The sequence below is a fragment of the Monodelphis domestica genome, chromosome 1 (genome assembly GCF_027887165.1).
Source record: "Monodelphis domestica isolate mMonDom1 chromosome 1, mMonDom1.pri, whole genome shotgun sequence".
Taxonomy (NCBI): Eukaryota; Metazoa; Chordata; class Mammalia; order Didelphimorphia; family Didelphidae; genus Monodelphis; species Monodelphis domestica.
The window spans coordinates 127,694,966-127,832,047 of record NC_077227.1 but is presented as its reverse complement, the minus strand read 5'-3'; the positions used below and the strand labels follow the sequence as shown (position 1 = coordinate 127,832,047).

General features: G+C 40.9%; 2 protein-coding genes across 7 annotated transcripts; one reads left to right on the top strand and one right to left on the bottom strand.

Moving 5' to 3' along the window:
• Window positions 1–22,062: 22,062 nt before the first annotated feature.
• ACAN (aggrecan) lies at window positions 22,063–114,049 on the top strand. 3 transcript variants are annotated; one of them, XM_016428329.2, is made up of 18 exons: window positions 22,063–22,518; window positions 70,474–70,550; window positions 74,427–74,810; window positions 76,054–76,228; window positions 77,605–77,732; window positions 79,019–79,312; window positions 83,000–83,452; window positions 85,817–85,991; window positions 87,113–87,240; window positions 88,302–88,595; window positions 89,071–89,262; window positions 91,990–95,262; window positions 104,664–104,777; window positions 108,421–108,579; window positions 109,126–109,208; window positions 110,197–110,341; window positions 112,141–112,323; window positions 113,098–114,049. In XM_016428329.2, exons 2-18 carry the CDS (start codon window positions 70,481–70,483, stop codon window positions 113,172–113,174), a joined length of 6,327 nt encoding a protein of 2,108 aa, XP_016283815.2. In that variant the 5' UTR covers window positions 22,063–22,518; window positions 70,474–70,480; the 3' UTR covers window positions 113,175–114,049. The 3 variants fall into 3 exon arrangements, with proteins under 3 accessions (XP_016283815.2, XP_016283816.2, XP_016283817.2); XM_016428330.2 differs by lacking the exon at window positions 104,664–104,777 and adding an exon at window positions 95,705–95,818; XM_016428331.2 differs by lacking the exon at window positions 104,664–104,777.
• Window positions 114,050–115,322: 1,273 nt separating this feature from the next.
• Window positions 115,323–130,835, bottom strand: HAPLN3 (hyaluronan and proteoglycan link protein 3). 4 transcript variants are annotated; one of them, XM_007479364.3, is made up of 6 exons: window positions 128,364–128,479; window positions 127,913–127,978; window positions 123,055–123,238; window positions 120,707–121,075; window positions 117,870–118,172; window positions 115,323–116,457 (listed from the first exon to the last, which is right to left on the bottom strand). In XM_007479364.3, the coding sequence occupies exons 3-6, from the start codon at window positions 123,176–123,178 to the stop codon at window positions 116,165–116,167; spliced, it is 1,089 nt and encodes a 362-aa protein (XP_007479426.1). In that variant the 5' UTR covers window positions 123,179–123,238; window positions 127,913–127,978; window positions 128,364–128,479; the 3' UTR covers window positions 115,323–116,164. The 4 variants fall into 4 exon arrangements, with proteins under 4 accessions (XP_007479426.1, XP_007479425.1, XP_007479427.1 ...); XM_007479363.3 differs by lacking the exon at window positions 127,913–127,978 and adding an exon at window positions 124,576–125,007; XM_007479365.3 differs by lacking the exons at window positions 127,913–127,978; window positions 128,364–128,479 and adding an exon at window positions 130,700–130,835.
• Between the last annotated feature and the right edge of the window lie 6,247 nt (window positions 130,836–137,082).

Here is a 137,082-nt window from a genome sequence, read left to right as displayed (position 1 = left end):
CTTAGCCCAAATGATCAATCTCTAACTTACCTTTTTTATCCTTTTTTCATTCTATTCTCAATTCATTTTAACAACCTACTATGTGTCAAGCACTGTTCTGGGTGCTTGAAAAAAGTGAAATGGAGTCTCCTCTCAGGAACCTTATACTTTCTTTGATGCACTCTATATTCTAACCAAATTGGAACTAGAAACTGTTCCCAAGGCTTACCTTGGCCTCTCCCAGCTCTTGGCATTTACACTGTTTGTCCTATCCCCCATGCCTGGAATGCACATCCTTAGCTACTCCTGATGAATTTCTTCTCTTCCTTCAAAAACTGACTCAGGTGTCCATCTTCTCCACTAAAGACTTTTCTAATTCCTAAGGAATCGGTGAGCTCCCCACCCTCAGATTTTCTAATATTATTTTGTCAAAGCACTTTTCCCCTTTGTCCTTGTAACATTTCACTTTCTCTGTGTATAAACCATACTCTTCCTTTTTGGTTATGTGTAATCATTTGTTTTGGTCATGTCCCATTCTTTGGGACTTCATTTTGTGTTTTCTTGGCAAAGACACTGGAGTGGTTTTCCATTTTCACCTACAATTCATTTTACAGATGAGACAACTAAGGCCAGCAAGGTGACTTGACTTGCCCAGCATAATAAAGCTATTAAGTGTCTGAGACCAGATTTGAACTCAGGAAGATGAGGCTTGCTGACTTCAGTCCTAGAACTCTATCTATTGTGCTACCTAGCTGACTTCCTTTTAGATTATAGTCTCCTCTAAAGTGGAAGCTGTTGAATTTTACTTTTGAAATCCCATCACCTCGTAGAGTCAGAATGGTTTAGGTGACAGAGTGCTGAAAGTTTTGAGTCAGAAAGTCCTATGCTCAAATCATAACTCTGACATTGTCTGTGTCAGTCACTTAACCTTGAGGTTACTGAGCACTCCCTAGAACTGTGGTGGAGAACCTATGGCATGTGTGCCAGAGGGACCACTCAGAGCCCTCTCTGTGGGCATGTGCGCCATCACCACAGCACAGAGTTCACTAGAGTTCATTGCTAAAAGCCAAAGGAATGTGGCACCAAACTGATCCCCTCCACCTCTCCAAACATGCCTGAGGACATCATCCCATCCCTCTAAAAAGTTTACCATCACTACCCTAGGACTTATCTACTAAGTTGTATACAAGTTAAATAGATATGGATTTTATAATGCTAGAGTTCCCATGTTAGAAGTTCCCTATGCTACGAAAATCTCAAATCCTTCCTATCAACTACCTCAGTGCCTTGTATGTTAAAGGTACCTAATTGTTCATATTTTTATAAGTCTTTGAGGTTTACAAAGCACTTTTCCCAAAACAAGTCTATGAGTTAGAGCAAGTGTTATTCCTATTTTACAAAAGATGAAACTAAGGCTCAGGGAGGTTCAGTAATTTGACCATAGTCATATAGCTAGTAAGAATAAAAAGTGGGACTTGAACCTAGGTCTCTTGCTTTCCACTCTCCCCCCCCCTTTTCAGCTTCCTTTTATGTGCTATCTTCCTCCATTAGATTGTAAGTTCCTAAACTGGTCTCTAAAGAGCCTTGTAAGTCTAACAATGTGATTTTAGGAGATATGGGCTTCATTGGTTTGATCCAGGTACAAAAATTTCTAGTTACAATCGTTTTTCATACTGATTGCTGGAGGAAGGAAGGCCAGTAAATCTACTGTGAAATGTGAGCTCCTTGAGGGCAGGAATAGCTTCATTTTTGGCTGTATGTGTTTAGTTTCTCTCATATATCTAATATTTGTTTATCAGATTATTGAATCAAATTGGATTAATGTCAAACTGAGCATTGTGTATTAGGTGACTTTTATAATGTTTATGGGGTGTATGGGGTGTTCAGGGAGGGGTAGTATCTCTGGTAGGGAGGGCTTATCGTGCCCTCTTAGGGCAGCTCTCCAGCCTCTGACCCTCACTTGACACCCAGCTCTCACTTGTGGCTCCCAGTAGCTGCTAGCATGTGGCAGCAGCCACACCCTGGGCAACGGCTTTGATAGGCCGGCTAAACCTTGTGAGGGTAGCCATCCGGTCATCGTGGAACCCTGGGCTTTGCTCACCCAGCATGTGAAGACTGCTTCGGTGGAACAGATGGAAGAAACCAATAAGAAGGTTCAACGGCTGAGATGGCGATGCAGCAAAGCACTGTGGAGTGCTTAGGGCATGTTGGAGCACAAAAGACAACACGGCCATCCAATGCAGCTGATGAAGTCTCCAGGTGTAACGACTTTTCGTGCCACTGGATCCAGGCTTCCAATGCCGAGAGAGTGGGACTGTCTCTGTGCATCGACTTTTCCACTTAAATCTTCATGTACAAGTGTCTTTGTGCACAAAAACACACAAAGACAATAGTCATCCTCGGTTACCGAGAGACTACTACTAGACTACTAGATAATGCTTATATTGGGGGCCAGTGTTGACATACTAACCCTCAAAACTAACACATTGTTTAATCAGGCTTTTAATATTGTATTTACATTTTGGGGATTATAGATTAAATTATGAAAGAAAGAAAGAAGGAAGGAAGGAAGGAAGGAAGGAAGGAAGGAAGGAAGGAAGGAAGGAAGGAAGGAAGGAAGGAAGGAAGGAAGGAAAGAAAGAAAGAAAGAAAGAAAGAAAGAAAGAAAGAAAGAAAGAAAGAAAGAAAGAAAGAAAGAAAGAAAGAAAGAAAGAAAGAAAGAAAGAAAGAAAGAAAGAAAGAAAGAAAGAAAGAAAGAAAGAAAGAAAGAAAGAAAGAAAGAAGAAGAAAGAAAGAGAAGGAGGGAGGGAGGGAGGGAGGGAGGGAGGGAGGGAGGGAGGGAGGGAGGGAGGGAGGGAGGGAGGGAGGAAAGAAAGAAAGAAAGAAAGAAAGAAAGAAAGAAAGAAAGAAAGAAAGAAAGAAAGAAAGAAAGAAAGAAAGAAAGAAAGAAAGAAAGAAAGAAAGAAAGAAAGAAAGAAAGAAAGAAAGAAAGAAAGAAGAAGAAAGAAAGGAAGGAAGGAAGGAAGGAAGGAAGGAAGGAAGGAAGGAAGGAAGGAAGGAAGGAAGGAAGGAAGGAAGGAAGGAAGGAAGGAAGGAAGGAAGGAAGGAAGGAAGGAAGGAAGGAAGGAAGGAAGGAAGGAAGGTCTTTGAGATCAGGGACTATCTTTCTATATGTATCTGTATTTCCAGATCTTAGCACAGAACCTGGCACATAAGGACTTAATAATTACTCATTGATTGAGTTACTAATAATACACCTTGCTACCTGCTCTACTCTACCCCCTTAAAATGGCAAAATACCTAGATCTTACTTCTCAACCTCTTTTGCTTCCTCTAAGTTTTGGGGTTTTATGGGTTTAGTAAAATGAGATTTGAGATGATATAGCAACCAAAATGGGAGATGATTGATAGAACTAAGGGGAATTAGGTCATAAATTACTTTTACCCAGCTAAGGAATTACCCATTGTTTGAAGAAACAGTCTCACTAAAGGGGAAGAGAAACTAATCTATTGGTGGTGCACAATTCTTTGTAGATCCTTGCTCCCTAGGCCCACTTCTAGCTCAACCCATCCTGAGGATTTCTCTGCTTGGTATATGACTTGGTATATGACTACGAGTATCATAGACTAAGATGTGTTCATAGAATATTAATGCTGCATAGAATAGTTCTCTGGAGCCCTCTCTACTCAAGGTCGGACAATTTTCACAAATCAAAACAGGCACCAAACCACCCAACAGTTTCCTGGGATGACCAACTTTTACTGCTCCCTCCTCTCCCTAAAATGCTAAAAATTCAAAATGTATACGTTTCTGATTCCCCCAAGGGAAAGTCTGGTCCTACCTTTCTCTAAAGTCATTCTTAGCCCCCTCTGAAACCCCAGCCTGACCCCTCTGTTCGTTTGAGAAAAGAGGATAAAGAATGAATTGTGGAAGGGCAGCATGGCAGCACAGTAGATAGAGAGCTGGAGTCAGGAGGACCTGGGTTCAAATTTGACCTCAGATACTTCCTAACTCTGTGATTCTAAACAAGTTACTTAACCCCAATTGCCTAACCATTACTGCTCTTCTGCATTAGAATCAATACTTAGTATCAATTCTAAGACAGAAGGTAAGGATTTTTAAAATAAAGAATGAATTATGGAGCATAGTTCAAATGTCTTTTGTCCTTTTCCTAAGCTATATCATATTCTTGGCAAAATGCCATCTTTCCCTTCCCACTCACCTATCTTTTAAGCAACTTTAAAAATCCTTCCTTTTCCTGGATATCTTCCTTGATTGGCAAGAGGCTGATTATATACAAGGAAAGATTTTCCATGAATATCTGCCACCCAATTCTCTTCTTCAATTTCACATTTATCCTTTCCCCCAAGTCCTAAAATACACTTATCTTCAGAATGAGAGTTAGCATGGGATAAAAGGATTGGACTCAGGATGACAGCATTGGAGGGAAGGGAGATTGGAAAGTGGGTGGCCTCCATGGCTGCTGCACTTTGCTTTATATTCTTCTTCTGGCTCACACTACCACGTATAAGATCACCCAAGCCACCATCTCCAGGGAGCCATTAATGTGACACCTCTTTCCCCAGACCTATTCCCATCAACTCCCATGAAGATAATGGCTGCATTCTTTAGGAATGGTCATGGATCATCCTGCATCATCATTATCCTCTGCACTGCCACCACTGACCTAACCTGAATTTGTCCCGAGAATTCCTAGCTAAAACCTGGCATGTATAGAATAAACTTAGTAGGGGGCTAACTTTGAGCCATAGACTTTTAAAAAAACACTTACTTTCTGTCTTAGCAGTAATATGAAGTATCCATCTAATACAGAAGAGCTGTAAAGCAAGGCAATGGAAGTTGTGACTTACCCAGGGGTCACCCAGCTAAGAAATGTCTGAGACCAGATTTGGACTTTGAACTCCAGGTGAGGCACTCAGTCTGCTTTTCTACCTAGCTACCCCCAAGTCATAGACTCTAAGAAGTCATCTAATACAACTTCTCTCCTAATTCAGGAGTCCTTTATACAATGATCCTAAGGAGAATTTGATCTTCTTGCCTCAAATCTCTCTCTATTCCAATCCATCCTCCATGGAGTTGCCAAATGATTTTGTTTTCTTTTCTTTTCTTGTTTTTTTTTTAACTTTTATCTTCTGTTTTAAAATTGATACCCATTCTAAGGCAGAAAAGTGGAAAGAGCTAGGCATTGGGGTTAAGTGACTTTCCAAGGGTCATGCAGCTAAGAAGTGGAAGTGTCTGAGATCAGATTTGAACCCAGGTCCTCCTATCTATAGGCCAGGCTATCAATCCACTGAACTACTTAGCTGCCCCATCACAGCAACTCTCGAAGGCCTGGTGTAGAGCTGCTGAGTAGTCACAATCTAGGTGGTGGCAGCGGTGGAGTACACATAATAATGATCATAAGATCATCAATGGAGAGCTGGAAGGGACCTCAGAAGGCATCTAGTGTAACCCTCTTATTTTATAGGTAAATAAGCTGAAGCCCAAGGAGATTGTGACTTGATGAAACCACAGATCTCTGAAGGAGAATGAAAAGCACCTGATACACATCGGTTGGAAAAGAATTCATAGGATCATGAGTCCTTAGAAACCATCTAATCATACTTTCTGCTTTATAAATGAGGGAAATGAGCCCCAAAGAAGTGATTTGACTTTTCTAAGATCACGTAGGCAGTATCAGACCCAAATGTTGAACCCAGTTTCTTAGGCTCTTAATCCAATGCCCTTTGGGATGCACTATACAGCTTTTTTATGGTAATAGCAATGGTGGCCACAAGCTCTCACAAGTTAATTTCTCATCACTTCTGAAGCAACCCCCAACCTGTTTTTGTCTCTCTCATATTCTCATACCATTTGTACCCCAGCCCGTGACCAAGTCTAAATGTGTCCTTCATATGAACATAGAGTTCAACCACAAAGATGTATCTGGGGCTCAAGATGGACTTGGGCAAAGTTCCAGAGGTGACTCTCTCCCCTAAGAATCTAGCCTGCTACTCCCCTTGAAGACACACCTTATGAAGACACAGGGAGGATATAGAAAACCGATGCAAACAGCTGATCAACAAAACCCTACTGTGTCCAAGGCTTTCCCCATCGAAGCCCTTTCTATATTTATCAGGCAGTGAAGAGAAACCACGATCTGAGGAGTCATGGGGAGGACCAGGCAGGGCTATGCCGCTGTTTATGTCTGAAATTTGAAAAGATGCACAGTGTGCTTGGGAGAAGGCGTTGCATTTAAAGGAATTTCAGAGGAGAATTCCAACCCCAACAGGTTGAATAGGTGCCTTGTCCCCTGGCTTCGGACTCTGGAAAAGCCTGGTTTCCAACTAAGAGAGACAAAATGACCTAGGAATGGGGAGGTGTGTACTTGTAAGATTTGGAGTCAGGGTGGGAGTTGGCTCCCGTGGAAGTAACGGAACAGTTTCAAAGATGTGCTTTTGGATGAGCCTTCCATTCCTTCTAACACTCCCAACCCCAACCTCCCAAGTTTAACTAAGACTTCTCTTTTCCCTGTAGCTCCCCCTGATTTAACTTGAATTCCCTTAAACACCACCTCCCACTGCAACCACATTTTTTACTTTATTTCTGTATATTCTCATCACTTACATTCGCACTTAGTTCTACAGTACATTAACTTGAAGCCATTTAGATGCTGTTTTTAAATTTTTTTAATGTGCTTTTAGGAGAAGTCTCCATGGAATAGTAAATAGAAAGCATTTCTCATTTCAAGAAGATCTGGATTCAAATTCTGTCTCTGGCACACATTGATTGCGTGACCCCAAACAACTCAATAATAACTATAACTATCATTTATAAAACACTTTAAGGTTGGCAGAGCACTTTACATAAACTGAAATACATACTGGTGCCAGCTTGAACTGATTCAGGAGAACCAATTAATACATTTTCAGTATGAGCATTTTTATACTTCTCAAATTTGCAAACAGTACAAATCTTGATTTATTGTTTTGTTGATTGTCTAGACTTAAGAAAGTAATGGAGACAACCTTGATAATGCAGATTAAACTTAAAAGAATGGTTACATTTTTCCCCCAGAGATTCATTGTTAAACATTTACCAAAATGCCCCTGCATATATTACCTCTCCTCACAACAAACCAATGAGGTAGGTGCTATTATTGTCTGCACTTGAGAAAACTAAGGATAAGAGAGGTTAAAAGACCTATCCAGAATCACAGAACTAGAAAGTGTCTCAGGCAGGATTCCTAAGGCTATTTCTCTTTAAGCTGCAACTTCTTAAGAACCCCAGTCCATGCAAGCAATATTCAGACCTCGATTTAATTGTATCTTACCCTGGGGAAAATGGCAAATGGCAAATGGCAAATATATATATATATATATATATATATATATACATACATACATATCCCCACTATTCCTTTAACTACAAAAATGCAATAAAGCTTCAAAAGGTATCAATTATATATATATAGAGAGAGAAGAAATATTACTCTGTAGGCCCATGGTGACAAATCTATGGTACATGTGCCAGAGGGGGCACTCAAAGTCCTCTCTGTGGGCATGTTTGCCATCACCCAGCACAGAGTTTGCCAGAGTTCATTACTAGAAAACCAGAGGGATGTGGAGCCAGGCTATTCCCTTCCCCTTCTCCACAGGTGCCTGAGGGCATTTCTCATATCACCCACCCCACTAAAAGGATTACCATCATTGCTGTATACCATAGATTTAGAGTTGAATAAAATCTTAGCAGTCATATAGCCCAATCCCCTCATTTACAGATGAGGAAACTGAGGCCTGGAGACATGAAGAAATTTGCCCAAGGTGACAGATGGGAAAAGGCTGAGCTGGGATTTGAACCTAGGTCCTCTGAATCTAAATGTTTTCCATTGCACCATGCTGCTATAGGAAAATCTGTCTATATCTTTCTCTGACTCTTTCCTTGTTGGTGACTTAGTCCTACTATCAATTTACTCAGTTTCTCTGGGTCTTCCTTTTTTTCCTTCATAATTAAATATGTCTACATCTCTCATGTTCATTTCCTTATCTATCTGTGTGTTTCTTTCTTTTTCTCTGCATCTCTTCATTTTCATCTTCATTTTTCCTTTACTCTTCCTTGTTCATCTCGACTTTAACTGATTACAGTCTATCCTAAAGCATAATTTTTAGCATTTGTTGTATTTATTGCACAAATGACATACAGTTTGCATACATTATCTCATTTGATATTCCCAATAAATTTGCATAGCCTCATTCTACAGATGAAGTTAAGAGAATTTAAGTGACAACAGAAAAAGGTTCTTACAAGATATCATCTAGATTGAGGAGGAGCCAAAGCCAGATAAAGGCATTTATGGGACAAAAAAGGGAAGGGAAAAGAAACATTTTTCTGGGCTTTTATTTTTTAAAAACCCTTACCTTCCATCTTAGAATCAATACTGTGTATTGGTTCTAAGGCAGAAGAGTAGTAAGGGGTTAGCAATGAGAGAAAAGTGACTTGCCCAGGGCCATATAGCTAGGAAGTGTCTGAAGCCAAATTTGAAGCTAGAACTTCCTGTCTTCAGGCCTGATTCTCCAATCCACTGAGCTACCCAGCTTCCCCCTGGGCATTTTTTGATGGAAAATCTTTGGCATTTGATAGAAAACTAGGATAGGAATAACCCAAGCTGTCTACTATGGCTAGTATTTTGCCATATGTAACAATTATCAAAATCTCCAGTCAATATTATCAGATGAACTCTGCCTATCTTTAGCTACTGAGTAGTATTGAACAAGACTGATTGCCTTAAAAGATCATTGGATTTAGAGACTGATGTGACTTTGGAAATCATCTCTACCAATCCCTCCATTACAATATTAACTTTTTATTTATTTGTTCATACATTCATACATCAATTTATTTATGTATTTATTGGCTTATTGATTTAAGACTAGATCTCTCTATCTCAGTCAAGTTAGATGTGCAATGACCACTCATGGACCTTAATCCCCTGCTGATCTGCACAAAAGCTTTGACCTGATCTATTTTAAACCAGAACTGGTTCTCCCCTCTTTAAACAGCCTTGTGGCCCCTGCTGTGGGGTGGGAGGGTCACCATATCAGAATGAATGTGGATACCAAATCAAGTTTAACCTTACTGTGACTCAGAATTCCCAAGCTCAAGAACTCACTATCAGCCTCTGCTTCCCTAGAAGCATGATTACAGGCAAGTAACAGGGACTACAGACCACACTCAGATAACTCTCCCATTTTAGATAGAAATGTGGCAAGGTGCTAGTCGAGGCAAAAGTATGAAGTAGGCACAATGACGGATTCTTCCCAAAAGCTAGTCTTCTTGTGGCGTTTCTCTGCTATTCAACTTCTGCTTCTTCTGTCCCACTCCTAGCTACCCTCAGCACCATCTATCTTTTCCTTGTCCCAGGTCTCAAACTTTAGAGTTTCCCACTTGGACTTGTATTTTCATTCCTTTTTATTTTAAAATTATTAAGCATTTATTTTTCTCTCTGTCCCACCTCTTCCCTACTTACGTTTTTAGAAAATACAACTTTCGAAATATATGTACAGTCAAGCAAAATGTATGCCCACAGTGACCACATGCAGAAATGTGTATGTAGTTATTCATACTTAATTCATCTCATCTCTTTCAGGGATTAAAAATAATTTTCATCATCAGTTGGTAAGTGTTTTGCCCATGATTACACAGCTAGTAAAATATGAGGATGAGATCTGAATTCAGGATCTTATCAACTCTTTCCTCTTCTGCTTCCATAGAGCCCCCTATCACAACAGAGTCAAACAAAACAAATCAGGATATTGACCATATCTAAAATGTATGTCTCTTTCCACTCCTTCAGTCCACCAAACCTTTGCCATAAGAGACGAGGTATTTTGTTATAAGTTTTCCTTAGTTGTTACAAAGACTGTTTTAAAGTTGCTCTTTTATTTGTTTTATATCTGATGATGACTCATCCCTTCTCTCTCAAGCTTAAGGAAGTTTGTTGTTGTTGTTGCAGCTTGCTTGAGATAAGGCAAGATTTCACAAATCACTCCTTCTAATTCACAGCCAAATTTCAGAATTCTAATGATGATGATGATGAAGATAATAAATCAATATAGAGAAATGTCAGTTGGGTGCTACTCACCTGGCATTTGCAGCCATCAAATACATTATATAATTCATATTAAATAGGATGTCTATAATAAATTCAGTTATAAATTTTCAGGGTCTTGTGAATAAAAAAAACAAATGAAAAATCTACATTTTTTCAAACAAAATTCCCAAGAATTCAAGGATTTCTTCAACGTTGCCTTCAGCTTTCTCATTTGCTTTTTTATTTTTAGATTTTAAAAAATCAACCTCCAAACATATATTAAGCCCTAAAAATTTTTCTAAGTCTGAGGTCCAGAGTTATAATTTCCCTGCCTTTATTTCCTCATCTGTAAAATGGACAAAATAATAACTACCTTGCTTAGCTTGCAGAACTATTGTAAGGATAAAATGAAAGTCCTTTGAAAACAATAAAGTACTATTTTAAAGACTGTGTAACTATTTAGTATTGTTATCATGAGCTCTAATTGTTTTGTTAATTTGCAACATTTTATATATGCCTCCATTTGTGTCCTCATCTACAATTTCTATAGCAGTTCAAAGTAATAAAAGTGTTCTTTTCTAACTTGTACTAAATCAGTGAAGATTCCATTCTGCCAGGCCAACTCTAAATCAGGAATGTTTTTCTATACGTTGTGTTACTCTTCACCCTGGAAACAAAGGGCAATAGTAATATCGTAGCATCCTTTGCCCATATCATGCATTGTATGCATCGTCATGTCTCTAGATAACATGTGTTGTTAATCATTACAAATTTGTTTTGAAGTAGATATTTTAGTTCCTTTTGCAGAGAGAGAAACAATGCATAGAGAAGAGTATATATATATTTTATCACAGTCACTCTATACACTAGAAAGGAAGTTAACACGAAAGACTCGGATTTGGAATGAAATTATTCAAGGAGCAAGAGGAAATGTTCACCAGTTATCTTCATCCTTATGCCATCAAGAAGACATACATGTAAACTAAACCAAGCTGGCCAAACCATCATAATGACCATTATATCCATAACCGAAATCAATCAATAATCAACAAGCACTGATTGAGGGCATACTAAACACCAAACATTGTGCTAATCTCTGGGGACATAACAACTAAAACAAAATGTTAAAGTGAGACCACAAAGGGAGGACAGCTATAGGATAATAAAAAATAGAATTTTGGATTTTTCGGTTTTTCAGTAAGACCATTTATACCAAGGAAATCAGCAAATCCTACCAATTAGGGCTTGATTTATTGTTTTGTTGATTATCTAGACTTTAGGAAGTAATGGAGAAAACACTAATTATACAGATTAAACTTAAAAGTGTGTTATGTGTAAATTGTTCTCCCAGAGATCTGGTTGTTAAATATTTGTCAGCACACTCCTGGAAAAAGGTAGACCTTGTTCTAGTCCCAGCTCTATTAATCAATCAATAAACATTAAGGTTGTAAGGGGCAGCTAGGTAGCACAGTGGAGAGAGCATCAGGTCTGGAGTCTGGTAAATCTGGGTTCAAATATGGCCTCAGATACTTCCTAACTGTGTGACCCTGGGCAAGCCACTTAATCCTGATTGCTTAGCCCTTGCCACTTAACTACCTTAGAATTAATACTAAGAATGAAGACAAGGATTGAAAAAAAAGTTAAGGAAGTATCCACTCGGTGCCACTATCCATGGTGCTGTGATTCTCAGGATCTTTCATTTCCTCACCTATAACCATTTGAGAAGCCCTCAGGTTCAATCTATAACACAGACTCTTGAAAAGTTATTTCATTATCACTGCTGTTGCTATTGTCCTTTTTTGAAGAGTGACAATGGCATCACTGGGTGATGTCTTGACTTGTGCACTACTTGGATTTAAATGACGTAGAGTTGCACAAAGTCATTAGGTTCATTCTCTCCTTCAGAGTCTTTGAAGTCCAGTACCAAGACAAAAGTTAGGATGAACAAAGGGAGGCTTTGGGGGAAAGCTGGGTGGTTCAGTGGATTGAGAGCCAGTCCTAGAGATGGGAGATCTTAAGTTCAAGTCTGGCCTCAGATACTTCCTAGCTGTGTGATCCTGGGCAAGTCACTTGATCCCCATTGCCTAGCTCTTACCACTCTTCTGCCTTGGAACCAATACATAGTATCAATTCTAAGACAGAAGGTAAGGATTTAAAACAAAAGTTAAGATGACTGTTGATGGCTTGGGATGCAGTAGATGACCATGGCATCTTTAATGTCTGACCACGTTCTAATCACTTCACAGGGTCTGCTTCAGTTGCCTTCATGGCAATATAGTCAGATTATAAGATGACTGCTGACCCATAAATTGAGGCAAGATTAAACCTTTAAACCCAATATTAGGTTGTAAGCTTCTTGAGAGTAGCAAACAACTCATTTGTTCTTGTTTGTCTTCAACAGAAAAGATTTTACTCAACAGAGTGGGTGTTTATTATTTATTAGTATAATATATTAATAATAATGATAATAGCAATTCTCATTTATATAGTGTTTTAAGATTTGCAAATATAGCAGGCATAGGTGAGGTGCTTTCCTAGGAATGACTCCACGGAGTAGATAAAGTACTTTATCCCATTTTACAAAAGAAACATCTCAGAGATCAAAGATGCCCAGAGTCAATTAAATGCTAGTGTCAAAGCCAGAGTTGGTAATTGGACCCATTAATTCTAACTCATGTTAGAAAAACTAATGTACTTCCCTTCTATGTAAACGTCTTGACCTTGCATTGTCTTCAGTTTCACCATTTGTAAAATGGGAATGGAGTAGAGTAAATGATACCTGAGGGCTCTACCAAGTCTTACTACTGAGTAAGAAGGAAATGAGAGAAGAAAGAACATGCTGGCTAGGTCATTACAGTTTTCAGTTTTCTCTCCCTTGGACCACCTGGGCTATACTCCAAATTATGTGCAAGTCAGCAGATATTACAGGACCAAGGATAGAACAGTTCAGCAAGTTTCAGTTATCATTACCTAATTATTAGAAGCAAAAAAAGTGCACACAGCAAGAAAGAGTCAAGAGGATGGATGGGGAGAGAGGAGAGGAAGAGAGAAGAAAAGTTTGCATAAGAGGAAGGTACAATATATCCCAAATGGATTCAAGTTTTGCTATGGTTCCAGTGCCAGACAGTGAATGCAAGTATTTCCAAAGTATGTTCACCTTCAAATTTCAATCTTTTGTTTTTCGACTCAACAAGAGAAAATAATCAGAATAGGTTATATTTTCATGGTATTAATAACAATAACTCACATTCACAGGCACCTTAAAGTTTATAAACATTATCTCATTTGATCTTCCTCAATAATCCTGTGGGTTGGGCATTACTATTATTCTCCATTTACAGATGAGGACCCTGAGGCTTGGAGAAATGAAGTGATTTACCTAGAGTCACACAGCTAGATCTGAGGTGGTTTTTGAACCCAGGACTTTCTGACTCCAAGTTCTATGCTCTCCCACTATACCATCCTGACTCTTCTTACTCTAGTCTATCTGCTACATTACTGCCAAACTGGTTTTCTTTATGTGCAGTCAGTCTCCTACTCAAAAAACTACCGAAGTTCCCTATTACCTACAGAATAAAATATAAACTTTTGTTTTACTTTTAAAGCCTTCTATAGCCTAGAACCAACAGATCTTTCCAATTTTATTATACATTACTCCCCTTTTCACTTTTTTACAATTTGGTCAAACTAGCTTTTTCTCCATTTTTGACACATAGTATTTCACCTCCCATCTCTGAGCCTTTTTAAAAAATCTTATCTTCTGTCTTGAGATCAATACTGTGTATTGATCCCAAGACAGAAGAACACTAAGGTCTAGGCAGTGGAGTTTAAGTGATTTGCCTAGAGTCACATTTGAACCCAGGACCTCCTGTCACTAGGCTGGCTTTTATAGCCACCCTGACCCCATCTCTGAGTCTTCGTGTTAGCCATCTTCCATGTCTGAAACACATTAGTTCCCCATCTCCATCTCACAGAATCCCTCTCTTCCCTCTTCCTTCTGATGCAGCTCTTTCACTTCATTCTGTATGAAACCTTTCCTTGTCCCTCACTGCTAGCACCCTCCCTCTCAAACTGTCTTGCATTTAGCTCTCTTGTATTTCCTGTATATACTTATATAAATTCTTTTTGTATCCCCCAAGAAAATGTAAGTCCCTGGAGAGCAGGGGAGTTTCATTCTTTGAATTTATTCTCAAATACCTGGCTCAGAGCCTATCACATCATGATTGTTTGGTGTAGCCAAAGTATATTTATTCCTCATTATCTATGTCCTTGAGGTAATTTGAAGCCAAAATCATATATACAATTTAGGAATGTGTTTAACAGTGAATGGCTATTTTCAATAGGTTGGAACGTTGGGTTTTTATCATGAAAGACAGTATTTATGAAATAATTTTTACCGAGTGGTACTAAAATGATGGCTTGTGATTTTCTATGTTATTTGTACATATACAGGTTCAAATAATGCAGCAGTGGATTGAATGTTGGGCCTAGACTCAGGAAAACCTGAGTTCAAATCAAGCCTCTGGCGAATACTTGTCTGTGGGACTTTGGGCAAATCATTTAATTCTTTTTGCTTCAGTTTTCTCGTCTACAAAGTGAACTAGAAAAGGAAATGTCAAACCACTTTAGTATCTTTGCTAAGAAAACTTCAAATGGGGTCATAAACAATATAGCATGACTAAAAAACAATGATAACATTATTTGTAGTTTGATTTTCAAAAGAACATTAGGGTTGATAAATCAAGGGAATTCTGTAAACATAGCAAATCTTGATCTCAGAAATAACGGTTCATTTTCGAGTTATGAAGTGCTTTATTTACATAATGCTCATTTCATCTACATGACCATTCAGTGAGGCAAATCAAGCCAATATTAGCAGTGTGCCAGACTTAGAAGCGTACCAGACATAGAGTCAGGTGGGTTATGTTCAAATTTCAGTTCTACATTTGCTTTCTGCCTAACCATGAACGAATCACTTCACCTTTATCTATAAAGTGGGGACAAGTATTTTTTCATTACCTGCCTCTTTAAGGCACTTTGCAAACCTTATCTACATACTCAAATTGATCTTATTAGTTTGGGAGTTCCTTACTACCAGATGCAGATCATATCCATGCCTGACCACCCTTTGCAATTCACATCCTTTTTGCCCAGGGATCCACCAAGTGTGTTAAGACTTTCTCAGCTTTCTCCTCATATCTTAAGGGTACCAGTGGAATACTCTGGCCATCCATCTGTAATCCTTCAGAATTTCTGCAAGACCAATCCATCTTTTCCTCCAGTTATACTATTCCTTAATGGCATCCTTTATGCCCATTCTGAGGTTCCTCTTTGCTTATATGTTACAGCCCATTCATACTGACCATGTATTGTTTCATTGCCCTCTATGTGATACCCTACTGAAGCTCTACCAATGTAGTGGTACTCTAGGTCTTGCTTCCATAAAGCAACATGTGTATATATTAGAAAGATAGGGCTTTGTCATTAGGGAAAGCTTGAGATCAAGCTTGATTACAAGCTTGTTTTGTAATCTCCTGAAAGAAATTCAAGCCTCTCTCCTCCTCCTTTTCACATCTGAGCCCAGTCCATTGTCCATTTATATTATCTGCTGCTGATATACATTCTTTTGGACAAACTCTATGATAGCGGTCCTCAGCCAGTTTTTTGTTTGTTTTTTTTTTGTCACAGACCCCTTTAATAGTCTGGAAAAGTCTCTAGATTCCTTAGAATAATGTTTTAAAATATAGAAATCATAATACAAAAGGAAACCAATTAATTAAAACACAGTTAACCAAATATTTTTTTTAAAAGGTCACAGACCATAGGTTTGAAACTTCTGTACTTTAAGTTATCCATTCTGATATATGTTGAAATCTGGAAAATAAACATCCTTCTTCCAATTGGTCTTTTCTATGAGGATGGACAGGAAGAACTCTTTTGAGTGATTAATGATTGCCTTCACAAGGCTCAGCAATGTGTTGAGGGGTTATGCAATCAGCATAGGATATATCATCTTCAAGCAAGAGCATTTGGAAGAACTCACCATCAATTGGGAATCTTTCTTTGCCCTGGTCTCTAAGCTGGATCTCTTCCTTCACAGAAGTTACTACTTTTGGTTACTATAAATCTCTTGTTTTATACCTGCCTGGTTTTTATCAAAAACGTCATTGGATAGTGTTATTTCTGTTGTTATACCTTCCAAGGAACCCTGAATACTTTTGACCAGTGAATGGGAGATGCCTTGTTGCAAAGATCCTGAAATGTGGCATTTTGTTATCTAATAGAATGATTTTGGGGGGTAATTAAACAATAAATACAATGGTACTTGACTTTCTCTATATCTGTCAGTTGACAGATAATAAAGATATGTTCCAATGTTGAAAATTATTTGCCTAAGTCTGATTCTTCTTTATCAACACTTTCATCAAGTGTACCTTTAATTTGTGTATAGATAGCCTTCCTAAAGATTTTGTATAGCTAGAACAGGCATATAGGTCAGTAGTTATTGATGTCTTTTTGGGGTGTATGGGGTGCTCAGGGAGGAGTAATATCTTTGGTATGGAGGGCTTGTTGTGCCCTCCTAGGTCAGCTCTCCAACCTCTGACCCTCACCTGACACCCAGCTCTCACTTGTGGCTCCCAGTAGCTGCTAGCATGCGACAGTGGCCACTCCCTGGGCAACCGCTTCGACAGGCCGGCTAAATTTTGTGAGGGTAGCCATCAGGTCATCGTGGAACCCTGGTGAACTAGGGCTTTGCTCACCCAGCATGTGAAGACTGCTTTGGTGGAACAGATGGAAGAAACCAATAAGAAGGTTCAACAGCTGAGATGGCGATGCAGCAAGGCACTGTGGAGTGCTTAGGGTGTGTTGGAGCACAGACAACACGGCCATCCAATGCAGCTGAGGAAGTCTCCAGGTGTAACGACTTTTCGTGCCACTGGACCCAGGCTTCCAAAGCCAAGAGAGTGGGGCTGTCTCTGTGCATCGACTTTTCCACTTAAATCTTCATGCACAAGTGTCTTTGTGCACAAAAACACACAAAGACAATAGTCATCCTTGGTTACCAAGAGACTACTACTACTACTACTACTACTTTTAGGAACCTGGGTCAATTTAGGGTCAATAAGGTATAACATTTTTCTCAAAGCTTTGATATCATCTTCATTAGATATTTTATATTAATTATGGTTTTTTAAATTCTGAATTTAGATTCCCCCCAAAAAGAATATTTTCATATGTACTATGTAATATAAAATGGATTGTATATGTAATTGTAAGCACTTCCTTCTTATTGCTTTTTAAGAAAGCATATAATATATTCAACACATTATTTTTTAACTGTCCTGCTTATCAGTACTTTCTTCTGAACTTCCCTCCCTTCTCTCCATGCACGTAAAAGACTATTTCAAAGTCCTCCTTTTTTGGAATCAATATTGTTAAACCACTCCTCTTTCAACTTCTCCCCAAATTTAAAATCAAGAGAAAAACTGGTAGCAAATAAGCAGCATATTTAAGAAAAACATCTATTTATTTTAATAATGTTCAAAAAATTATGCCATTTTTGCACCTTGAATCCATTACTTCTTTCTTATGAAATGGGTAACATGTTTCATCATAGGCCCCCTAGATCATGGTCATGGCTTGAATCAGAGAATAAACCACAAAATAGCACAGAAGATACTCATTTGCCTGAGAAATACTGGGCGCCATCTGTTTTGGGGGCCTCAACATTGACTATTAGTAGCTCATAATTATTTAGCATTTTCTTCAAGGCATATTGTTGAGACATGTAGTACAAGAATAGGTACGTCCATTTTACAGAAGAAACAGACTCAAAGAAGCTGTGACTTCTTCCATAAATGTCAGAGTCTGGTCTCAAACATTTGCCATATTGTTAGATGATAATACAATCATATTAATATTAGGTGTATTAATAATTTATTGAATATAGCTCTACTCAAAGAACTTAATTAATGGATCTGTGTCAACCTGGAAGGGAATCTCTAGTATGATGCCCTTGACCTTGCCATAGACAGCATTTTTATCAATGATTTAGATAAAGGCAAGTTCGTGAATTTTTCAACTGACACAAGCTGGGAAGGATAGTTAATATATGATACAAAACAGAATGGAATTATAAATTTATTCTTAGCAGAATGGAACATTGGGCCAAATGCAACAAAAAAAAAAAAAAAACATTTAACTTGGATAAATGCAATGTCCTGCATTTAGATTTTTTTTAAATCAATTATGGTGGAGACCAGATTAGACAGCAGTTCATATAACAAAGATGGCGGGATTGGGGGGGGGTAGAGGGAGAGAGAAAGGCAGAGAGAAGAGAATAAATTGGCTGCAGATATAATATAAGAAGTCAATAGTGATAAACCTGCCAGTCTTAGGTTTTGTTAATACAAGTAGGATCTTCAAGATGGTGGGAAATAACAGTCTGGCTGCTGATCAGACCACACCCAGAGTATTGTCTTCAGTTTGGGCTGCCACATTTTTTAAAGGGGTGTTGGCAATCTAGAAACTTGGAGTGAGACCTGCATAGTAAGAGATTCAGAAACTATCTACAGAGTACTCTTTGAAAGAATTGTCTATTTAGTAATTTGGCATATTAGGTAGTTTGGCCTAGAGAAGAGAATATAAAGATATGTTAGACAGTCATCTTCAAATATCTGATGAGTTTTGCTATTTGGTATGTGTATCTTTCCACATTCTTTTGTGAAAAGAATGAGTAGAAAAGTTTTCTGTTGCTATAGAGGACAAAACTAAGGACCAATATCTGGATTTTAAAGGGAGTCAAATATCAAATAGAATATTCCAACAACAAAAACAGTAAATGCATGTAATTAAGAATATAATAATAAATAATAAAATCCCTTTATTATGGAACACTATTATAATCACTTTATTAAAGTGAAGCCAAGATAAGCATCTCTCAGGTGGTAGTAGAAGAAATTCCTGAAATGGGTGGACAATTATACTCAAATCTCCTCAAATACTAATTATTTCATGGGTATAAGGGTTGTTAAGTGGAATATGGACTTAATAAGAATTTTACTTATTCTTTAGCTATTTCTATGATGAAAAAGACCTGCCCCTTTCAGAGCCAGTATTGATTATTCCCTAATATTTTAAGCAAATATGCTCACTGTTATTCTTTAACCTTCTCTCTCCTGGGATAAAAATGAGCAATGCCCTTATTTTACATAAGAGGTCTTGGAGTGTAAGTGGTTTGTTCAAGATTATACAATGTTGTTGCAATACCAAAGTTAGGATCACAGATTTGGAACAGAAAGATCATTGAGTCCAACCCTTTCATTTTACAGATGAGGAAACTGAGGTCCACACAAATGAAGCGATTTACCTAAGGTCACAGGTAAAGCTGGAATTTGAACCAGATGTGTGCTCTTCCCATTGCACCATAGCAGAGTCAGGTTACTACCACAAAGTAAGCTAGGTAAATTCCAATTCTACCAATCTACTCCACAGTTTCCAGGAAGGATAAACCATCCTGAAGCACTTCTCTCTCCCCCTGCTGGAAAAATGCAAAAAATACAGACTAGCACAAGGCCCCTGAAAAACCATCCTTTCACTTTTGAGGGTAGTCAGACTCTGCTGACAACCACAAGATTGTCAACTTATTGGTAGGTTGCTGAGCCACCCTGTCTCTTAGTGAAGTGTGCCTTTCATCAGCCTGTCTCCACACTCATCCAGTTTTTGTATTCTGATTGGGATGCTCGGCAATAACCAATAGGAAATCTGACCTTGGTAAGGTTATCAGAGACTCTTAGGCACCTTTGCATAGCTCCATAGGCAGTTTCAGACCTTGAGAGGTAGGATAATATATTGGAAGAGTTCAAGGTCTGGAGTCTTTGGACCTGTATTCAAATCCCATTTCTACCACTCAGAACCTGTGTGACCATAGGCAAACTTCTCTGACATCAGTTTTCTCATTTGTGGAATATGATGCTTAATGCCTCTTCCACTTCTGGAACTAATAAAACCAGCCAGGATATGCAAATGTGGAAAGCCTCACTTGCCCCCTTTTTGGAGGGAGAAGGAAGTAAAGTCTCCCTATTGTCCCTGAAGGAGGTAGTATGGAGTCTTTTTTTTTCTTTTCCTCCTTTCTCCACACTTTCCTCTGTTCTATTGGTTCCCTCTCAAAATGTTGTCAACTTCATTTCTATTTTGCTGAAAAGGAGCTGAAGCCACTAACTCAAATCTGTGTGGCCTTCTAAACTATGACTGGCCTGGTCTGAAAAAAAAAACTGGATCATCTCAGTCAGAAGCCCTGTAAAACCCTAAAGACCATCTATTTCTTCAGTATCTTCCTCCCTCCAAATAATAAAAATGTCCCGTGACTATATGATTGGTGGAATGCAAGTCCCAAGGAATCAGAAATCTCTGATTTAGAAGGCAGCTCAGAGGCCATATTTGGCCAAGAATCTCCTCTACAAAGTTCTCAACAAGTGGTCATGTAGACTTTTGAACAGCTTTATTATAAGGAAGTTTTTCCTTTAGAAACGTCCATCCCATGCTCCTCTGGCTAGCTCTGCTCTCTAGAGCTAAATAGAACAAATCTTATCTGCCTCCAACATAATGGCCTTCCTAGAGGCAGCTATCAAGTCCCCCATCCTGTTACTTCAATTGCTTAATCAACATGTATTTTTAAAAGCACTTACTGTGGCTGGCACTATATAGTAGATACAAAGTCATTTGGAGAAGAGAAGGTGCTAGTAGCTAGGGATAAGGGTGTCAAGGATTGGCCATCAGAAAAGGCCTCCGTAGCCAGTAGCCCCAGAGTTCAGCTTTGAAGGAAACTAGGTATTTAGGTATTCTGAGAGATGAAAGTAAGGAGGGAATGTCTCCCATTTAGGCATTGAGGAGAACTTGCACAAAAGCCTGGGGACAGAAGATGGGAGTGCCATCCATGAGGAACATCAGGAAATTTAAGTTTGGCAATAATGAATACCTCCACCAGGTTGTGGTCCTGAATAGAGTATTGACACTTAGAATCATGAATTCCTGGGTTCAGATCCTGCCTCTGATATTTGTATTGACTGAGTGATTAAAGATAAGTCATTTAATCTTTCTAAGCCCCAGTTTCCTCACCTATAAAATAAAAGGGTTGGACTAGATGGCCTCTAAAGCCTAGCTCCAAATCTTTGATGCTATCATTCTCTGGACTGTTCCAACTTGCCAGCATCCTGCCTAAGGTTCTATTGGTTCACCTGAGTTCTAAGTTATGCCTCCTTGATCTCCCCTTGCCCTTTTCTCAATTTTCAATTTCTCAATTCTCAATTTCAATTATCATGCTTTTCTTTTCCTAGAGTATCCCTGCCACCTCTTCATCCCCAACCCCTAAGCTCATCCCTACTCTGAGGCTTGAGGGTCCCTGCTTCCAACCCTCCAACGCCAGCCTGAACACTTGGGCTCAACATTCCCTCCCCAAATTCCTTCTTCTTTTCCTCCCCTCCCCCACTGCCCTAAGCCACACAGACAAACCACACCGGAGTGTTCCAAACTTTCGCGATGATCTGGTTATCCCCATTTTCAGCTGCTCAGAAGTATGTTAATTCCCATTCAGACTGCAGTGCTATTGACTGCAATGCAGACACACAGTTACTACAACGCTTTCCTTATATCTCTTTCTTAATTAAGTTGATCTTTTAATTTCGCACCCGCCCCTGGATAACTCCTCATTTCAATCTCGTAGCTTAAACTCGTCTTTTTTTTTTTTTAAGATTCCCCAGTGCTGCTGCACCAGCTTTGCGTTCCAAAGGGAACTATCACAGCCCTCCTCCTGCGCTCCCTTTTTGCAGTTAAGAATCCTTTTCTCCCCTTCCCCCCACTTTGCTCTCCCCCCTCCCCTCCCCCAGGAGGGAGGGTTTTTCCTTCTTCCCTAACACCCTCCCATTCCTCCACCCCCACCCCCACCCCCACCCTATGTGTCATTTCCCTCGATGCCTGCCTGCCTACCTACCCTAAGTGCGCTAGAGGTGGCTCCCTGAGTACACAGCATGCCAGGAGGTGTTTAAGGAGGCTGACCGGAGGAGTCTTAAAGGGTCTCTCTTTTCAGCCACTGGCAGTGATCTGACGTTGGGCTGGGGGGTTTGGAAAAACACAGAAAGACCTTTTAGCTTTCTTTCACGCTCACGACCAAGACTCTTAACCCTGCTGCTTCTCCTGCTGCTGTCACCGCCTGAAAGAACCTGGAAGCATCATACTTGGTGGGGAGGGATTTTTGCTTTTTTTTAGAGAGGCGGAGGGGGAGCGCAAAAATTAGAGGACAGAAACATCTCTCTGGAGGCTGTGAAGAGAACGTCTTCAGGAGCAAGAAGGGACGGACTTTTCGTCATTCTGTCACTCAAAGGAAATCTTCGATTGCCCTGCCAGGTGTATGGGACTTAACTTCTTCAAGAACTACCCTGTACTGTCCAAGGTAACTCCTCTTCTCTTTTCTCGTCCCTTAGGCTCTCTCTCTCCTTCACAGGCGCTCGGAACGCACTCGTGGCTGGGAGCTAAAGCTGATTGGCTCCTTCTCCACTTTGGGGAAGAGGGAAATTTGGGAGCTGACAGTTTTCCCAACCTACTGGTGCATTTCGGATAAAATAAACTCGGTGGCGCTAGGAGGAGAGGTGGGGGCTGTGGCTAATGTCCTATGACTAAGCAAGTGCCCGTGCTTGGTGTAGGGAATCCCCAGTCATTGGTTTTTATCCCATTTTCAACCTGAATGAATGAGAGAGAGAGACACTCAGAGACAGAGTAAGAGAGACAGAGAAAGAGACAGGCAGGTAGACAAGGAAACAGAGGGTTAGAAGGAGAGAGACAGACACAGAAACAGAGACAGAGACAGACAAAAAAGGCAGAGATAGAGGTAGGAAGAGAGGCAGGCTGACAGATGGATAGAGAACATGAATGTGACAAAATGTATTCATTTTCTGAATAAATTGTGTTATGAGAAAATAAAGTTTAGCTCCACAGATTAAGGAGAATAGAGAATAATAATGCCCTTTACTACAAATTCACCCAAGGGTCTGCTGGGTGGGTTTAGAAACAGGGTGGAACAAACCTCCCTCTTTCTGTTTGCTTCCTCTGCTAAAAGCATGAGAGTAAATAAAAGAACCAAAAGGCTTCCAAGAGTCCCAGTAAGAGCAGGGCTCCGTCAAACAGGACTGAAAAAAGGAGGAGGCAAAAACATTGATGGGCAGGTGAACATGGAGGAAAAGAAGGGCTGTCCTCCTAGCAAGTACCCAAGGTTTGCCTACATAAAATCTCCATGCCCACCAAGAACTTCCATTTGTCAAGTTAGAGTTTAGGAAAGAGAAGCAGGGCAAGTTTCCTTCAGAATTGCCTTCAGGTTAATAGAGAACCTTCATCATTCTGGCAGGGTGGGCCCCTTTTAAGATCCTACCTCAGAGATGAATGAACACTGTTGGGATCTGGCTTTCATTCCGCCAGGTTGTTAGGTTTCAGGAGGCAGGATCTGACCCGAAGTGTGATATTCATATCCATGTAATTACAAGCTGTGTCATAATGGGGTTCCGCTGTACTTTCATTATTAATGAACTCTGTCATCCCATATTTCAACAGGTGTGTAAATTCAAGCATGGGGGTGGAGGGGGGTAAGGTAAAACAAAGATGTGAAATAAGATTAAATATGTTTTTACATTACCACCACCACCCCTTCCCAATCCTGGTCCCTAGAGTAAATGGGAAGGTATTGAGTTCAAACACTGGGACTATAACTCCTCCTCTAGAACCACTGGTCCAAGTCACTTGGAGGCAGTGTGTTCCAGTGGAAAGTTGGAGGATCTGTGTTCAAGTGCTACAGCTGACATTTATTGCCAATTTTGACTTTGGACAAGATATTTAAGCTACCATGCCTTAGTTCCCTCATTTGTAAAATAAAGAAGTTGGACAAGATATATGAAATCTATAACTAGTTTTCTGTGACTTGGCAGTGCCTTCTGTAAAGTGGGTAAGATGTAATGGGTTGGGTGACGGAGGCAGAAGCATCTGCCACTGAATCCCAGGATATATGTGCTATCAAAAAGTGAACAGTTCAGTAGTACAGTGGACAGAGCCAGGCCTGAAGTCAGGAGGACCAGGCTTCAAATCTGGCCTCAGACATTTACTACCTGTGTGACCTGGGCAATTCACTTCATTCCAGTTGACTAACCCTTGCCGCTCTTCTGTCTTAGAACTGATAGTAAGACAGAAGATAAAGGATTTTTTAAATGGAATACTGCTATATTGATTGCCAGGAGTGTTCAAGATGGGTGCCTCTCTTTGAAAATAGAACTTAATGTTGTTACTCTACTTTTTGAAAAGATTTTAGTGAAGAAAGAATAAATGACCTTAAAGCAGAAAACTCTCATTTTAAAACCTTCATTTTAAAAAAGCAGCTATTGTATTTGGGTTCATTTGTTTTCTAGCTTTTAAATGTAAAATTCCCAATGAAAATAATCATTGCATGGGAAATATCCTTGATGTATTGGTCAGTAAAATGAAGATATAAGGAGACCAGAGAGAGAAAGATGACTCCCATAAGGCTTTTCTCTTGGTATACTTCCCTGCAATATTCTAGCACTGTGCTTTTACAAGGGCATTACATACTCTAATTTCACACATTCATACCTAGCTCAGCAAACACATTGATCTCACACATCCCATGTCTTCCGTCCAGATATACACACACAAGATCATTGAATTTTGAGCTGGGCCATCCAGATGATCCAGACCAGCCCCTTCATTTTATAAATGAGGTAACTGTGGCCCAGAAAGGCTTATTGATTTGCCCAGTATCTCATAAGTAGTAAATAACAGGGCTATAATTTAAAACAAGGCCCTCTAACTCCAAATCCATCACTCTTTCCACTCTATCACATATATGATAGATGAATGTGTGTACATGTATGTGTGTACGTCTGTATGTATATATGTGTGTAAAGATGAGATCTAAAATTCTGCATCAGTGGAGGGACTTTTATGTAGAATTCACCACAGAGATCAGGTCAAAGGTATAGATATTTTCTGTCAAAATCTTAGATCTGGACCTTATATGTGGGAATTTAAGAGAGAGACAGAGACACAGAGAGACCGAGTGACAGAGACAGAGAGACGGAGAGAGAAGGGGATTATGATTGTACATTTGTCCAGCATCCACATAGTTCCATCCAATTCCACATTCATGAATATGCATTATATGCATACCCACACAATTATTACTCACATGCATTCCTTTCAGCCAGCACACCCATTGATCACACACTCCCAGCCCATATTCATTACAAATGCACACACTCTATCCCAGCACACTCATTGTGCCACGAATCCCACCTGCACACTCCCTGGAAAGTTGAATTGCCCTCCACATTCCAAAAGTGAGCTTACCAGAAGCTACTCATTCCTTCCTTTCCTATTTCCCAAGGTGGCCTGGGCCATTCCCCCCAAACCCTTTCCAGATGCTCCCCCTTCCTGATGACTTTAAGAACCAAAGATCAGAGAGTACCCAACATAGGACAATGTCTGATTTACATCCTACCTGGGCTACTTACTGTAGGACCTCTCGGACGAGAGGAACTGAGTAGACGTTTTCCCTGTCACTAAGAATTCCTGGCTGGTGCTGGAGGCACTGGGCTCCCTTACTGCTCTTGTGCAGACAGCCAGGCCAGGACGTCCAGCTGGTCCTCAGGAACCTCTCCTTAACTCTTTCTTTTCTGGAGCTCAAGTGGCTCTTCCTTGGCTTAGGAACTAGACAACTAAGTTGGGAGTGTGTGTGTGTGTGTGTGTGTGTGTGTGTGTGTGTGTGAAAAGAAAAAGAATCAATAAAGGTGAACAACTCAAAGAAAATGTAGAGATGTACAGAGTACCAGTGTGACAGGAATGAAGAGGAAAATCTCAGGGAAAACTTTAATGAATTACTAAGCTGAGAGGGAGACCAGAGTCCCATAAAAACAATTGCTTCTCCATGCTATTACCCTTTTTCTGTGTGGTTTGTTTAGTGCTGGGACCTTCCCCTCCCCTCTCTTTAATTGCAGGGACTTCAACTTTCCTTTTTTTCTGGTCTTAAGCACATCAAAGCTGTGAGAGCTAAGGGGAGGAGGTGCCACTATTCAGGGTGATGAGCCATAGCAATGCTGGCTGTTTCTCCTCACCTCCCTCCAGTCTTTGTTGGGCTTCACCCCCTGCTTGTGCCTGCTGGACTCTCTGACCACACTCAAGTCCATCTTCTCCAGGGTGCTAAAACTCTATCCAGGAGGTCCTGGGGGCCACAGGGTGACTGAGTGGCTATAACACAATCTTTGACTTCACTGCTCTTAGAAAGGGAGAGAGGGGAGGGATGGAGAGGAGGGAGATGGGAGAGAACGGTTACTTTTTAAAAAAAGTTGAATCCAGGGCAAGAACGGAAACTGTAGAGTTTACTTTTAAAAACTCAGTGCCTCCTTGTGAACGAGCAGAACAGTCCCATCTGTGTGTGTGTGAGGGGGGGAGGAATCTGTGGCTCCGTCTGTGTGTATAAGGGAGTGTGTATGTGTGTGAGTGGCCCTCTTTCCTCACTCTCAATGGACTTACAGTATAACCTAAAGAAGCTTTTTGTTAAACTTATGAATAGATGGATTTGGTGCGTGTAATGTTGGGCATCAAGATTTGGAGATTTGTTTCCCACTGAGGTTATTTTTTTTTCTTTTTAAGACCAAAAAGAAAAATGCTCACCTCTCCCCATATAAGGTCTCTTCTTTTAGGGGTGGATTTTTTTCTCTTTCTAAAGGTTATTTGAGCTTGGAGATGAGGGCCAGGGAAGGTCACTAAGAACATCTGGCTTCAGCCTTGAACCTTTTGCTTGTTAGGTTCAAAATGCCAAGGTGGCTATTGCCCTATCTATGCCTTCTACAGCCAGCTACATTTTCTGGTTGTCCATGGTGGAAAATTCCTGTGACGGAACATGAGTCTGGGGTCTTAGGAATACATGTGCTATGGTATTGTGGATAGAGGAGTAGACCTGGAATCCAGAAAACCTGGATTTGAACCTTGTCTCTGGCACTTCAAGACATTTAACCATGCTGGATCTTTATGTTTGAAGATAGCCCCTTTAGTGCATTCCTCAAAGAGTCTGTATGAAACTTGAATAAAAGAAGAAATGTAGATTACTTTGCAAATCTTAAAGCATTGTTGTTATTTTGGGGTCATTTTGGTCATACATGATTCTTTATGACCCCATTTGGGGTTTTCATGGCAAAGATCCTAGAGTGGTTTACCATTTCCTTCTCCAGCTCATTTTATGTATAAGGAACAGAGGTAAACAATGTTAAGTGACTTGTTCAGGGTCACACAGCTAGGAAGTGTCTGCAGCCATAATTGAACTCACAAAGATGAGTCTTCTTGATTCCAACACTAGTTCTCTATTCACTGTACTACCTAGCTGCCCTTTAAAGCACCATACACATTTAAATAAGAAGGATAATTAAAGCACCATACAAGTTTCAATTATTGTTGCTCTTATTGTTCCAAAGAAGTTTTCTCTGACCCCTCCCCTTCCTGTAGATTTCTAGAGAATAATAATTTCATTCTGGGTCTGGAAGAAGAGTCCTAGGACATAGGCAATATAAAAGGAAGAAACAGAGACATCAAGGGAGAAACTTGATGGAGAAGTGACCTCCCTGAAGGGGAGTGGAGGTATAAGAGGAAGGTCAGTGAGAAGCCGTATTCTTACAGATCTTCTAGTGTATACTTTTTCTGCCTAGAGGTTTCCAGTGAAGCATCTTAATTGGCAGAAATGTAAAGAAGTCACGGGGTACTGGCATTCAGAAATGTACAGTGGAAGAGGACTGGAACATCTTGGAATTCAAGAAAGGAAGAATGCTATGGGGAAAAGTCTAGTCAGGTCATAGAAGCTCTTAAATGCTATAAGTAATGTGTTTTGTCTAATGGTGGGGATCTACTGAAGGTTAGCCAAGCTAATCCTGTCCTCCATTTCCCGTTTTCTCCTGCTTAGGAGCCACGGGCATAGGAATTCAGATGGTATCATTGGGAAGTGCAGCTTTGAACAATTATTTCAAGATTTGCTGAAAGTAAATTGGTTGGGAAGCTCACTGAGGCATCTCTCCTTGTCACTTAAGCTGAGATCCTCCTAGGTTTCTTTTATTCTTGCTGTGCCTGGGATGGGGGCAGAGGTCAGAAAGATGCTTAGTAGTTGCTGGAGAGAAATTATAGGTCAAGAAAAAGCCCAAATCAGGCCAGCCACAGATCCTCCATCTCTCTTCCCATCCAATGGATAGAGACATCATACTTTGTATCAGGGAAGCAGTCAATATGGAAAACTGAATAGATATCTCAGAAGGTGAGCGGTGGCCCTCAAAAAACAGTAAAATGATTCTTCCCTCCTTGAATGGATCAAATCTATTCCATTCAACAAAATAAATACTTATCAAGCACCCACTACAATTGAGGCATTATGATGAATACACAAATGTGGACTGAGTTCATACTGAGGATTTCAGTTTGGTTTACAACTTTGAGCCAAGAACTGGCTGATAATTTATTATAAAAAACTAAGAGTCTGGGTTTAATTTCACCCACCAACCCCATTTGGAATTAAAAAGAGAAGAGATTTCTTCCATTAGTGATCCCCATTCCTTGATTTTCCTCTTAGTACCCTTACTACCATTCTGCCTCCAGTAAGTCACAGATGGTTCCAGTGTACAATTAGACCTAACAACAGTAGAAAGAGTGTCAAACACATACTCTATATACAGCTGAGGTAACGCATAGCTATAAATCACATTACTTGGCTAGTTTTTTCACTGTTTAAGTATTCTAGGATTCCCTCTACTTATTTTTTTTAAATTCCTATCTTCCATCATAGAGTCAGTCAATACTGTGTTTTGATTCCAAGGCAGAAAAGCAGTAAGGGGATAAATGACTTACCTAGGGTCACACAGCTAGGAAGCATCTGAGGTCATATTTGATCCCAGCCCTTCCTAGCTCTAGGTCTGGCTCTCAATCCACTGAGCCACTTAATTGCTCCCCTCTCTACTTATAAACCATTGTCTCTTCACCAATTGTTCATTAAAAACCTACTGTGTACATAATATTTGAGACACTGGGAGGAATACCAAGTGTAGTTCAAATAAGATTCCTTTCCTCATGGACAAAGGATAAGATGCAAAAACAAAAAACTAAAATATACAACCTTTGATGATAAACATCCTAGAGATGCAAAATAAACAACTATATGATGTCTGAAGGACTTCCCTTTGCTGTTGGACAGAGAAATCAGAGAAGGCTTCTTGGAAGAGGTGATGTTTGTCTTGCTTTAAAGAATGGGTAGGAATGAGGCATCCAGGTGGCCCTTCTGTCTTAGACTTGTTACTAAGATGGGGAAAAAAGAAAGAAAAAGAATAGGAAGGAATGCCCCAAGGAAAGAGGGGAAAGGAATAACCCTCCAGGCATAGGCAACAATAAGAGTGAAGGCAAGGAGAAAAGAGGGTCCTTGACATATTTGAGGGGACAATGGGTAGTCCACTTTGACTGGAGTGTAACAAGAAAAGGAATCATTTGAGATAAACCTGTCATATTGAAAGGGCCTTGAATGTCAAAGTAAAGGACTTTGAACTTTATTTGGGAGGTAATGAAGAACCATTGAACATTTTTTAGCTGAGATATGACATAACCAGCTTCTTATAAAAAGGAGATTACTCTGGTATTGTTGCAATAGCTCTTAGATCTCTTCTCTAGGACTATACCCTTAATGTTACAATTCTGATTACTGTGTGCTGCTCCCACACACTAAGACCAAGTGGAATTATGGATCTAGCCTCCTGCTGGTCTCTGAAGAAAGTAAGAGACTTCCCTCCCCCCATGCCTTTCTCTTTGGCCTATGACAGGTCTTGTTCCCTAGATATCACTTTTCCTGTCCCTGGATTATAGTCTACTAGCATCAATCAATCAGTCAACAGGCATTTATTAAGCATTTGCTGTGTGCCAAGTTCTATATTAAGTGCTGGGGATACAGATACAAAAGTGAGAGAACATAGCCATCCTGAGAGAGCAGCTCTTCTGGACAGCTGCTCAGGATTCCAGGTTTGGGGAGACAGCCTCCTCTCCCTTCATGAGGGTCACAATCGACCTATTGAGACCTCCTCCCTCACCCAGGCAAAATAGAGGTCTGCCCTGTCCCCGACACACACACACACACACACACACATACATACACGTACACACACACATCCCTCTCAGGTTTCCTTCCGGTGACATTTGCCCCTTCATCTTCTTCTGATTGTACCTAGATAAAAATATCAGTACATAAAAAGAGGTATTCAGTATGCCTTTTGCCTTTGTATTTCTAGGGCATAATGCAATGCCTTGTATTTAGTAAAAAACAAAACACAATTAATGTGTTCTGAAATGAATCTAGATGAATCGTCCACATCCTCATTTTTCTCCCCTCCATTCTCCTAACAAATGACACTCCCTAAGTAACATCCCCTAGCACTGCCATAGTGACTGAATTTATGCTTATGGATTCAGTTATCACCTCTATACTCATCACTCCCAAATTTCTAGAGAGACAGATTAATTGATAGACAGATAAACAGACAAATCTATTAAGTGGATGGATTATGTAGATAAAGGTAGATTGATCCGGCACAGACAAATAGGCAGAGACATTAGATGGATAGATCAAGAGACAGATAGACCGAAAGATCTATTACTATAGATATCAATATGATTATAAATCCAGCCCTAAATCTATCTCCCAAGTTCCAGTGCCATGTCTCCAGTTACTTGGTGGGTGTCTCCATCTAGATGTCTCAACTTCCCAATTTCTATCAATCATCCTCCAAATCCCTGAGGTCCAAAACTTCAGAGACTTTTCCATATTTGAGTGAGAGAGCAAAGAGTCAATTATTTCACAATACCTATTGGGTTTAGCCCCATGTCTCTTATAACCAACCCCTGCCCTGCATTTATACTTTCACTAATTTATCTACTATCTATAATTCGCTAATTTATATATATACTATAATTTATATGTATATATATACATATACTATACTATAATTCACTAATTTAACTACTATCACCACTAATCTGGAAGCTGTACTTAAGGACTCTAAGGACCTCCCAACTTGAAGTCTATGAATTTAGGATGTAGGCCATTGTAATAGCTTTTTAATTGCTCTCCCCATCTCCTATCTCCTGGTCGTTTCCTATGTCCAATCAATCTTTTATAAAGCTGCCAAAATAATCTTGCTAAAGCCCAAGGCTGACCCTATTTCTCTGCTATTCAAAAATCTTTAATGACTTTCTACTGCCTCTAGGCCTGTAATGGTGAAACATTTAGAGACCAAGTGCCCAAACTACAATCCTCACACCTATGTGAGGCTCCCCCTTACCTCAGACAGGGGAGAAAGGAAGTGTTCCCATTGGGCTGCTGGGCAGAGGGGTGGGTCATATGAGAAATGGCCTTAAGCACACACAGAGAGGAGGAAGGGAACAGCTCCCTCCAGCACATGTGCCATAGGTTCGCCAACATGGCTCTAGGATATAATATAAATTTCTTAGCCTAATCCATTAGTCCTACTTGATCCAGCTCATCCAATATACCTTCCATCCTCAATCTACATTATTATCCATACACAAATGTGAACAAAGTCCAAATGGGGCCTCTGGTTGTTTCTTAAAAAATAACATTCCCTCTTTTGCCTCTATACTTTCCCAGAGTCTGTCCTTCATGCCTGGAATAAACATCCTCCTTGTCTCTTTCAGAATCTTTCCATTCCTTTGAGGCTTGATTCACACCCTATCTCTATGCTGTCTTTACAAACTCCCCAATTAAAAGTGTCCTCTCCCTCCTCCAATATTCCTTCACTTCAGTCAGTCGAAAAAACATTAAGCCCCTACTGTGTGCCAGGCACTGTGCTTCATTCGCTTCACCAGGATCTCTCCTTTGTCCCTCTCACTGCTTAATTCTCATTATGCTTCTGTGTGCAACAGAATATAAGTACCTTAAAGGAAGGAGGTGTTTCATTTTTTTTACTTTGTGTCCCAAATGACTAGCCAAAAGTAAACAATAAGTATCTGTTAAAGGCAAACACTTTTGGGAGATAGTGCCATATGGTGAAAAGAGCTCAGGCTGGGGAGTTAGAGGCTTTGGGTTTGAATCCCACCTGTGAAACAATCCTTGTGTGACCATGGATAAGTCACTTATCCCCCCTCAACCTTAATTTTCTCATCTATAAAATGAATGGGTTGAACTAGATGGTCTTTAAAGTCCTCTCTAGCTTCACCAATGAATCCAAATGTTCCTCTCTTTTTTTCTTTATATACATATAAATAGATATATTTAAAAAATAAATCCTTATCTTTTGCCTCAGAATCTATACTAATTATCAGTTCCAAGACAGAAGAGATAAGGGTTAGGTAATTGGGGTTAAGTGACTTGTCCAGGGTCACACAGCTAGGAAGTAACTGAGGCCATATTTGAACTCAGAACCTCTTGTCTCCAGGCCTGGCTCTTTAATCACTCCTTTTCTTTCTATTTTAAGGTTATACCCCCTAGCTATAATAGTTTTCATAGGCTTCATATATTAACTGAAATTTTTTTAAGCCTTAATTCTCCACAATTTTATACCTTTGGCCCTCTCCCAATCTGCTTAGTAGCATGCTTTCCCCAACCATTCTATGCCTTTTTAACATCTCAACTCAGGACTCATAAAACATATTTGCATGTTAAGAGCAACAGTCTACCACCCACCCTCATGGATTCCTTCCTTTATCCTCCATCTCTGCTAAAAGCAGAGCAAGAATAAGGCATTTATAAGATGAATGCAAGTTTCAAAAATTTTAGGTGTATATGTGGGGTGACTCAGACAATTCAAGTTGACAAGCATTTATTAAGCACCTATTGTGTGCCAAGGGCTTTGCTAAGCTCTGCAGATATAAAGACAAAAGATAGTTTTTGCTCTCAGATAGAGTTCCAGGTCTGGAAATCTGACTTCCTATATATACTAGCTATATGATCCTGGAAAAGTCATTTTTTTAAAACCTTTTTGGTTTCATTTTCCTCATCTGTAAGATAAGCTAGAGAAGGAAATGGCAAACCATTCCAGGATCTTTGCTGAGAAAACCCCAAATGGAGTCAAGAAGAGGTGGACATGATTGAAAACGACTGAACAACAACAAATCTTTCACGTTGCTCCAAGTTGAATAGGGGAGATGGCTGTAAGGAGATAATCTCAAGGGTGAGAGTACTAGCCTTAAGAGGAATTAGGAGAGGCTTTCTGTAGAAAATGGGACTTTAGTTGGGACCTGAAGGAAGCTAGGGAAACTAAGAGGCAGAAATAAGGAGGGAGAGCATTCCAAGCAGGAGCGACAGACAGAGAAAATGTGAAGGCTCAGAGAGTAGGTACTGTCCATTTGGGGACTTTCCATCATCACTGTCACACACATGACAACTTATTACAAAATTAATAGCATCATATAGCAGAAGATGGGATTTTGGGGCATTAAAAGTATGTGTGTTCAGAGGTAGTTAGGTGGCTCAGTGGATAGAGAATCACAGATCCTGAAGTCGGGAGGTCCTGGGTTCAAAATCTGACCCCAGATACTTACTAGCTATGTGACCCTGGGCATGTCACTTAACCCCCCATGCCCAGCCCTTACTGCTTTTCTGCCTCAGAACCAAGTTAAACAAAGAAGTATATGCTTATAAAAAAGTAATATTGAAAATGTCCTTATTATGTACATGTCATCATCTCACTGTACTCCACAGAAACAGTGAGTGTCTTGCTCTAGATGGCTGCCTACTTTGCCAACCCTTAGACTTGCCTCTCTCTGGAAAACTAAACTGTCTCTGGAACATTGTGGCCATAAATTTTACCTGTGGCAAACAAGAAAGGAGACAGTCCCAAAGCACTAAATGTCTGGGTAAGGACTTATATCCTAACCCCTGGCTGAGACTTTAGTTCCTCTTAGCCTGCCTGGACACCAGAAATGGAAGACTTGTTTTGTCCAGCTGAGAAAGGAGTTCTAGAAAATCCTTATTTATGCATTTACTGGAGGCGAAGGGTTCTTAATCTCACATGGGTCATGGGTTCCTTTAGCAGGGCTGGTGGAGCCTATGGACTCCTCAGAATAAAATTTAAAAATGCACAAGATAGTATAATAGTATAATAAAGTATAATAGTATAATAATAATAATAATATAGTATTATAATAAAGTATAATATAAATATTATACTTTATTATATTTTAATATATTATAATAAATAATAAAGTATAATAGTATAATATAATAATAATAGTATAATAGTATAATAAAGAGCTATATGGAAATGTAGTTATCATATAGAGATGGACTTCGATATTCATAGATATAGATACAGAAATAAATTTATATATATAAATGCATGGAGAGATAGAGAGAGGGAGATTTAAAGTTCACACACACACACACACACACACACACACACAAACCCTCAGGTTAAGAATCCCTGCTCTAGAGGAAGGCAGAGTCTGAGACTGAAGGGGAGACACATTTCACTTGTCTCTAGTCATTTGAGTATGGGGTCCAGGAATGTGGCAGCCTCTATTTTCTGTGAAAATAAAAGGGGGCAGCTGGGTGGCTCAGTGAATAGAGAGCCAGACATAGAGATAGGAGGTCCTCAGTTAAAATCTGGTCTCAGACATTTCTTATCTATGTGACTCTGGGCAAGTCACTTGACCCCGATGGCCTAATCCTTACCACTCTTCTGCCTTGGCACCAATACTTAGTATTGATTCTAGGACAGAAGGTATGGGTTTTTTAAAAAGTAAGTAAATAAGAGGAAAAGAGAACATGTCCAAAAAATCAGAGAATAAACAAGACTGAGGAAGTCATACAAAATGACTCAGAGAGGAAAGGTGAAATCAAATGAAAGCCCAAGAGACAAAATGCCTTCTAGCTCCACTGAAGATAAAACAAAAATTGTGAAATACAATTAAGGATTTCCTGAGGAAAACTTATGTCCTGTTGAAACAAGGTTGTATGGAAACTCCCCTTTTAAGGATCTTTATAAATGGAAATGACCCTTACCTTTCTGGGATAATTTTAAGAGACTGTGTTGCTAGGGATGCGAGAGATGGACTAGAACCTTGTTGGTGAAGCCGTGGCATGCATGCACTGCTGGTACTTGGGGAGCTGCTCCATTCCCCCTCTTCCCAGTGACCAAGGACAATTTTTGTATGCCCTACCCCTCTTTCCAGCCTTCCAAAGCAAGCATTTTCTTCTCCAACTCTCTCCAGTAATGGGAGCATACAGGCAGTTTGAATTTGCCCTTTGGGCACTCAAATTGGGAAAAGGTTGGCCAATCCTGGACTAGAATATCTAATATATGTGTGCGTGTATGTGTATATATAGAGTATGTATGTATATACGGTATACACATTTATATGTTTCTGTTCATCAATGTCTGGGCAGTCTGAGGAAAAGAACTAACTTTATGTGTTTTCTTGGGCAAGTCACCTGACATCTCTGGACATCAATTTCATTATCTATAAAGTGACTAGGTGATTCTCAAGGTCCTTTTCAAACATAAATCCTATGGTCTTAAGCTATCCACAGGAGTTTGTCCAGCCACAGATGACTGACTCCCAATGTGAACAACATTATGTTAGCCAGGGAATATGTATGTGCAAGCACCGATTACCTAGCCATTGCCACTTTTTTGTCTCAGAATTGATACTAGGACAAAATGTAGGGTTTTAAAAATAAATTAATAAAGGAATAAAAATAAAGGAAGCTGGAGGGGGAAGTCTGTATGAGCTATGATACCCAAACAACATTGAATAGAGGGTAAGGCAGAAATCCTGCCCACAAAGACAAACCAAGAGATAAAACTACTTAGAAGAGATGCTGCTAGACAGAATAGGCATTAGTGATGCATAAATATTTCTTCTATCTGCAAATTCTCTTATTCATCTGGATATAGAACAAAAAAGAGATAAGTAACACCTTTTGTTTTATATGTTGACTTGTAGTCTTCTTGTCATGCCATATTCTTCTCCACAATTCTGTTCATGGAAAGAAGTTTGGACAGGAGACCCATTTAGGTCCAACTCTTGGCTCCACCATTTACTTCCCATCTGATCATGGGCAAGTCACAAGCTCTCTGATCCTCATTTCTGTAGAATGGTAGAGGTGGACTAGATTAGATTCTAGGGTCTTTTGTAATTCCAAATTTTTAATAATCTGATATAGTTTTTCAATTAGAGAACATAAAAGACCTTATAAGTTATTCCATTACTCTTCTCAGTGTTTTTGTGAAGTAAAGTATTATAGAACTCAGGTTCAAACACTAATTAGTTTTTACTTTGTACAATGAAAATAATAGCTGAAATTTATATAGCTCTTTTAAAATTATTGTATTTAGGGGCCTGGTAGGTGGCTCAGTGGATTGAAAGCCAGGCCTAGAGACAAGAGATCCTGGGTTCAAATGTGACCTCAGACACTTCCTCACTGTATGACCCTGGGCAAGTCACTTAACTCCCATTGTCTAGCTTTTCCTGTTCTTCTGCCTTGGAACCAATGCACAGTATTAATTTGAAGACAGAAGGTAAGGGTTTAAAGTTGAGTGCCTTCTTAATGCAATGGGCAGCATGTCAGTCTCATAAGCTGAAGGTTCCAAGTTCAATCCTCGAAAGAAGGTAAGGGTTTAAAAAGAAAATTATTTCATTAAAGTCTCACAATAACTCTGTTAAGGTAGCTACTGTAAGCATAACCTACAAGCATAATTATCTCTATTTTACAGATTAGAAAATTGAAACTCAGGGAGATCAAGTGACTGGCCCAGGATCACACTTACAAATTAGAGGCAGGATTTGAACCCAGGAGTTTCTGACTCCAAATCCAACTTTCTATCCCTTATGCCATTCTTTCTATCTAGGCCTCAGTGTTTTTAAATTGGGATGGGAGTGGGTGGAGGGAGTTGGACTTGGAGATCTACAGTATTTCTTTCCATGACATTATTTCTCATTTTTGTCATTTGTGTATGTCATTTCTCTCCTAGTCTATTAGCTCTGTAAGAGCAGGAGCTGGTCCTTTTCTCCACTTTGTATCTTCTCTAGGGTCAAGTGCAATGCTCTGCATGCATAAGCACTTAATTAAAATTTTGAATTGAATAGAGTTCCCATTTCTAAAACTTTATAATTGCTATTCTCCAACCTCCATTTCTTAAAATGAGCTAGAAACATAATATAGGGTGCTCCAAAGTATACGTTCAGTTTTGGGCTTTTAGAGTTTCAAACTGCCCAAAGACTTTTCAAACACTGTGTATTTTCAAGACCAACATCATCATCTCTAGTCATTGCAGAGCTTGAAAAAGAATGTAGTCATTTTAACTTCCGATCTGAATGTTGTTTCTATTGGTCCATCCAGCGTCCTAAGAGCACATGAATTTATCCTCTAACTTCCCATTTGTTTCCACAGTACTTCTTCAGTTAATTAGATAAACTCCCACAATGCTTTACCAATTAAGTTGTGTAGTTGTTGTGGCATACAATTGCCATTAGGGTAAAATTTAGATTTGACTGCCTGGCATTCAAAGCCCTTCACAACTTCAGTTTTATCTTCTATTATTTATTTCATTCCCTTTACTCACCAGCCAAACTGAATAACTCCATCCTCAAATAAGAGCAACACTTTCAATCTTTGTACCCTCATTAGGCTCTTCTCTTTGTCAAGCATGCCCTCCCTCTCGATCTTCATCTATCCAGTCTTTAAAGGTGAGCTCAAATTCTATCTCCTCCTCCACTAGTCCCCCAGTTGGCAATTACTTGCCCCTTGAGAAGTCACAAAGCTCTTTGCTTTGTAACTCTCTGACTGCGCTCACCCTGTATTGTTATATAAGATAGTTACCATGTTGGTGCATTACTCCCCTCACAAAATTATAAAGTTCTTGAGTGTAGGGATCATATCTTATCCAAATGTTGTGTCCTCCAGGTCAAGTGGCCTTCATAGCAATTTTTCCTTGGTGTGTTTCTAAAGAATTTCCCTTGTCAGCTATCCTGCACCATGGGGCCAGATGAACAGTAGTCAATATAGAGTAGTGTAATTCAAATGTGCCCAACAAAGAAATGTGTAGGTGAGACCAAGGATAAACGACTGAAAAGTGCCAGCACTTAGTTTAAGAAAACTCTCTTCTTTTCTGATTGGCATATTGGCGTTGGTACGAAATGTCGACTTCCAGAATGGTCTCTCCATGATACTTTATGTTTTCCCCAATAATCTAGTTTAAACTGTAGAGACACCGAATTTTAGCTCTTTTTTGAAGGTCTTCAAAAAGCTTAGAAAGAGAATTTCTTGGACTTCTCAAAACAAATTACTGACCCCATGTTTTAAGTAGAATAATGAAAAGAATGTTAGAGTCAGAAGTCCCAACCTTTGGACACATCACTTAACTTCCCTAAGTCTTAATTTCTTCTTCTAGGATTCTCTTTGGTCCCTTCTATCATTCTGTGACCAATTGGGTTATCTTAGCCTACACCAAATAATAACAATAGCTGATTTTATATAGTATTTTAAAGTTTGCAAAGCATTTGACATACATATCTCATTTGAGTCTCACAACAATCCTAAGAGATAAGTACTATGGACCTAATTTTACAGATGAGGAAACTGAGGCTGAGAAATTAATATCCCAAGATCCAATGGTCAGTATAATTTTAAAGGCAGAATTTAAGTTTGTGTTTTTCTGACTCCAACTGCAGTATGCTATTTGGTATATGCCATGCTGTCTCTCATTGTTGACCTCAACCAAAGCCAGAGTTTGTGTCTGGGACTTAAAAATCCACTAGAAGGGAAACTGTGACTCACAATAAAGTCTGATGTACTATAAATGTGGTTTTGATGAGGCTTTAATTTAAAAAAAAACTGTTTGGAGACAAAAGCACAAAGCAGTCAAACTTCCAAACTTTTCTGTGTTTTATACATATAAAACTCAACAGGCTGGATAATAAAATCCTGCTTTCATGTGTCCAGGAGGGAATGTGTATTGTGTGCCTTCATACTGTATTGATCTGAATGTGCCCCTAAATGAGCTCTTTGACAGGAAATATATATATATATATATGTATATATATATATGTATATATATGTGTATATATAATATCAAAGACTGAAAAATAATTTTGTTTACAAGCTACAAGGGTTTATAAAGGCTAGAAAGTTCAGTCTAATTCAGAATACTATTACATGGCTATGTATATGCAAGGAAAAAAATATCCACAATATAATTTTTTAAAGACAGAATCAATAGATCTAGTTTCAATACTAGAACTTTATATATAAAAACATCATTATATATACTAAATATGTATATTACATACACATATAAATATATAATGTATTAAAATGATAAAATATGTATTTTAAATATGATAAACTCTCTAAGTAAATAAAATATAGACTAAATTAAAATCTTATGCTATTCTCACTAAAAGTACCATCTTTTTTCTCCCAGTCTGGCCCTAGTATAAGCACTCTTGATGGCAAGGAGTCAGGACCTCAGAATCAGGGTCAGTAGGGCCATCAGCAGAAACTTGAATGCATTGTGCAATCAATTGTGTCACTTCCAACCCTCCCAGTTTGATACACACCTTCACAAGATAGTTATGCTAGGACTGTCCTTTTTCCTGTCTTATTTCTCTTTGTATGAGCCCTCTGCTTGGAACCACATGTAAAAAAATCTCTGGGTGATAGTGCCAGAAAAAAGGAGATTAATTTCTTCTCTGGAATCCCTGCTGAAAATGAAATCAACAGGCTCAGTCCAAGTCAGGTGACTATCGCTGGGGGGAATGTCATTGAAAAAAAAATGAATGGAGAAGACTGGGCAGAGATTTCAGCTCTGTGAGTTCCTAGAAAACTGCTTAGTGAGGATTGCTGGCTCCAGCATCCTTTATCTGCCCAGCTGGAAGACTGTGATTAGTTAGGTATTGTAGTCCTGAAGGGCAGGACACCTTTGAAGGGGACAGCCCAGCAGCCACGAAAGCCTGGCAAAGAAATCCATGCTAGAGATATATATTGGACAGAGAAGAAACAAGACGGGCGAGACAAGGGTGTCAATATTGTGCATTCTGTGCCCTGGTCACCTCCGGAAGCTTATCTATCTGTTTCTGGCGGAAAGCCAGGAGATGGAGGGGTTTTGGTGATGAAGTGAGCAACAAAATCCCAACTCCTGGGAAAACTTGACTGTTTATATAAATGCCTTAGATGGTGTGTTTTGTTTTTATTTTTATAATCAGTTTATTAAAAGTCTTTCTTACAATGAAACCAAGCACTTCTTATGTATGAGGCCTCTATGCTCACAAAAGAAGGAAAGGAGATAACTCACTATTATCTACGTTGACAGATGATGCTGATGTCAGTGAGGCAATCCTTTGATCTATCAGTATTAATTGAGCTTTTAAGTATTTAAGATAATTCTTGGTGCTGAATTAACTTGACATTGAAGTCACAGAATGAGTAAGGGAGAAACCTTGGATTTGAGCATAGGGTCCAAGACTCAGGCTATTGAGAAAGGAATGAAGAAAAGGCTTAGATATAAAATGCAACCTTACAGAGCAATATTCAAAATCAAATTGGGGCACCTAGGTGGCTCTGTGGCTAGAGAGCCAGACCCAGAGATGGGAAGTCCTGGGTTCAAATCTAGTCTCAGATACTTCTTAGCTGTGTGACCCTGGACAAGTCTCTTAACCCCCATTGCAGTAGCTCTTAGAACTTTTCTGCTTTGTTATCAATACAAAGTATCAATTCCAAGACAGAAGATAAGGGTTGGTTTTTTTTTTAACCCTTACTTTCCACTTTAGAATCAATACTATGTATAGGTTCCAAGGCAGATTAGTGGTAAAGGTTAGGCAATGGGGGTTAAGTGACTTGCCCAGGGTCACACAGCTAAGAAGTGTCTGAGGCCAGATCTGAACGCAGGATCTCCCATTTCTAGGCCTGGCTCTCAATCTACTAAGCTACCCAGCTGCCCATGGTTTTATTTGTTTGGTTTTTTAATCAAATAATACAATATTAAGAATAAATCTTCTCAGGGAGAAATTTTGGATTTGAACACAGGGACCAAGAATCCTGGTCTGTTGTTCTCTTCCTCATATCAAGGAATGAATGAATAAGCTTAGTATGTTGCAAGCATTATACTAAGCACTGGGTATCCAAACAGAAAAGCAATACAGTTCCTGGTCTCAAGGAGCTCATATTTCAATAAGAGGAGACCAGATGCAGAGTGGATGGCAAGGCTGATAGGTCCAAAAAGCATTGCTATTAGACACATGACAAAACAGAGAGGCCCTTAAATTGTTGTAGCAAGATGAATGGCAGTGCCCTGGGATCTGGAGGGTACAAGAGCACATTAAATGGCAATGTGGGTCAGGTCTAGAAAGCAGGACTGTGAAAATCCTAAAGTGCAGAGGCACATTTCTTAAAAAGCAGCAGTCTCATACAGTACTGTGTCAGGGAGCCCTTGGAAATGAGTGGGTGAGCAAAGCATACTCCCGAGGGAGATGGCAGGGTGGGACTTACAAACTAACCCAGTGCCCCAGACTAGAACACACTAAAGAAGACTTCACCCAGGTCAAAGATTCATCATAGATCCCTTTGGCAGTCAGGTGAAGCTTATTTTCAGAATCATGTTTTTAATTGTATAAAATAAAATGCATAGTGTTACAAAAGTAACCAGTGAGGTTGATATATAGTTATTGATTTTTTAAAAAGAAACAAATTCATGCACCCCAGGGTAAGAACTCCTGATCTAGATCATCCATGATGAATTATGGTGCCAGGGCCCTACCTCTCTCCCCTGGCCCCCAAACTAGAACAATCACTGGTCTTCATTTTTTAACTTCAAATTCTACAGAAGGCTTACTTACTATATGACTTTGGCTGGAAAAGGGGGTTCAGACCTTATTATTTCCTTAGAATTCTCCTTTCCATTCAGGTTCATGGCCAGATGGAGAGGAGAAAGTCAAAGTAACCACAATAACTTCATTCTTAAGCAAAGAGGGAACTGTGCTCCTCTCCTGGAGGAAGAATGAACAGGACCCAGGTGATATTTACAACAGCACTGCCATCATCACAATGGCGCTAACTCCTCACTGTTTTGGTAAGGCCATGTTGCCTTTTAGCAGTGTTGGGGGCCAGTACACAGAGCAGGTACAGAACAGTTCCATTAGTATCCCTGTACCTTGGGAGAGGAAAGAGAACAGAACCTCTCCCCTTCTGAGAATAAGGCCTCACAGAAAGGTGTCAAAGGCTGCTGTTTGCATGCATCTCCAGAGAACTAGACCCACAATTCTTTCCATGGTGTCTCTTATCTCACAATTCTGAAAACCAAAAAAAAGAGTTCCTGATACTACAGAAGTAAAAACTACCTGTCCTCTTCCCTGGACTAGTGGATAGATTTCATACATAACTGCTTGTGCTCTTTGGCTGAAAGGTCAATGCCATTTGCAGCATCCTTGGCAACCAGCTTCTCTGATGCACAAGGAATCATAGAGCCGCAGATTTCTCCTATCAAGTTGATTCTTCTCCCATTTCATTTCTTTGGAAGGCTGGAGGTTTCACTAGAGCTTTGTGGTTTCAGAATCCTCTGTTTCAAATAAGTGAATGATTTGGCAACATCCAACTCAGGACATCTACCAAGACGTCTCCATTCTGTCCTACCGGTCCCTTCCCAGCCCCTTCAAGATTCTACTTCATGAAAGCAACTTCCTTCTAATAACTGCCCCTGAGTTGGCAATAGGGTCAGGCAGGATTAAGAAGTAAACCACTAGCCCATGATTTCTACAACAGAGAAGGTACTTGTGCCTGGTGGAAAGTTTGGGCTGAAACATACTTGTTTCCAAAAAATCTGGGTCTAATATTTACACAAAGTCTGAAATTAATGCAGAGAAAACTTTTAGGTGCCAGCATTGGAAAGCAAGACTTAAGAACAGGAAGGGAGCAGGTATCAAGTAAGAGACACATTTTTTTGCAGATGGAATTGGAAAAAGCTGAATTTCTCTGGTCATATAGAGCAGAGGCAATGACTTTATGATACTCTAGGTCCTGATCACTAGCCAGACAGACATACTGGTCCACATGTTTCTGTTTTATAGTTTGATTTTCGTGGAAAGCTGTGTTTGAGTGAATAATGGGGAGGAGGAGAGGAGAAGGAAGCCCAAAGGAAAAGAGCTTAGAAATGTTGGGGAATGTTTATAATATGATGGAGTGTCAGTGAGGACTTGGTGTCAGAAGGCTTGGATCTTCAGTCTCAATTTTCCCTTCTGTAGAATGGGGATAAATAAACCTGAGTTATCTGCCTCACAGTTTTATCTTAAGGAAAATGTTTGAATACCTTTAATTGTATTATAAATGGGAGGTCAGTGATTAGGATCATAGGATATAAAGCTGAGAAGGACCTTAGAGGTTTTATAGTCTTGAGCCCATCATTTTACTGACGAAAACATTAACGTTCAAAGAGATAAAGTCATTTGCCCAAAGTCACACAACTAGTAGATGGGAGTCCAGGCCTTCTGGTTCCAAATCCAATACTCTTTCTATATCACCATGATTTTATCAATGTGTATGTTCAGTCTACATACAGAGGGAATATCAAATATCCAATCCCTCCATAGTTTAGTAAATAATCTTCATGAGTTATGGTAGCTCTAGAAAAACCACCTGTGGGCCAACCATCCAGAAATGAAACCCTCCAAACTTAGTTAGGCAATGCTTAGAAGATATACCTAAAGGAAGCAGCTAGATGGTTCAGTGGATTGAGAGCCAGGCCTAGAGACAGGAGGTCCCAAGTTCAAATTTGACAACGAACACTTCCTAGCTGTGTGACCCTGGACAAGTCACTTAACCCCCATTGCTTAGCCCTTACTGTTCTTCTGCCTTAGAAGCAATACACAATTTGGATTTTAATATGGAAGATAAGGGTTTTTCTTTTTTTTTTAAGATACTCCTATAGTCCATTGGGAAGTCATATTCAAGACATTTCCAAAATGATAGGAGTTTCCAGACCTTGTGTTCCACCATTCTAGTTTGTAGAACACATGGATGTTCAGTAGCAACTGGGTAGAGAATGAACTATTCCCCTCATTTTTATTTTTTAATAGTTGATTCATTTTGGATACCCTGAGAATACTAGAATATAGGAATAGAAAGAATATAGAAAGACATGGTTTTAATATGTGGGCATGGCTGGTTCAAACCCTGCCACATAGAATTTTGGCAGCCTGATAATCTTGGAAAGAAACTTGCCAGGCTAAGCATCTTTCATATGAAGAGTTACAATACAACCTAAGCTTCTATTTGAAGTCTGGAACTATCCCTAAGAAATCATGACTTTGATTTGAATCATAAAGATCCTGGGATCTATGTTCTGGAGTATGCCCAGTTTGAGATTTATAAACTAGGGAAGTTGGAGATAGAACATGAAACTTGCTTCTCAGTTTCTGAGAAATAAATTTTGGTGAGCAAAGTTTAGTCCGTGCTTAAGTGGAACCTAGGGTTTTTTCCCAGGGCACTGAAATATGGAAGATATGGATATTATTCTCCTTCACTAGAAAAGAAACTGAACTTAGCTACTTTAATGTGTTGAAGTACTAGATAACTTCCTCTCTAGGGCTCCTCCACCTCATTGAGTTCCTCCTTGGCTTTGACCAGCTTCACTCTGTTCTTCTCCCCCCCCCCAATTCTAGGTTGTTTTTGCAGTTCCTCAGGGACTCTATCTCTCCTTTCTGACTCAGTATCCAAAGATTCCCTCCTCTGCTCATTGAATTTGCCTTAAAAAGTTGATTCAAGAATATATTTTGAGTTATTTGTTCCAGATACCCAAACTGCAAGTTATAAATCTGGTACTGCCTCTTTAGAAGACTGGGGATAGTGGCTATGAAATACCACTCAAAGATATTAACCAATAAAAATTCATACCAGAGGCAGCTAAGTGGCTCGATGGGTTGAGAACTAAGTCTACAGACAAGAGGACCTGGGATCAAATGTGATCTCAGACACTTTCTAGTTGCATGACCCTGAGCAAGTCATTTAACCCCCATTGCCTAGCCCTTACCACTCTTCTACCTTGGAAAAATAATGCTTAGTATCAATTCTAAGACAGAAGGTAAGGGTTTTTGAAAATATAAAAATAATAAATAAATAAAAATTCACACCAAGGGAGGCATGTAGATGCAGACCTTAGTTGAGTACACCCTGTAAACCTGGCTTTAGTGTAGGTCCTGAGAGAGCAAACAGAAGGATGATAATGGGAGAAAAAAAATAGAGCAATACACAAGGTTCAGGGGAAGAAGGAAGCTTCTTTGGGATCCCCTAGATGGGAAAGGGGGGAGGGTGACTCTCTTATACTGGCAGCACCAGCTCCAGGAATAGTTTTATCATAGACAGTCTTGCCGAGGACATTTACCCCAAGTCTATTCTACTGATCCTCCCTTCTGTCTCTTAGCCAGTACCATATTGTTTTGATGACCAATGCGTTATTGTACAGTTTAAGATCTGGTACTGCTCGGCTCCCACCCTTCACATTTTTTTCATAATTTCCCTGGATATTTTGTATCTTTTATTCTTTCAAAATAACTTTGTTAAAGTTTTTTTCTAATTCAGTAAAAAAGTTTCTTAGTAGTTTGATAGGTATTGCACTGAATAAGTAAATTAATTTGGGTAAGATTGTCATTTATATTATGTTATGTTAGCTTGTCCTACCCATGAGCAATTAATATTTTTCCAATTGTTTAAATGTAGTTTTAATTGTGTGGGAAGTGTTTTGTAGTTGTGTTCATATAATTTTCAGGAATAGTTTTAAAAGAAGAATCAATTCAAGTGGAGTTTGCAAATTCAAGAGGTTGAACCCCTTCTATTAATAATAATAATAATAACATAACTAACCCTTTAAGGTTTGCAAAACCATTTTCACATATTCTATCTCATTTGATACTCTAACAACAACCCTGGGAGATAGTTAGTATTATCATCACCCTCATTTGACAGAGGAGGAAACCGAGGCTAACACATCTTATGTACGTACTTGTCCAAAGTTGCACAGTGAGTAAATAACTAAGGGAGGATTTGAAGTCAGGTTTTCTTGACTCCAAGCCCAGCACTGTATCTACCATGCCAACCAGATGTCTCATAAATAATGATGAATTCATGTGCTTCCCAGAAACTGCTGACTTGCTGAAATCAGCTGTCAATAAAGAGACACTGAAAAATTTTTAGACTCAAAAGTCTGGATTAAAACTCATCAGCCAAGTAAGCTCTCTCCAAATATGCGTCTTCCTTAGATCATGGACCCAGAAGACTTGGGTTCTAACCTAGTATATATGTGATCTTGGAAAATGTCAGTTTTTTTCTCTCAGCCTCACTTTCCTCATTTCTAAACCGGGGCTAATAAAACTAGCCTTGCCCTACCTGAAAATGTTCCTGTGAGGATTAAATGATATGATGAATGGACAAGTACTTTAAATAACATGTGCTGCTATGCAAATGTAAGTTATTTGTTAGGTCGTTCATTTTTCACAAATCCTAGGAGGCTGTTCTATAGCCCAGAGGCCTCCTGGTACTCTTACAGATACTGGGAAAAGGATAAAAAACTTGACATAAGATGTCATTTGGTAATTTGAATCATATGTTCATGAGATTTAGATCTGGAAAAGACCTGAGAGCTCACACTGCCCAACCCCTATATTTGGCAAAGGAGGAATCAGAACCAGTCAGTCAATAGACATTTATTAAGCACCTATTATGTGCCTGGCACTGTATGAAATACTAGGCATACAATAGAGGCAAAATACAGTCTCTACATTCAAGGAACTCATAATCTAATGGAAAAACCCAACAAATACAGACAATCTATATATAGGCTAAATAGAAACAATGAATTAATAGAGGGAAGGCAATTGAATTCAGAAGGATTAAGAATGGTTCTCTGTAGAAAGTAGGATTTTATTTGGGATTTCAAGAAACCAGGAGGCGAGGAGGAAAAGGATTCCAGGTATGGAGGGCAGGGAAAATGCCTCCCCAACTGAGGTTTCAAGATACTTGGGTAGGGGAGCTCAGGGGAGCCTGGGGTCAAAGTGAACCCCAGCAGAGCAGGAGAAAGAAAGGAATAGAGTGCTTGTGACACTTTAAAATAACCCTGAATTGGGTAATGGAACCAGAATAGAGAGGAGACCTGGGGAAGTTCCTATATCAGGAGACTGACTTAAGCCAAGGAAAAGAGGCCCAGAGAGGGAGAAACTGCTGTCATTTCCTAAAAATATTTTCCAGGCAAAATGTCCTGAGCTGGGCTGTGATTTCTCAAATTCCCCATTACTGATCATACATCTCCTTCTACAGACTTCTCCCCCCAACAATCCCACTCAACCCCTTCCTAAAATTAAAACCAGTTTCATTTTAGTGTATGGCCAATCTCCTCTTGGCTCTGGTCAGTGAGGTTGGCCACAGATTGCCACTGGCAAAGAAAACAGTTCCATTTGGCTTATTTCAAAAGCCCAAAGGCCCTGGTCTTGTGTTCTTGGCTCCAGTTCTTCCTGCCCCTCTGGGGATTAGCGTTTCAGGAAGGAGCGAGTTAATGTGATTTTCCCCCTGCCAAAGGAGAGGGTCCCAAGGCTCGAGATAACTGTTTCTCTCCTCTTTCTCGAGGCCCAATGCCTCAGCATTGCTAAGCCCTCCATTGCCTTTTCAGAGGAGTCAGCAAATAGGCTTCAGGATACATCTGAGCAAATTGATGTTCACGTTCAAGGGGGTGTTTGCTGAAACACGACCTGTTTAATTGGGGACAGCTTGATTAAAGTTCTTTAAAAGCCCATTTTGCAATTCTCTAGACAGCAGTCAAAAAAGGCTGTCTCCGAATTTGGCGTCCGGAGATGAATCTGTCTCCTTGCTGCCTTCTCCTCAGTGCCTTCTGGCAGTTTGCCCGACCTAACTGTTGGGAGGGGTCTGGGCTAGGGGCTGACTCTAGAGAGGCAGGGTATGCTGGGAGAGCAGAGAAGGAGCTAGTACTTATGAGCACATAGCACATGTCAGTCTGGGAAATATATCTTGGGCTTCCCCATGATGAAGAACCCAATAATGAGGTATGGCCTTTGTGGGTCAATACATATATACATCTTTCATCCCGGAGACTCCATTATTATTCTTTAACATTTCCCTCAAATTCCCTATTTTTCCTGATGACCTGGGAATCCATGAATAAAACACCAGAGCATTTTTTTTATCCCTATCTCTCTTTCTCCCATTGACTATCTCACCATAAAAATGGAGCCACTCCCTGGACTGAATGATTCATTACTCTTCTCCCTAGAGTTATTTATTTATTCATTCATGTATTCATTCATTTGGTAATCTGCCCCTCCTATTGCCTCCCATTGAGTAAATTTTAAAAATAAAAATAAAGTTCTCATTACATAGTTCCTAGTTCAACAAAACAAATTCTCCACAGACTGCCTCACCACAGGTAAAGGAGTCAGTGTTACACTCATTTTACTGTTGGGGCAAGTGGAGACCCAAAGAGTTTTGTGATGAGCCTTGTGCAGCTAACAATGCTAGTGAGAATAAGAATCCCAGCTCCCAGCCCAGAAGATTTTAGTTCAGCCCTAATTCTCCACCTGACTTGAGAATAACATAAGTAACAATTATCAACAAAGTCTGGCTCTGGGGGCAGCTGGGTAGCTCAGTCAATTGAGAGCCAAGCCTGGAGATGGGAGGTCCTGGGTTCATATCTAGCCTCAGACACTTCCTAGCTGTGTGACCCTGGGCAAGTCACTTCACCCCCATTGCCTAGCCCTTACTGCTCTTCTGCCTTAGAACCAATAAATACCACAGTATTAATTCTAAAATGGAAGGCAAGGGTTAAAAAAAAACAGGCTCCATTTTATTTGTATAATCTCTTAAAAGAAGCAAGCATTCCCTGAGATGAAATCTCATCAAATCTTTTAATGAGTGACTCTGATGTGTAAGACATAGTGCTAGCTTATATTTATGAGATATGACACTCATACACATTTATGTCAGTAAGGCTTACCTAAAGCTTTCTCCTCAGCAGCTCTGTGAAGAAAAGGTATTATTTTCTCCATTTTACAGATGAAGTAATTGACACTTGGAAGGATTTGTCCATGACCACAGAGCTAATGTCAGTTATGATTTGAACCCACACATCCCAGCTCTGTCTGTTATTCAACTGTACCCATGCTACCTACTATATGCTAGTCCCATTGGGAAACAAAAAGCATGTGACCCTCTCTTCCAGGAGTATATATTCCAGTTAGGGAGTTCAAGATACAAAAATGGAAAGTTAAGTCACAATGAAAGATAACTGTTCATGACAATGATAGAAAGTATGTATATTGATTGCTAAATTAATTACACCAACAATAAATGAAATGCAAGTTCAGAGGAGAGAAGGATCATTTAAACAAGAAGCAGCATGGCATAGTAGTTAGGAAGATGGCCTTTAGTCAGAGGGAACTAGGTCCAAATCTAATTGACATTCACTATCTTTGTGACCATGGGTAGATGATTTAATCTTTCTGGATCTCAGTTTCTTCATCTGTAAAATAGGGATACCTCTAACGCCTATTTCATGGGATTATTGTAAGGACTGAGTGAACTAATGTATGCAAAGTGCTTTGTAAACTTTACAATGTTATATAAATATAAGTTATTATTTCAAACCAGGATAATAGTTATTTATCTCCCTCATCATAAAATGTGTAACATTTGAGTAGAGGTTTCAATGATGGGTAGAATTTGGATAGGCAAAGGAAAAGGGTACTCCAGATGGTTTAGATTGGTATGAACAAAAACAAGAAAAGTCAAGGACTGTTCAGTCTCTAGAGGGAACCTGGAGCAGTGGATCCATGGTGGGAAGAAATGGGAGAAGCTGAGATTGGAGAGGTTGGAGCCAGATGGTAGAAGTCTTTGGGAAAAGGGAATCATTCTATATTTATATCTAATGTAATTTCTATCCTTTCTTAATAATTTTTGGCTTTCTGATTTTTTCCATAAGGCTTCTATTAAGTGCCTCTGTAAACTTGGGTTCCATTGTACGACTCTTATTGGTAGAAAAGATACTGATTTGAACCTGCATCAACAGAGTGGAGTGGGCAACCTCTCCACCAATGAGAGGAGTCTGTGCAGTGATTCATGCTTGAATCCAGGGGCATACCTGCTAGATATGGACAAGCTATTTTCACTTCTCTAACCTATTTCCTTCCTTCCTTTGTCCTTGACTGCCTAATAGTGAATACATTCATATGGCCCAGTGCCTTTCCTTTACATGGAGCTCCCCAACCAGTCCTTGACTTCCTTGAAATAAGAGTGTTTTCCTATGACTATTGAGACAGACTCCCAAGCAATAGGCTGGGCTCTCCTCATTCGATGCATTCAGGGATGTATTCATTGCCCTTTTTGGTGCTAAGGCTGATGTACAGAGCCTCTCCTGCTATCAGTCCTGAATCCGGTGTCCTTTCAAGTTAAGAACACTGGCCTCCGAGAGAGAAGACCAAAGACCAAGTCCTGGCCTTACGCTTATTAGCTGGCGACTCCAGATAAATATCATCAATCATCATCGTTGTCGTTACAATGGCCACAGTTTCCTTTATAGGTATTCCTTTATATAGGTAGCTCTTAAAATTTGTGAATCTCTTTCCTCCCAATAAACCTGGAGGACAGGAAGAGAAAGTATAATAATGAGAATTAACACTTCTACAAAACTTTGGTGCATATGAAGTGATTTGTAAATGTTAAAGCTGACTTTGTAAATGGGAATTATGATTATTAAGTGACTTTCCAAGGGTCACATGGTTTTTAAGTATCAGATGCATAATTTGAACCCAGGTTTCTCCTGATGCCAAGCCTACCACTCTTTCTACAATAACCATAATGTCTCTGGCCTTCAGTTTCTTCACCTGTGAAAGGAGAATATAACAGATTATCTCTGTCATGGGGCAAAGGTTTAATGAAGTCCTCATGATTTTCCTTCTTGTTCAGTTCTTCTTTCTGAAATGCATTCCGGGGGGGTGGGTGGGGGCAGCTGGGTAGTCCAGTGAATTGAGAGCCAGGCCTAGAGACAGGAGGTCCTAGGTTCAAATCTGGCCTCAGACACTTCTTAGCTGTGTGACCCTGGGCAAGTCACTTGGCCCATATTGCTTAGCCCTTACTGCTCTTCTGCCTTGGAACCAATACACAGTATTGACTCCAAGATGGAAGGTAAGGGTTTAAAAAAAAATGAAATACATTAGTGGGCCATGTGCCAGATCAAGTTGTCCTAACCCTCAGTAGATCTGAAAGAAGAACCTTTGCTCTGCTCATTTGCCCAGTGAAGGCCAACTGCTGATAGTATCAGTGAAGACACAAATGATACAATGGAAATTGTTTTAGATTTTTAGTTAGAGGACATGGGTTGGAATGCCGGGGCCTCTCTTTATTACCTGTGTGACCTTAGAAACGTCAGTAAATCTCTCTGCATCTTAGTTTTCTCACTTGCAAAATGACGCATTTGGACTAGATCAGAGGTTTTCAGAGTGTGGTTTGGGGACACACAACAGATCCCTCACCTTTTCAGGGGTCCCACAGGGTCAAAATTATTTTCATAATCATATTAAGTCAATTTAATTTCAAAAGCAGTCAATTTCAATAAATATAAGCCATCTAAACAAAACCTTTTTGAGATCCTTAATGATTTTTTAAAAATTACAACCCTTACCTTCTGTCTTTGAATCAACATTAAATATTAGTTCCAAGACAGAAGGGCAGAAAAGGCTAGGCAACTTTGGATCAAATTACTTGTGCAGGGTCGTGCAAGTGAGATCGATTTAAACCCAGGACCTCCTGTCTCCAGACCTAGCTCTCTTTCCACTGAGCCACCTAGCTGCCCCTGGATCCTTAATGATTTTTAAGAGTGTAAATGGGTCTTGAGATAAAAAAAATATGGAGAACTACTGGCTTAGATGACTTCTAAGGTCTCTTCCACTCTAGATGGATGGATGGATAAATAGACAGACAGACAGACAAGGGGTAGGTAAGTAGGTAAGTAGGTAGGTAGGTAGGTAGGTAGGTCTCAAGACAGAGCTGGTTGTAGAGGGTGAGTTTGCAAGCTAATAATAATATTCAGCACCTAGATGTCTCAGTAGATAGAGCCCTAGTCTGTAGACAGGAAGACATGAATTCAAATCTGACTTCAGATAACTTGTTTATGCTGCCTTGGGGAAGTCAGTTAACCTCTGTTTGCCTCAGTTTCTTCATCTGCAAAAATGGATAATAATGGCACCTATCTCTCAGGATTGTTGATCAAATGAGATAACAATTGTAAAGTGCTTAGCATGGTGCTTAGCACAAAGTAAGCGCTATATGAATGCTAGGGCAGCTAGGTGGCTTAATGGATAGAGTGCTGAGCCTGGATTCAGGAAGACTCATCTTCATGAGTTCAAATTTAGACTCAGATATGTAGTAGCTGTGTGACCCTGAGCAAGTTACTCAATCCTGTTGGCCTCAGTTCCTCATTTTTAAAATGAAATGAAGAAAGAAATGACTAGACCATGCTAGTCTTTGCCAAGAAAACCCCGAATGGGGTCATGAAGAGTCAGAAATGACTGAATTATATAAATATTAGCTATTTTTATAACTATATATAGAATATAGAAGCATATATAGAATGTTGAGAGTAAGAAAACACTCCACAAATATTTTCTCATTTGATCCTTACAACAACCCTAGGCAGCAAGTCCTCTAAACTCCACTTTTGCAAATGAGGAAATAGGTCAAATGACTTGCCCAGGGTCACACAGCTAGTAACTATGTGAGGTCACATTTGAACTTGATTCTTCCTGATTCCAGGTCCCTTACTATATCTACTCTGCCAGCTTTTAAGAACTCAAACTACAAAGTCTTAGGAAATTATTTAAAATTAATTCACTACAAAGGCATTCGTGAATTTGATTCAAGGAAAACATAAATGTCATAGAAAAATAATTATTTTTGTATTACTTTTATAGCAAATTTGCATGACTTCATGTGATATAGTGATACTAAGAAGTGGATAGAGCAGAATTTATTATATTCTCACTTGACTGAGGGAAAATTGAGGCCCACATAAACTCAGTGGCTTACCCAATTTGACACAGGGAGTCATTGGAACTAGAACCTAGGTCTCCTGAGTTCTATCCTGGATTGTGTTCTTTTCTACCACAGCACATTGGCATGTGACACATCTTATAATTAACTTTATGGAAAAGAAAAGGCTACAGTTTTTAATCTGTCTCAATGAAATCCCTCTTAATACATGATTCCTGGCATCTTTTCTCTGCTGGACATGAAACCTAAACCCCAAAGTGACATCTCTAAGGACCTTTATACTTTACTGGCCAAACCTTTTAAATGAATAAACCACTCTCTGTGAGTAAATCATGTACATTGGGAGAGGTATTGATTTTCTTTCGAATCCCTGCCAAAGTTCCCAAGACACCCACAGAGTAAAACTCTGGTGCTGGTGACATCTGGTTTGTTATTGTGCAAACAATTCGAACAACTCTAAATATTGTGGGCACTTAAAATGTTTATTCATCTATTCAAGGACTATTTGTGGAGTGTTTCTGTGCCCAAACTTGTTACTTTACTGTACAGGGATCTAAAGAAGCTTAAGTCCTGTCTTCTTTGTCCTTGGGGTGCTTACAATCTAATTGGGGAAAGAAAAATAACAGGTTTAAAACAACTAGAAAACAATTAAGCACTAAGTTGTAGACTACACAATTCCATAATAAGAGTTCAAAAGAGAGTGAGCTCCCCATGTTATATAGTAACAACAATAGTCATCATAATAAAAGCATTAATATAATGATTTAAGGTTTGCAAAGCACATAAGAAAAATCATCCCATTTTAATCTCATAATCCTGGGAAATAGATTTTAATATTTCCATTTTATAGATAAGAAAACTGAGACTGAGAAAGGTCAAGTGACTAATGCAAGGTCATACAGGTCGTAAGTATCATACTAAGGCTCATAGAGGAGGTGAAGCTTTAGTTGTGGGTATGAGCATGGGTTAAAAGCAGCCTGGGATAGTGGAGAGAGGGATGGTTTTGAATCTAAGAAGACCTGAGTTCAAATTCTACTACCTCTAGCATGTATATTTTCTGTACAGCCCTGGACAAGTCTTTGAACCTTTCAGTTTTCTAAGATTATAAGCTACAGAGAAGTGGCCAACTTGCATTAATGGGAGAGGGGAAAGGGTTGTGTCTTCCACAGATTTATTTACAAAGTAGAGTTAGAGGCATAATTTGAACCCGGGTCATTCTGGGTCAAGCCTAACATTCTATTCATTCTGTGCCTTGGCTACTCCTTTATATTTTGTTTTCTTTGAAGTGCTATTTGTCACTTAATGATGAATGAATGAATGAATGAATGGGAATAATTAGTATTTCTTAAGGGTGTGCATGAAGGAGGACAGTTCTTCAAAGAACTTATGGTCTAAAGCAAGGGTTCTTAACTTTTTTGGGTTGTGGACTTCTTTGGAAATTGGATAAAATCTAGGGATTCCTTTTCAGAATAGTGCTTTTATAAAAATAAAATACATAGGATTACAAAAGAAGAGAATTATATTAAAGGACAGTTATTCAAATATTTTTAAAAATAAATGCATGTTCAGGTGTAATGGTATACAGCTGTGATCCCTGCTGCTGATCAGGGTGAGACAGATAGATAACAAGTTCAGGAACTCTAAGCTGCACTGGGCTGCACTTCGAGCCTAGTGGTACTATGGTGAGACCCCACCCTTACCCCTAAGAAAGGAGAAGGGGGCTCCAACCTTGCCTTGAGAGGGATGAGTCAGCCTACCTGGCTCCTGTGCTGGTCAATCGTGAGATTAGATCTGTGCCTGGCCACTGTACATCCAGCCTGGGTGAGATAGGGAGACTAAGACTCAAAAACAGTAACAAAATCACAGATACAAAGTTAAGTTGTTGAATACCATACTCTTAAGGGAGCCAAGAACTCCACTCTCATATCAGCTAAACCCAGTATAGTCTATTCCACTTAATGCAACCTTTAAGAGGTGACTTTAACAGCCTAAATCTGAATGAAGCTTTATGTGGCTTGAGCCACAGCCTGAGATCTGGTTCGAAAAGGTTAGCTAAGTAACACCAATGATATTCCCTGTAAGAACCATCTTGGATGGATCTGGTGAGGACAGCATGTTACCCAGCATGTCCTTCCACTTGAACCACTGCTGTTGAAGTCAACTCTGGACCACAGTTGGTTGTACAAAGTATGTAGACTCCTCTAACCCCTTCCTTTCCTCAGCCTCCCCTCCTTCTATAACAGGGTTGGGATTTTTCATTTTCTTTTGGTGGAGGGCTGATACTTCAATACAATATCATTCAGTTTTCAAACTATTCTGCAGAGGGGAACTTGGAAATTCCCTGATTCCTCTAGAAATAGCCTGATTTTGATAAATTTAGGAAAAGGACCCTTAAATTGTATTATTTGTAAGGTTATGATATTGTCATTGGCTGTTATGATATATTCTCTGCTCTCCTCCCCCTCCCTCCTTCCTTCTTGAGGACAAGAGAGGTCACATTTCAAGCCACATCTTACTTCTTACCAGTGACCAGGGAGATTTTCATTGTCAATACCATTGCTTATCCACACATTTTCCTAGAGTACTTCATCAGGATGTCTCCTTTTATGACATCCTTCCTTGGCTTATTATTACACTTCTCTGCATGCATGTCTTGTGCTCCCAGGAACCTCGAAGTTCCTTGACAGCAGGAATTATTTGAATCTCCAATCCCAGCACAGGACTTTGCACATTTTAGAGACTTAATAAAGGCTTGTAGTTTGTTGAATAGTATCCATAGATGCTCCCTCTCTCCTACTCCTACTAGGCTATGGAGTAAATAGTTCCTTCATGACCTGAAACAGTGACTATGCCTCTCTAATCTTGTTATTGACAACTGGATTTTAAAAGATATGAAATGTCTATAAGATATGAAAACATCATATTTGAAGAAGACGTATTTTTAAAATCTAGTTGACAATAATATAATTAGAGTTATACTCACAAATAGATGCATATAAATATTTATACATATATACATCCACACATGCATATATATATATATATGTACACACACACATCTATACCTATATATATATGAGAGGACAAGACTCTAAAGTTTTCACAGGGAAGTTAAGTGGCACAGCAGATAGAGTGTCAAGCCTAGAGTCAGGAAGCTCCTATGCTCCTATGGTTTCATCAGTGTAGGGAAGTCCTACTATGGAAATTCCCTCCCTGCTACAAATTAGCAACATCCCTGAATCTTATAGTCTTGGTCAAGAGTTGACTGGGGCACTGAGAGTTTGTGATTGGCCTAGGATGATGGAACCAGTACTGATCAGACTGGGGTCTTCCTGACTCCAAGACCATCCCTCTATACACCGTATACACTGTCTTCATAAATGATTTATTTTTATTATTGTAGTATCTGTCCTGATATGAAAGCATTTTGATAACCAGAAAAGTACTATTTACAAAGGTGAAGAAGAGATGACTGCATTGAGTTGGAAGAGATGGTCCTAACAGGGCTAACTGACCTTCACAAGAGAGACTGGGAATATTTCTCAGGGTCACTAAATGGGATTTCCAGGGACAGAAAGCCATTTTTACTTCTTCTCCATCAACCAAATTTTAGACAGTAAAGTTCATCCAGTAAGTCCTTGAGGAAAATGGCCATTTGGCTCTCTGGACTGTCACCCCCAAGCCTTAGAGAAATTACTAAGTGACCCCTAGATTTTATGAATGGTAATTAAGGCATAGATCCAAACATGCCCCTTTTCTCCTTTCCATTTCTGAATGCTTCTCATTACACTGCCAGACACTACAACTCCTATTTGGACAGGAACATAACTCTGGAATACAGGTTCCCTTGATGATATGTGACCCACTTAACCAAGTCTGTGAGAAACACGTTTCTCTTTCTTTTTGTGTCCTTGGGAGTTAAAGGCATGAAGACTTCTGAAACCATTGTGAGATGAACCTTTCTCTGGAAAGGGAAAGGCTGTCCTACTTTATATTCAGTACTTCCTGAAAGTGTCTAGATGCACAGGACCCACAATTATGTCAAATCTTCTAGCACAGTCCTTGGTGCCAGCCTAGGGTAGAACTGGAACCCATTGGTCTAAATTTCAAGGAAGAAATTTTTTGATGTCAAGAAAAATTTCCTAATCATTACAAGTCTCCCAATAAAATGGGTCAGGTTGGGAAAGTAGTGGGTTCATCCTCATTGGAGGTCTTTAAGCCAAGCCTGGATGACCATTTGTTGGTTACATAATAGAAGGAATTCTTGTTCGCTTCTGTTATAATTCGATCGCCATTGAGCTCCCTCCCATATCTGAGATGTCCTCATTCTGTTGGACTGTATGGCTAACCCTGAAGCTTTAATCTCTTTTAAGAGAAATCCTGTGAAAGAGTTTGACCAATACCTCTAGTAAGCCAAGGATGATAGAAGGAGGAAAGTTAATCGTCCCACTGTTTTCTAGTTTGGTTAGGCCACATGTAGAATATGATCTTCACCTCTAGTTGCCCCATGTACAGTCACAAACTACAGTATGTTTTATCGTCAGATGAGGGGTAACCAGAATGGAAGTAGTTTGAAAACAAAATCGTATAAGGAAAGAATGAAAAAAAAAAACAGGGCTATTTAATTTGGAGAGAAAAACTAAAGAAAAGTTGATTGCTCTTTAAGTGCAAGAAGATTCATCAGGAGGAAGAAGGAGTATTTTATTTCTCCGAAGGATAGAATGAGGAGAAATGGGTAGAAGTTATAAGGAGAAATTGTCTAGCTCAAAATAAGAATTTGATAATAAAAGTTACTCTACAATGAAATAGGCTGCCTTGTGAAGTAGTGATCTCTCTGTCTCCAGAAGTCTTAAAGCAGTCAGTCAATGAATATTTATTAGGAGCAGCTAGGTGACACAGTGGATACAGTGCCAGCCTAGAGGCAGGAGGTCCTGGGTTTAAATATGGTCTCAAACACTTCCTATCCCTGTGACCCTGGGCAAGTCATTGACCCCAATTGCCTAGTCCTTCCCATTCTTCTGCCTTGGAATCAAGATAATATTGATTCTAAGACAGAAGGTGAAGGTTTAAAAAAATTTATTAAATACCTGCCATATGCCAGGCTCTACGGTAAATACTAACAATACAAAGAAAGGCAAAATATAGTCTTTGCTTTCAATGGAGGAGACGACAACTACGTACAAACAAGCTATAGAGAGGACAAATTAAAGATAATCAACAGAGAGAAGGCTCTAGAATTCAGAGGAATTGGAAATGGCACCTTGTTAAAGGCAAGATTTTAGCTGGGACTTGAAAGAAACTAGGAGGCAGAGATGAGGAAGGAGAGTATTTCATGTAAGAGGGACGGCCAGTGAAAACAGAAACTAGATGCCTACTGCAGGGATATTGAAGGTAGGGAGGTTTCAGGATTTAATAGGAAAAGCAATGACCTGGGGCCAGGAATCCTGAGTTCTAATTCTGACTCTGATCCTTACAAATTGGGTAATCTCCATGACCTTCAGTTTCCTTATTCATCAAGTGAGATTAGTAATACCTGCCCACCTGCTTCTTGTAGATGAATTATGAGGAACAAATAGACTTGAAAGTTTTTTTGTAAACTGAAAGTTCTATATTAATGTAAGGGATAATTACAATGCAGGAATTTTCAAAAATACCTAATGTCCCCCTCAGCTCAAGACTAGCCAGTGAATTAACAAGTATTTGTTAAGAATGACAGCTATGGGGGCAGCTGGGTAGCTCAGTGGATTGAGAGCCAAGCCTAGAGATGGGACGTCCTAGGTTCAAATCTGGCCTCAGACACTTCCCAGCTATGTGACCCTGGGCAAGTCACTTGACCCCCATTGCCTTGCCCTTACCACTCTTCTGCCTTAGAGCCAATACACAGTATTGACTCCAAGATGGAAGGTAAGGGTTTAAAAAAAAAAAGAATGATAGCTATGTGGCAAACATTTTGCTAGATTCTGAGGATACAGGGGCAAAAATGAGACTGTCCTTGCCTTATTTGGTGATTTTATAGATTTCATGACACCATGATATAAAAGGTGGTACTATAATGAGTGTGATAGGATGTAAGTTCCTTGAGGGCAAGAATTTTTGCTTTTTTTAATTTCTAGCAAGTTGTTCAGTAGTTTCCGTCCTGTCTGACTCTTTGTGACCCCATTAGGAGTTTTCTTAGCAAAGATTCAGGAGTGATTTGCCATTTCATTCTCCTGTTCATTTTACAGACGAGAAAACTGAGATAAACAGAATAAAGTGACTTGCCCAGGGTCATGCAGTGTCTGAGGTCAGATTTGAATTTAGGAAGATGAGTCTCATTGATGCCAGGTCTGGCTTTCTATCTACTGTACCACCTATCTACCCATTGCTAGCATAGTGCTTGCCATATAATGGCTTAATAATAAATACTTATTGATCGGTTGGTTGGTTGGCTGATTCATAATACGACCTCTAACACCCCTTCTGACTTCGAGAGAACATAGTAGAGCTCATACATGAGACCAGAGTTTTATTTGTGATATAGTGAGAATTCTGAACCCAGAGTCATGGCACCGGAACAACTTTACCACCTTCACATCCTTGCACAGTACAGACCCAAGTCTTGGAATGGGACATAAACCCAATCTCTCACTAACACCAGTACTACCCGTCTTTGTCCTTCTTCCCAATCCTCTCTCCCTTCCCTCTATGCACACAATCTTTTGTGAGGCTGAAGAGCAATATCCTGCTCCTTTCATTTCATCCAGTCACTTTTGCCAAACAATCCTAAAATCTCAAGAAATAATGCAAAAATCAAAGGCCACCCAGGAGATGTGCCCATAAGAAGTACCTCAAACCTTCCTGCTTTCTATCAGGAAACCCCCTTCCCCCACGCTCTCCATATCCCCTTTCTCCCACTTCCCCCACTTTAGTCAACCCTCCAGTGTTTATAGCCCAAGTGCAAGACTAAGAACAGACCTTGTGGAGCCGAGAACAGGAATCCTTTCCCTTCCCCTTCTGCTTCCCAGCCCACACAATTCCTTGTCCACATAATGTCAGAGAAGTCATTGCCACGTTTCATTTTCAGTGGAGAAAGGCCTCCCTGTGTCCTGGTCTGTGGTGGGACTGGCCTGGCAAAGGTAACAAGCCCTGCATAAAGGGGTTAGTTAGTTCTGGAATGGTTTGGAACCCAGACAGAATGGAATATTTTTCCCTATTTTCTTTACAGCTGAGAAAACACACACACGCACAAGAGCATATTTATTGAGATATTTCTATCCCAAAGTTTGTCTTTTAAAGTAAAATTTAAAAAGAAATAAAATTAGGTTCTCTGCCCACCCCTACTCCCTCCCCTACATCCCTCTCTCTTTTAATTTCTTCCCATTTCCTGGCCTAAGCTGAGAACAGAAAGCACTAAATCCTCAGAAGAAATATAGCATCTTGGTACAATGTTGAGCTTGTTCAGGGAGTGAGGTAACAGGCAACACCTTTAAATAAAAAAATAAAAAAAATCTTTGCAGATGAAATGAAGGAAGACAGACAGATACAGTAGGGAGAAATCAAGGGGCTCTAAGAACAGAACAGTAGAAAGGTCCAATTCCCCTCTCAGAAGAGAAGGTCCAACCAAATACTTTATACCTAGCAGTCAGTCAGTAAACATTTTTAAGCACCTACTATGTACCAGGCAACTATTCCTTGCCCTCAGGAAACTCACAATCTAGCCAGAGAGACAACAAGCAAACAAATATATACAAACAAGCTATTTACAGAATAAATAGGAAATATTTTTTATTTTATTTTTATTTAGTCAATTTAGAACACTATTCCTTGGTTACAAGAATCATATTATTTCCCTCCCTCCCTTCCCTCCACCCTTCTCATAGCCAATGTGCAATTCCTTGATCAGAACCTATTTCCATGTTGTTGATGTTTGCACTAGGATGTTCCTTTAGTGTCTATATCCCCAATCATATCCCCATCAACCCATGTAATCAAGCAATTGGTTTTCTTTAGTGTTTCTACTCCCACAGTTTTTCCCCTGAATGTGGATAGTGTTCTTTCTCATAGATCCCTCCAAGTTGTTCAGGATCACTGCATTGCCACTAATGGAGAAGTCCATTACATTCGATTGTACCACAGTGTATCAGTCTCTGTGTATAATTGTGTATAATGTTCTCCTGGTTCTGCTCCTCTCACTCTGCATCAATTCCTGGAGGTTTTTCCAGTTCCCATGGAATTCCTCCACTTTATTATTCCTTTAAGCACAATAATATTCCATCACCAACATATCCCACAATTTATTCAGCCATTCCCCAATTGAAGGGCATCCCCTCATTTTCCAATTTTTTGCCAACACAAAGAGCGCAGCTATGAATATTCTTATACAAGTCTTTTCCCTCATTATCTCTTTGGGGTACAAACCCAGTAGTGCTATGGTTGGATCAAAGTGCCCTTTGGGCATAGTTCCCAATTGCCCTCCAGAATGGTTGGATCAATTCACAACTCCACCAGCAATGAATTAATGTCCCAACTTTGCCACATCCCCTCCAGCATTCATTACTTTCTGTTGCTGTCATGTTAACCAATCTGCTAGGTGTGAGGTGATACCTCAGAGTTGTTTTGATTTGCATCTCTCTGATTATAAGAGATTTAGAGCACTTTTTCATGTGTTTATTAATAGTTTTGATTTCTTTATCTGAAAACTGCCTATCCATGTCCCTTGCCCATTTATCAATTGGAGAATGGCTTGATTTTTTGTACAATTGATTTAGCTCTTTATAAATTTGAGTAATTAGACCTTTGTCAGAGGATTTTGTTATGAAGATTATTTCTCAATTTGTTGCTTCCCTTCTAATTTTGGTTGCATTGGTTTTGTTTGTACAAAAACTTTTTTAATTTGAAATAATCAAATTAAGGAAGGAAGGTGGCCTTGCAGTCCCAGATCTCAAACTATACTACAAAGCAGTGGTCATCAAAACAATATGATTAAGAGACAGAAAGGAGGATCAATGGCATAGATTTGGGGTCAGTGACCTCAGCAGGACAGTCTATGATAAGCCCAAAGATCCCAGCTTTTGGGACCAAAATCCACTATTTGATAAAAAAAAACTACTGGGAAAATTGGAAAGCAGTATGGGAGAGATTAGGTTTGGATCAACATCTCACACCCTATACCAAGATAAACTCAGAATGGGTGAATGACTTGATTATAAAGAAGGAAACTATAAGTAAATTAGGTGAACACAAAATAGTATACATGTCAGATCTTTGGGAAAGGAATGATTTTAAAACCAAGCAAGAGTTAGAAAAAAATCACAAAACGTAAAATAAATAATTTTGATTATATAAATAGGAAATATTAAAAGAAGGAAAGCACTAGAATTAAGAGGGTTTGGGGAAGGCTTCCAGTAAAAGATAAAGTTTTGGTTGGGACTGAAAAGAAACCAGGGGAGGTAGTAGGAGGATATGAGGAAGGAGGGCATCTCAGGCATAGGGAAGAGCCAGAGAAATTTCTAGAAACTGAAAGATGGACTGTCCTGTACATGGAACAGCTAGGAGGCCAGTGCTATTGTATCAGAGTACATGGAAGAGTAAAATATAAGAACACTGGAAAGGTAAGCAGGGACTAAGTTCTGAAGAATTTTGAATGCTAAACAGGAAATGTTATACTTGATCCTAGAGATGATTGGGAGCCACTTAAGTTTATTAAATACAGAGGAGTGTCAGGATTGTGCCTCTGCTTTAAGGAAAATAATTTCATTGGTTGAATGGAGGATAGATTCAAGTGAGGAGAAATCTGAGGCAGGCAAACTCAAAAGCAGGCTATTGCAATAGTCCAGGCATGAGGTGACATAGGCTTGCACTAGAGTGGTAGCAAGGTCAAAGGAGAGAAGGGGGCATATTCCAGAGATAGCAGAAGGGAAATTTAACCAGATTTGGCAACAGATCAAAGGATGAGGGATAGCGAGGAGTTGAGGAGGATACCAAAGATGTGAGCCTGAGGGATAGGAAGATGTTGTTGCCCTCAACAGAAATAGAGAAATTAGGAATGAGATGAGGATTTAGGGGGAAAGATAATGAATGAGTTCAGTTTGGGGTGTGGGGAACCATCCCACGGAGTAGTCAAAATATTATGGGAGTAGAATCCTCTAAATTAGTTGCCTCTCTGAGTGTCAGTCACAAAGAACCTCAGGCACCAACTTGTTCCAAACAAGCATTTGCCAAACACAAATCTAATTGCCTTGCATTCAGAGGTAAAAATCTAAACAGACCCTGCCTTTGAGGAGTTTATAATCTCCAAGGGGGAAACAACTTGTACATAGAAAATAAATCCAAAATAAATCCCAGGGAAGAGCACAGGTCTATTAGGAAGACTAGTCTGACAACACCAGAAAGGAAGTTTTAGGGAACATGATGGAAGGCTGGGGTAGAATAGTGGGGACCCAAGAAGGATGGAATGGACACTGATGAGTATGAGGGAGTGAGAAGCCCATACTCAGGGAAGGAAGCTGCACAACCCAGGCAATCCAGGAGATTCTGAATGGAGCTACTGGATACAAGCTTTCTTTGCCCTTCACAGTGGTGATGGTTATGTTGATCAATCCTTGAGCAAGAGGAAGAATGATCAAGCGGGAGAAGGTACCCACATAGCTGTGGATTAAATGGTGAGTCTCTGGTCCTGCCTGATAGTCAAGGCAGAGGACAGTGGAATCCTGAGGCCCAGATGCTTATAGGGGATTGAGTCAAGCTTTAGGTGGGTGCTTCTTTTCCAGACATTTCAGTAGTGTCTCACTCTTCATGACCATATTTGTGGGTTTCTCAGCAAAGATACTGGAATGGTTTGCCATGCCCTTCTCCAGATCATTTTATAGATGAGAAAGCTGAGGCAAAAGGGTTAATGATTTGCCCAGGGTCCTACAGCTAGTGATTGTCTAAGGACATGTTTGAACTCAGATTGTCCTAACTCCAGGCTCAGCCCTTTGGCCACTGTACCACCATTTAAGCTTTAGATACTCACTCTCTCATCTTCAACCAGGTCAGCTCTACTCCAAGGCTCACACTCCACTGTGCAACAGATTATCTTCCCCAGGGTTAGACTTTATTCTGAAGGATCTTTGGTCCTGGACTGATGACTGGTTTGGAGAGGGAGGAATGGCAGGACTGACAGCCCACAACTGCCCTAAAGATAAAGGGTTCAAGGGTCTGAAGGGCAAGTGCCAGAGTCCAAGAATTCTACCAAAACAAAGCATATATATAGCATGCTAAAGAGGCATGATAAGTATCAGTACACCCATTTTACAGACAGAAACTGAGCCTTGGAGGAATTAAATATTTTGCCAATGGTTACACAGCTAGGACTCCTGACTCCAAGGCCAGTGATCTTTCCACTAAAACATTGCTTCCTCTGGCTTTAACCTACCTTTCCAACTTTATGTCATCTCCCTTTATGAGACCTGTGCCCCAACCTAACTGCACTACTCACCCACCTCCATCTTGTGCCAGGGCATACTGCCTCCTGGCTCTGGAATGCATCACCCCCCCCCAGCTCCTATATTGTCTTTCTTCCCCTTTTCAAAACTCAGTGGAGGTGCCATCCCCTCCATAAACCAGGGAATCCCTCATTCCCTCTGGCCTCTGAAGTGATCTCACCTTCCTTGAACCTCTCAGACCACTCTGGACTCTCTTATGTAGCTAGTATATGATACCGATTTGTATACATGCCTTATGTATACACCCATACATTGTTTTTTTTAGAGTTAGAAAAGATCCTAGAGGCCATCTAGTAGCAACTCCTTATTTTACAGGTGAGGAAACTGAGTCCAAGCCAGTTTAAATTAGTTGCCTAAAGTCATTCAGGTAAGGATTTGAATCCAAGTCCTTTGACTTCAAACACTACCTCTTTCTTCATGCTCCCAGCATCTCTCTAGCCTATAGCCTTGAACATACTATACCTTTTACAGTTGTTGAATGAAGAGATAGGAGGTGTTCTTTGGAGGTCTGGAATTCACTAAGTTTACCAAGATGGGAGAAATTTTATAGCTCTGGTCATCTTTGTACCTTCCATAGACAGTCACAGAGCTCCTCACTTAGGAGCTGCTTATTCAGTGCTTTGATGCAGTGGTATCAAATTCAAAGAGAAATAAGGGCCACTAAACTTTACCTGGGATCCCTGTGGGCCACACGCGGACTTTAAGACACACAAATTAACACTCTCTGTGTTCTATTGTATTTTTACTTCTTTTGCTAAATATTTCACAATTATATTTTTATCAGGTGGGTTGCAGTCAGGAGTGGCTTCAGGGCTCCTGAGTTTAACACCTCTGGTGTAACAAACAGATTAAAAAACATGCTAGCTGTACAAAGCAAAAAGGGGCTCGATTTCATCATGTATTTTGGAGGAACGGGCTCCATAATATGGCCCTTCACCGCCTGCCAATGCAAAATTTATGAAAACATGCCACAGACTCCATCTAGTCCCTTCTCTCCCTCCCTGAGGCTTGCAGATTACTCTCATCTCATCCAGAAGCTTAAGCCTTTGCTCAAGCCAGCCTTAGGGCTGCCAATCAGTCAATACTTGATAAGTTTGCCCTCTCCTTGGAAGCTTCTTACAGATGATCACGTTTGCAAGGGCTTTTCATTTTAATTTTGGTAACTTTCGTCAGCCCGTTTCTAGCATGGAGGTGGCCCTGGTCATCTCTGAGTCTTGCACGGGGATGAGTGCAATGCCTCTAACATAGGAGCTGAATTGTGGGAAAAGGCCAGCAGAACGCTCATTCCGGTGTGTCCTACCAAGCTGGAAAGGCTTTGCTTTCAATCCATTGATAGACTATTAGACAATCATCTTTCATCTGACCATTAGATTTGCTCACTTCAGAGAGGTTCATCAACACAGCTTCATCCACCAGGGAGTAGGTTTTCTTGGGCACAGCTCACAAAGAGTAACTTCTGGTTTGGGGAGGATCCCCTGGTGAAAAGGCAAAGGACTCAAGGTGCAGATGAAGACATGTAGTCTCAGGAACAATCAATGTCTGTATTCCCTTTTCTTGACTTAACACTTAAGTGGCTAATAATTGAAAGCAAGGGATGGGATAGAATAAGACCATATGCTCTTTAAGGATGGCTTTGAAAGAACAAGGAATATTTAACCAAGAGAAGTCCTTGTAAGGGGACATTAAAACTGCTTTCAGTTATTTAAAGGGTTATTAAGTGGAAGAGAAAACACTTTTTTTTTTTTGCATCCAGGAGGCAGAACTGGAAGCAGAGGGTAGAAGTTGCAAAGATACAAATTAAGACCTTTTTCTTGACCATTTTTATTTGTTATAAGGGTTTTTTTCCCTTTTATTGAGAACGGGAAGAGATTTGGGAGAGGGAAAGAATAATGATGAAAGTGATACAGAGGGGGCAAAAAGAAACAAAAAAATCAGTGTAGCACTTAACAAATTTTTTTGAACTCTTACCTTCTTAGAATCAATACTGTGTATTGGTTCCAAGGCAGAAGAGTGGTTAAGTGACTTGCCCAGGGTCACACAGCTAGGAAGTAGCTGAGGATAGATTTGAACCCAGGACCTCCCATCTCTAGTCCTAGGCTCTCAGTGCACTGAGCCATCCAGCTACTTCCAAATACTTTTTTTTAATGAAGAGAAAAGAACAGAAAGAGGTTTAGGAGATGTAGCCAACAGGAATGCAGTACATAATGAAGGTGTTTCATGTTTTACTAGTTTTTAAATATATATATGTATATATATATATAAACATGTTTGTACTTGTTCACCAAGTTCAGAAAATTAAATTAAATTTCATTAAGTAATATTTAAATTTAAACATTTAATTAAATTATAAATTAAATTCCTATAAATTAAAATTAATTTAAAATGTAAAATAAAGTGATGGAAAGACTGTGAGTGGCATGAGGCAGCAAACATCTACATGGATCATGGATGTAGAAAAAGAAGGGCTGTCAGAGGCCATCTAATCCAACATTTTCATTTTACACATGTGGAAACTGGGTCCTAGAGAGACTAAGTGGCATATAGAAGGTCCCACGGGTAAGTAATCAGCAGAGGAAGGATTTGAACCCAGCTAATACCATTCCACTTCATCTAAAAGCAAGCATTCTTAATATATTGGAGTATTCACTTATCTGATTTTTTAAATTGTATTAGTTGTTTGTGTCTGGGTCTTTCCTCCCTACCAAACTAGTAAGGGCAGGATCCTATTCTATGCTCAAGGGCAAGGATCGCTGGCTATTTAATCTTTGGTTGGTGTTGGTATTTTATTCATAAAAGGCGCTAAGTATGTTTGTTAGATTATATTAGATTGAATGGGAGAGAATCCCCTGGTGACTGAGGAAATAGAATTCTAGTTATGTGGGTCAGGTTTTCCATTGCTGCAGTTGAAATCATGATCTTCAGGAGCAACCTATGAGGTCCATGCATGGGGCTGCACTTTAGGACTGCAATGCTCATAGCTTCCCCTCCTGGGCCTTTCTCTCGGGGAAAGCTACAAGTCCTTTCCTCCATCAGATCTTTTCGAGAAATTAGCTGCTTCTGCAGGAGATGATGAATAGGTGAATAGTGACATCTACTGGAAGGTAGTTCTAGAAAGACCATGTTCCTGAAAAGTCTCTTCTAAGATGAATTTTCTTTCACATTTGACTTACCATTTTCCTTTGGGAGACACTGGGGGGCTCTGTCAGACAGTGGAAAGAACCCTGACTTTGTAGTAGGTAGACCTAGGTTCGATTCATGACCTCAAGCCAATTAGTCTCTGTGAGTTCAATTTCTGCAACTGGAAAATGAGGGAGTAGGACGAGGTGGCCCTTCCCAGAACGTTAACACTTTAACATCAAGTTTTCCCCCTTTCTCCTCCTCTCAGCTTCTGTAAAACACAAGTCACTTCTCCTCTTGGGACCCTAATTTCCTCCCGTGCACATGATATCTTCTCTGAAGTCCCTTCTAGCTCAAAAATGATATGATTCTGTCTTAGCTGTTCTCAGCAATATAATAATCCAAGACTCATCCAAAGGACTCATCCAATAATCCAAAGGACTCATGATAAAAAATGCTAACTACCTTCAGAGAAAGAAATAATGGAGTCTAAATGCAGATTGAAGCATACTATTTTTCACTTTATTTTTTTTCATCTTTATTTTTTTTGGTCTGTATTTTCTAACATGACTAATACAGAAATATGTTTTGCATGACTGCACATGTATAATCTACATCAAATTGCTTTTTTGCTTAAGGAGGAGGAAGGGGAAGAGGGAGGGAGAGAGTTTGGAATTTGACATTTTTAAAAACAAATATTAAAAATTGTTTTTACAAGCAATTGGGGGAAAACAACATTTTAATAGGTCAAAAATAAAGCAAAATGCTATGATTCTCAATGAACTTAAACACATAAGTAGTTAATAATTGAAATAAAGGGATGGGATAGAATAGGACCATATGTTCTTTAAGGATGGCTTGAAAGAACGTGGGATGTTTAACCAAGTGAAGTCCTGGTAAGGAGGACATTAAATCTGCTTTCAATTATTTAAAGGGTTGTTAAATGGAAGAGAAAACATTCTTATTCTGTCTAGAAGGCAGAACTAGAAGCAGAAAGTGGAAGTTGCAAAGAGACAAATTAAGATTTTTATGTAAGAAAATCAGAGGTATCATAATGTGGAATGGGCTGCCTAGGGAGTAAGAGGTTCTTCAAGCAATGGCTAAATAGCCACTAGTTGGAATTTGGATATGGCATAGAGGAGATCTTGTATAGGTAAAGGTTGAATTAGATGGACTCCCAAGGCCCTAAAAACTCCAAAATTCTGTGAAACCTTCTGTAAATTGAAGACTGTCTTTTTATTGTATTCAGTCATTTTCAGCTCTTCATGACCCAGTTTAGAGTTTTCTTGGCAAAGATCCTGACTGGAGTGGTTTACCATTTCCTTCTCTGACTCATTTTACAAATGAGAAAACTGAAGCACATAGGGATTAAGTGACTTGACATGGGTCACACAGTTAGTAAGTGTCTGAGATCAGATTTGAACTCAGGTCTTTCTGATTCCAGACCCAGCATTTTATCCACTGTGCCATCTAGCTGCTCCTAAGGCTGTCTTTACCTACCCTCTTACCCATTTTGTAAGTTCCAATCAAGTTCTCTAGAGGCATACATTAACGGTGGAAAATTCCATCTGTCCATCTTCCTAAGGGGTGAGTGTAGCTAAGTTTCTGTAACTTTTGTATTCCATCCTTTCTTCTGAACTGGACCAGTGAATTCTTCCTAAATCTCTTAGCCATTTTAAGGGGGAAAAGGCAAGCTTCCTGTATGAGAAATTGGGGAAGGGATTTTTAAAAACATTGCAAGGAAGATTGGTCAAATCCTTCTCTCAGAGTCTCATTTTCCTTTTTGGTAAAATGTAAATGACAAAGATCACTAAAAGGAAACTGAACACTGAGTAATGGAATCATCAATAATCACCCTAGAGAGGAGATAATGAAATATGCCTCCCTCCTCTTTGAAGAGAAGTGAGGGACTTTGGGGGCAGAAAGCTGCAGAATTTGTCAAACACGGGCACCATATTTTGGTTGTTTTTCTTTGTTACGGAAGGGGTTCATTGTTGGAGGGATACATATCCGAAACAGAATATTAACTAAGAACAAAAGACATCGTTGCCACCTATTTTCTTAGTAGTGTGATATCTATAGAAGGTTAGAGGTCATCAAGACTAACCACTGTCCTGAAAGAGATTTCTCCCTGCAGCAAGATCAATTCAATCCACTCCAATAAACCGTTATTAAGTGCCTTATGCATGAGAGGCACTGAGTGATTTTATGAATGTTTTTTATATCTTATCTTAGTGGGGGGTTTATTTTGTTTCACTTTTATGTATTCTTCTTCCTCTAAACATTTTATGAAGCCAGGATTCCCTGGAAAGGGCATTCCCCTTTACTAGGGGGAAGTTTCTTAGTCTGAAGGAATTATAATTATAACTAAGATTTACATAACACTTTTTAAGATTTATAAAGAGTTTTACAAATACTGTCTCATTTGATATTCACAACAACACTGAGAGGGAGGGGCTATCATTATCCCCATTTTGAAGATGAGAATATTAAAGCAGACTTAAATGACTTGTTTAGATTAAGTATCTGAAGTCAAATATGAACTCAAGATTCCCCGCCTTGAGATTTAATGCTCTATACACTATATCACCTCTGCCTCTAGAGTATATGCTTCCTAGAGGATCTTCCCTGGGGTCTCTGTGTCCTTCATTGGATTCACTCAATGCTAACCACCGAAATACTTTTTTTTCATCTATTCCAGGTAAACTATGACCACTTTACTCTTAGTGTTGATGAGTTTGCGAGTCATCGCTGCAGCCATCTCTGTGGAAGTTTCAGGTAAGGGATTCAACATTTCTGAACTTCATATAGTGACTGGGTCCTCCCCTAAGACACTCTAAAGACTTGATTTGGGGGCTGATGTGACTGTGGCTTCTCAAAGACTTTTCAGCAGAGATTCAGCCCTAGTGGGACTTATCCGGATGGAAAGATTTCAAGTATGGATCTTTTTATATGTGTGCCCTAGGAGGCTGAGCTAGCCTGGCCAAGTTCAGAGAGAATTATCAGCACAAGGCTGGCCAGAGATGATATTCTCTTGCTATATCCCTGCCCAAAGACTAGACTGGTGATAGCGAACCTTTTAGAGATCTTAGAGACTAAGTGCCCAAACTGCAACCCATTTGCCATATGTGATCCCCCAGACAGAGGAGGGAAGAAGCTCTCCCATTGGGATGCTGGGCAGTGGGCAGGTGATGTGAGAAATGCCCATAGGTGTGTGTGGAGAGGGGGAAAGGAGCAGCCACCTCCACTCTGGCACACGTCATAGATTCTCCAACACAGTGGAAGGAGCACCCCATTCGTGAAATCACTGACCCAGGAAAACCATCTAATTTCTTAAGTGGATTCTCAGTCCTTTAGCCTTATACTACAACACTGAAGCTTCTCAAAAGCTCCCCCCACTCACCTGCTCAGCATGACAAGAGTATCAATCCAGTCCCACAAGTATTCATTAAGCACTCACTTGGTATAAGACATTGTGCTAGGCTTTGCAAATACAGAGAAAAAGCAAAAACAGTGGTCCCTACTTCTTATGATGCCTTACTTATTCTCTTTAGGGGATATGACATATAAGCTGGTAAGAATTACTCAAATAAAGTGTGTGAAGAGCACTAATGAGAAGATGAATTTCTACTCCCTCCTTGAGGCAGATGTGATACTCTATATCGGCCTCTATCTTGGGTGATCTTACCCTATTCAGAGAGATCTTGGCAAAGACCTTTTCATTGATTCCACTACAATACCACCAGTAGAGTCTCTCTACTGGTACAGACCAGTAGCTCTTACAAGCTAAACTGGAAACAGAGGGCCGACTGGACAAAGATAAGGCATAGATAAATTGAAAGAGACAATTCTTAAAAGACAAAGATCCAAAAAGGACCAAAAAAGAAAGAAACTATATGAAGCAGGTAGAAAGAAACCCAATAAATGAGCAATCAAATAGGTAGTAAGTTCCCCATCATTGAACATGTTTAAGCAGAGGCTAAATGTTATGAACATTGTAGATGAGATTCAAGTTTCAGGGAGGGCTTAAATGAGATGATCTCTGAGGTTCATTTATTTGTTTTAATTCTGAGAGTCTATGATACCATGATAAAACCTCATTGGATTGCCCAAAATCTAGACAAAACTATACTCGGAATAAATCAGTGTCATAAGATCTTCCCTTGAGATTAGGGGAAACTGCAATCACTAAAATCTAGACATTGTGTTTTTCTTAAATTCTTTCATAAGAACATAAAAAATGCTATTCAGAGTCAGAGTAATGATCCTTGACCCAACAAGGCACCAGGACTCACTATATCACAAGCATCTTGCCACATGTCCCATCCCAATAAATCTACTACCTCTCCTTCTCGTGTGTGGGTACAATAATTAAATCAAAACTACCATAGTACTCTTGGTGAGGGCATGGAAATTTACTGTACTGTGACTACATTCACAATCCCCGATTGATTAAGACAAAATTCCCTTCCCTGGCTGCCATTCCCCTACCTGCATTGTATCCCTCTAGGAGAATACAATCTCTCAGAGCACAGAGACTCTCACTTTTGTGTTTATATCCCCAGTATTTAGTACAGTGTCTGTCACACAGTAGGCACTTATTAATGCTGGTTGATTGATTATGTTATAATCAAAATTATTTTGAGAGACTGGGTTTTGGATAAGAATATCAGTTTACTGATTAAGCTTGCCTTTGAACCAATAAAGGTATAGGTCATGGGCCCTCTCGATGATCAAAGAACCTTATGGCAGATATATAAATAGAGCTTTAGGAGTTCATTATTCAGCCCCACCTTTGAACATTCCAAGACATCTCTAATTGGGAAATAGTGAATTAGGAAGTGATCCATCAGACTCTCAGCCCATCCCCAAACATACTGGTAAGTTGTCATGAGGACAAGAAAAAAATCATTGTCTCCTTTATCAAGGAACCATATTTTGTTAAAAGGGAGACATTCCTTGATGTTTTTAAAGTGAGAGCAAATGTAAAAAGCAACAGAATGACCCAGAACTCAAATGCAGTAACATACAAAATTCTCTGTAATCTAGACCCCTAAATAGAAATTAATATGGCACATGAACAATAAATTCTCAAAACTGGTTCCTCAATTAGCAATTATAATCCATGCCTTCTGCCTCAAAAAGTTAGAATCCACATGGGAGCAGAAACACAGAAGAAAAAAACTGCTTGGTTACATGGATATGATTGGGGATACAGACTCTAAATGATCACCCTAGTGCAAACACCAACAATCTGGAAATAGGTTTGATCAAGGACACATGTAAAACCCAGTGGAACTGCGTGTTGGCTATGGAAGATGCTGGAGGGAGAGGAGGGAAAGAACATGACTCTTGTAACCAAGGAAAAATATTCTAAATGGCCTAATTAAATAAAAATTTCAAAAAAAAAGTTAGAATCTAAATATTCTTGTTTTCCTCCCAAATTTCTTGAACTGCTTTATGTTTTAAGTATTACATATACAGTCTCTAAAATTTTTCTATCTCTACTATTCATTGTTGAAAACTTTATCTACAATTATGTTCTTTAAGCAGTAAAGGGTATTTCTAGGATCCTAAGATTTGGTGAATAAGTCTGTGTTCATCTTATTGGCAAAATTTATAATTCTGTGGTCTTTGATTTAATTATATCTCAGCCTTTGTCTTCCAAAAACAAAGAGTAAATTGGGGAAACATTGTATAACTAAGACCTCTGACAAAGGTCTAATTATTCAAATTTATAAGGAGCTAAGTCAATTGTACAAAAAATCAAGCCATTCCCCAACTGAAAAATGGTCAAGGGACATGAATAGGCAGTTTTCACATAAGGAAATCAAAACTATTAATAAACACATGAAAAAGTGTTCTAAATCTCTTATAATTAGAGAAATGCAAATCAAAACAACTCTGAGGTACCACCTCACACCTAGCACATTGGCCAATATGACAGTAAAGGAAATTAATAAATGTTGGAGGAGTTATGGCAAAATCAGGACACTGATGCATTGCTGGTGGAGTTGTGAATCAACCCAGGCATTCTAGAAGGCAATTTGGAATTATGCACAAAGAGCTTTAAAGGAATGCATATCCTTTGATCTTCATCCAGCAATGCCATTACTAGGTTTGTACCCCTAAGAGATAATAAGGAAAAAATACTTGTTCAAAAATATTCATAGCTGTGTTCTTTGTGGTGGCAAAAAATTGGAAAATGAAAGGATATGCCTCAAATTGTGTTATATGATGGTAATGGAATACTATTATGTTCAAAAGCAAAGAGCCCTATTGCCAAATCTATTCTCTGATGTTTATCTTGCCCTTCTCTGGATCTTCTTAAATTCCACAATGCTCTCCTTAAGACTTACTGACCAGAATTTCCCAGTGTCTCATTTTCTCCTGGATCTTTCACAGAGAATTTGAAGCAAATGCCTTTCAGTTCAGTGGTAGAGTTTATACTAAGGGTATCAAATGGGACAATCCTTTGGGCAACAAGAACACAGCAAACTTTTGCTCTAGACTCAAAGGCATCACCCCTATTGGTGAATCTGAGGAGGTCAGCTCCCCCTAATTTAGAATAATACAGTCCTTAAATACTCTGAAGTTGTCACTTTGTTCCTAATGTGCTAATGACCTGTCTCTCTCCCATGTTCCCCCTTCTAGACCATGCTAACTTACTGAGTGTGAGCATCCCAGAGCCTTCTCCCCTTCGTGTTCTTCTTGGAAACTCTCTCACCATTCCCTGCTATTTCATTGACCCTATACACCCTGTGACCACAGCCCCTTCCACACCCCCACTCTCACCCCGGATCAAGTGGAGTCGCCTCTCAGAAGAGAAGGAGGTGGTTCTTTTGGTAGCCACTGAGGGGCGAGTACGGATCAACAGTGCCTACCAGGACAAGATCTCACTGCCCAACTACCCTGCCATCCCCAGTGATGCTACCCTGGAGATCAACAACCTTCGCTCCAATGACTCAGGCATCTACCGCTGTGAGGTGATGCATGGTATTGAGGACAGCCATGCTACTCTGGAGGTCATTGTCAAAGGTGAGGGACCTCTCTACCAATTTGGATTTATTATTTAGGGAACTAAACTTGAAGTCAGGGAGAATCTGGGTTCCAATTCTATCTCAGAAACGTATTAGCTACAAGACTGAACAAATCCCTTAAATTCCTTGTACCACAGTTTGATTACATATTGGAAACATGTGAGGGGGTTGGAGTCTACTTCATGGTCTCTAAAGTACCTTCCAGCTCTAAATTCATGATTTCATGTCCTATGTTCCAAAATACATTTTTTCTCCACATTTTCTTCCCTGGATATTCATGATCAATTCTTTTTTGTCCCAAGGAAGTGATTTTATCCTCTGAAGTAATCATCATAATACCTCACATTTTATACTTTAAAAAATGCACTTGTATCCATTTTCTTGCTTATTTCTCAGAAAATACTTTGCGTCATTGCCAGTTTACACATGAAGTGACTAAGTGACTTAACTAAGGTCACACAATAGGTTAATCGCCTGTAAGCAAGTTAGTATCAGAGTTGTGATTAGAATACTGTCCCCTAATTCTTTCTCTGGCATCCTTCCTGCTATGGCATGTTGCCCCACCACCAGGGAAACCTAAGAAGCCACTCCAAATTACTAAAATCATGTTACCTGTCTATTTTCTTTCCCCAAAGAGAACTTAAGATCTTTGTTGGGCAACAAAGCTGTTGGCATAAGGATATAACAAATCAGACTGTCACCAGACTTTGCCCAAAAGAAGACTAGAAGATAGTAAGCTCTGGGGAAGAGAACCAATTCCATTATCTTTCTCAAAAGATAATCCCATAGAACAAAGAATCTGGGTCCCTGAACTTGGTTTTAAAATAAGTGTGTATGTATAATATCCACCATGTATATATATATATGTATATATATAAAAATATCCATACAATGTATATATATATGTAAATATAATATATATTTGTAACTATTTCAATACAATTAGTTTTCTTTTTATTTTTTGCATTTAAAAAATTCTGAAATGGAATCCATTGGCTTCACCAAGTTGCCAAAGGGATCCATGACACAAAAAAGGTTAAATATCCTCATCTTAAAGGAAAGCCTTCAAATTTAAAGAGAAATCTACTGGGACTGCTTTTATTTTCTCAAGGGCAGTTGAGAGTCCTTTTGTCCAAAAGCAGAGAGGTAGCATCGAAACGTGATGTTAGCAAGACATCAGAGATTCTGGCTAGCTTTTTAACATGTGCGTGTGTCTGTGTCTCTGTGTGTGTCTTTTCTAGGGATCGTGTTCCATTACAGGGCTATCTCTACGCGTTACACCCTGGATTTTGAGAAGGCACAGCAGGCCTGCTTACAGAATAGTGCTGTCATTGCCACTCCTGAGCAGCTACAGGCTGCCTATGACGATGGTTACCACCAGTGTGATGCTGGCTGGCTGGCTGACCAAACTGTCAGGTAGGCTTTCTGTGACAGAATCAAAAGGAGATCATGGAGAAAGGGATGAGGAAGAAGGACACAGATTTAGGGTCTGGGAAACTGGGATAGAAGAGAAAACCAGGAGAATAGTTTGCCTAGCAGAGTGCTAAGTGCCCTGTTAAAACTTAATAAACATACTAAAATGGAGAAAAGGAGTTTCTTGGAATTCAGAATACCTGGATTTCCATCCTGCTTCTGAGGTATTCTAGATGTCCAGGGACAAGACATTTAACCTTTTAGTGCCTCAGTCAGTTCTCTGAGGGAATCGGAGTTGAGTTACAGCTGCAGACAAGTTATTGATCAGTATTGATAGAAGGCATTTCCATACTGTGAGTACCTTATTAAAATGGAATCACAGGTCCAGACCCCCATGCCCCCCCAAATCTATTATCTTAGAAATGATGGATTCAAGTGCTATTCTTAGTGAGCATTTAGTCAATTTAAAAAAAAAAAAACAAACAACTTAATCAAATACCCACACAGGGAACATTGCTGCTAAGGCAGCAACAGGATAGTGATCAAAAACCCTAAGAAGCTACATTTTTCCCCTGGAAGAGTTAAAAATCTAGCCAGAACAAAGCAGACAGAGAAGATGGAAGGCTAGATTGAAAGAGCTAACATTTCTATGGCACTTTAAGGGCTACAAAGCACTTTCTGTATGTTATCTCATTTGATCTTCACAACCCTGGGAGGTAGGTGCTATTATTCCCATTTTTCAGATGAGGGAACTGACAGAGATCCGGTGATCTTTCTGGGGTCAAATCTTTTGCCTGAGGAAGAATTTGAACTCAGTCTTTTAGGTTCCAAGTCTATCACACTAGCCAATGGGTCACTTTCTTGTCTCTCATATACTTTTTTTAAAAAATACAGATGCTAAAAGATAGTTGAATAAACAGACTACACTAGAGGTGTCAAACATGGCCCTCAGGCCACGTGTAATCCACAATACTGCTGAATGCAGCCTGAACCAGATTAAAGTAAAATTGTGAGAAAGGGAGGGAGAAAATTTGAATCACAAAATGTCAGAAAACAGTTGTCAAAAATTGTTTCTATATGTGTTTGGGGGAAAAGGGTTTTTTCTAAAAAGTGTAATGGGGAAATATTTAACAAAATAAATTAAAGTTATAATAAAATAGATAATATTATACTTTAAAACTAAGTCACATAGGACCCACAGGAATCTTTATGTACAGTTTAGTGCCCCCCATCAATTTCCATTTGAGTTTTACACTACGAAAGTACACATCTGCAATTACATTGATACAAGAAATATAGTCACTGGTAGACTTTCTCCAGCCTGATGCTGATTCCGTTCCCATTCTTTGGGCTACACCTTCTCATCTTGTTGCTCTTAGGTACCCTATTCATAGCCCCCGTGAGGGCTGCTATGGAGACAAGGATGAATTCCCTGGAGTAAGAACCTATGGCATCCGAGACACCAATGAGACCTATGATGTATACTGCTTTGCAGAGGAGATGGAAGGTAAGTGTGTCTTGGGACCAGGGCCACTGTCTATCAGGGAAAGATCCGTTTCTTCCAAAAGGCATACCAGGAAGGCCACAAAATAGATGAACATTTACCAAGGGGTCTATGGGGTGACCCACTCTATCATGGTTTGTTTGTTTGTTTGTTTTTCCAGCAGAAGTGAATGATGATGAACTGCATAGCCTACTCTCCCTTAATACTTTGCCTAGTGTCCTACCATCTGGAGAATTCACTATCCTGCTTTGTGGCCATAATATATACTCTTGAATTGGAAATTCCTCCTGTCCCAATAAATGGAGCTCCCAACTCCATTCCAGCAGAGCTAGCTTCCCATTTCACACTTGTACTCAGGGTACCCCTAGGTGCACTTCCTTAGCCCTGGGCTTTACTTAAGCAGTATTATTTTAAGACCTATGACTGTGGCATAAATTGGAATGGGGAAAAGGCAGTTTGGGAATAACTGCATAATTCACAGACTTAATTGGGAAATTGAGATACGCTGTGATTTTAACTAAAGTAGACATGAGGTCTGCATTCCCTCATCCCCTTTATTAGCCAGTTCTTCACTGGAGGGGGGGAGTAGTCCCCCAAATCCCAAACCACATACTTAGTATTCTCACATTCCTCTTCCTGCCTTAAAGAAAAGAACCAATAAACTTGTTTATACTAAGGTGCAAGGCATTGCTTGAATAGAATCTTATTTAGAAGAGACCTCAGAGGTCATCTGGTCCAGCCCTTATTTACTATGTTTGACTCACAGGAGAATTTCTATTTTAAAAGGAACCCAGGAATTCATTTCCAGGCCTAGGAACTCATGTACTAGAAATAGACCAATAGAGGAGATATATTTAGGCAGCAGAGCCTTCCTGCTATGCTTCATATCACACCTACTCTGTCCACAGATAAAGCCAGCCTTCCTCTCAGCCATCACTTCGTCATTTTAGCTCTGCCTTTGACTTTCTCTGTTTTCTTGATGTCGTCTTGCCCAAAGTTTTGGAGATCAGGATCCTTGGATCTATGGGAGCTGACACTTTGGGGGACGGGTTGCTGGTCAAGGTTTGAGACTTCCAAAAACCAACTAAATTAAGAACCTAGGAATTTGAAGAATATATTTTTAAAAAGGAGTTGGAGATTCTAAGTACCTAGGGAAACGGTGAATTTAGATATGAAGAAATGGAAAAAGAGCCTGGAAAGTTGGTATCTGGAGAACCAAGGATTTGGGTAAACTCAAATTAAAAGAAGAGAGGGAGAAATGCTCATGTTAGTTGATATGTCCTTCCTAGGGGAAGTCTTTTATTCTACATCCCCGGAGAAATTCACCTTCCAGGAAGCAGCAAATGAGTGTCGGCGCCTGGGAGCCCGACTGGCAACCACAGGGCAGCTGTACCTAGCCTGGCAAAGTGGAATGGACATGTGCAGTGCTGGCTGGCTGGCTGACCGCAGTGTCAGATACCCCATCTCCAAGGCACGTCCTAATTGTGGGGGAAACCTCCTAGGGGTAAGGACTGTGTATCTACATGCCAATCAAACTGGCTATCCGGATCCCTTATCCCGCTACGATGCCATCTGCTACACAGGTAGGTTTCTTTCAATATCGGAGTTCTGGGTAAGGGACAGGGCAAGTATTTTCCTTGAGGAATACAAAACATTGGGTAATTTTTTGTAGTCTTAAAAATTTGTCTCTGTTCTTTATATATTTGAGAACTAAACCTTTCATCAGAGAGGCTTACCAAAAGATTTTTCCTTCAGCTTGTTTGCCTTTTAATCTCAATTGCTTATATTTTGTTTGTGCAGAAACCTTTTAATTTAATGTAATCTAAGTTATATATTTTAGGAGGTCCATATTATGAGAGGAAGAAAAGAAAAGGGATGGAGGCTTAGCACCTGGATCAAGTAGCTGCTTATACCTCTAGTTTCCCTCACCCCACATACCAACCTACTTCATATTGAGGATAAAATCAGTGGACATGGCAGTTAATCTCTATTCTGTCACTAACTTTGTGGTATTCATTTGAACAAATCACTTGTCCTCTATGGGTCTTGGTTTTTCTCATATGTAAAAATGATAATATTGACCTAGAAGGTCTCTAAGGTCCTTTCTATCTCTGCCTTGAATGAGTCTATGGTTCTCCTCTTAGATATCCCCTTCTTATAAGGAGAGGGAATCAGGAGTAAGCTCGGCTGGTAGCATCCAGATAGGCAGACCTGGGCTGAATCTGACTATAGCCTTTAATCAATACTCACTTCGTCAGTCCTGGTGCATGCTGGCCATGGTTTCTGGGGCAGCAGCTGCTATAACCCCAAGACCAATCCAGATAGCACCTACACCACAATGACAATACAAGGAGCAGAGAGACTCAGGACCAAGCAAGGCTGTAGCTTCCCCATGACTTCAAGCCTTGCCTATTCTCTTCCCTATAGTCACTGACCTTTCACCACCCAATATATGACTGCTTGACCGAAGATGCACAAGCCTCTTTGCCCTTATTCACCTCGCCTCAGTTCTCCAGGAAAAGAACTCATTTGATTTCAGTTGTGTCCTACAGTCCTGACCCCTTAATGGACACCTCAGAACAATCTTCTGTGGGAACCAAAGGGGCACCTATGGTGCTCTCCCCTCTGACTGCCATGGAGCCCTATTCTTACTCTGTTGGTGAAGGGAAGTTCTCAGGCTTTATCTCCACTCCTCTTGTAGCAACTCTGCCATATCAACACTGAGGGGCAGTGTAGACCAACAATGGAAAAGGTGTCTTCAGTTTAACCAGTTCAAACAGAAAGGTGGCCACCAAAAGTTCAGAACTGGATCATATTGACTATTGAATGTCTTGATGCTAGAATCCTGAATGGAGAAAAACCCAGGTTTTCTTTTAGGAAGTTAGAGGTGGAATACTCTAAACCTAGTCATGGAACTAAGCCTGGTTTCTAGGAAAATGAATGATCTTCTTCTAAAACCAAAAGTCACTAAATTCAAGAGTCAGTAAAACCAGTCCTGTCAATTGCAAATGGTGCCCCAACCCTCCCATCCCAACCCCAACTAGTCTGAGATACGTCAGATACCTAGAGAGCCCTCAAACTATAGAAAGAGTTCTGTTACTTATTCATGTCACAAAGGGTCACAGATTAATATGGCTCCTTACATATAATTAAGTCCTTTGAGCCTCACTCTATGGGGGTTTTTTAATTCTCATTTTACAGATGAAGAAATCACATAGCTAGAAAAGGCCAAAGGTGAGATTAAAGCCAGTTCCTCCCAATGTCAAGTCTAGCGTTCTTTCCACTGTATCCTCGGGAAAAATTAGCCAAGGTCTCCTAGCTTTGACTATAGGCTCCTAGGTCTTACAATCCTGGTATATACTAATATTTTCCCTCAATGCAGTGGCAACCAAAAGCAAAAGGAGAATCTAATCAACATTGCATTATTCCAAAGGGTACTTTAGAAGTTGCTCCATGACCCATAGAATAGCCCAAACTTTTGGGAATATCAGTCAGGGCAGTAGGAATTCATTGTTGAATTTTAGGTTTCAAGTGAAAAGATCACCAGACAAGGCAATAAAAGACCTGAGTTCTAATCAGGATGCTATCACTAAGTAGCTATATGACCACAGGGCAAGTCAATTGTTATTCTGATCATTTTGATCAATCTTAGTAATAGGAAATAGTGACATGTAGAACTCCTAAATGTGGAAATTCCCTCAACCAATGAATGTTAGCACCTTTATTGTATCTTTTATCCTTGGTGACTAGAATCTTGAGAAGAGGTTAACTGATTTTTTCAGGGTCATAAAACCCATTTGTATCAGAGGAATAACTTAAACCCCATTCTTGTGGACTCCAGGGCCAGCTTTCTATATTATACACAATAGCCATGTCACTAATAATAGAAATAAAAATAATAATTCATTGTATGTATATTGTAATATTCAGTTTGAAGTAACTTTTACATACATACACACACATATATATGTGTATATATGTATATGTATATATATATATATATATAATTTAATCCTTAAAATAGATCTATTATATACTTTGGGCCAGAGTTCTTGTCAGTTTTTGTTTTTTAAACCCTTACCTTCCATCTTGGAGTCAATACTATGTATTGGCTCCAAGGCAGAAGAGTGGTACGGGCTAGGCAATGGGGGTTAAGTGACTTGCTCAGGGTCACACAGCTGGGAAGTGTCTGAGGCTAGATTTGAACCTAGGACCTCCCATCTCTAGGTCTGGCTCTCAATCCACTGAGATACCCAGCTGCCCCCCCAGTTTTTTTACAAGTACAGAAACTGAGGAATGAATGAATTAAATGATCCATCAAGGTTTATGCTGCCAGTTTGTGGTAGAACATTGGCTAAAACTGATCTATCCTTAAAATAGGGGTTCTTAACCTTTCTTGTGTTGTGGACCCCTCAAATTGTATGGAAAAATTAATGGTCCCCTTCGCAGAATCTTGTCTTAAAATATATAGAATAAAATTCCTGGGGTTACAAAGATAATCAAAAGTTATTGAAAATAAAACTAAAAAATAGTAAAAATAAAGCTGTTACTATCCAAGTCCATTCAGGACCCCCTGAACTCTATCCTGGGGGTCAGAGTTTTTAGATTAAGAACCCCTATGTAGTGCCCTTTGAACTGTCACACAGCTTCTAAATCTCTACAAGTCAATGTCCTCTTTCATAAAAATGAAAGGATGTGACTAAATGATGCCCAATGCTCATTCTTGCTCTAACATATTAATTTTAATCCTATACATTGAGGAATCATGAATCCCCAGATGCTTTATTGATTTCTTGTCATTAGTAGCTTTTCTTTGGGCAAATGTTTTTAAATGAGTGTCAATGAATCTAAAAGCAATAAAACATCATGTAAATAAGAGTTAATTATAATAATAGAAGTAGCCTTTCAAAGTTCTGATATCGTGAGCATTTTCCACAAAACATAATCCATCTCTGAACATTTGAGCCTACATGACCAAGCAGATACCGCTTGGGCAAAAATGTGGGGCCATATGGTTTCCTTATTCTTTCTGCTGGCACGTAAGTGGTACTATCTAGGCAACAAGAGCAACATGTAAGAGATGGATGCCAGTCACAGTATGGATCATTGACAGCAACTGTGTAACTCCAGATATGGGGTCACGATCTGTTCCCTTGTCCACCTCAAATGGCCCAGATGAGAATGCCAAAGGGAGGGAGGCATGAGGAAGACCAGTTCTATTTGCCTAAACTCTTCTCTGACTTCCCATTGACTTTTACTTTCTACCCCAGGAGAGGACTTTGTTGACATCATACCAGAGAGTTTTACAGATGATCTGAGCAGTGAAGGAGAGATCACTATTCAGACAGTCACTCAGCCTGACGTGGAACTTCAGCTCCCCCAAAATGCCACCAAGCAGGAGTCCCGAGGCAGTGTCATCACCTCAGAGGATGTCATCACTCCTACTGGGCTTGAACCTGAGGAGGCTTTCACTTGGACACTGGGTGGCACAGGCTACCCAGAGATAGAAAATGAGACAGATGAGGCCATCAAGCAATGGCACTTCCCTGAGGTTACTGACTCTTCCCATGATGGTCTCTTCCCCATTGGAGTCACACAGAGGGCTGCCACTTCCACTCCTGAGCTGGAACCTGCCACACCCTTCACAGGAGAGGACTTAATTGTACAGGTGACAGCTGCTCCAGGTGTTGCTGCAGTCCCTGAGCAACCATTCTCACCAACAGGTAAGTCATCAGGCAATTCACAGTACTATGCACACCATAAAGTATAATGGAAAGAACATGTTTTCCTATCTTACATTTTTAAAAATTTGAAGATATTTTATTTTCCCAAGCACATATAATAATTTTCAACATGGGTTTTCTGAAATTATGTCAAACCATCTTCCCCCCCCCCCCTTGGAGATGGTAAACAATTGGATTTGGGCCATACATTTCCATGCAAAATATACTCTCACGTTGGTCATTGTTGTAAGAGCACACTTTAACAAAGCCAAAACCTTCAAATAAAACCATAAATACACTTATGTAAAAGTTAGTATGCTTTGATCTGCACCCATCTGACTCTAATAATTCTTTCTCTGAAGGTGAATGTCGTAAGTTCTTCAGAATTGTCTCAGATCATTGCACTGCCGAGAGTAGTCAAGTTTTCACAGTTGATCTTTGTGTTTTCTTGATAACATCTTTTACTCTTATTTTCTCACATTCTTCTTCTGCTTATACCTGCCATAGGTATCACCATTTCTCCCAATGACATTGATTTTAAATTCTATAGTGGTTATTCTACTCTATATCTCATTGCCAAATTGCAAAATATTGATGTTATAGAGATATTAGTGCAGGTGCATTTTGGTAGAAAGAACAAGAATAACAGATTTCTAATATGGAAAGCTGCAGGATGCTAAAAAGCTTATAATGCCTGGAAGAACCAGTAGAGAAAAGCTGCCAATTATTAACTAATCAACTTTCATCTGGTGAGAAGCATGCCTAAAGAAGATGAGATTTATAACCAATTTCAACGACCATTGAGGAATGGTTAAATGGCAAACTCTAGGAGATTAGAGAAGAATGAATAAAGAGGAATCCTTTAGCAGCTAAAGGATCCTACACTTCAGTAGCAACAACATGAGGAGGTAATTCCCAAGAACCTAAAGGCCCCCTTGAAAAGAAAACTATCATCAAAGTATCCAAAGTCTCTAGATTTTCCTCTTAAGTGCAAGGAATGAGACAGAGAGTCAAGGTTCCTAAGGTTTATTCAAATTGTTTTGAATGATCAGCCACAGAACATGGGGCTATAGAAGGGCAAAAGCAGAAGGAGGAAAGGTCAACAAGTAGAAAGCAGGGTGACCATAATTAAACAACAATTTTTTAAAAAATTATATAGTTCTAGAACTGTACCACTATCTAGATATCACTTCTCTTGCCATTAGAGTCCCTTCACCTTTATAGACCTTAGTTTGCTTACCTGTAAATAAGTGGGTTGGACAAGGTTAGCTCTAAAGCCTTTTATAACTCTAAAATCTTTTGAAAGTGATAGTGATGGCTTGTCATCTCAGGGAGGGGAGAGGGGAATGAAGGAGAGAATTTGGAATTCAAATTTTTAAAAAACAAATGTTAATCATTGTTTTTATTTGCAATTGGAAAAAATAAAATATTTTTTTAATTTTTTAGTTTAAAAAGAGATACAGTGGCAAATGTATTCACCTCAACTCTTATCCCACAATGCTTTCCTTCTAAGATGATTTCCAATTTACATTTTATATATCTTGTTGGAACATAGTTGTTTGAATGTTGTTTCCCCCATTGAACTGTGAGTCCTTTGAGGACAAGAACTGTATCTTTGTGTTTCTTTGAATCCTTGGCACTTAGCACAGTGCCTGGTACATAGTAGGCAATAATAAGTGTTTGATGATGAAGAAGAAAGGAGGAGGAGGAGGAGAAGGAGAAAGAGATGAAGAGGAAAAAAGAGAAGAGGAAGGAGAAGAAAGAAAGAAAGAAAGAAAGAAAGAAAGAAAGAAAGAAAGAAAGAAAGAAAGAAAGAAAGAAAGAAAGAAAGAAAGAAAGAAAGAAAGAAAGAAAGAAAGAAAGAAAGAAAGAAAGAAAGAAAGAAAGAAAGAAAGAAAGAAAGAAAGAAAGAAAGAAAGAAAGGAAGGAAGGAAGGAAGGAAGGAAGGAAGGAAGGAAGGAAGGAAGGAAGGAAGGAAGGAAGGAAGGAAGGAAGGAAGGAAGGAAGGAAGGAAGGAAGGAAGGAAGGAAGGAAGGAAGGAAGGAAGGAAGGAAGGAAGGAAGGAAGGAAGGAAGGAAGGAAGGAAGGAAGGAAGGAAGGAAGGAAGGAAGGAAGGAAGGAAGGAAAAACTGGGTGAGTCTTTGAAACCTAGTGGCATGTCTGACTAATTCAATATGTACATCTACAAGTGAGATAAAAATCGTAAAAGTGATTTGGATGTTGAGGCTTTGGAATAGAAGTGGGAAATGTCCTTTCAGCAAAGCTAGACATTGTAGGGAAGCATCAGTCTGAGCTTCCCATCCCTTCCCAAACCTACAGCTAGGGCCAACAATGACTTTCCCTTTTTCTTCTCTTTCCCACTAGGCGTTGTGTTCCACTACCGCCCGGGCTCTACCAGATACTCTCTCACCTATGAAGAGGCCCAACAGGCCTGTAGATCCACAGGAGCTGTCATTGCTACGCCAGAACAGCTTCAGGAAGCCTATGAGGCTGGCTATGAACAATGTGATGCTGGCTGGTTGCGGGACCAGACAGTCAGGTGAGCCCTGGAGCAATGTCCTCCCTTTCTTTTACAGAAGAAATCACAGGATCTCAAAGCTAGTATGAATTGTGAAAATCTAGTCCAACCTTTATCAGAACAGAAATCCTGAGACAAGACATAATACTTCTTGGGGCTTCCATTTCTTCATCTATACAATGAGCCTCCTAGATTAAGTGATCTCTATGATCTCTTCTAGCTCTGGACCTATAGTCATAGGATCAGGCATCCTGGGGCATGCCACTTCACTCCTCAGGGACAAAATTCCTTCATATATCAAATGAGGGGGTTGGACCAAATGGCTTCTCTAGTATCTTCCACTCTATATCAATGATCTTATTATCTTCTCTATAATATCCAGAAAAAGTGGTCCTCCAACACTCTGCTTGAACTCAGTCTATTCTGAGTCAGCCCATTCCTAGGGTAGCTCTACAATGCAACACTTCTAGGCACTTTCCCAGCCATGGTGACCTTCAGTCTTAGCACAGATGAATTTAGCTATAGGAAATGAGTTTAGGAGCCTCTTAGGAGTTTAGGGTTGAGATTCAAGCTAGAGCTATCAATTTCTCTCCATAGCCAAAAGCAAAAAAACAGAGAACAAGAGACAATTGGGGACACTCCTGACAAAGAATGGAGAAAGAACTTTTAATGAAAGGTTTTCACCCAGTCTTGACAATTTATTTCTCCAAAAAATCACTGAGTAGATGGGGAGAAATCATCTTCTTTTCCACTGCTTTTTCTTGAGATAATTGTCCTGGGTCAGTCTTAATCCTTCCTTGCTCAGTTAGTGATCTTGATTCTCAGTGTTCCCTATTATCAAACATCACATATGAAGCCACCAAAGTCATCTTCACAACTAATGCTATAGTTTCTAATGGTGATGATGATGGTAATAATGATGATGATGAAGGAGCTGCTGCTGCTGCTGCTGTACTAAAACCAGATGCTTCTCTGTGTCTGAAAGTCCTAGATCCAGGATTCCTCATCTCGTTTCCATTAGAAGAGCCAAAGACATTGCCCCTCCAACTCCATAAGTGACTAGTATCTTCTGCTTCAAAACCCCTGAGGTCTTCAATTCCTATTTTCTGGAGTTAACCCTTTTTTCACTTTCCCCTTTGCAGATATCCTATTGTGAGTCCCCGCACCCAGTGTGTAGGAAATAAGGACAGCAGCCCTGGAGTCAGGTCCTATGGCCTACGCCCAGCATCTGAGACCTATGACGTATACTGCTATGTAGACTGGCTACTGGGTATGGAATCAACATCCCCAAAGTTCTGGTTTATATGCTGACATGAGGAATTTTGGATGAAATTCCTAAGCAATGGGCAAAATATCCCAGAACAACCATCTGTCCTTCCTATGCAACTTTCTGAGTCAGAAAAAATCCAGTGGGGAAAATATATGGATCAATCATTCTATTAGGCCACCATATTCCCTCTGTCTATGTATTTACCTCTATCCTTGTTTCCTTCTGTCTCTGATTGTCTCCCTCTCCTTTTCTTCCTCACTTTCTCTCTGTTTCTATCTTTCTGTCTCTCTGTCTCTGTCTCTGTCTCTCTCTTTGTCCCTCTCTGTCTGTCTCTCTCTCTCTCTCTGTGTCTGTCTGTCTCTCTCTCCTCTCTCGCTCTCTCTGTCTCTCTCTCTGTCTCTCTCTCTGTCTGTGTGTATGTGTCTATATCTCTATCTCTGTCATTTTCTCTACCTTTCTGTCTTCTCTCAGCTGAGTGTTTTTAGTGATACTTCCCCATAATACATAAAACAAGAAAAGAATGTTGACTCCAGGGCAGGAGAAAAGAAAATAACCAACATGAAGCCATCCTTTCCCTCTGTTCATATGTGCACAGTAACTGGCCTAAAAGAGCACTTAGGTACAACATTTGCTGTGTCCAACAAGGAAAAGGCTTCTAGTCATCAGAGAACACGTATCATTTAAGAGAAGCAGTTGGATAGAGGAACTGGAAAGGTCTGGGTTCAAATCCTGTCTCTGACACATCCTAGTTGCATGACCATAGACAAGTGACTTCTCTTCCTAGTACCCCTAGCCCACTAAGATCCTGGGTTATAGACAAGTTGTTGGTCTGCATTCCTGGAAGAAGTTTCCATACCTAGCAGTTCCCCTGCAGTGCTCAGGGTAGTTTGGAGCCATACTCTATATAAATCACAAGTGTGAAGGAGCGTGTGATGACACATACATATGTGTATTTGTGTGAAAATACCCGTAATCGCCCTGTAGGGTGTGGGAGAAGGGGTGCCTCTATACAGGGTATTCGGCTCTAAGAGCAATCTAATCTAACTGGATGTTTCCAATAGGTGAGGTGTTCTTTGCCACTCGACTGGAGCTGTTCACCTTCCAAGAAGCCCTAGCATACTGCGAAGATCACAATGCCACCCTGGCTTCTACAGGGCAGCTCTATGCTGCCTGGCGCAGGGGCCTAGACAAATGCCATGCTGGCTGGCTGGCAGATGGCAGCGTCCGTTATCCTATCATCACTCCCCGCTCCGCATGTGGTGGGGACAAGCCAGGTGTTAGGACTGTCTACCTGTATTCCAACCAGACTGGTTTTCCCGATCCCCTGTCCCGGCATCATGCTTTCTGTTTCCAAGGTACTGTGCCACCCTTCTCAGGCTGCCCAGTTTTCCCTACTAGAGTAGGAAAGATCCCTTTCTTTTAAGGAATTAGTTACCTTTGTAGTCCCCTCTCTCAACAACCATGCTGCTGGAGCCCCTCTAAGCCATGTACCTTTTAGATGTTCCTGCAACCTAAGAATGGGGCAGAAGAGTCCTCACAAAGAAGGAGACAGACAGACAGACAGAGATGGGGCAAGACAGGGAGGAGTGAAACATGAGCTTATATTATCTCAGTTCTTCTTGCTTTTCAATGAAGCCCAGGTGTATTATTGCCTGGGTGCCTTAGAATGTGAATATTATAGCAGAAACCCTCTCCTATCTGTCCCGGTTTCTTCAAGGACCAAGAACTATGTACTAAATGGATCCCTTAGGATAGGGCCCTGAGTAATCAGAGGTAGAAGCTTACTGCTTGGGAGGTCAAGCACTCACCCTCTCCTCTTGGATGTTTCAGCTGGGCCTTCTCTGGAGGAAGATAAAGGAGTCACACAGACCTCCATCATTGATGAAGAGCTGATTCCAACTCAGGTGGCTCCAAAAGAAGGGGGAGCCCTGTCCAGGGAAGAATTTGATTTTACCACTGTACCTGAGAATCAGACAGAGTGGGAAACCAATTTTTTTCCAACAAATACGTCACTACTCTCAGGTCAGCATGAACCTGTGCCTTCTAGGAAACATCTTGCTCTGGACCAAAGGATCATAGATGTAGAGCTAAAAGGAACTTGGAACCCATCTAATCCAACTACCTTATGATACTAAATATAAGTAACTTGTCCAGCATCACAGCAATTAAGGGCTTGAAGTGGGTGTTGAACCCAAGTCTTCAAGAGTCCAAGTCCAGGGCTTTATCCATTATATTGTGCTGCCCCCATGCAATGCTAGCAGTGCTCTCTCTATTCAGGTGGAGAGTGCCTTCTCTCTATGGGAACCCCAGGGACCAGTGTTCTATTTCTCAGATCAGTTATTGAATCTCTGTACAATCCTGGACAACTATTATCAATTCAACATGCCTCTGAGACTCTGAGATCAAAGAGAATATTTAGCATACCCAGCATCATTAATTAATTTACCAATCAATTATATTGCATATGGAAGACTTCAGTGAGGCTGTGATAGAAAAGAAAGAAAAAAGAGTAGCTCCCGTTCAAATATGCAGGACCATTCCTGCATAATATACATGGCCCCATAACCTTCTATATTCTATATCCTCCCCAAAAGGGAGCATAAAAATGGAAAAGGAATACCTGGGCAAGGCCAAGGGGAAGAGACTACCCTTCCTGGAAAGTGAGGCAGTATAATAGATGATCTTAGGCAATGATGGTGAACCTTTTAGAGACCTAAGAGATCAACTGCCCAAACTACAACCCTCATACCATATGTGAGCCAACCCCACCTCCACCTTACGCCAGACAGGGGAGGGAAGAAGCTCTCCCATTGAGCTCCTAGGTGAAGGAATGGGTCATGTGAGAAATGTCCTTAGGCTTGCAGAGAGGGGGAAGGGAGCAGCCCCCCTCTGGCATGCTCTAGCATGTGTAGCATTGGTTTACCAATATGGATCTAAGGTCTTTGGGATCCTAAAATTTCACAATTCTCTTTTTCTTTTTCCTCCTCCCCATCTACCTCTCTAGTAAAAATTTCCATTTGCTCTGGATGATTTCAGCCAGTAGTTTTTCTGATTAAAATATTTGACTCTAAAGTGTGAATGATCAATAGAGTTTACCAATCTCAAGACTACTTCTATCCCCATAAAGTTATTCCCATAGGAATCTCCAATTAATAGAATATGTGAGAAAGAGATTTTTTGAGCAGGGAAATTCTTGGGGTTCCTTAATTGTTTACTGACTCTAGGAAGTAGCACTGTCCTAGATCTGCAAAAATTAGTCAATCAGGGAAAATACATAAATGTCACATCAAAGGTTCTTTAATAACAGGAACAGTGGCATCTCTTTATATTCCCAGGATTAGAATAATGTCTGGTATATAGTAGCTACTTAATAACTGCTTGGTGAATTGAATGTATATTATAGCAATATATCCAATCTAATCAACATTTATTAAGCACCTACTATATGTCGGGCACTATCACTATATGCAACCATTTTCTAAAAATGGGGTAGTGGAGTCATTGTAGAGAAAGAAACAGATGAATGGACATACATAGAGACTCAAGAGAGGCAGAAAGCCCCCATGTTCCCACAGGGGTTTGGGAAAAATAAAATCACTCTTAGAAGTAAAAATACAGGGGCAGCTGGGTAGCTCAGTGGATTGAGAACCAGGCCTAGAGACGGGAGGTCCTAGTTTCAAATCTGACCTCAGCCACTTCCTAGCTGTGTGACCCTGGGCAAGTCACTTGACCCCCATTGCCTAGCCCTTACCACTCTTCTGCCTTGGAGCCAATACACAGTATTGACTCCAAGACGGAAGGTAAGGGTTTAAAAAAAAAAAGAAGTAAAAATACAAGTGACCTAGACTGTATTTGTAATTGCTAATGGAGAATGACTAGAAGGATCTTTGGAAGTACCAAAGAATGAGTAAGTTTATGAGTCTGAGTCAATTCATTTAATCCCTCTTGTGCCTCAGTTTCCCTACCCATAAAAGAATCCTTCTCCTGAGGTGAGAAGAAAAAAATATACCTGGGAGCAGCTAGGTGGCTCAATAGATTGAGAGCCAGGCATAGAGATGGGAAGTCTTAGGTTCAAATCTGGCCACCAACACTTACTTCCTAGCTGTGTGACCCTGGGCAAGTCACTTAACCCCATTGCCTAGTACCTACTGCTCTTCTGCCTTAGAACCAAGATGGAAAATAAGGGTCAAAAAAGACATACCTGTGAAAATATTTTTGAACATGATGTTAGTGCTATAAATTTATAATAATAGTGTTGCTAGTCAGTCATAAAATTAGAGGTACAAAGGGCCTTACAGATCACCTTTAGTTACCACCACCTCATTTGACAGATGAGAAAGCCAAGGCCCTCAGAGTTTGAGTGATGTGCACAAAGGACACATACAGTGAGTTAGTGTTAGAGATAGGCCACCTTTTCTCCTTCCAAGGATGTTTTAAGTCTTTAGTACGGGAATTCTTTTTTTGTATCGTTGCCCACTTTGGCAGTTTTTTAAATACATAAGATTGAAAAAGAATACTAATTAGATTGAAATACAGTTATGAAAATATTTTCTTTTTTGTGAAGTTCACAGAGCCTCCAAATCTATTAGGGGGTTCATGAATCCCAGGTTGAGAATCCCTACATCAGTATAAAGTATGTAATATATAGATAATGGTAGCAATGGATTTAGAGTTTTAGATGTGAGGAATCATAGGATTTATTAAGTGCTTATTGATAAAATCTTTTCTTTCTTTTCTCTCCCTCCTTAGTGAGTCCTTCATCTTGGCCTCCCACTAGTGCTATTCCAGAAGAAAGTATACTTTCAGCCTCTATTGAGCCCTATGAATCTAGTAAGGGCCCAAGCAGTGGCAGTGGGGAACCGTCATCCTCTGGAGAGCCATCTGGTGTTCCAGATATAAGTGGAAGCGGGGAGCCATCAACCTTTGGAGAACCATCTGGTATTCCAGATATAAGTGGCAGTGGGGAGCCATCAGCCTCTGGAGAGCCATCTGGTATTCTAGATATGAGTGGCAGTGGGGAGCCATCAGCCTCTGGAGAGCCATCTGGTATTCCAGATATGAGTGGCAGTGGGGAGCCATCAACCTTTGGAGAGCCATCTGGTGTTCCAGATATAAGTGGCACTGGGGAGCCATCAGCTTCTGGAGAGCCATCTGGAGTTCCAGATGTGGGAGTTCCATATGTCAGTGGCAGTGGGGAGCCATCAGCCTCTGGAGAGCCATCTGGAGTTCCAGATGTGGGAGTTCCACACATGAGTGGCAGTGGGGAACCATCAGCTTCTGGAGAGCAATCTGGTGTTCCAGATGTTGACATTTTGGATGTGAGTGCCAGTGGGGAGCCATTGACTTCTGGAGAACCAGTTACTGTTCCAGGTTTTGGAATTCCAGATGTGAGTGGCAGTGGAGAACCATCGGCTTCTGGAGAGCCATCCAATGTTCCAGATGTGAGTGGAGATGTCATTGGTAGTGGAGAAGCTTCAGGAGGGTTTGAAACAAGTGGGCAGCCCTCTGGTGGCCTGGATTTCAGTGGCCTTTCATCTGGAGTTGCCTCTGGTCTACCTGGAGAGACAGGGTTATCTTCAGGGGAAGCAGATGTAAGTGGCTGGTCTAGCACTACTGAAGTTAGTGGACTGCCTTCAGGAGATGATTTAATTGGATCTGCTTCTGAACACTTTGACCTTGGGGAACTGCCTTCTGGATCTCTAGGGAGTGGCCAAACTCCAGAAACAAGTGGCTTGCCATCTGGATTTAGTGGTGAGCACTCTGGGGTGGACTTTGGAAGTGGTCTATCATCTGGACTACCTGATTTGAGTGGATTTCCATCTGGTTTCCCAACTGTTTCTCTTGTTGATACTACATTGGTGGAAGTAGTCACAGCAACCACTGCCAGCCAGTTGGAAGGAAAGGGAACCATTGGAATTAGCGGTCAAGGAGAAATATCTGGGCTGCCATCTGGAGAGTGGGACATCAGTGGGGTAACTAGTGGACTACCTTCAGGAACTGAGCTCAGTGGACAGGCATCAGGATTGCCTGATAGCAGTGGGGAAACATCTGGAATATTTGGAATAAGCGGACAAACATCTGGAATTCCCGAAGCCAGTGGAGAAACATCTGGACTGTTTGATGTCAGTGGGTATGCATCTGGAACTCCTGAGGCCAGGGGAGAAACATCTGGAATATTTGGAATCAGTGGGCAAGCATCTGGTTTTCCTGATGCCAGTGGAGAGACATCAGAGATTTTTTACTCAACTCAGAAGCCATCTGAAGTACCCTATTTCAGTGGTCAACCCTCTGGTTTACCTGATGCCAGTGGAGAAACATCTGGAGTTCTTGAAACCAGTGGAGAGCTTTCTGGTGTACTGGATATCAGTGGGGAAACATCTGGGGTCAGATTTCACAGTGGACAACCATTTGAAGTAACTGACCTCAGTGGAGCAACATCTGGAGTATTTGATATCAGTGGACAACCATCTGGAGTGCCTGGATTTAGTGGTGAAACATCTGGAATATCTGATCTGAGTGGGGTGGGTGATCTCAGTGGCTTGGTTTCTGGGACTGTAAGTGGCAGTGGTGAATCTCCCAATGTTACATTTGTTGATACTAGTTTTATTGAAGTGGCCCCAACAGCCTTCAGAGAAAAAGAAGAAGGCTTAGGTTCTACGGAAGTAAGCGGCTTTCCTTCTGGGGAGATAGATATATCAGGTAGCTTCTCTGGAATTGTGGACATAAGTGGGCAATCTTCTGGAACCATAGAATCTAGTGGACTTGCTTCAGGTACTCCAGAATTTAGTGGCCTGCCAAGTGGATCAGTAGAACTCAGTGGGGAATCCTCAGGAACAGGGATTGGAAGTGGCTTGCCGTCTGGAGAATATGACAGTAGTAGTAGTGGACTTTCGTCTGGTTTTCCCACAATATCTCTTGTGGATAAAACCTTGGTTGAATCTGCAACCCCAATTCCAACAGCACAAGAGGCAGGAGAAGGGCCTTCTGGGGTCTTAGAAATCAGTGGAACCCATTCAGGAGAAACAGAAATCTCTGGAGAAATATCTGGAACTCTAGACCTCAGTGGCTCACAGTCAGGACTGATAGAGACCAGTGGGGAGTCATTTAGCACACCATCCTTTAGTGGTGATTTTTCTGGCATCACTGATATAAGTGGAGAATTATCGGCAGTCACCAGCAGCAGTGGAGAAGCTTCAGGATTCCCAGAAGTCACTTTGATTACCACAGATTTAAAGGAAGCAGTTCCCAAACCAACGGTTTCACAAGAACTCAGTCAAGGATCTCTTGTGACACTCTCTCATTTTGTTGAGTCCAGTGGAGAGTCCCCTGTTTCTGGTGACTTCAGTGGAATGTCAACAATCCATGAGACTGAGGTAGAGGCATCAACAGTTACAGAAGTGAGTGGTGAATTATCAGCATATCCTGAAACATCTGCTGTCCCAGATGTTAGTGGCACAACATCAGCACTTTATGAAACTGACCATGAAGAAGCTTCAACACTGAATGGAAGTGGGGAACCATCTGTTTTCCAGGAAGTGACCAGTAAATCGTCCTCCACAACTGATGTGAGTGGAGACTCATCTGCCTTTCACGAAATCTCCGAGGAAACATCTGCCACACATGATGTTAGTGGAGAGACATCCACCCCCTCAAATGTGGACTTGGAAACATCATCTGTGCCTTTGACCAGTGGCGAATTCCCTGTGAGTTTTGAAGACAGGACTGAAGTCAGTGGGGAAACTTCTGGAACCCAAACTTTTTCTGTTCCAACTGTTTCAGGTGACACATCTTTGCCAGATGTAGTCATTAGCACCAGTGTTCCAGAGACTGAATTCAGACATCAGACCCAAAGCCCTGAAGAGGCTCAAACAGAAATTGAGTCCTCTAGTCCCTTAATATCAGGGGAAGAGACTGAAAGAGCTGATGTTTCTGAAACTGGAACAGATTCCTCCCCCACAGACACTTCCATTGCATCTCAAGTTTCTCCAGAAGAGAAGGAGGAATCAGAGTCCACCACTGAAGGTATGGTTATATTTTCTGACGTCAGATATATGGGTGAACAGGTGAATGGGTACCTGTTCATAATATAGAGATAGACATGGTTTTCATGTTGTTCAAAACAACAAAATAGACTTGGATCATTAGAAATGATGTAGTAGACCCCTCCACTAGGCACAAAAAGTGGTATCTAATTAGCTTGCCTTCTTTTCTTGTTTGGGTCCCTCTCCACCTCTCCTTTGTTCTTAAGGTGTCTTTTTCAAAGTCCCATAGAGTCCAACAGAATCAATAGGACTCAATGCCTAGCAAAGCAAAGCTGAGGAGAAATATACGGACCCAAAACAGGTGTACTAAGAACTCTAGAGACCTCAGCTCCCTTAGCTGAGAGGTCAATCAGGCTGCCCAAGTGACTGCCCAAAGAGGCAAGATAATCTGATTGATCTGCTCTTCCCCTGCTGGTTTACAGCCTCCCCCAAATCATGTGCTGAAGAGCCATGGGGAGCTGGGACCTGCCAGGAGAGGGAGGGAAGTGTCATCTGCCTATGCCCCCCTGGGTATATGGGCAATCGCTGTGACATAGGTAAGCCCCTTCTTTAGCCTAAATGGGAGAGGGCTGGTGGACTCCTCCAGCTTCCGAAGGGGAGTCTGCATTCACCACTTAAGCTCTAGTTCAGTTTACCTAAACATAAGAAGAGAAATATGGCATTAGCATAAACAAATTGAGGCACTGAATATCAATCCATTACCCAGCACTGATGTTCCCACAGTTGTCTTCAGAATCCAGAGGTCCATTAACAGGAACCAAAAGAGATATTAAATTCCCCAAGCCCCCTCTTAAAGTAAAAAAGAAAAGGAGAAAAAGAGGAAATTTCCAGAAGCATCTCAATATCCCAATTTCAGGTTTGAGTTTGGGGTATGAATTCTATCTGTTGTATCAGTTCAGAGGTTTGTTAAACTGGTATGGCAATTGGAATACTCAATCAACCAGGGAGTGTTTTAAAGTGTCTACCATGTGTCAAGTATATGCTAGATGTTGGAGATCCTACTGAAAATGAAAGTCTCTGCCCCGAAAGAGTTAACATTCTGTCAGAAGAAATAGCAAGAACACATATAAGTTCATACAAAATAATCAAGATAGTTAGGGAGGAGATAAAAGCACTGGTAGCTGGGGTGGTCAGGCAACATCTCATGGCACCTGAGAGTTTGGGAGGAAACCAAAGAGGCTACAAGATGGAAGTGGAGGAGTACATTCTAGGTATGACTCTGCCGAGAGGCATGGAGGTGAGAAATGGACTCTCAGGTAGAGAAACAACAAGACCAATTTGGACCATAGTACATGAAAGGGAGTCATGTGGAATAAGGCTGCAAAAGTAGGCTGCAGCCAGGTCAATCAATCAGCAAGGATTTTATTAGATACTTATCAAACACTATACTAGATGCTGTGAATATAAGAGAAAAGCAAACAGTTGCTACCATCAAGAAGTATACATTTTTATGGGTGAGAAAATATATACAGATAGAAACATATAAGATACATAGCAATAAAATAAATGATAACTTTATGGAAGACCCTAGCATCTGGAAGAACTGAGCTATACTTAAAGATCTAGGTTCTGTAGAGTCCCTATGAACCCAAGTAGAAATGACAAAGATAGATGGCTTCCCATAGCCCTTTGCCCAGCACAGTGAACACCTGGCCAGGGAATGCCATAGTAATCTAACATCACATGTGTGCTACACAGTCATTTCTTTCTTGAATGAGTTTTCCCCAAGTTGTAAACAGAGTAGTTGGGCTGTTTCTCTGGGGATAAGAGGTGGAAAGGGGCCAGGAGGTGGCCAAGATGGATCCTCTAGCTTCAGACAATAAGAAAAAATAAGCTGATCAGAACCCTACCTCTGATCCTCTAGCATCATATCTAAGCTCCTTAACAGATCTGTTTTGATACCACTTATATACTATTTTTTTCTTTGAATCAACAAATCTTTCTTTTTAGCAGCATCGATGACCCCACGTGTCTCTAGGTAATAGCATTACTTAGGCATATGTGATCTAAAGAAAGAAAATATGCCCCTTTAATCTGGAGTCAAAAGACCTGGATTCAAATCCTATCTGTTCTACTGCCTATCTCTGTGACTTTGGGCAAATCAATTCACCTCTCTTGGCCTTGGTGTCCTCAACTGTTGAGAGAAGGGATGGAATTAGCTGAGCTCTAAGGGCTCTTGCAACTACAAACCCATGACTTTATGAATCCAATGTTATTGACGGTTTGGAGATGCCTTGTTTGCAAATGTCCGAAACTATTTGGGTAAGTCTAAATCTTAGAAAATCCGGGGTCTCTATCTCTGTAGCAGGTCTCTCATCTCTTTTACCACATTCGATGAATAGAATGAAAGCAGAATTTTGGAAGGAATAAAACAAAACAAAACAAAGCACATGATATGTAATGTATATGTTTACCCTCCAATATCCTAGGTATATGCATAAAGTTATATTGTATGTATATATATGTATATATTCAAACTAACATCCTTATTACATATTATATCGGTATATAATATATAATAAATATACTGTATATAGCATATATACAGGAAATATATATGTATATATAAAGAGAAGTTGGAATCTATAGTGCATATAGTAAAAAGAGTTATGTCAACTGTGGTTATATATAAATACATTTCTAAGCCCTTTTCCCTATTCCAGAAGAATCTCTTGCACTGGGGTGGGAAAATTTTATTTGCAGGATGATTTGCAGACTGACTACAATGGGATTAATTTCTTGGGCAGCAAATGATGACTTTACAAACAAAATTCAACTCCTCACTGCAGAGGTATCAGCATTTCCATGGGGGACTGCAGAACCCAAGGATGAAATTGATTCCTTCTTCTTGGTATACACCCTGAAAGTTCCACAGCTGCCCCCATTTGGGATGAAGAGGCTATGAAATGTATTTACCAGAAACTCAGAGAGATCATCTGTGTTTTCCAGCATTTGAGGGATGGAATTGAGATGCTGCTGATGGCTGTATTTGAGGATGAGATAACCAACCCTGAGTAGGCATGAGTTCCATTTTCAAGCATCCTAATCTTGGAAGAAAATTTTCAGGACATTTTTCCAAAGTCTCTTCCATAAAACTCATTGTTGAGTAGTAAAACAGAAAAAACCTGAGAAGGTTAACTCAACCACTAATGCCTATGTTGTATTAAAGGGATGACATGCCACTCAGCCTAATAACCCCTCCAATTCTCCCTGCATTACTCAGAAGTTCCTCAGCCTTACAAGAACAAAATAAATCTTAAGAAAACAAGACTTTCAGAATCAGAACAACATACTCTGTCCTTTCAGCTCCTTCTGACCCTCAGCAGTTCTGTCTCCAGCCTGAAACTTAACACCAAAATGTTAAGAGAGAAAAGAATTCACAGGGATATCTCTTTGGCTGCTTCAGCAGGACTGATGTCCTTGAGCAACAAGGCTGGCTGAAATGAGGAGAATGGTGTTAAATGGGCCTTACCTAATTTACCAGAGGCCCTTCTTATTCAATTCTCACTAAGCATTTTATGTTCCCACAGGACTTTCTGCTCAAACATCTCCATGAGGTAGATGGTATCTATAGCTATTCTGAGCAGAGGAGAGGGGCTAAGTGACTTGCCCAACATCACTTTGTGAATGAGTGAGTAATGGAGTCAGAACCAGAATTCAGGTCTTAACCTACTTGTCTCACCATGCTAATAGGAGTGCCCAGATGAGCTTTTCAAATAGCTTCTGGTCCAAAAGAGCTGGTAACATGGCACCAGATTTATGAAGTGTGAGATTTTCATAGAGGTGAAATAGTAAAGCGTCTTCTATTTTGGGCCAATCTAAGTTAAGACCAAAGAGGCTTGTCCCAAGTCAGTGTTTTTTTCTGTGAGCTAAAAATTCAGTAGCAAGTTCAGTTCTGTTCTAGGGGTGCCACAGTGCCTTTGTGCTATTAATACGAGCATGTAGCATCACATTTGGAGGTGCTTACTAAGAGAAGAAAGAAAGAAAGAAAGAAAGAAAGAAAGAAAGAAAGAAAGAAAGAAAGAAAGAAAGAAAGAAAGAAAGAAAGAAAGAAAGAAAGAAAGAAAGAAAGAAAGAAAGAAAGAAAGAAAGAAAGAAAGAAAGGAAGGAAGGAAGGAAGGAAGGAAGGAAGGAAGGAAGGAAGGAAGGAAGGAAGGAAGGAAGGAAGGAAGGAAGGAAGGAAGGAAGGAAGGAAGGAAGGAAGGAAGGAAGGAAGGAAGGAAGGAGGAAGGGAAGGAGGGAGGGAGGAAGGGAGGGAAGAAGAGCACTATATGACTTTCCCGTCTTTAAGATGATTTATCTTTTACTCACTTGTTATTGCCTTTCCAAAGGCAAATCCTGAACAGAAGCAGGAACTTTTAATTTGGGTTGCATGCCTATTCATCACTCAGAATGGGGCAAAAGGCCAAGACTGTTTTCAAAGACATAGCATTCTTCTTACTGCAGTATTTGAATAACTAAAGAAACATCCCAGATAGGGCTGGGGGTTTCAGGTTGTAATTAGTCCTAAGAGAAAAGATTTGACAATTATCTTTGTCTTGTTTAGCAAGTATTCCCTAAACAAGTCCTTGATAAATTATTAATCAGCATTTTTGACACTGCAATAAACATCCATTTAATGAATTCTCTGATCCCTAAGTGATTAAAGGCAGAGCTGCATGCACTAATCTAATCCATTTCAGAATCCTCCCTTCCATTGCTAACTAGCACCTGGAGGCATTAAAAACTGAAACCAGATTTCACATCTAATTTTCTGCTCACCGAAGGAGCTATTTGGGCTCCACTTAACTAGGTGGTTAAGAGGGCCAGGAACATAAAACTTAATCAGTTTCTCTTTCTGTTCACTGCCACATCTTACTTTCTAGTTCTCATGCTCTGAGCTTGAGATTTGGCATTTTCTTTTTCTCCCAGGAAAGTTTATATTTCAAAGAAACTTTTCTCCCAGGTGGGGAATAATATTCTCCCCAGCATAATAGAATACCATGTTACCATTTGTGTTGGTTTACTGGAAAGAAATATTTATTTTCAACTTCCAGTTAAGCTGTTCCTTTAAAAATGAATTCGAAATGGCCAATGTAGTTTCACAATTGTGCAATAATCAGGCCCAGGAAGATGAGGGTGTTTTCCTCACCACTCTGTAAAGAGGGGCTGCAGGCTGTGCTGGTCTGGGATTCAGAAACACCTCACTTTGAACCCCTCCTCCTGTACTCACCACTAAGTGATAATGGGCACGTTCACACTGAACTTCAGTTTCCTCACCCTAAAGTAGCCATAATATTAGCTGTAGGACCTACCTCACGAGAATCTCATGGAGCTTTAAAGGAGATATAAAGGGGCTAAGTGGAACAGTGGCTAGTGTTAGGTCCGGGGTCAGGAAATCCTGAGTTAAAACTTGGGCAAGTAACCTACCCTATTTGCCTGAGTTTCTTCTGTAAAATGGGGATGATAATAGCACCTACCTCCCAGGGTTGTTGAGGACAAAATGAGATGATAACTATGGGTGCCTGGCACAGAGTAAACACTATGCAAATGTTAGCTTTTATAATAAAAGATCATAAAGCTTCAAATGAGATTTATAAATCATAAAGTACTTTGTAATTGGCAGTTATTCTCATGTCATATTGCCCTATTCTTAATAGTCCTTATCAGATATGCATAGCATCCATGAAATATTCAGCAAAACCAGGGGTATCTGTGAAGCCAGACAATTCACCTTGTTCTGCTGAGTTTGGAGATTTCCCCTGGCATCATCTAGATAGAACTTTCTGGCTAAAAAACACCACATGGAAAACTTCCTTTAGCTGTCCTTATAGGTCAAATACCACCTCTTCCTAAGCTCCAAGAAAACTTTTCAACTTACATTCTTGACATGGACAGACCATAGGGAAAGAGCCCAGGCCTGGAGGCTGGGAGAAATCACAGTTTGGATGATGTCATGGTGAAAAATATCATCACAAGTCTCCTTCCATCTCTGCCTCTCTTGCCCTGAACTTAACATGGGAATTCAAGTTGAATTTTCTCTTTTGTGAGTAGGTTCCTATGAAGATGAATGAGAACATAATGTTAGGTACTTTGGATAAAGGGTTCACTGTCATTAATTAAAACCATTCCACTTGGTAAGAGGAAGTTGGAAAAGAACACTTAGCATTCTGACCCCTTCTGGATTGCCCAGTCAATGTTCACAAGATGTTCATTGCCCTTCCAATGTGTACACCACAGAAAAATCATGAAATGCTAGGCTTCGAGTTTAATACAATGAGCCCAGAGATCTTCTTCCACCATGTATGACAGAGACTTAATTTCTAATGTCATTTCCTGAGCCTCACACACTTCATTTATATAACTTTATGACATTTCTTTCCTGTGAGAACTCATTTGTATCCCCCTCCTCCAATAGGAATATTCCCATTTTCCTAAGTGGAGGCACAGGATGGCCTAATCTCTGTCCCAGCTCTTGTTGACTTCTATCTTTCAGATGAAATTTGGTGGAGCTAAATTTCTCTTAGTTTCAGAAACTAAGAAGGTTCACACACATTCTGAGCCTCTTCAATTGAAAGGGAGTAGATCATGAAGAGAAAAGGGGACCTTCTCAAGATCTCACTCACTCCAGATGAGAAGAAATGACTACCCTTGAGAATCAGAGACACCTTTTTTCTACACCCACTCCAGAAAAGGGAATAATAGACCTCAAACTGACTGCAGTATTAAACAGGAATTCATGGACTGAGAAGAATCCCTCTCTCCTTATTCTCTTGCCTCTGGGATGATCATGGAACATCTCGCTTTTGAGAATTCCATTCACTGTAGTTTCCATCAGTCCAAGCATCTGCGTTAGATTGTGTGCAATAAGTCAAAGTTATCTGTAGAAGAGTCTCATTTATAAGACTTGGGATGGAGATGGTAAGCTAAGTATTTCCTTTGCATAGAACACTAGGGGAGATATCTCTATAACCTGCCTTTGTGTCTCTCTCCCTTCCTCCCTGACCTTAGGTTGGTCACAAATCTCTTTGATCATGGCACCAAGTTCTCTAACCAATCAATGAATGTTTCTCCCCATTCCAGAGATCAACCTTTTCTCCCTGCAATCAACCTTATTCCCTGCTGAATATCCTGCTTTAGCTCCTGTTTTTGCTTTTTTCCCCATCGCCAAAAGGTGCTTTACCTTGATACATAATAGAAGCTAATGGACAAAGAACTCTTGCTTACCTATTCAGGTGAGAGTCCTCCCTACTTCCACCTTACACTTTGCAGACTGGCGTGACCTACTGTTGCTACTGCTGCTGCTGGGAATCCTGGTGTATGCTGGAATTATTTCTCCATACATTTTGGGATTTGCCTTTTTTTTTTCCTTTTTGGTTTTATCTTTTTTGGATGAATAGGGTTTAAATCTTCAATTGGATGAATTTCAGCAGACTTAACTTTGAGATTATCAGTTTCTGACCCTATTCTCTAATTTCCTCAATGATAAAATGTCAGAGAATTTAAGGATAAGAAAGATAAGGTGTTCAACCTGAAACTGAATGAACTTACCTTCTGTCCCAAGAATATGCCTCCGATAGACCCAAAACTAATGTCAGGATCAACAGGAAAGTTCCTAAATTGCCAGAGATTTTTTTTTTGCCTTCTCAAATATGAATTTCATCTTGCATTGACCTCCCTACATTGCTAAAGAGAAAATCTAAAAAATTTCTATTCTTTATATTTGTACTAGTGAAGACAGAACATTTGGATCCTAGTCCAACAATATGTTGCAGCCAAATGATGGGAACCCCATATGGGAACAGCACATTGACATTCTAGAATTTTCCCCCAGGTCTCTAATTTAGGAGTCATGGTCCTTGTATGGCTTCATGAGTCCAAGCTTAGAGATCAAAATGTGGTTCCCTCAAACCAGAAATAACCAATCACTCCAGTGATGCCATATGAAGAAATTTAGCTGCTTGTAACAATCATTCCGTGACACTATGACAAAGGGGAAAAGATGAAACATTTCCTTATCCTTTCCAGTCTGGCAGGGAAAAGATGGATAGATACTCATCAACCACAATGTGTATCTGGACCAAACTGAACTATTTAGGTATCCTCAGACTTTGGGTTCAAATTAAGGCAATGGAGAAAGAAGATTTTGAGTTATTATGGGGTGTCAAGATGCAAGAGGACATCTCAGTTAGTTCTTATCTTGGACCTCTGCTCATGGCACTTTATTTTACCCAGAGCCACCAGGTAAATTGATAATCATATTAATCCACCTACCTGAAAAAAACAGAAAAAAAAGTTGTTGGTGGCATCATCTGGCTATCAGAAGAACAGAAGAATGGAAGAACCCATTGAAAGCGAAAGAAAGATGAGAACTTGGCCCCAAACCAGAATGTATCAGTTACCATACTTATTGAATAAAACTAGCTCCTGAGGCATTCAAGATGAGCTGATAAGCACTTATTAAGGAAAAAGCTTCTGATTCTCCAGGCTATCATTAAAGCTGTATTTCACTTGAAGAAATCATCCCCTGGATCATTAAGCAGGAAGGAATCCGACCTCGAAAGATCCCTAGGAATTCAAGACATTTTTCCCTCCTGTCCTTCCACCAAAATCCCCAAGTTTAGTGCCCAGTGTGTTAGGAAATACCTTGGAGATGCAAGAAGAGATCACTAAAAGAGAAAAGATACTTGCAAAGAACATTTATGTTTTCATTTATGCGAATGCCACCTGCCATCATGTTCTACATTTACTCAGTGGACTATTCATCAGTTCTTAAAAAAGATAAATGTCATCTTTGCTAACTTTTTTTTTACTGTAACTTCTCTACCATTTTGCCTTGCTTCACTTATTTATAATTAAAAACCAATCCAGAATTCCAGGATGAGTAGGTCTCCAGAAAAACCAAAAACCTCAATGGTCCAGTTGGAAATGGAATGGAATGACATTTTCTAGAACCTCTCCCATGTGTGGAGTATATCACCTTGTTCTGCAGTGGTCTGGACTCTTGGTGGACCCATTTGGAAGCAAGATGGATTGCCTGGAATATTAGGAAGATTCAACATCTTGGAAGAACTTTCCTGCTAATCTCATGCAAATCATTTGGTTTTATGGCAGTATGACCTAGGATGAACTAAGAAACCTGACGCCTTATAAGCTCCTCCTCCAGCCACCAGGATATCTATCCTCAATTTCTTGTTATGGTGTTTGCATTCAAAGCTTCAGAAGGAGCAGTAGCAGCAGTAGCAACAACAGCAGCAACAACAGTACTTAGGGCACCAACCAATCCCTATCCAATCCTCTCCACAAACAGCAGGTCTTGCCCTGGACCAGTGGAGCAACGGGCCATCATCACACTGGATTTGTCTGCCAGGGATCCTAATGGCAGCCCTTCATTTCTTGCAGACATCGATGAATGCCACTCAAACCCCTGTCAGAATGGAGCTACCTGCGTGGATGGCATCGACTCTTTCACATGCTTATGCCTTCCCAGCTACGGAGGGGACCTGTGTAATATCGGTACGGCCACCCCAGCTTCAGCTAATGTTACTAACCACTGTATTCCATGTTTCCTTCCTTTCTCCTCACCTTCTCCAACTGTTTCCCTTCTTCTTGAGAGTTTCCAATCTAGCTTCTAACTCCAAGGAGGGAAAGCTTTACTTTCAGGTAGATGGAGCTGTGACCTATCACACCAGCCAAGCAACTGTTTTTGAGGAGGTGACTAAGATGTCTTGCTGCACAACTAGAAAACCCCTTTGTGGATGCTGACAAATCTGAATGCAAGAAATGATGTGTGGGCCAACCTGCAATCTTGGAATTTGGGTCTATGTGGGATCTTTGGAACACTAATCCTCCCCAGGATTTTCAACCTATCCTGTTCTCCTAAAACTCACCAAGACAGGAATGAATCTGGCTAAAGGGAAGGTGCTAATTTCATGTATTTGTCTTGAAGGAAGTTGTGGGGTGGCAAGATTTGGCTTTCTCAATGGTGACCCTGTATCTTCCTGAATGGAAAAAATGACATTTATGGCTCTTGACATTCCCATGGGACTTTCCTTGGCTCTGGGAGTCACCAGGTCACCAAGGCTGAGCTGCCTCTCTCTTCTCTCAAGAAAAAAAAAAAACAAACATTTGCTATCTTGGAGTCCTCTGGTTTCCCAAGCATGAGTGGGGAACAAGAGTTGTGCATGAACGGGGATAGCTGCATGATGCTTCTATCTCTGTAACTTCTGGTGGCAACAGCAACAGGTATTGCACTTGCCACTCGTTCTGCTTCTCTTTCACCTTTTTCATCTTTCTTCTAATACCAATGGATTTGGAAGTTCATGGAAGGAGATACATGGATTGGTCAGAAAAAAAGCCTACTTTTAGATGGACACTGGCTAGGTTTCCTCTCCTAGGGCTTACCAAAGCCAGTGCTAATGAACTAAATGCTAAATAACATTTGGGCTTACAGACTTTTCCAGGTTCCTGACTGAGATCACTCACCTACCTGGTTCATCTTTAGTGCCTTCCAGTCTCTGCTTTTAACTAGAAGCCTCATTTAGAACTTCTGGACCTCAGAAAGCATCTCATCCTAGAAAGAGCAGACCTTTAGGACCTGATAGCAGTATCCTATGGACAGCTGGAAGTCTGTGTTGCAAAGACCATTTTCTTTGAACTCTGCCAGCAGCTACTGAAGGAGAGCATCAGAAAATTCCACGAATTCAGCTGAGGCCTAGTTAGATCCCAAGGTGTTCTTTGTCCCATTATGTGAATATAGTATTGGGGAAGGGATGGGTGGGGAACATGTGATAATCACAACTCATGTCCCATCTACTTCCATACAAGACAACAGAATTCATGATGGAATGTAATACTTCTGGAAGAAAATGTCTCAATCTTCCCCAAACTCTAAGATCCCAAGAAGTTGGAACATGGAGTCTTGGGCTGGGAAAGAAGAGCTTCAAGGACCTTCTCTCTTATGTTGTTTGGGTATTTGCAACATCCCCCAGGAGAAGAATGGCAAAATGGATGAGGGAGAGCATTGTGGAATACAAAGACAATATTTTCAACACTAGAGGTGGGAGGGAGGCTAAATCTTTCAGAAAGAGAAAAGGACAATGATGGGCCTCTGTCCCACCCCCAAATAACAGTAGACACAGAATTCAGAAAAAGATCAGATGATCTTCTTGGTCATGGAGTTCATAGAGCAAATTCCTCTGAGACTTCTGTCCCACCTTGACTCTGCTATCTTCAACAGCAACTGAATTAACAAATTCTCTCAGTTTAGATCTCAGTGCTTCTCAGATCATGCTTAGGTTTCCTCTTCTGATTGCCCTGACTCTCAGCTTTTTAAAGAACTTCCTTCATAGATTCTTCTTTACCTCTTCCCTGAGCTAGTGCTCCCTCTTTCTTTGCTTAGCTAGTTTGACTCTGAGCTGGATGGGACATATGGGTTAAGATGATGGATTGTCTGGGATTCAGTCAAACATCTTGGGCTAGTGGAACTGGTATCACCATAGTCCTTCTCTAGTAACCTCCCTAGCACCTCATTTTGTCTCATGGCAAAAACTTGGGGAAGAGTAATGAAAGGAACGAAGAGAGCAGCATAATGTTATAGAAAGACTACTGGAGAGACAGGAGTCAGGAGAATTAGATTGGAGTCCCAGGTCTGACATTTACTAGCTGTGTGACTCTGGGCACATCACATCACATCACCTTAGTCTCAGTGTTTTTCCCTCTGTAAAATGAAAAACCAATGGTTCTTTCTGGCTCTATTCTTTCTAACTCCATTCTCATTATTCCCTTTCTATTTATATTTCTATATCTATTTCTCCTTATACCTTATTCTCATTAACTCCCTTTATGCTTCTCTTCTGGAGTTACTACTGCTTACAAATGCCTCTCCTCTTGTCTTCAAACCTACTCATGTCCTCCATTTCCACATTAGACTTTTTAATTCTCCAGCTACCACATTTTTCTATTTTTTGCTTCTTCTGCATGGCAGTCAGATCTTAAGTCTACAAAAGAGGGAATCCTGCAAGGTCTTCCCTAAGGTTCAACCACTACAATTGAGATGTTATTGAGGGTAAAATAAGAAATTGGTATTGAAAATATAAACAATAATAACAATCAAATCTCCTTGGCATACATTCCCTTGGTTAAAGAAGGCAGCAGAATGACTTATGGTTTTTCCTAGATCCCAAACTTTTCTATAAGCCTTTGTTTCTTTGTGTGTTTTAAGCGTTCAGTGCCTATTCCTAGGATTAGTCAATGAATGAATCCCCTTTCCATATCCTCTGATACTTGGAACAAGATCCAAGGGCCAACTGTCTTCACTTTGGGGTGTCCCTCATATAAAACATAGGTTTTAAGAGACCTCGAAAGCTGAGCTCACTATGGAACAAATCTTCCCAAAGCTCGGACTCCTCTCTCTCTCCATGAAATTGAGTTATTTCATTTCTGCTTACAAAACCATTTCATGACTTGACTGGAAAGATAGTTCCAGCTCTATGTCAAGTGTCCCATACTATTTACCCCGCTATTGTCTTCAGTTCTTTGCCTCTCCCAACTTTATGTGTTCACCCAGGACTGTGTTCCCGAATAGTCTCTCTGAACTCCTTCTTCCTTTCCATCTGACATCATCTGTTGTCTTTCTCTTCCCAACATCTCAAACTAAAATCCATTTTTGTTAAGAACGAGGCATGGACGGAAAGAGAATGCCCATACTCTAGAACAGTGGTGTCAAATTCACATAGTACAAAAAGGATCTCTGGGAGACACACATTGACTTAGTTTTAAAATGTAATGTTACCTATATTTTATTGCATTTTTATTTTTTTTTTAACATTTCTCAATTAACAATTTAATCTGGTTCAGGCTTCATTCAGGAATGGACTGCAGGCCATGTGTTTGACACCTCTACTCTAGAAATTGTCTCCAACAAAAGAGATATTTCTAGGCCAATGGCAGGGATATAGAGGTCTCTAGAATCTCACAGCCAGAGCTCTGAGACTCCTGAGACTGAGCAGAGCCCAGTTCTTCCCTGCTTAAAGCCACTGAGTCCTTTGGCAGAGCCTCTCCCCTCACTTGGGGGCCTGGTACTTGAAGTGAAATTGTTAAGGCTGATCAAAACCAGGATCTCAGCTCAACCTTGGGATATCCTTGATGTTTGTTTCAGACCAGGAGATTTGCGAAGAGGGCTGGACAAAATTCCAGGGACACTGTTACCGGCACTTTCCTGACCGGGAAACCTGGGTAGATGCAGAGAGCCAGTGCCGGGAGCACCAGTCTCACCTGAGCAGCATTGTCACGCCTGAAGAGCAGGAGTTTGTCAACAGTGAGTGCAAAAGGGGCTACCGAGTTTGGGTAGTGTAGGGTAAACAAGCACAGAGTCCTGCTTGAACCCATGAAAGAAAAAGCAGAGAAAGAAAAAGGGAGCAGAGTCTGACGAGTTAAGTCTAAAGTCAATGGACCTACTCTGGGGTGAAGGTCAGTGGTGCCCCAATATCCAAAGTTTTGTCTCAAAAAAGGGTGATGTGCCCTAGTCCCAAAGTCAGTCTTTTGAATTATACCATCTTGCCTCATCTAGGACAACCTACTCTCATATTAAACCATCCCAAAGGCAGTATGGGTCACTCACATGCATTTTACCAATCTGTATCAGAATTTTAAAGTTGTTTAATGCCAGCTGATTATCTAAGCACTCTGGCTTAGACTCTTGGCTGAGTCCCCTACGATTAAGATGGCAAGGTCCTAAAAGTTTGAAATGCTGGCCTCCCCATTACACTTTTTCCACATCTCCATCTTTTCCGATGATGTTAATTATTTTTAAAATCAGGCTCCCTCCGTGTGTCATACCCACTACTTCCTCTTCTCCCTTCAGACAATGCCCAAGACTACCAATGGATTGGACTCAATGACAGAACTATCGAAGGTGATTTCCGTTGGTCAGATGGACACCCCTTGGTGAGTTAGTTCTGCCATAAAACTCAAGGAAGAAAGAGAGGGGGTTCAGCGTAATATTAACAAGAACTCACATTTAATGGAGTCTCCCCTTCGTAAGCTCCTTGGGGTCAAGGACTGTTTGTTGCTACTTCTTCAGATCCCAAGCTTGTACCTAGAACATAGTAAGTGCTTATGGATTGATTAGCTAAAGAATTGGGGTAGAGATTCAACTTTGGGGAGAGAATCATAGGAAAGGAAAGAATCAGCACTTATTTAAAGATCACTTATACTGTATTCAGGCATTATGAGAGACACAGAAAATAGAATACTGTATACAGAATTATTCTAATATAGGAACCCTATCCTCAAGAAGTTTATCATCTAGTTAAAAAACATGAAAAGGTAGTTTATGAAACAGTATAAGTGCCAGGTGAGTGATAGAGATAAGAAGTATGATATGGCTTGAAAGAGAGTTCATAGCTGCTGACTAAAATGATCCTAGAAGCCTTCATGAAAGTAGTAGGAAGTCAAGCTAGGACTTCTAAGACCAACAGATATCAGAAAAGGGGAAGCTATGGAAAGAAAACACCAGCCAACCTTAGGAGGGCTTTCTCATGAGTTCTGACCCGTATTTCTAAAATAAACATTTCAAGTCAAACTAGAAAAGCCAGGTAACTCATTTTCCACCAAAAAAGAGAGGAAATGGCTTATCTCATCAGCAGATTCTATACATTTTTATCAAACACTTTGAGATCCTGAGGTAGGAAGCCTGAGACTGTATAATCAACACTTTCAGGAAAGAGTATTTTCCAGTTTTCTAGGGACAATTCTTGCATTTCTAAGCAGAATCTGCTCTACTAACAAACTAAAGTTCACTACCTGAGGAATAAGATATAGAAAATTTGGAGAGGGGAGATGGGGGGAAGCTAGGACTGAGAATAGATAGAAACAAACGCTCTACCCTTCTTCTTGCCCTCATTTCATTTTCTGTCCTATATCCTGTTCCCAGCAATTTGAGAATTGGAGGCCCAACCAACCAGACAACTTCTTTGCCACTGGGGAAGATTGCGTAGTGATGATCTGGCATGAGAAGGGTGAATGGAATGATGTCCCATGCAACTATCACCTGCCATTCACATGTAAAAAGGGCACAGGTAAGCTAAGGCCATTGCCACAGCAAGCACCCTTAGGGCCTACACATGAAAGAACATTGCCTCTGAAGTCAGAGGTAGTGCGGCCATGCCTGACTCTTTGTGACCCCATTTGGGGTTTTCTTGGCAAAAATACTGGAGAGGTTTGCCATTTCCTCCTCCAACTCATTTTACAGATAAGGAAATTGAGGCAAACAGGGTTAAGCGACCTGCCCAAAGTCATATAGCTAATGTGTCAGAAGTTGGATTTGAACTCAGGAAAATGAGTCTTCCTAAGGCCAGACCCAGTACTCTGTTCACTGTACTGCCCTCTGAAGTCAGAGGAGCCAGGCTCAGATCCAGATTATGGTGCTACCTGAGTGACCTTGGGCATGTCACAACCTCCCTGGGCCTCAGTTTTCTCACTTATAATGGCCTCTCAGATCCCTTTCAGCTCTAAGACTATGATTCTACAATCCTATCCGCCTCCCAGGTGAATGGACCAAGATGACTCAAAGAATGGGACAATGCTAAATAAAAAAGAGCACTGGTCCGGGAGACAAGAGCCCTGGGGTCTAGTTCACTCTCTGCTCCAAACTTGCTCTGTCACCATGGGCAAATGCTTAACTTTTATGGGACCCAGATTCCATAACAAGGGGGTGAAGATAGATGATTTCTAAGGCCTCTCCCAACCCTAAAACTCTATGATCGGGTAAACTAGAAGCATCGGCAGACTCAGGTTCAAATCTATTTGTTGCTTACTCCCTGTGTGATTTTGGACGAGTCATTTGTCCTGGGCCTCAGTTTCCTCACTTGTTAAAAAACAGGAGTGAAATGGCTAGCCTCTAAGTTCCCTTTCAGTTATTGTATAGCTATGATTCTCTCACTATGCTTTGAAAGGAGAGAAGCCCACGAGGATTTATTCATACTCTTCTAGATCCCAGAGGAATCCAGATAAAAAATTCACAATAAGGGGTCCATTTATTCAGACCCTCAGCTACAAGGCACTGTTCTGCTCTCAGAGCTAAGGTCCTCTTTGCACTGAACCAAATGCTAAAATAATAACCCTTTTTAAAACTACCTTCAGGGTGAAATGTTATCTCAGAGTCTGAGTGTAGGAGAACACTATGGAGAGAGACCCTGGACTATTTAGATCAAGTCAAGAAATATTTTCTTTTTTACCCACTTCGTGTCCAGCACTCTAAGAGATTCTGTGAGGGTGACCGGCAGAAAATCTCGCCTTTGATCTTGAGGAGATTACGCTCAAAGAACTAGAAACTTCTACAAAGTAGCATATGATAAACTATATTTTGTGATATGTTGTAGAAGTGTGATAGGACTTCAGAGGAGGGAAAGGTCAGTGTGGACTAAGAGGGGAGGCTTGAACTGAGCCTTGAAGGAAATAAGACATGGAGGAATAGAGGGAGAGTCTGAAGAAGAAATAACAGGTGGAAGAGGTAAAGGAAACAAAGCAATAAAGCCAAAAATGACCAACTTCACAAGAGTAGAAGGGCATGGACTGGCAGAGCTGGAAGAGAGCGAAGAGTTCACATAGTCCAGATCTCATTTTACAGATGAGGAAAATAAGGCCTAATGAGGTTAAGTGGTTTGTCTCCGGCCACATAGATAGTGTGTACCTTTAATCTGAAGTGGTTCCTGCTGTCCTCTATCATCCTTCTCTGCATTCCTTTACTCATCTCACCCCAGAAGTGGCTGTATTTTGTTGCAGTCTAAACTTAATTCTCATCAACCAGAGCTCTACCCAGAAGCTCTGAGCCCCTTCAATAACATCTTTATTTTATCATACTCTCTCAATCCTCCAGTGGCTTGTGGAGACCCTCCTACAGTCGAACACGCTAGAACCTTTGGACAGAAAAAGGACCGATACGAAATTAACTCACTGGTCCGGTACCAGTGCAGTGAGGGCTTTGTCCAGCGCCATGTACCCACAATTCGATGCCTACCTAGTGGACAATGGGAAGAGCCACAGATAGCCTGCATAGACCGTAAGTACCAGCTGTTTCTGTTCACCCAATAATTCCTTCCTTTCCCTTACTATCCTGAGAGGATCTGATCAATGGATTAAACAGAGTTAAGGGTTTCAGCATAAGGCATACGTTCTCCTACCCTCCAAAATTTCTAGACTTATTCTTCTTGAAAGTTTCCAAATCCTACTTAAATAAGTAGGGGGTAGGGAGCCATAGAAACATATGATTATACAATTAAAACTGGAAGGGATCCTACAGATCATCTAGTCCAACTCCCTCATTTTGTAGATAAGTAAACGAAGACCCAGAAAACTTTAATGAATTGTACAAGGATGCTCAAGTGGTCAGAGGAAAAGCCAGGATTTGGACCCAGATCCTGTGATTCCAAATCCAATATTTTTTCGACTGCCAAATATGGGATGCTAGAGAAGTTTCTTAGAATCCTAGCTGCCTTCTTTGGCCCCAGGACCTTATAGTTCATAAAGTTGAATAGAATCACTTATTTCTTTGGAGGATACCTGTGGGAAAATAGCATGGGGGGTGTTAATAGTAAATGTGTGTGTGTGTGTGATACAAAAGATGAAAGAGAGATTTTTCTGCTCATCTGTTAAGTATAGCTGAATCCTGATAGGTCTAGTAAATTTGGGGGGAAAGAAAAGCCCAGAAATCCCAGTGGAGGCTGATGTCACCAAATGGAAGTCAGGGCCAAAGAGACTGAAGTAGAAGCAGTGGGGTTAGAGGGGGCTCAGCCCTGTTCTCCCCTAATCACCATGTTCTTTTCCTGTCCTACAGCTACCACCTACAAGCGACGACTACAAAAGAGGAACTCTCAGCCCCAGCGGAAAAATGTCCACAGCACAGCCCACTAGACAGCAAATTCCCCCCAGAGAGCCAAAAAGGACAGAATGAGCCGACAGACCTTACAGAACTGAAACTATTTCATGGATTCATTGTCATCTTGTTGCTTTCTGTCATATAAGGAATAATATTAAAAAGGAAAAAAACCCACATCACATATATATACCCATCCCCCCCAAAATCACCCCCAAAATATTTTGTTTTATTTTATTTTTGCAGAACACTAAAGCAAACAGAGTAGATTCCAGCCACATTTTTCCCCTACAGTCTGAGTTTAGGTACTTTTCTTCAATTTCATGTTGTGCCTATTTCAGGGACCAGGGCAGGGACGGGGGGAGGAGGGGACACGGGGAGGGGGTTAAGTTAAATAAAGAAGATTATTTTTTGTTTCCTGATTTTATCCAAGAACAATGTAATTATTTGTTATTTAATCTCCAAGAAGGGCTAGCAGAGGGAGAGAGAGAGAGTGGAATTGTGTGGATGTTCCAGAGACAGGATTTGGAGAATGCTGTACTAGTAAACTGTAGTGGAATGTATCAGAAGTGAAGGGGGTAGCAGGGGTAGGGCATCTGTGATAAGGGCAGGAGTCAGAGGGGAGGGGGGAAGAGGGAGGAAGGTGCATGGGGAGGGCAAGAGGGAAGGAGAGATTCAGAGGAGAAGCTCAAAGGAGGATGGGTCCTGGTACTGGTTCCACTCTGATGGCTTCTCTGGCTTCCTCTCACCACCAATTTGCCATCACAGCCAGTGTCACAGCAGGGCTGGGGGGCACTCCTGATCCAAGGTTCGAATGTCACCCCCCGGGACCGTGCAGGCCACCGTGGTTCCGTGCACCTATTTATATTTTTGAAAACTGACAATGATGATAATAAAAAAAATTGGAAGAGTCTTTTTTTTTCCCTCATAATTTAACAGATGGCGCCGGAGAACTAAGAGCTTTTTGAAGGGATTTTTGGGGAAATGGAAAGGCTTTTTGGTTAATTTCTCATAGTATCTAAATCCTGTTCATTCAAAGGAAATTTGGCATTAGATGTATTTTAGTTTATTATATATATATATATATTAGTTTATTCTTATCAGGATGATTTCTATAGATCATAGGTTTGGAGCTGGACAAGATGACTTCAGATATCCAAGGTCATCTCATCCAGTCCATTACAGATAAGGAATATGGATAGGATGGCGGCTCAGGTGATGCATATATTTGTATGTCATCATGGATACGTGTTACACTCTGGTCAAGAAGCAAGACTAAGGTGAGGGGTTGTGACATTATAGAGTGGACTTCATAAAGATCTCTGGAAACAGAATGGACTTAAGGAAGCTGGTGGATGCATTTGGAGCAGGTATATGGACTAGACACTGAGAAGAAAATGGGGGAGAAATCACAGAGGAATAGTTACCCTAAATGGAGCAAGAAATTTGAATCCAACTTACACATTTGATTTCTGGGGCCCAGAGAGAGCAAGTCGGGGAGAGCAGAGAGGAAGGACCCTACAATTGATCTTGGAAAGAAATCCCAGTTCTGTGCTTGAACTGGACCCTCCCTAATTTTTTTACTGTGAAATTTTTTTACCCTGAAGATGTCTTCAGACCAGATTGGCAGAGGATATAATAAAGACAAATCTGACCCTAGAATTCAACCTTTTGCAGTATCCAAGATTCATTAAGATAACAAGGGCTTTCCCCTCTCCCTTCTCCTTTCAGGTTCACCACTTTATTAATTTTCACAAAATTCAATGGAGGCATTTGATCAAACAAGGTAGAAGCCCCCCAAGTCAAGGGAGCAGTCATTTGTTCATATTTCCCCCACCCCCTGTCAATGACATTGTATGTACCCCAACAGCCATATCCCACCATAAAGCAAGAGGTACTAGTATCCATCTTCCAGCTCAGACAAAAAGCAGATAGACAGGGGCATCTGGGTGAATTGAGAGCCAGGCCTAGAGACCAAAGGTCCTGGGTTCAAATGTGACCTCAGATACTTCCTAGCTGTGTGATCCTGGGCAAGTCACTTGACCCCCATTACCTAACCCTTACCACAATTTTGCCTTGGAACCCAATACACAGTATTGATTCTAAAACAGAAGATAAGGGCTTTTGTTTTTTTTTTTTAAAGTAGATAGACAAAGGAAGGGAAAAGGACCAAGAAGAAATTGGAATTGGTTTAAAGGATCATAGCACCATTTATTGTTCTTGGAAAACATGGAACTAGTGGCAGTCCCCCCCCCAAAAAAGAAGTAGAAAATGAGAATAAGTTCCCAAAATTCTTGGACCAGGCATGGATAAGGAAGTTGGGATGTTATTTGGAGCATCACCTTCTTGGAGGGACTGAATTTGGACTCACCTGGGCAAGAATGGTCCCCAATGAAATGGGAGAAGAGGAGAAAAGTGTAAAAGATAGGGGGCCCAGTTAGCAAAAGCTCTCCAAATTCCAGGATCCCTTGGCTTATTGGACGTCAACATAAAATGGATATGGATGCTTCAATTTCCCCTTCCATCCCAGAGAAGGCATAGCCCCCACCTCCACCAACCAAAGGAGGAGGAAGAACCCAGAGTATTTTTAAAGAACTCTGGACTAGGAGTCTAGAGATCTGAGTTCTAATCCTAGCTCTGCCACTAACTTTCTGTGTGACCTTAAACAAGTGACATCCCTTCTCTAAGGGAAGTTTTCAGTTTCCAGTCATCCACAAAATGACACGATTGGACAAGATGATCTTTGAGGTTCTATCTTTAAGATTCCATGCTCCTACGGAGAGCCTTAAATGAGAGATGGAGCCCAGAGATAAGAAAGACATGTAAGAAGACATGTCCTAGAAGAATTACATTTCCTCTTTTAGTTTTAAAAAACGCATTATTGTTTAAACAAATTGTTGAAAAATGTAAAAACTCATCTAAATCTCCTCAACCTTCAGGGAAAATGAGACTTTCAATAAATACACCAGCCCTGAGGAGGGAGGAAAAGGGAGAGAGAGCAAGGCTGGGGCCAAGGGAGGCCTGCCCCTTAGTGCCAGCTCTGTCGGTAACAATAAACCCCGTATCTCCGGCTCTCCTTGTCTGGGAAGCCGAAGCTTCGGACTCCAGGCTCCAGAGACCCGCAGTTAGGCCTGGGACGGGTAACAGGGTAGCGGACGCTGCCATCGGCCAGCCAGCCTGCATCGCAGCGGTCCAGGCCGTAGAATTTCCAAGCCGCAAAGAGCTGCCCCACCTTGGCGATGTGAGCCCCGTCCTCCTGGCAGGCCTCCTCCGCCTCCGCCAGGGTCAGCTTCTCTGGGTGCTCTAAATAATAGACTCGTCCTGTGGGGAGATGAGGGGAGAGTCATGAGCACCTGAGCACCTGGTACAGCTGGGATCACAGTTCAATTCAATGTAGTAAGCACTTATTAAACACCTAATGTGTGCAGAGCACTGCTCATTTGGGGGGGTGTTCCGTTGTGTATTGAAGATATAATAGCCTACTACTAGGCTACAAACAGATTTAGTTGTTGGGAGTTGATGGTTGACAGTTTGGTGGACCAGTAGTTGAAAAGACTTGACTGAAGATAATCTTCTATTAAAACCCTATTTATTATATTTACTTCTATAGGAACAGAGATAGGAAAAGGAAATTAGGATAGGACTTTTAGGAAATTATAATTCCCTAAATCAACCCCCCCAAAATAGGAAGAAAATGCAAAGTTTAGATAAAGAGAGAAGCAGGGGCAGCTAGGTGGCCCAGAATAAGAGAGCCAGGTCTGGAGACAGGAAGTCCTGGGTTCAAATGTGGCCTCAGATGCTTCTTAGTTTTGTGGCGCTGGGCAAGTCACTTAACCCCCCTGCATAGTCCTCATCACTCTTATGCCTTGGAATATGATATATTGTCTATTACAAAAATGAATAATATGGAAATAGATATCAAGTGATAATATCTGTATAACCCCGTGGAATTGCTTGTCAGATCTGGGAGGGGAGAGGGGAGAGGGGAGGGAGAGAACATGAATCATAGAACTATGGGAAAATATTCTAAATAAATAAATCATTTTTAAAAAGACATTGATTCCAAGGCAGAAGATGAGGGTTTAAAAAAAGAAAAGAAAATGAGATCATTTTTTGTATTTAGTAAAGCACTTTATCAATGCCCATGATTAATCATCATAATTGTTAATATTATGATTATTAATCCAACAAGATGACAAACATTACTATGTGCCAGATGCTGTGTTGAGGGTGGGAGTTACGAAGAAAAGTCAAAGGCAGTCCTTGTTTTCAAGGGGCTCACAGTCCAGGGGAAACAATATTCAAGCCATGTACAAACATGATAGATATGTGTATATACTTTACGTGATTCTTTGATCTATGAGTCTATGATTCTGATTTAGTAGTTAGAAACCTTTGGCACAGCCTCTGGGAGAAGGCTGCTGTGCTATGGCAAGGCTAATGCATGGAGTCCCCACATCCTCCTCAGACCTGATCCAAGGACAGATTCCTCAGAGTTAAGACTAGACAAATGCAAGGAGATGAGGAGCTCCTTAGGGTACCTTCACCTTTCTTTCTTACCTTACCTTCTGTCTAAGTCAAAACTCCAAGAGAGAAGGGCAAGGGATAATGACTTGCCCAGGGTCACCCAGCTAGGAAGTGTCTGAGTTCAGATTTGAACCCAGGTTTTCTCTCTATTCCATGCCTGGTGCTCTTTGCACCGTGCCACCTAGGTGTGCCCAGCGTACACTCACCTTTCACAGAGGAAGAAAAGCAGAAGACGTCATAGCGGTGCAGCCTCTTGTGACGCTCGCCGTAGCTGCGGATCCCGGGCGCTAAGCCATGCCCCCCGCATGGCTGCCGAGGCAGCGTGATGGGGTACTGCACAGTCCCATCCAGCAACCAGCCCGCATTGCACCAGTCCAGTCCCTCTTCCCAGGCTCTGAAGAGCTGCTCGAAGGAGGCCACCACAGCGTCTTGTTTCTCACAGGCCAGTTGTGCCTCATGGAAGTTGAGCCTGTAACGACCATAGGGTGGCTGGTAGGGAAACACCACACCTGGAGACAGAAAGGATGATGAGAAGTCATGACGGAAGGAAGAATTGGATGGATGCATCGGGACTAGCTTCTGAAGAAAGTGAGCCCGAGGTCAGGGGAGCTAGGAGGTGCTTGTGAGCTACCTGAGCTAGAAACTCTCCACTAAGGGTCAAGGAAGGGATATACTCTACTACTATGCATCAGCAGAATAAAGATGGCGGGAAGGGGGTAAATATCAATGATACAAGCAAATCGGAGGGGAAGCCAGTGGAGAGAACAGAGAGAGAGGGTACCTGGGGAGGGAAAGAGAGAAGGAAAGAAAGAAGAAATGATAAAAGGATGATGGGTCACTATTCGGTCTCAGCCCTGACAGTCTCCAGGTCCTGAGAAAGGTCTCCATTGAGTGGAATCCAGGGCAGGCTGCTTTCACATCTCAGCCAGAGAGCAAGGCTAGTCATCATTTCCTAGCCATCAAGTGATCCCATTAGGCAATTTTGATCTTTTCCTAGGAAGCAGAAGACCCTAGAAATTGTGCCTAGTGACCTGATCTCTGAAGAATTTGCATAGCCTTTATTTGCCTTTCTATCCCAAGATTCCAATTATATCCTAAAACAAGAAATTTGGAGACCTTGACAAGCCTAAACCAGGAATAATTATGGCTTGAGGAGGAAAGGAGGTCTGGATGAAGAGATGGAGAAGATGAAGGTTCCTTTCTCATCTTAGTCACAGCTTGTCTGGCCCTCAACGACATAGCTCACACATCTGACTCCTATCTACTTCTTTTTCATTTTCTCCTGTTCCATCTAACATTCCTCTTCAGTCCACTGCTTTGAGTTTACTCACTTGCAGCTTCCTCATCATTCCACCTCCCAGTTACCTGTGGCACCACCTAGTCCCATCCTCTACCTATTCCTCCATATTGCGTGTAATCCTACCATTCCCCCACCCCACCACCAACCCATGGATCTCTCAACCCTATATCTAGCCCTCTCCTCTTCCTAGGTCCCAGCACAATAACTGTGGGGGAGTGAGTGGTCTATAGACTGTCTGGCCCCAAATAGACCTCTTTGATGCTATAGAGAGACAGAAAGGCTTCCATCCCACAAAGGACAGCAAACACTGTCCCCACCCAAACTTGCTTCTCTACTCTTCACACACCTTCACAGGAATCCACAATAATTTCTTGTATTTGAATAATTCTTTTTTTAACCAATGTATTTGAATAATTCTTTACAGATTTCTAAGGGTTTTCATATACAATATCTCATTTGATCTTGACAATAATGCTATGAAGGCATTATCTCTATTTTACAGGTAAGGAGATAAAGTGACCAACACCAAAGTCACAAGTCACTATGCAGCCCAGTTGAAGACAAGAAGCCCATCTTTTGACATCAAGCCCATTTCCTCGTCCTATGATACTCTCTACCTCCGGCTTCTTTTCATTTCTCTTTTCCCCACTTTAAGGAAAGGATGCCAAATTCTGTAGCCTAGATGGGCCAGCAGCGTATTACTGATTCAGTTAGACATGTTAACAGCATGTGCTGGGTTTACAATCAAGACCTAGCCATAAAGCCTGCTTTGGACATTTAGAGCTGAGCAAGTCACTTCCTCATCTATAAAATGGAAATCACATTCATGGGGTTATTGTGAAGATAAACATGAGATACTGTACATAAAGGACTTTATAAATGTGGCCTTTGAAACATGACCAAGCGAATAGAGCTTTGGATTTGGAGTTTAAAAAAATCCATGTTCAAATCCTGCCTCAGACACATTGATCCTGGGAAGGGTACTTTATCTTTCTGATTCCATTTCCTTAATCTGTTAAATGGGGAGAATAATGGTAAGAATGGTAAGGATCAAATAAGATAACATATGAAAAGAACCTTGGCCTGGAATGAAGACTTATCTTCATGAATTCAAATTCAGTCTCAGATACTTTTTATCTATGTGACTTTGGGCAAGGCACCCATTTGCCTCAGTTTCCTCACTTGTAAAATGAGCTGAAGAAGGAAATGGCAAACTATTCTAGTATCTTTGCCAAGGAACCCCAGATAGGGTCAGGAAGAGTTGGATACAAACTGACAACAACTGAATAAATATAAAGTACTTTGCAAAACAAAATGCTCTATCAATGCCAGTTGTTGTCATTATCATTCTCAGCTATTCCAAAAGGATGCATTGGCAGTGACTGAGATACTAAGAATATAATAGGCATCATGTAGAATTGGAAAGACCATGAGATTAGGAGTCTGGAGTCCTGAGTTTGAATCCTGACTGTGACTTACTACCTAATTAAGTTAAGACATATCATTTCATTTATCTGGATGAGCCTCAGCTTCTTCATCCATGAAAGGGTGTGATGAATGAAAGGGTGATCTTTAAGGTCCCTTCAGAACCTAAATCCCATGACACTCTGAATATAGTCCCACTCTAGGAGTGGAGAGGGTCTTTCCCCTTGGCTCCCCTACCCCAATACTACACTGCTCTGTTTCTCATTCTCTGTGTGTGGATGTGTGGATATATCCAACTCCCAAGCCCCATTTGCTCACCCCTCAATTCCAGTTCCACCACACCACTCTCATCTTCCAGCCCATCAATGACTTCACATCGGTAGCGCCCATAGTCCTGTAAGCGCAGGTCATGGATCACCAGGGAGACATCCTGCTCCTTCTCTTGTAGAAGATGAACACGTCCTCGGAACGCCCCAAAGCTTCGATGCCTCAGCCCGATGGCCACCAGCACATCCCGTTCGGGGGCCCCATTCTCCCCCAGCTTCCACCACTTGATCCGGACAGGACGAGAGGAAGTCAGTGCCGGTTCATAGTGGTAGCGGCAAGGCAGGGTCACATTGGCACCTCGGTGGGTAAACAGGGGCTCTTCAGGTGTCTCCACCACCAACTTCACCCCATTGAAAAAACCTTTGGGGACAGATGAGAATTCAGAGTCAAGAAGCAAAATTTGTACCCTATACCACTCCTTGGTATTTATCACACTCTAATACAGTTTGCAACCATAACTCACAGCCCAAATTAAAATGACTAAAAATCAGAGGAAGCACTTCAAAAGGTCCCTACAAAAAGCCAATGTACAACCTTAACCCAGAAGAAGAGAAAAATTAAAAAGTATCTCTTTTTTTCAAACTTCTTTGTGTAGTGGGAATGTATTAGTACCAAATATGATATCTACCATGCAACTAAATGGATTGGTTAGTTTTGCCAAACTGCTTATTTTTCCTCTTTTCTTATTTTTGTTAAAATGGATGGCTTTCTCTGAGAAGGTAATAGGAGTGAAACAACAACAAAATTATCATTAAAAACTTTTTAAACAAAAATCAATTACTCTATTACAAAAATGAATAATATGGAAATAGGTTTTGAGTGATAATACAGGTATAACCCAATGGAATTGTTTGTCAGTTCCAGGAAGAGAGAAGGAAGAGGGGAGGGAGATAGCTTGAATCATGTAACCATGGGGAAAAAACTTTAAATAAATTTAAAATAATAATAAATAATAATAAACTAAAATTAAAAATCACTTTGTGAAGGAATAAAAAAAATTTAAAAAAAGAAGAAAGATATTCAACACAACTTTCTGACTAAATGCCCTGTAACTAAAAACAGGAAGGATTTTTTTGGTAGAGAGGGGTTAGTTCAAAGAAGAAGCAAGCTACCAGACTAGTCCCTGCACAGCTTTGGGACACAGTGAAGGAATGCCATCCTATCAGCAAAGACGTCCCCAAAAGTATCAGTCAATGGCCAACTCCAAGGAGTAGGTCTCTGTAACTAGCTTCCCTTCTAACCTGGAGGAGAGTGAGAGAAAGGTAGGTCCAAACTAAAGAGTTGTCCACCAACTATGATTACAATGAATTTTTATTTAAAGAAAGACAGGGGTAGTTAGGTGGCTCAGTGGATAGAGAGCCAGCCTGGAGATGGGGGGGGGGGTGGAGTCCCTGGGAACAAATCTACAAATCTAGCCTTAGACACTTCCTAGCTGTGTGACCCTGGGCAAGTTACTTAACCTGGTTGCCTAACCCTTACTGCTCTTCTGTCTTGGAATTGATTATTAGGATCAATTCTAAGACAGAAGGTAAAGAGTATTTTTTAAATAGTGAAATATTCATAGCAACACTTTTTATGGTAGCAAAGAGTTGGAAACCAAATTATGGCACAGGAATGGGAGGCACTAGTTCTCAGATTTTTTTGTTCTCAGGGCTGAACATTAAATTTGGCAATACTACAGGAGAGTCAAGAAACTCTAGTATTCACAATTTCCCTTAAATAAGAGCAGCTGTTTTTGTTGAGTTTCTTTGTAAGTTCAAGGTTGATGTGTTTTGAGGTTAGTCCATGCAAATAATAGGCAGGTTTTGTTTATTTTGTGAATACTGTGCTTGCCATACTCCCTGTGGTGGGTGGATAAGTAAAATGCATATTAAACAAAATTGTTTCAATTTTTTCTTTTATCTGCACTAATATAACATCCAAAATTTCAGCTTACCCTTTGAGAATTCCTGATGTAATGTAATATTATTGTACTGCTACATGGTGAAAGGGAAGATTTCAGAGAAATCTGGGAAGTCTTTTTTAATAAGTTGATGTCAAATCAGGAGAACAATTTGCATAATAGCAACACTAGTATGAAGCTAAACAGCCTTGAATTTGTAAAGACTCTGAATTGTATTTGATGCCTGTTAAGTTCTAAATTAAAACAATTTTTCAAAAAAAAAAAGGAAAGTATGTTCCTTGAGAGCAGGGTTGTTTTTGTTTCCCCAGTGATTAGCACAGGGCCCAGAAAATAGGTACTCTCTTACTTAATGAGATTGGTTGGTTTAACGATGGAAACTGAGGTTCTCTGCTTAGGTAAAGTAAAGTTCTTTGCCAGGCCTGGAAGATACACCCACCTTCTCCATTGCCATTTCTGTAGCTTCTGTCATTCATGACATTTCCATAGTAGAAACCATTGTAGAAAGGGAGTCCAGGAGAGCCAGAGGGCAGCAGAAACACAATCAGCAACACGAGCAGCATTTTTCATCCAGAGAGACTTAGTTGCTCTTGGCTAAGGGTTGAAGACTCCAAATGAGCCAGCTGAAAAGAACACATGGGTTAGAGAATGGCTCCACTGGGAGAGAAGCATAGGGCACATCCTTATGACGTCTAGACAGCTTGGATTAAGCAACAGAGGCTCAGCTAAGAGTCCTTCATGTCTGTGTTGTGTGGCCACAACCAAAGTGCCCTCTCTTCCTTCTCAGTCTGTGAATTCCCTTGTTGACAGCTCTAAAGCCACAAAGAAATCAGAATCCATGGAGCCTCCGCTCATTCTCTTCTCCTCCTCCTTCTTAGCCCTGGGTGGTAAGCTAAGCCTTTCATGTCTTGCTTAACCCTGAGCCTGGCCTCCCTGCTAAGGAAGACTGGCAGCCAGCCCTCCCACCCCTTCAGGCTGAGTGTGGTCCAGCTGGCTGGCCCACTGAACTATGCCCTGTCTGTCAGGCAGTCTGCCCACAGCTAGAGGGAACATACTTTGGTTCTCCTCCAGGACCTGAGTCCTTGACTCCATTTACCCCCAAATTCTTCTCTACCCCACAGGGAGACTAGAGCCATAAGGATCCTCTTCAGTAGACTCAGGGACTGATCTGTGCCGCTTTCTCACTATCTACCCAATGGAGTCTATCCATCCATTCATCGATAAACATTGATAAAGTGCCTACTATATACCAGGCACTGTGTCAAATGTTGGACACACAAAAAGAAGCAAAAAGTGGTCCCTGCTTGGGGACATGAAGTAGATCTTTGGACTCTGTTCATGGTCCCAGAGCCATCCATAGGATATAATCAGTTAATCAATGAGCATTTATTAAATATCAACTATGAACTTAAATATATGAAATTAAATATCAACTTAGAACATACAGTTCTAAGTGCTTTAGGGTCTATATACAATGATGTGGAACCAGGAGGCAATATGAAAGGTGGGGGAGTGGGGAGAAGGACTGTCTGGTCCTGAATCAACAGCAGTTTCCATATTTATACAGAGCTTTAGTAAGTTGTATGTAATGGCCAATAAGGGTGTGCGCTTGATGCGCCTGCTTCTGGAATGATGCAATGGTGGAAGACCCTGGTTCTGCATTTCAGAGCACAGGGGAGTATTCTGTAATTGATTCTTGACTGCTTTCTGTAACTGAGAGTATAAGGAAGGGTCCAGTAGAGACTCTCAGGCTCTTCCCTCCTGCTCCACATAAGGAATAAGGATAATTCTCTGACCTCTGAAGCAGGGGGCCTCCTTGGCAAGCCTGTATCTATGGTGGGTCCTGTTTTCATCTTTCTTTTGATAGAGGGTTTTGTAAAAGCTAGAAAGGTCGGATGAACCTCCTCAGTCCTTGGGGAGAGTGGACTCAAACTTAAAATGGCAGCTACATTCTTTTTACCACTGAGTTCGCTGCTGGGTGATGCAGGGCTGATGGATGAGTTGACCAAGTCCACAGCTGGTCTAGGTTAAACACGTCCCTTCTCAGACACGCTCCTTTCCCAGGCTTGGCTTCTAGGTCTCTGGTGACACCTTTAATCCTGGATGACCTGGAGCTCCTCCACTGACACTTTGGTGTAAACGTTTGGTTACAGCTCAGCACCTTTGGAATACTTTTGGTTCCAATTCGGCCACCAGTCAGTCATGGACCCTCTTCCTTACAAACTTAATAGACAGGCAACAGCTGAAAGGTGGGTCCTCCCTTGTGTATCATCATACTTCCTGAAGCAGACTCGTCAGTCATCCATATGGGCCCCATGAGTATGGTCCTAGGACTGGACCCTCATCAACCAGTTCCCCATTATATTTCCAAAGGGTTTTCCTTACAGCATGCCTGTGAGGTAGGCAGAACCAATATTATTCTCTTTCCCATTTTACAGATAATGACAAAGATTAAAAACTCAGGAGTTTATGATTAATGAAAGGTTTCCAAACCTCATAAGTGGTAAGAAAATAAGCACGAACCCAAGCCTTATTATTTCTAGTCATCTAGGGTACCATGTGATTTGGTTCCATTTGCTTGATGATGGTTCAGTCTCTTCCTTCCCATCCAGGTTCAGCATTTTTTCTATCATGCCCCGATGTGTCCCCTACCTTTTCGTGTAGGGGACGTGTCCCCACGACCTTTTCCCTGTCTCACTTCTCTAATTCTGGGTTGGGGCCAAGAATGAGTTTCAATATTCTAAATCAAAATTAGTGTATGTGGATCCAAAATTTAGCCAGAGAATTAATTGGAGAGGCAGTCTAGTATAATAGAAATAATCCTAAATTGGGAGGTAAGAGACCTAGGCTTTCATTCCAGTTTTACTATTAACTAGGGATAAGATGGGGAAAAAATCATACCTCTAGGCCTCAATTGCTTCATCTATAAAATAAAAGTGTTGAACTCAAGATCATCTTAAGTATTCCTTCCAGATCTGACACTCTTGAGATTCTGAAACTAAGAGGTGGAAATACCTCTCTGCCTACACAAGGTCACTGGAGAACACTCCTTGCTTAACCTTGCTTGTACTTCATTCCACTCCCTCATAGCCTTTTACCCAGCCCATGTCCTACATTTAACTGAACAAAAGAGCCCAAGGAGCAAGTGCAAACACCATGTTCTTCCCTACCACTGGAAGTCAATTGGTTTTCCTCAGGCTTACAGAGACAAACAGGGAGAACACAGGATCCAGCCCAATCATGAATCATTCAAAGAAAGAAACTGGAACTCCAGGTTGATCCTTAAAACTGTTCTGATCTTCCTGGCATCCTTTGGACTGAGGATAAAACCATTTCCTAGAATGATAGAGCTGGAAAGTACCTTAGAGATTACCCTCATTTTACAGTTGCCATTTAACTTTAAGGTTTGCAGAGCACTTTATAAAGTCATCTCATTTGATCCTGACTATAATCTCTGAGGAAGTAACAGTTAATATTGCCATTTTACAGATTAGAAAACTGAACCTGAGAGCAATTAAGGGCCTTGTCCAAGGGCATGAAGCTACTAAGCATCTGAGGCTGGGTTCCAACTCAAGTCTTCCTGACTAAAGTCCAATCTGCTGGGTCACCTTTTTGTCCAAAGTCACCCTGCTAGTTAGTGGCAAAACTAGAAGAAGAAGAATCTAAGTCTACTGACTCCTTGTGTCCCTTTCTTTACCACAAAAGCTTATTGGGGAGCAAGGGAACCCCTATTCAGACATACTGTGGCTGGACCAAAAGTGAACCGTCCTCTCCATTAAAGAGAAAGGAAAGAAAAGGAGGGAGAGTAACAAGGCAAGATTCTATTTTCAATGTTTTCCAGTCTTTCACATTCCCTTTCATCGCATACCTTTTAGTTTTTCAAATTGTTTTCCCTTGGTTTCTGACTTTTCCTGTACCAACTTAAGAAGAAGGTAATATTGAAGAAGAAAATAGAGAAAGAAGAAGGAGGAGGAAGAAAAGGAGGAGAGGGAGGAGGAGGAGAAGAAACAAAGGAGAAAAAGGTAGAGACAGACAGACAGAAAGAAAGAAAGATAGAGAAAGATAGAGAGATAGATAGAGAGATAGATAGATAGACAGACAGACAGACAGACAGACAGACAGACAGACAGACAGATAGATAGATAGATAGATAGATAGATAGATAGATAGATAGATAGATAGATAGATAGATAGATAGATAGCATTTATGTAGCACTCGAAGGTATACAAAGTGCTTTATAATTATTAGTATAAAGAACTCTGGATTTGGAAATCTAGGTTTAAATCTGGACTCTGGTTTTTCTAGCTGTGAGATCAAGAGCAAATTATTTAATCTCCTTTTGCCTCCACTTCCCTTTCTGTAAAATGAGGGGGAATGAGATGACCCTTCTATCTCTGAATCTATCTATATTCCTATGATGTATGGCTCCAAACCAAGTGTCTTTTCATATCTAGGTGATAGGAAATCCCCATAATACCAGCAGAGGGTGCCATGCACCTATCCTGCTTCTCAACAGGCTCCCACCCAGAGGGCTCTGGGATAGGAATTTGACATCTGTGCCCCCTGTTTGGACAAGGTTTATAAGTTCCTTTGAAACTACCACTATCAGGCTGGGGAATGTGCAAGCAGGAGGTGAGCTGAGAGGGGAATCACAGTCCCTCCTGGCATTCTTTGTGTGCTCACCATAGCTGAGTCCCACAAAGGAACCACAGCCTCCCCTTAACTCATCAGGAAAGCCTCTTCCTACGAGGGCTAGGTACCCTGATCCCCAAGAAAAAGATTCCCTAGGCTACAGAGAGTCCATTGGATAAACCTCTTACTCATCTAATAGACCTGTCTGCCTCTAGAAACATTCCAGGGACCTCCCACTAAGTCTCACTTTCTGGCCGAGTCACAGATGTCTCTGCCTTTGCCTCCTCTGAAATGCCCCCCAGAACACTCTGTCTGCCGCTCCCATTGCAGGATGGCACTCCAGGAGACGGTTCAGAGAAGCTGGGGAACCTGGAGCTCTGTTCTCTGCTTTAAGGCGTTCCTAGTGCTGGCTGCAAGTCACAGTTTCTGCCCTGCATTCGTTCTCTGGCTCTTATTTCTTCAAATGAGGCAGGTTGGAAAATGTGGGTCTCCTAGCCTGTCAGAGGAGCTTGGGGGTTGGGATGGGGCAATCACAGCCCAGTCCAGCCCAACCCAGCCCAGCCAACAGGGTTATTTCCAGTCCCCCACATAGCTGTCCTCAGGTTCCCCCACACTCCTGAAGCTAGCCCTCCTATGGCAACTGGTCCCAATCCCGCCAACTTACCTCTTCAGCTCATTCACTGCAGCAGGAAAACTTCTGTGCAATTGGCACATGGCAGCAGTTTCTCCCCTGAAGAATATTGCAGCAGACTGCTCTGGGTACTAAACTGGGCATCTGCTCAGAATCTGAATTCGTTTGTCCCTCAAGATCCCCGGGTCTCAAGCTTTCATTCCTTACACCAGATCTCATTCACACACTGTGCCTCCTCCAACCCAAAGAGCCCAGCTGCCTGCACTGAAGCCCAGGGAGCTATCCCTCTGCTTTTGAGGGTGCTGGTATCCAAATCCCAGATCCCCTTCTTGTCCTGCATCTTTCTCAGCTTCCAGTCCAGCCTCTCCTGAACCAGAGATGGGAATAAGGGAGCCACTAGAGACTAAAGGATTGTAAGAAAATACAGGTTTGAAAAGGTGCCTCCCTGGATTCCCTGAACCAGGGCGGAACCAACCCCACTTACCAGTTCAATTCCTGGGAGACTTCCCCACAGTCCCCGGCTCAGTGACTGAGGCTGGAGGGCTCCGGGATGTGTTTGGGGCTCTTGAATGGCCAGAAAGGAAACAGCACAGAGCAAACCCCACCAGTCCTGGGCCAGCCTCTTAAAGGAACACACGCCCCTTTCCCAGCTTTGGCTAGGCTGGAGGAGAGGGTAGCTGCTAGAACATTTTCCTAGGTGCTTTGAGAATGAGGGCATTTTCTGCTCCAGTCAGCATACTCCAAACAGAATGGAGGAATTGTGCTTTACTAGAGCAAAAGACTCAGATCATACCTCTTAAAATAAAGGAGAAGGGAATGGGAGAATTCTAGCACTGCTTGGTGGTAGCAATCTCCTATTCTAAAAGATGGGATTAGAGGTTTTGGATGAGAAGGGCCGGAAGGTGAGGAGGGGCCTGTAGACAATTTATTCATTTTCCTTCTTCTCTGGGAATGACAAAGATCATAGAGGTGGACCTAAAAGAGAACTTCGAGGCCAGCTAGTACAACCTTCTCTTTTTAGAGATGAGTAAACTGAAGTCAAAGTTCAAATCTGATCTAGGTCTGTGTGACCCTGGGCTAGTCACTTTTATCAATTCCTGCCTGCCTAAACCTGGGGAAGGAAATGGACTTCCTAAGAAAATGGATTGCCTGACCATGGGGCCCAACTGAAAGACTGAACCAACTGTAGCCTAGAGAGAATAAATAACTTGCCCAGAATCCCACAAGGGAAGGCAAAAGTAGGATTTGAACACAGTTAAGGGGTGTGCTGAAGCCAGCTCAAACTAGTTTGGAAAAATTGATTGTTATTCATTTTCTTTTTTTTTCTTTTTTAATTTAGAATATTTTCCCATGGTTACATGATTCATGATCCCACACACACTTTCCCCTCCCAGAGCTGACAAGCAGTTCCACTGGGTTATACATGTATCATTGTTCAAAACCTATTTCCATGTTATTCATATCTGCAGTAGAGCAATCCTTTAACATCAAAACCCCAATTGTATCCCTGTCACACTACATGATCAATCACATATTTTTCTAATGCATGTTATTCATTTTCAATAGGAATAACTACAAATCAAAGTTTGATTTGTTGTTTTGTCAATTGTCTAGACTTAAGCAGTGAAGAAAATGCTGATAATGAAGGTTAAAAGGGGCAATGAGGTGGCTCTGTGGAAAGAAAGCCAGGTGGGGAGTCCCCAGGTCCTGGGTGCAAACTGGGCCTTGGAAACTTCCTAACTGTGTGACCCTGGCCAAGTCGTTTAACCCCCATTGCCCAGTCTTTACTGTCCTTCTGCCTTGGAACCAATACATAATATTGATTCTAAGACAAAAGGTAAGAGTTTTTTAAATTATTATTATAATTATAATGCAAACTAAACTTAAAAGTGTGTTGTGAGCACATTGTTTTTCCTAGGGAGACAATTGTTAAACATTTACCAACATGCTTTTGTTGACCACAGGCTTTCTTATTCCAGAGTCAGGCCTCATTACCTCTCCTGGATTAACCAGAGAGAAGAGGAGCCATGGCGAGAAGATTGGGCAGTGATCTGGGACTTCTTTAAAGCAGAAATAAGACCCCTCATTCGGGGCACTGCTGAGGTGCTGGGGGCAGGGAGGAGATTTCTCTTCCCCACTTCCCCCCCACCCTCTGAACCCAACAAGGCTCCCGGATCCTGCCGAGCTGTCTGTTGGGGTGTAAGGGAAGAAGGCAGGAGGTGTTTGGGCTCCCTGACCCTGTGACCCTTCCCCTCTGGTCCATCCCGGGGCTCTCAGCGACAGCTCCTAGGGAGGTTTGTTGTTCCGCGCTAAGGAAATGAGCCATTGAAGGCCAAGACCCGTGTCCTGCCTGGACAGGAAGGAAAACAACGCTGTCCAAATAGAGCCATCCTGCGAGGTGAGCCGAGGCCCACCCGGCCGGATGGAAGGCTGGGTGCTGGTCCCAGGAATAGAGGGCGCCTCCATCGCCAAGGGGCACTTAAATGGCGCCGGAAAGATACGATGGACTATAAATAAAGCTAGTCAGGTAATGTCCTGGGGCAGGGCAGACGCAATAATCCCACCTCACCATTGTAAAACACGACACATTTTCTTTAGATCTTCACAGGCTGGGGAGGCAGACAGGACTGGCGTTATTGTCCTCTTTTTACAGACGAGGAACTGACATTCAGAGAACTTAACTCATTTGTCTGGGGTCACATAGCCCGGACGGCTCAGAACTCTTTCGAATTCAGCGCTCTTTTCTCTAGACTCATCAGGATCTAAACTAAAATCTTTGGTTTGGCTTAGAAAACTCTCCGAGAACTAGCTCCCTCCTACCTTTCCGGGCTTCTTACACCTTCCACTCCTGGACATCCTCTTCCATTTAGTGACCCCGAACTTCTTGCGCTTCTCCCCCTAGCTGCGTTGTCTCTGACTCCAGGGAATTGTCACCCTCCGATCGCGATGCTTGGGATTCTCTTCCTTCTCCTCATCTCTATCTCCCGGCTTCCCCCGTTCCTTGAAGCCCCAGATCCCATCGTGCCTTCTGCCAGCCTTTCTTCTTTCCTCTTAATTCTCACACCTTTCTTCTCTTGATTCTCTCCAGTTTATACCCCGCTGTTTGCATGGTAGAATGTGAGCTCCTTGAGAGCAGGGACTGTCTTTTGCCTTTTTCTTTCTGTCCCCATCGCTTATTAGCACTGTGCTTGGAACATTGCACACAATTAATGATTGATTTTACTTTCCAAGCTAACAATCTGAAAAAGGTTTGTATGTTCTAATTTGTGTCTTCCACATCAGGACAATTTTACTGGTCTTTGCATTTGCACGTACTGGGTTTTACAATTAGAATTTATGTTGAATTTTACATTAGAATTTCATATAATTTACAATTAGAAACTTAGAACTGTCATGACCGCCACCCATACCTGCACCACAAAGTCATTCATGTACATGTTGTAGACACATGTGAGCTATTGTGCACTCCTTTAAAAAAAAAACAAAACCTAGAATCAACACTGTGTTCTAAGGCAGAGGAACAGGAAGGGCTAGGTGATGGGAGTTAAGTGGCTTGCCCAGGATCACACAGATAGAAACCGTCTGAGGTCACATTTGAACCCAGGTCCTTCGACTCTAAGCCTAGCTCTCAATCCACTAAGCTACCTAGCTTTCCCTGCACCTCTTTTAATTAATATAAGATTTCTTCATCCTTTGATTCTCTGTAATTCTCTGTGATCTCCCTATCTATCAAATGAGCTAGAGAAGGAAATGGCAAACTACTCCAAAATCTTTGCCTCCCAAACCCCAAATGTATACAAAGAGTCAGACACGCCTGAAATGACTTAGCAACACCCATTTGATCTCATACTTTTGTGGGGGGCAGCTAAGTAATACAGTGAATAGAGTGTTCAGCCTGCAGTCAGGAAGATTCATGCCCATGGGCAAGTTACTTAACTCTGTTGCCTCAGTTTCCTCATCTATAAAATGAATTGGAGAAGGAAATAGCCAACCACTCTAATACCTCTCCCAAGAAAACTCCAAATGAGTTTTCATTTCATGAAGAGTTGGAAAATACAACTGAAATGACTCAATAATTAATGATTCTCTAACTTTTGTGGCTCTTAATCATTAATGACACGTATATTTTCTTTTACTTGGAATTAGGAAGATCTAGGTTTAAATCCCACTACTTACAGACTTTGTAGCTACAGACAAATAACTCAACCTTTCTCACACAGAATCAGAGCTAAAAGGGAAATCAAAATCCATAAAGTTGAAGTAGTTTGTCCAAGGTCACATAGGTAGTAAAGAGCAGAACCACAATTTGGACCCAGGTCCTTCAATGCTCTTTCCACCTTACCAAACTGTCTCTCAGCCTCTCTGACCATCAAACAACTTTCTAAAGCTATAAGCTTTAAAAAGAATGCAATTCACATTGGTGGAAGAACTTCCCACATCAAGAAAATCACAAAACACTACATGTGTTGATGAATGGTGCCCAGTGGGGTAAGATATTCAAAATTAAGTCTATGTCTCAAAATCCAGAATATATAGTTACAAGAACTATGCTTCCCTGCCACAGCAGGGGCTAAATAGTGAAAAATAAGAGGAAGTATTATGGAGAGTGCTAGTATATATGTAGAACAATTCCTAAATTCATATCTATTATACATCTTTTGGGGAATTGATAATATTGCTGGGCTATGAGAATCAATGAATACAGAGAAGTGTGGGAAAGATATAGATGAACTGATGCAAGTCAAGGTAAGAACATACAAAGCCTCTTTAACAGTGTAAATGAAAAGAACAGCAACAAATGGATTGAAGAATGCTGCAAAATTATAATGACTGAGCTTGATTTAAAAAAACAAACATAAGAAGGTGTGGGAGAAGGGAGAGCTTTAGAGTATGGAACACCACATATATCAGACTTATTTAAAATCTGGTTTAGTTTTGCTGGTTCATTTTCCCCACTTTTTTATTCTTTGTTATGAGGGATAACTATCAGGGAGACACTTAGAAATGGAATAAAAGTATAGTAATGAAAACATGGTAGTCTGATATAAAAACAAGACTACCAATGAAAATTTATTTTAAAAAGAAACAAATGACCTCGTCTCCTTTGAGTTATCAAGCTGGCCACCTACCGCTGAGAAATTGACCAGTTGATAGGGAAAGCCATGGGGATGCCAAGCATTATGGACTAAGGACAATGGAATGAAGTTACTGCATTATATAAATTGGTCTATTCAAAATTGAAAAATGAGGCAGTTGGATTAGATGATTTCTAAGGACCTTTACAACACTAAAATTTAATGATCTATGAAGTTGGTGCCGGAAGGTTTTTAGGGAAATGAAAGAGCACTAGAAAAAAAGATCTGTACAATAGTGGCTATTGTTGTTCAATGGGTTTTCTTGACAAAGATACTAGAGTAGCTTGCCATATCCTTCTCCAGCTCATTTGACAGATAAAGAAACACACAGCTAGTAAGTGTCTGAGACCAGATAATAACTCAGGAAGATGAGTCTCTCTAATCCCAGGATCACCACTCTGTCTTCTATGCCACTTTGCTGCCCACAGTAGTAGTGTCAAACTCAAGTAGAAATGGGGGCCACTATAGGGGCCACTAAATCATTCCAAAGGTTCCCTGAGGGTGTATGCTGACGTAGATTTAAATGTAAATTTATCTGTTTTATTTTCTTTTATATTTATTTCATTAAATATTTTCCCACCTGCTTTGGGACACTAAGGAGTTTTGTCACATCTTGTAGCCCTCACACTCCATGCTGGTGAATAGCATTATGTAGCCTTCGGTATCCAGTTTTACCACTAGGTGGCAGGACGCAACATATTTGGAAACTGGACAGGGACTTAATACCTGTGGGATCTTGGACAAATCATTTCACCTGTCTGGGTCTCAATTCTTCATCTGTAAAATGGGAGAGTTGAACTAGTTAGGCTAGATGTTCTCTAAATTCCTTCTACATCTAAATTCTTTGATTTATAAATTATCTATCATCCCTCCAGGCAAGACAAAGACTCCTGATTCATTAGGTTATATTCTCAGTCAAAACACCTTAAAGTAGTTTTTCTCTTGCCATTTAGTTTTTCCTACTTTGAAATAAGAATTGTGAGATGTTCTGAGAAGAAGGAAGGAAGGAAGGAAGGAAGGAAGGAAGGAAGGAAGGAAGGGAGGGAGGGAGGGAGGGAGGGAGGAAGGAAGGAAGGAAGGAAGGAAGGAAGGAAGGAAGGAAGGAAGGAAGGAAGGAAGGAAGGAAGGAAGGAAGGAAGGAAGGAAGGAAGGAAGGAAGGAAGGAAGGAAGGAAGGAAGGAAGGAAGGAAGGAAGGAAGGAAGGAAGGAAGGAAGGAAGGAAGGAAGGGAGGGAGGGAGGGAGGGAGGGAGGAAACATATATTAAGTGCTTTCTATGTGCCAGTGTGCCAGGCATTGTGCTAAGTGCTTTCCCAACATTATCTCCTTTAAGCCTCATAGCCACCCTTCAAGTTAGGGGCTGCCTTAGCTGCTATGATTCAAAACAAAACAAAACTTGGTGTCCTTGGGCTACATCCACACAGTCTAAAGCGCCACCTGGAGCTTAGAACTAAAAAGACAAGTATTGCCTGAAATTTGTAGAAGTGAGTCACAGAGGGAGCTAAGACTAAGACTAAGAGGGAGGATACTAAGTGGATTGAGAGCCAGGCTTAGAGACAGATGGTCCTAGTTTCAAATATGACTTGACACTTCCTTGCTGTAAGACTCTGGGCAAGTCACTTGACCCCCATTGCCCAGCCCTTGCTGCTCTTCTGCCTTAGAACCAACACACAGCATTGATTCTAAGAGGGAAGGGAAGGGTTTAAAAAAAAAAAAAGAAGTGTCGCAGAAATGCCTGGTCTTTAGAGGTCCCCTCCTAGGCCTCAGAGCTGTTATTTCCCACCAAGAAAAGTCAGGTTAGGCATCACCAGGTGGGGAAGGAAACAAATCCCAGATTTAGCTCCAGAAGGGACCTTAGAGCTGACTTAATCAAATCCCCTCATTTGAGACAAGAGGATGCCAAGGCCCTGAGGCCAAGTGATCTGTCTAAGGACAGATTCTGATCCTTAATCAGAGACTTTTCTTTACACCCCCTCCTTTCACTCCTGCTGTGGGGTCTGTCTAAAAGGGGGATGGACGCTGCCCCTATTTCTCCAGAGGCTTCAAGGGAAGTGAAGGAAGCATTTAGATAATAGCTACTCTATGCCAGGTCCCGTGTTAAGTTCTTTTTATAAATATTTTCTCATTTGAGACTCCAAACAACCCTTTGAGGCAGAGATCATTATTGTCCCTGTTTAACAGTTAAGGAGACTGAGGCAGACAGGGGTTCTGTGATTTGCATAGGACCACACAGCTTCTGTCTGGGGCTGAATTTGAATTCAGGTCTTCTTGACTCCACTGTGCCACCAGTTTCTTGCATCATTAGTATTCTTCCCAGGACTGCTGATAGCCTCTTCTGACCCAAGAAGATAACTCTCCAGCCCAGGAGATGGGAAAAATAAAGCCTGAGGCTTAAATCTCAGTTGTACCTTCAAGAAGAATTGGCTTCTGGCATGTAGGAGCCGGGGTTAGGAGGGTCCTCAGGGTCAGCTAGTCCAGACACTTCATTTTACAGATGAAAAAAAAAAACCGAGGCCCAAAGTGAAATGACTAGAGAATAAATATAGGGAGGCAAAGGCTGGAGAATTTGAACCCAGTTCCTCTGCCCCAGAGCCAGAGCTCTGTCAGCTTTGGAGGGGAGGGGGCCTCTGGTCACTCAGATTCCTGGACTATAGTATTTGGGCACTAATTCTAATCTCTGTCCTCCTACTCTCAGCCTGGTCAGCTGGCTTCCTCTCTGTTTTAATTCCAGTTTAATTAATTGGAGCATTTCGTGACTATTGTGAAGACTTCCTAGAGCTGAGATCAATGTATGGAGGCCATGGGCAGGTAGAAGCTTTAGTGGGGAAGGAGGCAAGGAGGCAAAGGCCTCACAGCTCGGTGTCTTAGGAGGCTTCTCTGCAGCTTGGAGCCCTTCTCTCCCTGCCCCATGACATCAGAGAGCCTCCACAATAGTCAGAAGAGGGAGGCTTGGTCTAGATTCTAGATTCCTCCTTGTCTACCCCCCAGTTACTCAGAAAGTGGAAAGGGAGATGAAGGTTAGATGAGAAGAGAAAGAGAGAAAGAGGGAGGAGGGAGAGAACGAGAAGGAAGGGGGAAGGAGAGAAAGGGAGAATGGGAGGGAGGGAAGAAGGGAAGGAGAAAGGAAAAGGGAGAGAGAGAGGGAAAGATGAAGAGACAGAGAAAGAGAGGGAGAGAGAAAGGAGGAGAAGGAGGAGCGGGGGTAGAGGGAAAGGGAAAGACAGAGGCATAGAGGGAGAGGGAGAGACAGAAACAGAAACAGAAAGGGAAAGACAGAGATAGGGAAAAATAGAGCCAGAGACAAAGACACAGAGAAAGAGATGGAGACAAAGAGAGAGATAGAGACAGAGGAATAGCAACAGAGCCAGAGAGGAAGACACAGAGACTGAGAGGGTGATAGAGACAGAGAGGAAGAGACACAGACAGACAGACAGAGATAGAGACAGCAACAAAGAGGGAAAGACAGAGATAGGGAAAAATAGAGACAGAGACACAGAGAAAGAGATGGAGACAAAGAGAGAGATAGAGACAGAGAGATAGCAACAGAGCCAGAGAGGAAGACACAGAGACTGAGAGGGTGATAGAGACAGAGAGGAAGAGACACAGACAGACAGACAGAGATAGAGACAGCGACAAAGAGGGAAAGACAGAGATAGGGAAAAATAGAGACAGAGACACAGAGAAAGAGATGGAGACAAAGAGAGAGATAGAGACAAAGGGATAGCAACAGAGCCAGAGAGGAAGACACAGAGACTGAGAGGGTGATAGAGACAGAGAGGAAGAGACACAGACAGACAGACAGAGATAGAGACAGCGACAAAGAGGGAAAGATAGAGATAGAGACAGAGAGGGAGCCACAGACAGAGATGGAGACAGAAGGAGAGACAGACAAAGAGGGTGAGATAGAGGCAAAGAAAGACAGAGTGGGGAGGGAAGGATGGAGGAAAAGAGAGAAGGAGGGGAGGGGGAGGGAGGGAGAGAATATTAGAGGAGCCCCCCAAAGGAGGACTGTCAGTAGCAAAGGCATTATCAGAGGCCAGAGGAAATGGAATGCAACGATTAGGGTAATG

What these genes read in the sequence shown, in the direction of transcription:
- ACAN (XM_016428329.2), top strand. Translation starts at nt 70,481, where the DNA reads ATGACCACTTTACTCTTAGTGTTGATGAGTTTGCGAGTCATCGCTGCA. An exon ending in CTGGCTGACCAAACTGTCAG is followed by an intron (nt 76,229 to 77,604) that starts GTAGGCTTTCTG and finishes TGTTGCTCTTAG; the next exon opens with GTACCCTATTCATAGCCCCC. An exon ending in CACATGTAAAAAGGGCACAG is followed by an intron (nt 110,342 to 112,140) that starts GTAAGCTAAGGC and finishes TCAATCCTCCAG; the next exon opens with TGGCTTGTGGAGACCCTCCT.
- HAPLN3 (XM_007479365.3), bottom strand. Translation starts at nt 123,178, where the DNA reads ATGCTGCTCGTGTTGCTGATTGTGTTTCTGCTGCCCTCTGGCTCTCCT. An exon ending in CAGAAATGGCAATGGAGAAG is followed by an intron (nt 121,076 to 123,054) that starts GTGGGTGTATCT and finishes CTGTCCCCAAAG; the next exon opens with GTTTTTTCAATGGGGTGAAG. An exon ending in CTTTTCTTCCTCTGTGAAAG is followed by an intron (nt 116,458 to 117,869) that starts GTGAGTGTACGC and finishes ATCTCCCCACAG; the next exon opens with GACGAGTCTATTATTTAGAG.